Genomic DNA, 144,179 nt, shown 5'->3' with positions numbered 1-144,179 from the left:
GATTTGCACTGTGTATTTGTAGGCAAGAAAAATATATTCATGTAATACTTGAACAGTTCAGTGATGGGTTCCTCCTTTCACTAGCCATTCATATCCAGCGTTTGTACACAAATGTCCACCAGCCCATCAGCAAGCATTTCTCACAGCTATATTTCTCATTTTTCAAAGTACTTCAGACTAGTAGAGAGGGGCTTCATTTGGCCATTTCTGTTTCCAGCTGTTTATAGATGCACAAGAATTTGGTTTCAGTTTGTTTCTTTCTTTCACAAAATGTGTAAAACTTCACAAATTCATCTTTTTTTGATATGTAGGAGAAGCTGACTCTGACAGACCATCCCTGGGACGGATTCTACTTGATCCATTTAGTGGCATGGAAATAGGCTGCTGCCTACTTTTTTCTGACAGGCTCATTTTTACAGCCACAAGGTAGCTAGGTTCATGCTGGGAATACCTGTAGTTATTGAATTTGGCTGACACAAATATAGGAGAATTTTGTTTTGATTTGTTTTGATAGAACTCTTCCAATTTTTCAAGTTGTGTATTTGGGACACAGATAACTTAAGTGTTAAAAAATGAATGTGGGACAAAGCAAAATGGACAGATTTTCATATTCCATGTCAGAAGCACATGAAAGCAATGGTGTTTTCTTCAGCACATTCTCTAGGAAAGGGGGGGGGCAAAGAGAGGATGAATGAAAGGATTCCAAGGTCAGGCATGGAGCATTTGCCCACCACTAAGCTATTAAAGTATGAATGACAATACAATTTCCTCATCCAGCAAGACATAACATCTCCACCAGTTCTGTGACGCATGGATGCACTAATGGGGCTTTGGTTATATTCCCACCCCCCATTGATAGAAGTGTGCTCCCTGCCTCTAAAGCATTTTGTTATACAAATCACAGCAACGAATCCATAAGATTTCCTTTAATTAAGGATTACAGATACCAAGCCTTTTTAAAGTCCTCTGTTTTGGCTAGCCAGAAGAGTATAGTAGCCTTGCGGGGGTTACAATAAAGCAGATATTAATTCAATCTAAGTGACAATGCTGCATTTGATTTGCATAATCCACATGAATATTAAAAGACAGGATCACGATGATGTTGGTACATGATGCCCAGGGAATTGATAAGAGTGAATACTTATCCCAGTTTTCCTCACCTTCAAAGCTTATTATCAACATTTGCTGATTATTCAATTCCCAAGGGTCACGAAATGGGAGGAAACCACAGAATTCTTCCCATTTAGCAGACAGGGGCACACATCATTACTGACTTTATTGTCAGTAGCCAGTTGTAGACATTTCTAAAATTCAGCAAGCCAAGACTTGATATGGCTGAAACTCATGGCATTTGAGGCAGATTGAGGCATTATGGGAAGGCAACACCTTGGAAATAATTACCGTCATCATGCCTTGAATAGTGTGTGATCTTATTTGTATTATGCTCTTCTTACTCTTTTAGCACATGCTTAGCACATATTTACCCTGCTACTATGATAAATGGGGCTTACTTCCCAGGCAATATTGTTTAGGTTTGGACTACACTTTTGTGCACCCTTATATGAGAATAGGCTCCAATGAACACACTGGGGATTATTTCCAAGTAAATGTGCACTGGATTGCCATTAAAATTATAAATTGTATGTTTCAATTGGCATTAGAGCTTTATCAGTCACACAGGCAGTTTGCTATAGAACTGAATTTCTCAGGCCTTTTAAAAATCCATTTTTTCAAAGGGTCCTGCTGCCACCGCAGTTGTGGAATTTATCACTATGGCAGCATAGATTTACACTATTTTACGGGGATGGGAACTTGAGTCATGGGACTCGCTGTCAAGTTGGACTTAAGTCACACCGGTGTCTTGACTCTGACTTGATTCTGTTCCGCCGCCCAAGGACTCCAGACTCAACCCCCACCCATCCTTCCCTTTCTTCTGGGGGGAAAGCATGGTTTTAATACAGACTCAGACTTAGGACTTGGGATTTGGTGCCAAAGACTAGGACTTGGGACTCGGACTCAAGGATTTGCCAATGTCCTTGCTATTTCACATTTAAACTTGCTTCTGCCCAAAATTTATTTATTTATTTATTTATTTTATTTCTATCCCGCCTATCTGATCATATTAGACCACTCTAGGCGGCTTACAGTAAAAACAACAATGTAATTTTAAGACTTTACAGCAGAAACGTAAATAAAAAAAAAATAAAGAACAGAATAAGAAAAAAGATCGTGAAGGGTTTTCTGTTGGGAAGGCCCGCCTATACATCAATGTTTTTAGTTGTTTCTTAAAAATGCCCAGCGAGGGAGCCGTGCGAATCTCAGGGGGCAAGTTGTTCCAAAGGCGAGGAGCCACCGCCGAGAAGGCCCGGTTTCTGGTCTTTTCCTTTCGGGCCTCTCTCGGCGTTAGGCTCCTCAGCCTTATCTCCTGGCTCGCGTGAGTGACATGGGTAGATCTAGGTGGGAGAAGGCGTTCCGCCAAGTATGGTGGCAAATACATCAAACCAAGACAACGGTCTCATTTTCAACCTGAATAGTGCTTCTGAAAATATGGTTTGGCTTCAGAACAAGGCATGCACTTCCTACCCACTTCGTTCTAATATGGAAGAGCATGGTCTAAAGGTCTGTTTATTTGCAATGCATTTCCAAACATCCCAAATTTTTGTAGAATGACAGCAATAGGAGAGGTGTCACCTTGGGATGTGTGTGTGTGTAAGTGTAATGATAGGTAATGAGGCCTTCTGATTCCTGGAAGTTGCCTAACCCTGGTTTATAGAGTTTTTACCTTAGGTATACTCTTACACCAGTGGTTTCCACAGCAGACACACTTTTTCAAATTGTGAGGCTCCTTGGACCTGGTTAAGCTGAGCTGAAAAAGACGAAAGGAAAATACACTATTAATGTATATAAGGTGGTTAGAAATGGTTCATGACGGTTCGTATGCACTTCCCCCACCTCCCTGGCCAATTATCCACCCACCAGCTGGCGCACACTCTTCCCCCTCCTGTTCTTCAGTCATTTGACTAGTCCTGGTAGGAGCATGGGTTCACCTGTCCTGCCTCCATATCTGAGGGGGCAATCAGCCAAGGAAGCGGGGCAGAGAAGCCCCTGCCCCTGCTGGAGACTGGTTGAACAGCCGAAGAGGAGGAGGAGGAAAGAAGTGTATGCTGGCTGGTGAGGGGAGGATCCAGCTGAGGAAGCAGGGAAAGAGAACACACCCACAAACTGGCACAAACCTCTGAACCAAGATACCTGCACATTTTAAAATGCAATACATAAAATTACCAAATAAATTACACAGAAAACAACTTATTAATGGGCTGGGCAGGGGGCTTCCAGAGACAAAGCAACTGTTCTGTTTACTCAGTTTTGTGTTGGATGCAAGTGAGAAATTAGAATGGTAGGAAACTAAGTAGGCAAAATGTAATTATCCAGATTTGGAGTCAAGCCAGAACAATAAGGTTCAGTCACACTAGTCTATGCCTCTCCTGCCATCAATGTATTAATGCATATAGAAGGCCTAAAGGTTGAACTCATCAAGCAATTAAAAAGGGATCTGGCCCCCAAGCAATCATAAAAGTGGCTGCTAACACCATTAAAGTGCTCCAGTGACTTTCCAGAATCCCTTGCCTCAGTTTTGATTTTAAATTTGTTTTGGTTGAAGTAGAGTGTGTGCACTAGAAGTAGGAAATAGAATCAATAAATCCTCCCCCCCCCCAGCTGACTAGTATTTTAAAAATGTAGGCCACTTTGACTTTTGGGAGTGCATGTTATATAGCACAGAGTGGGCAACTTTGGTGAGGCAGGGAGCCAAATTTTCACTCCAGCACTCCCACATACAAAGCCAGGCTCAGAAATTGCCCCAAACAATAACAATAACAATAACAATAACAACAACAACAACAACAACAACAACAACAACAACAACAATAATAATAATAATAATAATAATTGGGGAGAAGGACAATGACTAGACATCCAGTTCTAGTTTTGTTTGTGGAACTTTGAGGGGACTGGGCAGTCTGTGACCCTCCCAACAGGGAAAAAAATTGCTTTAAAAAATTCTTTTTGTTGACCAAAACATTTAACTTTCTTTCTGGTGTGTGTGTTGGGGAAGGGGGCTTAAGAGATCTATGGAAGTGAGGAGAAAAGGTTCAAAAACAGTCTTGACCTGGCCCGCCTGGGAGTACAGGCTTGCCTCTGTGATATGCTCTTTACATACTGTTAACTTCCACACTGGGTGAAAGTATATAAACTCTGCGGCAGGGAGTGGTTTTATTCATTTTATAAAGCACCATGTGCCTTGAAATCATTGTACTTCAAAGTAAAGGAGCCTTGTATCTTCTTGAAGGAACCAGAGCCTTTTCCTGTGCCATACTGTTCTCTAATGGTGAAGAGGGATGGAAACAATAAGACTGAAAGAATAGGAATCTCATGAGGAGGTTGCCTTATTGATCTGTGCTCAGGAGCTACCAGCCTTTTTGTTTCACAAGGGCCAGCAGGAGACAATGACAAGCAAAAGACTGAGGACATCCAGCAGAAGAAAAGGTCCCTTGGGGCAAGATTTGGGTGGGGAGCTTTGGTTTTCATAATGTGGTATAGAACAAGGAAAGGGCAGTAAAGCCAGCTGATGGGGTGCAGAAGAAGAAATAACACCAACCCACAGATGAAATGATTTCCCCCCTTCCCTTTAAAAATGAGGTGGTATTAAACAGAATCGTTAGGAGTGCATTATAAAATCAAATGCGACACTGTAAAATTTCTGACTGGCAGATAAAAATAGAGGATTGGTGCACTCAGAAGAGGACTGAATTATGACCATAGGTCAGACTTGCTAGAAGTGATATAAAGCAGAATGAAATTCAATTTTCAGTTAAGTATAACTTTCTAATCTCATTACTGTAGTGATTTAATCATCTGTTTTCTTATTATACAAGCCACTGCACAGAATTTTGCAACCTCAACTGTAATTTCACTTGAGGAATCAAAGAGAAGAAAAGTGATGTAACATTTATCTGAGTCTACCTGGATAATGTTTTAAAACTGGGGAAATATGTAGACTATGTGAATCTTTGTAAAATGTACAATACAGCAGGACATGTCCCACAGTTTCCACCATACCACATTGTTGTTTGTTGTTGTTTAGTCGTGTCCGACTCTTCGTGACCCCATGGACCAGAGCACGCCAGGCCCTCCTGTCTTCCACTGCCTCCCGGAGTTTGGTCAAATTCATGTTGGTCACTTCGATGACACTGTCCAACCATCTCATCCTCTGTCGTCCCCTTCTCCTCCTGCCTCCACACTTTCCCAACATCAGTGTCTTTTCCATGGAGTCTTCTTTTCTCATGAGATGGCCAAAGTATTGGAGCCTCAGCTTCAAGATCTGTCCTTCCAGTGAGCACTCAGGGTTGATTTCCTTTAGAATTTAACCCAACTCCAGGAGGCAGTGGAAGACAGGAGGGCCTGGCACGCTCTGGTCCATGGGGTCACGAAGAGTCGGACATGACTAAACAACATCTATCTATCTATCTATCTATCTATCTATCTATCTATCTATCTATCTATCTATCTATCTATCTATCTATCTATCTATCTATCTATCTATCTATCTCTCAATGTAAATAGGAAACACCAGAAAAAATAGTTTCATATGCATTACCATAACTGACCACTAGAGAGCATAAGTGGCCATGCTATGTATTCCCCACTAAACAAGTATTCATAGTATGGTCTCTGGTTCCCTCTAGTGGCTGGTTTAACATGTTTTCTGTATTTTTATTCTTTTAATATGTTTAATATTTTCAGACCATGGATAAATGAAACCGTGGATGTTGATACAAGGGTCCCACTGTATTCTCTCTGGCTTTCAGAAATTCCAAATATAAGAAAGCCAGAAAGGATATCTCATAGGACGACCATTTTCCTTCCACGTACTCATGCCCATCCTGAGGGGTGACTTACAGTAACCATCACAGTGTTTTCCAGGTATGAAGTAGTCAAAAGTGGGTTTCCTTTCCTTCCTTCTTACGATGCTTTAGGACTATGCAGCTTTCACAGGTGAAGGGCATATATCTCTTTCTGCCCCCCCCTCCAGGTGACCTTAGCTAGCCCCTCTTCTGGGAGGGACAGTGTGGACTGAATATCTAGCCCCATTTCCTGGCTCTGCAGCCATGCACCCCCACCCACTAACTTATACCAGCTGCCAACCAATAAATGCTATGCTTGCCATTTATAAAGAAATGCCATTATTTGGTTATTGTTGACATTTCCTTTAATGCAAGAGGATGTTATTTCCTCTAGAACCACTTTCCACTAAACCAAACAACCATTTAGCTTTGGGAAATTTCCCTCATCTTAGGCAGCTGATTTTTACAATAATTTTGTTGTAGTAATAGTATTGATGCAAATAGAACACAACCTCTCTGTATCCACTACTATCTATGAATGCCTGAAACTGTGGTTAGTAGTGAGCCCTACATACAACATATAAGGAGGCAGGACAAAAGCTGAAGGGGGGGGGCAGGACAAAGGCCACAAGACCTGCCTCCTTGTATGTTGTATATAGGGATGCAATAGACTGCAGATATTTGAAATGACGGGTACCAGTCCCGCAGACTAGAGTTCGACTGTACCAACAAATGCATATCGATTACACTTTTTAACCTGTTCTTCATCCAACAAGCTTCAGGAGGCATACATTCTCCCCTTTTATGTTCACAACCATCATGTGAGGAAGGATTTGATTCAAAGTCCGAGTCCAGTGTTCTAACTAATACCTCTCATGCCTTCAGTAAATACTGAAGACTTTCCATGAGTTCAGTAGTTCTTATCCTTTCTGTAGATTTAAAAGGAGAACGCAAATCTGCTTGGTTGAAACACCACGGGCATTATATGATTTTTAGAGGGTCCCCATTGCCACCAAAAGAATGGATTGTAGTGAGTTGCGTAGCTGGCTGTGAAGCTAGAGATCCAGCCTGCATAACCCTGGACAAGCTGCACAGACCGAGAACACTGCCAGAAGAAGGGACTGGTAAACCATTTCTGAACACTCTATAACTAAAGAACACCAGAAAGCAGCTTCACAGGTTGAAATTGACTTGACAGCATGTAATTTTTTTTTTGTGAGTGCCATCTATTCCTGTGCAGTCCTCCAGGACCAGCTGCTTTTGCCAAAATCTCTCTAATGTGAAAGACCTAGCAGCCCTAAGTAAAAACACTGCTATGTGAAAATGAAGTAGAGAGCAAGAGTGTATGTATTGCTAAACTACTCTCTGTAAGACAGTGTAGCTTTCAAAAATGTATGCCAGGTTCTGATTGTCTCTCCCTTCCGTATGGATGACTTTTTCATTTGATGTCGGGTCTTTCAAATTGCAAGCCTGAAGACAGCAACTTTGTGATAATTATTACTGTTTTTATGTCAGCTGCTCCAGGGAGCTTTTCAGCTGAACAGCAGGGTAAAAGAAAATACCCCAAACAACCAAAAAATGACTGGCTGGATGGAAATTGATGTACTCTTAACGCCTGTTTTTTCCTGATAACTCTGGTTCATTTTTTAAAATACAAACTTAGCATATATTCAAATTTATTCAAAAATGTGATTTAAAAGGATCTTATTTTTTTAAGGAACGAAACATGGACCACTCACTAGCTATTAAAAGTCTGTGGCTGAATATCTGTGCCTTCCACCAGTTTTGCAATGCTAGCTTAGTGCTGTCATCCCCTTTCACCAGCAGGCTTCTCGTCCCAAGAGCTTTATGGCTATTCTCCACATTTTAACACAAGAACTGTTGTTAGAAGCTGAAATTTTATAGAAACAGCCCCATTGCCATCCCAACAACAAGTAGCTTTGCAGAGCCCTTTGACAAGATTTGTAAGGATTCTGGGAATTACCTCCAAAGCCCTGTGGCTGTCCTGCTCAACATTCAAACTTCACCTCAGATTTAAGCTAATTTTGTTGGAAACATTAGGCAAGACGAAATTCAAAGCGCGAGCTCACATACTAATTAGTGCAGATGATGGAAATCCTTGGCCATCCAACCATTTCAGCAGGTAGCTCCACCAATAATGTCAAAGACTTGTTTTAGTTCCGGGGAGAAAATTCCTATTCCTATGCCAGTGCCTTCTGAAGCTTTCCATCATACTCCCACCACAAGAATATATTAAAAAGGAGGCTAGGCTAGGGCAAAAAGGACTGAAGATGTGAAGAGCAACAACCTTTGAAGAGGCAAAGATGAAGAGAAAGAATGATGTCAATATTGCATTAAAGGGAGGGGGGAGGGAGGCGCTCGGGAGAAAAAGACATATGGCAAAGCCAGAGGCAACTCAGTGCTTTCAAGGCAGAAAGGTCAGTAAAAATTAAAATGGTGCCCAAGAGAACTATGCGACGTAGACAGCTTGTCAGAGTCTGAGACTTTCTGTACCCCTGGGAGAAACAAATATGTGAGGCAAAAGCATAAAGTGTATCAAAATATCCACATATCTGAGCTGGTTTTAAGGTCCCAAAGCCACGTGTCATAATTCAGGTCCACTGATATAATGCTAAAGATCAGGCCCAATGTATTTAGGAGGCTATTTTTTAAAAACAGTCATCAATGTAAATGGATAAAGCTAAGCTGCAATATAATGCTGCTTTGCTACCTCTAGGCTTGCATTTAAAAACACGTCTGTTAAGGTACAGTGTACAACCTGTTGTTATGTTATTTCTTTTCTTTCTTTTTTAATGTGGGAAAAGCTTATGTTAGATCCTGTGATCCTTTGCTTCATTTGAAAATCTTCCTAAATTAAGTGGGGGCAGGGGCTTCAACTTCCACTCAAACAACAAAACAGGAAGGGGAGAGATGCAGATGAGAGTTGATAGTTCTGAGGACACATATTACTTTGCTTTTTAAATTTTACCTCAGTTTTTTTTTAAAAAAAGTTATTGGCTTTGGCAGTTGGCTGGATAGCTCAGTGGTTTAGGTATCTGGCTGCAGAGCCAGAGGGTGGGAGTTCGATTCCCCACTGTGGCTCCTGGGAGAACAGCCAGCCTGTGTGGTCTTGGGCAAGCTGCACACAGTCCTAGGTTGCCCCCAGAAGAAGGGAATGGTAAGCCGCATCTGAGTATTCTCTACCTAGAAAACCCTGAAAAGGGTTCCCAGAGAGCAGAATTGACTTGACACCACACAGTTATTGATGTGAGAACAACAATCTGTACTTACTGTTGCTGCTGCCACTTTTCCTTCCCACAATGCCTTTGGGAATAAAGCTATGATAGCACTGCTTCCGCAGAGACATGCTGGGAAGGAAAAACCAGCAGTGGGTCCCATTTCTGTCCCCTGTGTGCTGTGCCAGCAAAGCCATCAGAGGGGAGGTTGGAAGCTTCCATTTCGTCTCCTTCCAGTGGAGGCATTTGTAGGACTGGCCAGTAAATATCTTTTAAAATTAAATTCTATTGGTTTCTACAGACTTTCTTTCTGGTTGTGTCTTTGAGCCCCTCTCCTGAAATATTTTGTACTTCAGGGATGCAAATCAGTAAAGTAACTAAGTAAATTTTCCAGAAGGTTTTCTTTTTTGTTATTGTTTTACATGAGCTGAAAATATAACTTTAAAGAAAAATATCACAGTTTGAAGCACCCTATTTCCACCAGCTGTCATTACTGAAATTCTAAATACATTTCACTTGATCAGTGTTCAGTACCACTGTGCTTGAAATTTGAAGAAGTTGGTTTTCATCTGTAAAAGTAGCAGCCCTCTGATGGAAAGGAAATTTAGACAAAGCAACACTGAAGGGGAAAGTGTGGTGGAAGTAAGGTGCTTCAAACTGGCATTGGCTCATTTGGAAGGCATAAAATGTCTTCTGGAAGCTCCAAAAATATCCTGCTCATGCAAAATTCATGTTATCCATGACAAACAAGTTGTTATGAAATGGGTATTAACATGGCTAACCTCTCTTAATGAGTCAGCTTTGCTTTAGGAATGATAAGTCAGTGTGAACCCGGGGGGGGGGGAGATGCTGAGTCTCCCTCCCTCTCCCAGCTCGGTGTACGTGCATTTGAGATTTTCTCGGACACAGTGTCAATAATATAACACAGATGTCAATGAATATTTTATCATCTCTGGACGTCCCTAAATGTTTTATAATTTATGGACTTGGTGGATGCTAGATGCTGGAAACCCTCGCTTTTTCCTTTGGTATGTAAGACACATCCAGAGATGGGTCTGTTTAATGCTTTATGACAAGAGAAATTAGGTCCCCCTGTAGGTAATATGCATAGACCTGACAAGGAGAAAGAAAAGGCACAAATCCAGAGGTTCTTATATTGTTTTTCGCTGGGGACAAAAGGGATGAAAATGTGGATTGAGCTGCACATATAATAAAAGGTCATAAAGCTATGTTTCTAGGACAAGAGTAGGTGGAAGGTAAATCAAGATAAACGGACAGGTTTCTGGGTGATTTGCAGTAAGTCAATGTGAAGGTGTGGAGAATAAGAGTGTGCCGTCCGCAGAAGTAAAAGTGGAAAAAGAGGATGAAATAAAGAGTCAACGAGATAGTGGCGAAAGTAAAGAAGAAAAGGGAAAGGAGACAGAAGAGAAAGAGGGGGAGGTGAAGATAGAGGTGTGTTTGGCAGACGAAGAGTGGGAGGAGTCTGAAGTGACAGTTGAAGGGGGGTATAAGAACGAGGAGGGGGTGGTGTGGTTCAGTTCAGTGGTGGAGGCTTATGAGAGGAAGAAGAGGGAGGACAGACAGAAAGCTTTTGAAAGGGTCCGCTACCAGGGGTTGTTAAGAGATTTTCCCCATTTGAAAGAAGGTGGCTTGTTGCCCGATCCACCTACTGTAACTGAGACTTTCCTGCGCAAATTAGTCAAAGAGTGGAATGTGATTGTGGCGCCCAGAGAGCTAGAGATTCAGCGCGAACGCGCCTGGATGACAGCTGAGGAGCACGAAGGTCCCGACGAGAGAGGATGGTACCGACACAAGTGCTGTGGGACCATTTGTGCCATGAAGAGTCTCCCTCCTCCTCAGAGGGAGCCGCGGGGATCTTGTGGGACCCGCCGCCTGTAACTCCCTGGGAGTTTGACCAAAGTTTAAATGTTGTTGAAAATGGCCTGTTGCCAAGTTTGAAACCGTTGAACCCGTTTAAAGATGTGCAGGTGGAAGAGGAGATGAATAAAAGTTCTAATGTTAACGTTATACGGACTCAGTCTGACTTATTTTCCGCCGAAAACAAGGGGCTGCCTGAAGGAAAGGACCAACCTTCTTGCAGTGGCGCCCAACGTGGGGCAGCCCCTAAGGCGGAGAATGAAGAGGTGAGCGAGCTACGTCGGACTATCCAGCACCAAGCGAAATTACTAGAAAATTTAGCCGAGCAACAAACTTTATTAACAAGGCAGTTATGGCAGTTGAATTCCGGAGAAGAAAGGGTTAAGAATGAGTGGAAAGAGGCAAGGAACCCCTGGGTAGCCAGCCCAACCCCCATACGGATGCAGAAGATGAGTAATACTGACGACCCTGAGGCATATTTACATACTTTTGAAAGAGTGGCCACAGCGGCCGGGTGGCCAAAAGACCAGTGGACATTGATTTTAATTCCATGTTTGACAGGAGTATTACAAGAGGTGATTGACACATTATCTGTCCAAGAGGCCACACAGTATGAAATAGTAAAAGGCGCCATTTTACAGACTTTGAACTTAACTGAAGAAGCTTATAGGAAAAAGTTCCGGGAGTTGAGATTCAAATCAGGGATGCATCCGCGCCCAATAAGCCAGCGCATGAAGGCCAACGTAATTAGGTGGATCAAACCCGAAGATAAGACAAAGGACGAAATTATTGAGACAGTAGTGATGGAACATTTAATTTCAACATTGTCTAACAATATGAGGAGCTGGGTTCAAAGAAATAGGCCGAAGAAGTTAGAAGAGGCGATTCACCTCATAGAGAATTATTGCGCGGCGGAAGAAGGAAGTAAAGAGTACACAGGCGGAAACTCTGACAAGGCACGCCCACCGGACAAGATGGCGACCGGAGGCAGCAACACACCGCGTGGTCCGATGTCTTTTTCCGCGATCGGCAGAGGCAGACCCGCTAACTTCGAGCCGATGCGTCCTAAGCCGACCCGCCCCATCACATACGATCAGAGGTTGTTCGAGCCCGGCACAGGATTGAAGGAGGGCAAAGACGGCAAGCCCGTGTGTTTCGACTGTGGCCGCCCGGGCCACGTTCGGCGGCAATGCCCTGGGCTGGATTGTTCGTGGGTAGGCCAAAATAATGAACCGGTTAAGTTAATGGGGTCTGAAAGAGAAGGTTGGGAGGTTATGGTGTTGGTTAACGGCCACGAAAAGAGGGCATTAATAGATACTGGATGCAGTAAAACGTTGGTGCGTCAGTTAGAAGGGACCGAAGTAGCAGATGAAGTGTTGGTGAGATGCATCCATGGGGATTCGAAAAAGTATGCGACGGTCTGGGCTAATGTGCAAATTGGGAATGATTGTCGGAGGATGAAAGTTGGGATAGCCCCGGGACTTTCAAGGGAAATGTTGTTAGGACGTGATTGGGAAGGGGCTAGTGAATTGTTAAACAAGAAAGAGGGCTTGATTGGGGATTGCGAACTAAGCCAAATCGAAACTGATTTTGGGAGAGAAGTTTCTAGAGAACAAACAAGGATGTGGCAACAAGATGATCCTACATTGCAAGAGGTATTAAAGAAAGCACAACCTACAGGGACTATTATTCAGGGACAGGAGGGATTTGAACTGGAAGAGGGATTATTATACCATGTGAATCGAGAAGGTGAAAAACAACTGGTGGTACCAATGAAATGGAGGAAAGATGTGTTAAAGGTAGCTCATGATGTTCCTACTGCAGGTCATTTGGCTAATGAAAAAATGATAGCTCGAATATCTCAGAGATTTTGGTGGCCGGGAATGCAAAAAGAAATACAACAATTCTGTAGAACATGTAAAGAGTGTCAGATGACCCAAATGAAACCTAGACCAGGAGCCCCTTTGGTGCCTACGCCCCTGGTAGATCATCCCTTCGATAGAATAGGAATTGACATAGTAGGACCTCTTACAAAGTCTGCAGGAGGGCATACCCATATTTTAGTGTTAATTGATTATGCAACAAGATATCCAGAGGCTATACCTTTGAGGTCAACTACAGCCAAGGTAATCGCGAGAGAACTAATGCAGGTGTTTACTTGGTTAGGTTTCCCTAAAGAAATATTAACAGATCAAGGGAGTAATTTTATGAGTTTAACATTGAAAGAAATGTGGAAATTATTGGATGTAGATCCAGTACATACTTCCGTCTATCATCCTCAAACAAATGGATTGGTGGAGCGATTCAATAAGACTCTGAAAGGGATGTTGCGGAAGTTGGTAATAGAAAAACCTCGCAGATGGCACTTATTAGTTGCTCCTCTCATGTTTGCAGTTAGAGAAGTACCACAAGCATCCACTGGCTTTTCGCCATTTGAGATGATATATGGGTGGAACCCCCGAGGAATTTTAGATTTAATAAAAGAAAAATGGGAGAGTGGGTCAGACAACTCTCAAATCACAGTAAAACATGTTCTGGAAATGAGAGAACATTTGAAAAAGGTGTCTGAAATAGCGAAAGACCATTTAGGACAAGCACAAGCCGGGCAGAAAAGGAGATATGATTTGAGGGTTTCCCCTAGATCCTTCCAAACTGGTCAAAAAGTGTTGTTGTTATTACCCGCCGAAAATGCCAAGTTGTTTGCACGATGGCAAGGTCCATACGAAGTAATTAGACAAGTAGGAAAGGTGGATTATGAAATTAAAACTCCAGATAAGAAAAAGAAGACAGGAATATATCATGTGAACCTTTTAAAGGAATGGCATGAAAGGGAGGTGTTATGGGCTGAAGATATAGAAGAAGATCTAGGGCCTGAATCCTCAGTGTACAGAACAGACCAGGCAGAAATCCCTTTAGGGGATTGTTTGAATCCTCAACAAATTAGACAAATAAGGCAAATTGAGCAAGAATTTAAAGATGTATTTTCTCCCAATCCAGGCATAACCCAAATAGTCGAACATCGTATTAATACCAAGGAAGGAGTAGTTATACGTAGCGGAAGTAGGAGCTGGCCATATCACATGAAAGAAGTAATCAACAAAGAGGTAGAAGAAATGTTAAAGTTAGGAATAATTGAGCATTCACACAGCCCGTGGAGAAGCTACCCGGTGGTAGTACCTAAACCAGATGGAAAAATCCGGTTATGTATTGACTTCAGAAAATTAAATGAAGTATCTAAATTTGACGCTTACCCCATGCCCCGCATAGAAGATTTATTAGAGAGACTAGGGGGCGCTATTTACCTCAGTTCATTGGATCTCACTAAAGGTTACTGGCAGATTCCGTTGAGGGCCGAGGACAAGGAGAAGACAGCTTTTGTGACTCCTAAGGGGTTATTTCAATTCCAAAAAATGCCATTTGGATTGCATGGAGCTGGAGCTACTTTCCAGAGATTAATGGACAAAGTATTAGAACCAGTAGAGGAATTTGCGGGAGCATATATTGATGACATTCTTATCTTCAGCCCCACGTGGGAGGAACATGTAAGACATATAAAGTTAGTATTGAAAGAATTAAGGAAAGCTGGGCTAACTGTAAATCCCTCTAAATGTAAAATAGCTCAAGAGAAGGTAAAGTTTCTGGGCCACGTAGTATGTAAAGGAGAAATACAACCCTCTGAAGAGAAGATTGACAAATTATCTGATTGGCGTGTACCCAAAACCAAAAAAGAAGTACAACAATTTTTAGGTTTGGCAGGGTATTATAGGCAATTCGTGCCTAATTTTTCGGGAATTGCGGCTCCTTTAACTGATCTTACTAAGAAGAAAATAAAAAAGTATATTAATTGGGGAAGGAAAGAACAAGAAGCGTTTGACAAATTGCGGTCTATTTTAAACGAATTACCAAAGAGGTATGCACCTGACTTTTCTTTGCCATTTATTGTACAAACAGATGCGTCAGATAGGGGGATAGGAGCAGTTTTGGCACAAGAAAGACATGGTATCGAATATCCTGTTATGTATTTAAGTAAAAAACTAACACCTAGAGAACAGAAATATGCAACAATTGAAAAAGAAGCCTTAGCGGCCAAATGGGCAATTACAACTTTAAAATATTATTTATTAGGAATGCCTTTTATATTAGTAACTGACCATGCCCCATTACAATGGCTGAACAGAATGAAAGACGCCAACCCACGTTTGACCCGATGGTATTTGAGCTTACAACCGTTTGCATTCCAAGTGAAGTATAAAAAAGGAAGTAACCATGCTAATGCCGATTATTTTTCACGACAGGGTGAAGGGGATGCGCGCGATGACAACAAGCGGACGGCCCACTCCTCCGGGGGGGCGTGTGAAGGTGTGGAGAATAAGAGTGTGCCGTCCGCAGAAGTAAAAGTGGAAAAAGAGGATGAAATAAAGAGTCAACGAGATAGTGGCGAAAGTAAAGAAGAAAAGGGAAAGGAGACAGAAGAGAAAGAGGGGGAGGTGAAGATAGAGGTGTGTTTGGCAGACGAAGAGTGGGAGGAGTCTGAAGTGACAGTTGAAGGGGGGTATAAGAACGAGGAGGGGGTGGTGTGGTTCAGTTCAGTGGTGGAGGCTTATGAGAGGAAGAAGAGGGAGGACAGACAGAAAGCTTTTGAAAGGGTCCGCTACCAGGGGTTGTTAAGAGATTTTCCCCATTTGAAAGAAGGTGGCTTGTTGCCCGATCCACCTACTGTAACTGAGACTTTCCTGCGCAAATTAGTCAAAGAGTGGAATGTGATTGTGGCGCCCAGAGAGCTAGAGATTCAGCGCGAACGCGCCTGGATGACAGCTGAGGAGCACGAAGGTCCCGACGAGAGAGGATGGTACCGACACAAGTGCTGTGGGACCATTTGTGCCATGAAGAGTCTCCCTCCTCCTCAGAGGGAGCCGCGGGGATCTTGTGGGACCCGCCGCCTGTAACTCCCTGGGAGTTTGACCAAAGTTTAAATGTTGTTGAAAATGGCCTGTTGCCAAGTTTGAAACCGTTGAACCCGTTTAAAGATGTGCAGGTGGAAGAGGAGATGAATAAAAGTTCTAATGCTAACGTTATACGGACTCAGTCTGACTTATTTTCCGCCGAAAACAAGGGGCTGCCTGAAGGAAAGGACCAACCTTCTTGCAGTCAACAAATGCATCTGATTTAACAATTGCATTAACAAAATGTCTTCATCCACTCTCCGAGTTCTGTTGGAGTAAAGCTTGAAAAATTCCTTTTATAGATATAGTTACAAGTAGAGATGGGGACAAACCAGAAAAACAATGAAGCAGGGCGGTTTGCGGTTCGTGGCTGCCCACTAACCATCCGCAAACCCCAGATAAACAAACTGGAAGCTGGGCCTGCTGTCTCTGTGCATGTGCACAATTATCAGCTGACAGGCATGAGCAAGCTCAAAGACAGCAGGCCCAGTTCCTGGAAGGGAAGCTGGGCTGCTGTCTCTGAAGATGGTGGCAGCAAAGGAGGAAAAGGAGGAGGCAGGACCAGATAGGGAAGCAATGGGGCAAAGGAAGGGGGCAGCCAAAGGAAAATTGAAGGGCCAAGCAGAAGAAGTTTGGTGCTTCATTCTGTTTCAGCAAAACAGCTTGCATGAACTGAACCACAGGTTCCTCAGTAAGGTTATTGGGCCATTCTTTCAGGAAACACATTTCCTGTCCTCCATTTTGAAACACTTTAAATCCTCCATCTGAGATTCATGAAGGCTGCCCATTGTTTCGTTTTCAGTCATTTTCTTTTGAGAGCAGCTTCTCATCTAATCCTCAAAGCCGCTGGGAAGAAGGAATGCAAAAGATAACCCTCCACTGTCTTGTGTTGAAAATGCCACCTCCAGTCATTCCAACTTTGGTATTAAATGCTAACTGTTTCTGAAATGCACAATTTTCAGTTATGTTTTTCTCTCCAGCTGTTAGGGTAGCATGAGCATCTCTCAGTCACATTTTAGTACTGTCATTTGTACCTACAGCAGGCAAAACACAGGTTTTAAGACATTTAGTGCTTCGGCAGCCATATGGTAACTAAATTTCATCTCCTTTGCCGGTAAATTATTGTTAGAGAGAGAATAGTATGGTGTGGTTCCTAAATATCTAGAAGAATAGCTATTTTTGTACCTTGATTAGAAACAGCTCTCACCTCTCCCTTTATCTCACCAGACCCTTTATCTTTTGATTCCATAAACAATAAAATATAAAGTGCACGTGCTTCAGGTCAGAGAGCTCTCTCTATGTCCCCCCCCCCATGCACATTTTGCATTGTAAACCACTGTGTAAACCTCACTCCCCCAGCCGGATGCCCTCCAGACATGGTGCATGATCCTTCAGAATAGAAAAGTAGGCTTTCTTCAAAGAGGAAAAGTGGGAAAGTTGTTCTCATCCTGGACATGGGAACAACTTGCCCACAAATCTCCTCTCTTGCCCAGATTCATTTTCCATACATTGATCTTTAGAACTGATAACAATATATACAGGATTCCTGTCAATCACTTTTACCCTGAAGTGGGTATAAAGCTACCCTGAGACGGAATATAAAACTGGCCAATAAAAATGGCCAAAAAGGTGGGAAATGCTATAAGATTGGGACAGGCTGATACAGTCCCCCTCATTGACCACCTGATGTAATCCTTCACTCTCCACCATTCCCCTTGAGGCAGAAAACGTCATTTTTTTCTCCTCATTTTAAAAAAAGAAAGCTTGGTGCCAGCATGGCTGTATAAGGGCACTTAGAAAAATAATTAAAAAAAGAGAATAAAAGAACAGGAAATGGGAACAAGGGGAGGAGATTGTTATTATTTACAGGTTTTTAGTAGTTCTTTTATAGCTGTGCTTCCTGAAAACTGCAAACAAGGCTGTTTAGCCAATTTCCTCTTACCCCTGTGTTGCCAGTTAATTTGAACATCCCTGGAGAAACCTGAATTCCCCAGTGCAACTTTATAGTGAGTGACTTTGCATTTCACTTGGTGTGTAGTTGCATCCTCAGTGTATCAATATGAAGTCCACACAGGACTTCAAGAGCAAAACTGGTCACTGAAAAGGCCATCTAGAAAAGCTATGTGCTTTTAAACACTCTTAACCTCTCATAGGACCTTTCCTCAGCCTAAGGAAATACAAAGGTTAGCTTTACCTGACCAAAACTCTTAGCTAAAGCCTAAGCAGCTGCTTCCCAAGCCTAGGCCTACCTGATATGCCAGTCATAGAGTCAGAATCATAGAGTTGGAAGAGACCATTGAGGCCATCTAGTCCAACCTCCTGGCATGTGGGAAAATCCATCAAAGTACTCCCAACAGATGGCCAACCAGCCTCTGCTTAAAAACCTCCAAAGAAGGAGACTCCACCACCCTTCGAGGCAGCCTGTTCCACTGCCAGGGAGCTCTGACCATCAGGAAGTTCTTCCTAATGTTCAGATGGAATTTCTTTTCCTGTAGTTTGAAACCATTGCTTGGTGTCCTAGTCTCTGGAGCCCTGGAAAACAAACCTGTCCCCTCTTCAACATGACAGCCTTTCAAATATTTAAACATGGATATCATGTCCCCTCTCAACCTTCTTTTTGTAAAGCTAAACGTTCCCCAGCTCCCTAAGCAGCTCCTCGTAGGATGTGGCTTCCCGACCTTTAACCATTTTAGTCGCCCTCCTCTGGACATGTTCCAGGTTGTCAACATCCTTTTTGAATTGAGGTGCCCAGACACCCAGAAATGGACACGATACTCCAGGTGAGACCTGACTAAAGTCCTCACTGGTTTCTTTATTAATATTGCTTGAACTGGCTCCTTACTTAGCCCAGCCCTCTCTGGTTGCTTTGCCATCCAACTATGGTTTGAACCTTGCCCCATAAACTGTCATATGCTCCCCTTCTACATCTGCATATCCCACCTGAATGGGTGTAGGGTTTCCATGAGGAAATTAGCTAAAAAGCCTTCAGAAAGAGGGACCATTAACTTGCCCATCATGCAAAGAATTAGCCATGGTTTGGCAAGTCGCCATTTGCTAAATTGTATTTTCCCAAAGATTACTGAAAGCTCCACTAGCATCAGTGCCAGGCATCTTGAGGCAGCTGCCAAGGCCCGACTTCCCTGGCATGTCCTATTACTTTTTAAATGATTCAACCTGGTCTTTAAGGCAGTTGCTGTAACAGAGTCCTGGCTGTTGTTTTAATCACTGCAAAGCAGAGTTATCTTCTGGGTATTAGCAAGAACCAAAATGATGGATCCCTAAGTGTCCAATACAGTTAATGCTTCCACAGAATCCTGCTATGGCTCACCAGTTAAAGAGTCCCACCCTGGTCATATTCCTCCATGGCCCTTGAATCCTGGCAAAGGCCATGGGTGAAATAAAATGAAGGTAGTACACTTGGAACTTCCCCTGCAGGAAGCCAAATGGCACATATCAGTTCTGTTGATCCAGTGTGGCAAAACATGTTACACTGAGAATTGTGTTGGGGTACCTCGTGAACCACATAGGAGGGGCCTTATCCCAAAATGTTTTAGGAGGTGTTGCCCTGCTCTGTTGTAAGGTGCCTAAAGAGCTATAGTTGGCTTATGGTCATTTTTCACATTTCCAGAGCCATGTATACTTGATCTTCTGACGACGAAGGGGTTATATGGACTGATGTCATTGGGTGTCAGGGACAAAGCAGAGGATGGGTACTAGGGGGAAGATTTTTAATAATATTTCACATTTTCTCTGCAACCTACATTTGAACACATAAGCAAGTCCAAACATGTTTATGATTAATCCGGCCTTTCTCACCAGATTACTCATAAACGTTCAAACCCATCCATAAGCTCAATCATAGGTTGTAGAGAAAAAAATGACACGTCATAGAGATCCTCCTTGTACACATTACCCTGTTTGATGTTGTGCACTTCCAGAGGTAAACAACAGGAACGGTTAGAAATAGAAAACTGCAAAATAGCACAATTCTGTTCATGTGCACTGAAAAGTAAGTTTCACTCTATTCATTAGTACTTTCTCTCAAAGTAGCATAAAGAAAACTGCAGTTCCTACAGCAATTTTTGATGTTCTGCTCCACTAGGGATTTAGTCATCCACCCAAAAAAGAGTTCAAGCGAGAGAGGCACGATCAGAGTTCTCTTGGAAAAGTTGCATTTTGGTACTACAGGTCCCAGAATGCCCCAGCCAGCCTAGTATATGGGCATGCTGGCTTTGAGATTTTGGGATTATCAAGTTCTTGGCATGACATACCAAAACTGATAGGACTGACTCAAAACAGAGTAGATTCATAACCATGGCCAAGAACCAGCTGGAGAGATTAGTTTCAGGACCATGGAGAGCAATGCTGCACTGATAGCTCTGCTCAGGCACCAAGTCTAAAGCCACATTGTGTTTTCAAGCATGGTAGTGATGAGGGAATCTATCATGCTACTCATCTCTATCACTCTTCAAGCCCTACCTAGATTCACATTGCAACACCCGATTAATGGTTAAACTACAGGCACCACATGCCAGCAATAACCAGGAAGAAACGATAGGGTTTTATTTATAAAACAGGAGAGTCTTTCTTGAAGCACACCCAGTCTAGTGCTCTGTCCAGTATATTTTCCCCTTTAGTTCCTGCCACCTTGGGGTGCTGGTAGTGTAGTTTGGACCAGTGGGAAACGGGATGGGGAATTCTCAGGTTCTTCTTGCTCATTGGAGGAGTCTGAAGTCCACTCTTGAAAGAGAGGGGGCAATGGCACTTCCCAATGCATCATATGAACAAAATGAGTAATCTGACTTGAATGGTCCTTATGCTTCCTCAAAGTCACTGTCACTGGAAATCTCAGTTCTCAGCTAGCAATTCTAGCCTATTATACTTAATGTAGCATTGACTAGAGACATAAATGTCAAAACACTGAAAGATGCAGCTATTGCTTGCAAACTAAACAAGATGCCTTTGTCTCTGTCAAAATGCATAATTAAGAAAACAAACCGTACTCTGTCTGGAGTCCGGAGTATCTTTAATACAGACTGTAGCTTGGTTGAGATGATTCAAATGTTGGTTAAGTATCAATTCAAACATGGACAATTTATTACACCAACTTCTGCGAGACTCTGTCCCGCCTATCAGGTCAACAGTCCTCTTGAAAAATTTAAATCAATTGGTAAAGATAGCGGCTACCTTGGAGCTCTAAGTCAAGAGCTAATTTTCCAAATTATTAAAAGAAGAATTTTGGATATTGAATTCCAGGACCTTTGTAGTGCTGCCAATTAATTCTGTTTACCATTGTTTTTCCATATTCCTCCTAAAACAGGCAATCCTGCTGCCTACCTTTCCTTGCTGAAATGCCCCCCAAAACATAGAGCCTTTTCTTTGGCCAGATGCAATGTCATGCCTTCTGCTACATTATATGGCAGCTTTAATGCAGTTCCCTGTTCTGAAAGGCACTGCCCGTGTGAACAGGGGGTGCTGGAAACTCTTGTTCATATGCTTTTGCACTGCCTGCTTCACTCGATCTGCTGATCAAGGTTAATAGCCCCAATTTTATTGAAGCTGGAAGGGAGGTCAGATCTGGATAAAGTTCACTATATTCTGATGGCTGACATTGTAGAAAGCGTCACAGACTTCCTTGATATTATTGTTAGGAGATGAACCATTGTCCCTTTAACACTTTTCTGCCCTCTTGATGCCTATATATGTAGTTACCTAACAAACCACAGTAACTACGTCCAATTTTTACTTATGACAATAGAGGTTTTATCTGTCTATCTATACCGTACTGATTGGATGAAAAATCCATGGCTAGCAACAGCTGATGAGAGGCACCCAGGCCGAGGATTTCCATTCTGTTTTGATATAAAAGGGAAACTGCTTGGAGACAAAGGTCACATCAGTTAAGAGTAGCCTTAAATATTTGGAAGAGTCAGCATTGACTTACTGTAAATCACTTACAATCAAGCCTAAGATAATGCACATGAAGCACCTCCTGATTTTCTCACTTCTCCATGCTCATTTGATTTTATTTGTTGTTCCGGGTAATAATCCGTCTCTGGGCATCTTTTCTTTTTATTTTAAAGTTATGGTGGCTGCATTCTTTTCAAATTGATGTAATTATTTTTTGCATGTATTTAGCATAAAGAAAACAATAAAATAAGTTTTAAATAGAGATGTGCACTTATAAACAAAAGTGCAAGAACAGGCTGACTCAGGATGTTTGTGTATATCTGGAGTGGGGAGGCAACACACAACAGATCTTACAGATCCATTTCAATCTGGATTCAGGCCTGTTTATGGGACAAAGACTGCTTTGGCCACCTTGCTAGATGACCTACACCAGAAACAGGGCTGGGGGAGTGTGTCCCTGTTGATTCTACTGGACCTGTCAGTGGTTTTTGATACCAACGACCATGGTATCATTTTGGCCCATCTCACTGGAATGGGACTTTGAGGCACTGTTTTACAGTGGCTCCAGTCCTTCCTGGAGGGGAAAACTCAGAAGGTGGTGCTGGGGGAATCCTGTTCGACATCCTAGCTGTTGGCCTGTTGAGTCCTTCAGGGTTCGCTTTGCCTCTCATGCGATGTAACATCTCCATGAAGCCGTGGGAGAGGTTTTTCAGAGTTTGGGGGCTTGGTGTCACTGATACGCAGATGGCACCCAACTTTATCTCTCCTTTTCCACAGGACACCAGGCTGGCTCCATCTTTTCTGTCCTTCCACAAGAAGATGAAGACCTTTCTCTTAAAAAACAACTAATTAATTGTAAAACGTAGTCCTCTGTTGCCTCTTCCTGTTTTATAGAGAACATGGATTGGGCTTCAGATGCAATTTTTGAAGGAATAAAACTCATGTTCCCAGTACAGTAGTTAAAAGCCAAGGAGAAATTAATGATAGTTTTCCACTCCTTTTGAGCAAGAGCATTGATGCCTTTTGAGTGTTAAGTAGAAAGCCTGTCAACATTTCAAAAGCAACCCATTTTGCAGCATGCTATTCATCAGCCCTCATTAAAATGTGGGCTCCAAAATTCTGTGTGAACATTTCAGTGCACCTTGAGCACCTAAAGGTATGAAAACAAACTCTGGTTTAACTATACTTCAAAGTTAATGGTACCAAAATACAATCTAAACCACAAACTTAATACTAAATTCATTTCAATTCTCTATCTGCTAATGAGTTAACCTAGTTCAGTCAATATGCTGAGATGATCAAGGATGAGTAGTCCGCCCAGGACAAAATCCAATTCTACAGGTAAACTCTAAGAAGTCAACTGAAGTTCCACAGCTGAGGAAATATGTAATGAAAATCCACATTTGGTTTGTAAATATAAATCAATTTTTTTGGCTCTGAGCCAGTCAGAGCCAACATTTATTGTTGAGCACAGACACTCTGTTGGATCAGCTGAAACATAAGATTCATTTGATCAAACATGCATTGAATCTTGGCTCTTGAACTGTGTTCTTATAGCATTGAATATACCTTCTGCAGGACACTCCAAAATTACAGCCTTAATTAGGTGTGCTTTTTAAGCAATATGGACATTGTAAGACATTCTGTGCTACCGTAGCTTCCAGTTTCATGTCTGCTTTGGAAGGGGATGTCCGTTGATGGCAGAGGAGCACATCTATATGCCAGATCTGTGTGTTACGTGAACATATGGAGGCTATGCAACTGAAGCTACCATGTAATTGAAGCTGCCATTCCAGAAGCATAAAAGCATTTTGCATGCAAATGGAAATCCATTAATAGAACATGTTAAACCAACTAGTCACTGTTGACTTTGTTGTTAATTAAATGATAGTTATTGTTATATTTGTTGCTTCTGTGAACTGCTTTGAGCACAGCGTATGGCCAAAATGTGGTGTAAAAGTCAATAGATGATGAATGTTGACAATGGGGCTGTTGACAAACAGTTAGATTTTTCACAGCTTTTCTGTTTAAACAGCAAGATGTGTAACTAGTGTTCATTCTGGACTCCCTTAGAAATGGGGCTGCAAAGAAAATTCAAAGAGCTTGTCATCATGAAAAAAAGCAACTAAGTGCCTACAAAAGCAACACAAATAAATACACACCATTCTAGCATCAGGTTGCTGCTTGTACTGGCTTGCCTTGGTCTATCTGGCATACATTAGTAAACAGCAAAGATCCCCCTCCAAAGACCCCTCCTCCCACAGTGAGTTGAGATTAGTGTATGAGAATCAAACAGTTCTCTGTGTCAACAGCAAACTCATTCTCCAATTCTTGTGAGGTTGAAACAGTGCCATCTATGCACAAAAGAGGCACCAGCAGACTTAGGGAAGTGTCAAGGTTTGCAGAAGTATGGCAGATCTTCAGGACAAACTGGTCTGGCCAGTAAAAGGGCAAGGCTTGCTTGCTTGCTGTCTGGCCAGGTCACTGACACCCTAAACAAGGGTACTTCAGACTGCAATTCTGCATTGCAGGTTCCACTTATCCTTCCCAGAAGTAAAATGCAACAAGTGCAATATGTCTTCGGACAAACGCTGACTCTATGGCTTGGAAAATGGGATGAGCACAGCCCCCTAGAGTCGGACAAGACTGGACAAAAATTGTCAAGGGGAACCTTAACCTTTATCTTTATAGAGCAACAACCTCTGCAGGGCTGCACATCCTCCTTCCCTGATAAAAGGAATGCTTTTCTTCCATAGTTACGATCATTGTGAAATACTCTTGATCTGCACATAGCTGCGATTTTCCCTTTAAATTGCAGTTTATCTATCTTGATGCATCAATATCATCTGACAAAGTGTTTCTCCAGGGAGTTCTGTGGGTGCTGCTCAGTTCCATTCAAACTATGTGAGTGAAATTATCCACCGCCAAAAGGTTTTTCCTCCAACCCGTGGCTTCCCTCTGTATCCTTGGTATCAATCTCAGCTTTTAAAAACATGCTTATGTTGTTATGTTGTTTGATTTTACCGCAGGGAGAAAAGGAATAAGGAAATGCATTTCTCTTGCCTTTGTTGTGCTGAACACCGAAGCCACTTCTGCAAAATTAGGCTGTCACTCTCAACAACTCAGGTGAAGATGAGCTTGAGCTCTTGTTAATATGTAAAAGAATCCCACGTAAGGCTCCATGGAGTTGAAGACAAGTGAATGACAGGCACAGAATCAATGCAATTTCCTTGGTTCTTTATGGAGACTCTCCCCCCCCCCCCTTCACCCAGGATTCTCAATTTATTATCCACAGCAACATTGCCCAATGAGATGCCATTCAGAAATACTACATGTTATAAAAAGGAAAGGTATTGCCCATTGCTGGTAACACTTGAAAGCTGTGAAGGTATGGAAAAGCTGGGTTTTTCTACTCTTATGTAGCAATCAGGGCTGTGACTCTGATGTTGCAGTGATTATGAATCTGCTCTGAACTTTAAAGGAGCTTTTTAAGGTGCTGAAGATATTTGGGGGCTACAGTTCATAATAGTGGATAGCTCTTGATCTAAAACAGTGGTTCTTAACCTTTTTGAAAGAAACGCCCCCTTGAGCCATTGAGGAAGTTATCATCGCCCCCCTCCCTGAGGTGATATCTTACCTACCTACCTACCTACCTAGTCTCCCTCCCCACCTGGGTGCGAGGCAGTGCTTCACGGGGCGAGGACAAGGACCCAGGAGACCCTTTCCTTCCACCCAATCCACACTCAGTGCTCCCCTAAAGCAGAAAGGCAAGACGTGGCAGATAGAAAGAGCTGGATCATCTGGCGGCGGCAGCAGCACCGGATCTACTGCCAGCACTGCGGCTGCAGTCACCTTCACAGGTCTGGCTCACTCCAGCACCCCCCTACCGCCCCCTTCTGTTCCACCGCCCCCACACCGCCCTTTTCGTTCTACCGCCCCCCTGAAAAATGAAATCGCCCCCTGGGGGGCATTATTGCCCACGTTAAGAACCACTGATCTAAAACACAGAGTAGATTCACTGTACACTGAGATGGAGAGTCTTTGAGCACAAAGATTTAGAGCAGTCCTCCATGTGTAAAGTTTACAAAGTCTCTCTCTCTCTCCTCCCAAAGATATCGTTGGAGAAGATTTCAAAAGTATGGCAACCTACTCCAGCTAATAGATCTGGATTAATATATGGTGATTATCATAATCACCTTGGAACTGCAGAGTTGGAAGACACCCTGTGTAATACGAAATTGCAGATGTTTGCACCTATGCAGGTACTTGAGCATGGTACAACACTGAGCAATGCCTGTAACTGTCATGTACATACATACATACATACATACATACATACATACATACATACATACATACATACATACATACATACATACATACATACATACATACATACATACATACATACATACATACATACATACATACATACATACATACATACATACATACATACATACCTCACATTTGCAGTCTTTCTGGACCAATACATAGTGATAATTTTGAAATACAGGTGGAAATGCAGTGGTCCTATGAAAAATGTATGACTCGTATATGAGTCACAGTCACTGTATTTTAATTTGCATGCATGCCTGATTATTAAAATCTGAAAATGATAACCATGCACCAGTCCATAACTGGCATACATTTTATATTTTTGTGAAAAACTGTATGATTATTGTGGAAATTGACACATGCTGCCTCACCATCCTTGTCCCATTAACAGTTTCATATTGTATAATCCAAGTTCATGGACAAAATCTCATGTTTTGGAAAGTTGGCTCTCCTCTTTTTATATTGCTCTGACTGGCTGCAGGAATATTCAAAGAGTTTTACAAGCTCTGGACATGCCTTGTGAGAATGTGAAGAGCAAAACAACAACAACAACAAAGCCCAGAATCTGTGAATTCACTGTTCATGAAAGGTTTGTCTCATTCTGCAGAGTTTTTGTCAAAAGCTCAGTCATGCCCACAATCAATTGAGAAACTCGTGTGTCTGGGAGATGTCCGCTATCCAGCAAAATGAAAAACAAGCAAACAGAAACAAAGCTTTCACAGTTGTCCTCATATGCATGTTTTCTTGCTACAGGATTCTGGCGCTGTAAGATGCTGACCAAACATTGCAAGCATGAATTTTAGCCTCTCCCCTCCTTCATTGGGGTTCCAAACTAGGCTAAGTAAGTGCATCGATTTGCCCCATCTCCTCTTACCCTGCAACCCCACACTTACACCCTTTTTTCATATAATGTCATACAATTCAATACACTGAGAATGCCTGCATTTAATGGTTGCTTACTCATTGATACCCATGAGTCTAAATAGCTTTCCTTTCAAGCACTCTAGTTTTGAGAGATGCCACTACCATATTGAATTACAATACCAATTTGTTAGAGTAAATATCCACTTAATAAGATTCAAGGGGGGATATTCTTCAAAGGTTACTGGCTCTAGAGAGAATGATTAAGAGTATTTGCCAAACGTAAATGGTAATCTTGAACTACACCCAAATGCTCTGATTAAGATTGCTATCAAATCTCCTCGCACTTTCTTTTGACAATGGCCTGCTGCCCAAGTGTCACGGGCAGCAAGAAATATACCCAGTACTGTCATCTAATATTATAGCTTGGTGATCTCATATAGTTCCGGGCTGCTTTACTTTTCAAAAGGTGCCATTGCTTTTGTTCCCTCTGCCATATACCCAACCCTCTACACTACTCTAATGTGGGTGAATGCCATTGAAACCATGACATTTTCAAGGGATTTACATAATCCCAAATAGAAAAGTGTCCATTATTTGTGCTTCCTTGCAATAAACTGCCAGCAATTATTTCTAGTGAAGGGAGGATGGAAGACAGAGAAATAAATCTCACACTTTCCTGTATTGACCACAGCTTCTTCATGCCTCTGTTCATTAAATTATAGCAAGCTAGATTTCCAAAAGAGGTGGGGATTCTTTGCAAAAGCATAAAGCTCCCCAAAGTAAGGAAATTCCAACCAAATGTAGTCCTATATAACATGGGCATATAATATGTTGAAGGAAATTAGTCATGTATAAGCGTTAAAACTACAAAACCAATGATGTAGTCCAACTGCAAATAAAAATGAATACACACATACACACACACACACACACATACACACACACACACACACAGGGTTTTTAGAATTGCTGGCTGACTGAAGTGCATCTGGAACTAACTGAAGATTTGAATCGGAAGGTGGAATTTTTACAGAAATCTCTTCCAAGGACCAGACTGTTGCATTTTGTTACAAGCTAATGGCAAAAGCCCACTTCATGTCCATAACCTGCTCCTTAACATAATTATTTGATTTCCACAGACATTGAAAATTGTACTTGCTTTTGATACTATACACATTTCTCTGTACTCTCCTATTCAATATTCTGCTGAGTGCATACCTTCCCTTTGGCATTATAAGCAGTCACAAGTTGCATGCTGACCTTATGCTTGGTCTTTACCTACAACTGCTCAAATTTGAACATTTTCATTAGAAGCCATCCCCTAGGTTCCTTTATGTCGTGAATATAGTGGCTACCAGAGGGGCTTCCTGGTGGCCACACTTCAACTCTGGAATGCCCCTCTCAGAAGATAAATAAGTCCAATGCCTACTCAAGAATAATTTCATTAACCCTTTTAAAAAGGATTTTTACTATTTCCACACTTCTGGCTTATCCTCCAATTGTTGAATTCATTTCAAACCAGGTAAAACAGCTAATTATATTGAAATAAAATGAATTATTTAGCTCGATATCATTGATTTGAAATATTTATTATATTTTAACATGTTGGCAGCTTCTGGGAACAGTTTTGAAAGGTGGGGCACAATGCCTGAGGTAAATAAATGATGAAATTGCATTTAGTAAACTGGTTGTTATATTTATGGAAAAACTAAATGCATTTACTGGAATCTAGCTATATATATTTACCGTCCCAACTTTTCTGAAGTAGAACAACTTTGGTTAAACTCAATGAAGTTACATCAGATTACATTTGACTAAGTTGAAGCAGACTTTTACTGTACAGTCATATTAAATGCCTTAACAGACATTAGATCAGTTTGATCATTTTATTTTATAATCACCAGAGCTTTTTATAACAGTTGTTAATGAAGGATATTCTGTGTACGCCACTGCAGCAAAGTCATCTTGATTTTCCTTCATTCCCCCAAGCAGTCAATTCAGCTAATGTTTCGCACTTTGATTTTCAATGGCCCAGTTTATAGCAGGCAGCCAGTAGGTCAAGAGAGCAGGTTTTTAAAATGCTCAGTTAATGTTTTGCTTCCAATAAGCACTAAATGTATTTTGCTTTGCAAAGCTCTGGCTGGCTTATTTGCAAGCCAGTATTATAGTTCAGTGAGTTAGATATCTAGCTGTGGAGCTATTGTGTTCAACCCCCCTCTGTGCTTCCAGGGAGAATGGCCAGCCTGTGTAGCTTCGGGCAAGCTACACACTCCTAGGATGCCCCTGGAAGAAGGGAATTGTAAACCACATCTGAGTACTCTCTACGTAGAAAATACTGAAAAGGGTCACCAGAACTCAGAATTGACTGGATGCTACATAATTATTATTATCATTATAAAACTGTAGGCATTTCAGAACTGTTGAACAGACAACATTGGTCCAGACAGGAAGACAAGGCCATAAGACATGGTATTGACCATTAGCAAGATACATTGGAATAAACAAGCTTTTTTTTTTTACTTCTGTACCTGGAAATATCTGCTTATTAACTTTGAAAAGGGTTGCAAACCAACTTCTCCACTTTGCAAAAAACAGACCCTGCCTTGCTTTGACTCATCCAGATTTAAAGGAGATGATATTTCAAAATAAATATTATAAAGTGAAACAACTCTGGTTAATTGATAAAGAAACCAGCAGTAAACTCTGATTTTTTTCCCCTCTTGAATGGTCTAATAAACTAGAGTTTGATTTAAACCCCAGCTCCTCAATTTAAGTAGTTATGACAAGCCGGGTCTTTCTTTTTCCTTTCGTACACACAGGAAATGAGCCTGTGCATATGTGTGTGTGTACTTCTCTGCATGCACACATCCCCCACACCCCAAAACACCAACAAGAATAAACATATATCTATATTATATATATGTTGTTTACACATACATGCATACTTGTTGTAATATATGCATATCTTGCACAAATAATTATACAATTTTTAGTTACCAAATTCCACAGTTCTGAGGAAATGTTTAAAAAAATGTGGGCAGTATCCTGTTCAATATTTGTGATTATAAAACACCAACTGTGGAAAAAATTACAGCGATCTGCTGAAGTCACATGGTCAGATATGCAACCATGTGCAGTTAGCATCTTGTCAGGTCACCTTGGCAGCTTCTGCAAGTCAACATATGTCAGTATGGAACAGGACATTAACCTGTACTCTTAATGGATATAAACTATAATTTTTAAAATAATGTCTCAAAAAATTCCATAGATATGTCTCAATAATTATTGGAAGTGACGGGGACAACTCAGCTTACAACTGAGGAAAATACACATTTTGACATTGTGGGGAAGAAAAATAGAGAGAAAAGGACCTCCTTGAGATTCATAGACCTTCTCTGACCTTTGCTGACCTTGATTTGACCTAGATTGATTTTTTTTTTGGTTGTTCACGTCACTTCCTTGTTTCTCACAACTCCCTGTTGGACCTTTAGGGGAAGACCAAGAAGACATATTGCCTTCGTTCTTGAGACGTGAGAGGCAAACATGGCTCTCCGCATCCCTAGTTAGCCAGAACTTGGATTCCTATTATCTTTTCTATCTTAGTGTACGTCTCTAATAAGCACTAGATTTCTTGGTTTTTGGGAATGGGAAATATGGGCGTGATTTCCTGCCCAACGGGGAAAATGTGTTTTGCTTACCATTCCAATATATGGGGACTAAATCCATAAGCTCACTTAACTTCTGCTTGCTTTTCTAACAAAGAGAACCACTGGATCCTGTATTTTCAGGTTTGATTCTGTATCTAATAAAGCAAATCTTCAAAACCCAGAAAAGAATCTAGCAAAGATGGGTTGCAGAAACACCCCACCGTGAAACTGTTTCAAATTGTGACAGACTCCAGGGTAGATTTCTACTCTCCCTTCTCCCCCTCCCCCAACACACAGGCGGCGTGCCTTTGGATCAATTCCCCTTGTGCGTCTTACAAAGGGATGCCTCACATAGGAGGTGTATTTCTGATTATCCAAAAAGAGAGAGAGAGAGATATTGAGACCAATATACATTTATCTTTCATCTCAGCATTTGCTACAGAGTGCCCCTCAAATCCAGCAAAATCCCTAAATACAGATGATGAAAATTGCTGTCTCTGGTTTTCAAAGGATTTTGGAAATGTATTCAGAGAACAAAGCTTGAGTGAGCTGCTCCCCCCCCTCCACAACACACACATACTCGCTTGACATAAGTAGGGCATCAACTTTAATGAAATGATAACTGCAAACACTGGAATGAAGCCAGAATTTTAAAATCATGGGCTGGAAGTATAAAGTTGCTCCCAGGAACTCAGAAACGGCTCTGCTACGAGGGCATACACACTGGTTTATAGATATGGCATCTGGATCACTGATGGCATGGTTTGAAACCAGGGGACCGCATCTGCATGTGTTTCTACAGTGGACCCTCGACTTACGGAATTAATCCGTATTGGAATGGTGGCTGCAGGTCGAAAAGTCTGTAGGTCGAGTCTCCATTGACCTACAATGCATTGAAAACTGATTAATCTGTAACAGGCTGTTTTTGTTCCATTTTGGGTTTTTTTCCAGTCTGTAGGTCGATTCTCTGGCTGCAAGTCTAACCTAAATTTTGCACCCAGAGAAGTCTATAACTCAAAAAGTCTGTAAGTGGAGCTGTCTGTAAGTCGAGGATCCACTGTACTTAGACTGAGCCATCCTTCCTTTTTATAAGAGCTGTCATACACCTTTCTGGCCCAGTGATAGGACATGCACTCTTGTAGGCATGCTTGTCATTTAGCCTGTTGAACAGGACAGCAGCCTCCAGCAGTCTCAGCTTCCAACTGCCATCCTGGCTACGGATCTGAGGGTGAGTGAGAAAGAAAGCAAAGCGTGCTGCTTATATACCACCCCCATAGTGCTTAAAGTGCTCTCTGGGTGGTTTGAAATTTAATTATTCAGGCTACATATTGCCAACCAGCAAGCTAGGCCCTCAGCTTACCGACCTCAGAAGGATGGAAGCTTGAGTCAACCTTGAGCTACCTACCTGAGTCTGGGATAGAATTCAGGCTGTGAGGAGTGTTTCGGCTGCAGTACTACAGTTTAGCCACTGTGCCACAAGGCTCACCACAAAAGTGGAGGGAGAATGAGGGAAGGGGACTGGTGGGGGTGGGGGGGAGAAAGCAAAATGGCACTGACAGGGGGGAGAAAATAGTGCTATATTTAGAAAACCTTCCACAGACAATCAGCAGACAAAACAGGCTTAAGTGACAGCTGACTGGGCTACAAGGGATAATTTGCTTTTCAGACAGGAGGAGCACACACAATGGCACATTGACACTCACCTCACCATACCCTTTGTAGTCTGACCCACTCCACATCCAAAACAGCCACTCTGGATAGGCCTATGTCTCTTTTCAGTTCAGGCACAGAGACATTTTGTAAAGTGGAGACCAGCAGACAAAGGGCTCCTGTAGCTATGCAACTCCTCATTGAATACAAAGGATCCACAGGGCAAATTCCTGCTGGTATGAACTGGATCAGGGAGATGAGAAAAATTTATTGGAATTAATTTAATCCTTTCTACCATCCACTCATGCGTCCTGCTGCAATGGTGGCCCTGCTCATCCTTCCCATCACTCCAGAAGCAACCTTCTCTTCCTGCTCACTTTGCCACTCAGCAGCCATTATTATCATTATCATTATCATTATCATTATCATCATCATCTTCAATTTTTACCCCGCCCCTCTAGACAACATCTACTTGGGGCGGCTAGCCATGCAGGGAGATTCATCCTCCCACCCCCTGACTGGAGTGGCCAGCCGAGTGGGAAGAGAGCAGTCCTCGGGGAGTGACTGGAAGGATGGGTGGGGCTAGTGGCAGCAGCAGAATGTGTGAGTGGACCGGGGCCAGACCCTCGTTAAGTCCACCTGCATGGGAATATTCATTTTCGTATACGAATACGAATACCCCCCTCTCTATTCATAAGACCTTTTCCAGCTATGCACTTCTAAGTTCTGAGATACAGAATAATATAATATATATGTCAGAACTAGCCAACAGAGGGAAACAGGGAGTTCTTCTCCCTATTTCCCTAACAGCAATGAGACTGTCACATATTAAGAGTACAGAATGCAACAAAGTATTTGGGCAGATGGAGCAAGAATAACAATAATGGCAACATGTGGGCAGAAAGGAAAGAAGTTCGAAGAAAGAAAGAAAGAAAGAAAGAAAGAAAGAAAGAAAGAAAGAAAGAAAGAAAGAAAGAAAGAAAGAAAGAAAGAAAGAAAGAAAGAAAGAAAGAAAGAAAGAAAGAAAGAAAGAAAGAAAGAAAGAAAGAAAGAAAGAAAGAAAGAAAGAAAGAAAGAAAGGACAAACAGGATAGCCTCTCTTTTTCTGGATCCTAATTTTAAACTGGATTTTGACTCAGCAGCTTGCCAAACAGAGTGGTGACAGGAAACTTCTGGGAGTGGGTGAGATCAAACTGGTTCTCTCTCCTAAACCAAGGATGTAACTAATATTTGCACATTTGCTTGTCCTCATTGAAAAAAGGTTGTCTTTTGACATATCCAGGCATGCTATTGAAAAAATTGCCAATGTTGCAAGATCGATTGGTGCTATGCAAGAGCAGAAAGACAAAATTTATTTTATCATATTTGAAAAAAAAGAAATCCTAATGCATTTTGTACAAAGAACCCCCCCAACCAACTTGTATTTCATACAAAAAAATTGTCCTGCAAAATGCAAGAGGTTTTTTTTTGTCAAATCTAATGTTTCTGTGCAAAACATTATTATGTGCCAAAAAATTAAGATAAAATAAAATAAAATAAATTGCATTTTCTTGCAAAAAAAGTCCCAAAATGTAAAAAAAAAAAAAAAAATACACAAAACTCTCCCCAGCGTTGAAGCAAGTTTTGAAATTTTTGTCTGCACCTTAGAGAATAAAAAAAGTAAAAATATACCCCAGACATTCTCCTTTTAAGAAAAGCCATGGCACAATTTTTAAAATGCACAGTTTTCTTATAAGACCAGTTTGTGGGAAGCACACATCAGGTTTCAAAGAAAAACACTGTTTTGCTGCTGCCTTGGGCTAACTCTAATGGAAGTGAGGGGCTGGAGGCCACATGTGGTCCACCTGTTAAATTAAGTGGGCAATGTGGACAATGTCCAAAGGTCCAGAGTTCACCCGCGTTGACCATAGGGTCTTAGAGAGACACATCCACTAGAGTGCTCTCACGCACCCTATATATAGGGTGTGTGTGTACATACATACACACAAAGAGAGAGAGAGGTAATTTATCTTTACTGAAAACCTCTTTGCACCGTCTTAAAGGTTGTAGAGATCGATTTCTTCAAATTTCTGACTGCTCAGAATGACTTCACTACAATGCTAGGCCAACATTATCTGCACATTGCACATGAGAAGAGGAGGTGCTGAAGGGAAAAGTGATTTGCCTGAGGCCCTCTCAAAAGTTTATGACCAAATGCATAAACCTCACACCTCTGAACAAAATTTAGACCCACCTTTTTTTTTTACAAGACCATACCATGAATTTCTTCAAGGAAGGAGATGAAATACTGTAGCTGAACAGAACACACTCAGAACAACCTCAAACCAGTTAGCTACTGGCAAAATATTTTTAAATGGCTACTTTCAAATTTACTTTGGAGTTTTCATCCTCTCCCAGGGGGAGCAGTCCATCTCCTTTCAATCTGTGGTACAGTAAGTGCTTTCCATTTCTGGAACAGTGGGACTCTTTTGAAGATGAGGGTGTGTGACAGAAGATAGAACAGCAGAGGCATCCACTGCCATTGGAGAAATAAAATGAATAAAATTGTCATGCCCTGGGAAACTGGAGCCCCCCAAGGCATGCTGGCATGACATTCATTGCCTCTTCAATGAGATGTGGAAAACAGATTGGGGAGCTGATTGGTTGTCGTATCAGCCTTACAGGTAAGACCAGCAGTTTTCCTTTAACAACCCCCTAGACTGTGGTAAACCTCTTCAATTAAGATGAGAAAGATAAATTGCTGAGCTCTTGACAGACCCCAAAGTGCAGGAGCTCACCAAGGAGGAAGGAGTTTCAGAAAAATGTGTTCAGTCAAGAAATAAACCTTTTGGCAAAAGGCCCAGGACTCCTCAAGAGCACCTTGAAGACAAAATCGTTTGTGAGGGTTTTATGGAAGAGGGTATTATTAGCATAGTTTAGGGCCGACAACCAGAGGTAACCAGCATTTTGTGGTGTCTTGAAGTGTGACTAACAATATATGACGAGGATATATCTTTGAGTCCTTGAAAGAGGACTTCTTAATCCCATGGAATACTTTAAAAGAAAACTTTTTTATAGCAATGATAGCATCTACCAGTTCCCACAACTGCTACAAGCAGTAACGGTGGGGGTGCAAATTTATTCATAAGTTAAGGCCCACTGGACGTCTAGCTAACTGCACATAGAATTGCCACTCCATTGATTTGCTATTTCCTCATATTGTATACTCTCAGGCAGTGTTTTCCAATTTAAAATTCCGAGACACTGATGGACTTAATTCCAAGAGCCCCTCAGTATCAGCTAGGATGGTTGGAATTTCTGGGAGATGAAGCCCAGTAACAGCTGAGGACCCAAGTTTGGAAACCACTCTTTCAGGGCAAGGAGAGGGAAGGGCTATTACTCATCAGTTACCCATGCAATTGTGTAGGATCTGACTATGTCTTTTTTTTCTTTCCAGAAAATACAAGTGTTGCACTTTAATTGCCTCTTGGCTTCCTTTTATCTGACATCAGCTGGTTTTGTCTGCTTTGCAAGGATAAGCAACAGCGGCCTTCCAATGAAAGGCAGAAATAGAAGAAGGTATAAGAGTCATGATCAAGATTTCTTTGTATGCTCAGACATAGCATGGTATGGTCCCACGTTGCCATGAGCTGACAACTAGGGATGTGCACTAGCAACAAAATTCAGATTTGGAATTTTGATTCAGAATTACAATCCTTTCGATCCAGAATTCAGAGTTTTTTTAAAAAAAATCTGAATGTCTGGATATCTGGAACACCATTAAAGTAAATATGAACATGATTCAGTCATTATTTTTCCCTTTAAAAACACAAAAAGGCAAATAAAAAAATTAAAGGATTTCTGCATTTACTTGCACGCGGGTTCCCATGAACCACAATGCTGCTTTGCATAGGACAGACTTGCTGGGAATGGGGGCTGAGATCCCATTCTTGAATATGATGGAGTTGCATGATAGGTATCTGAAAGGCAATGGCTGGTGCTCTTCATGAATCTTTTCCAATCACATAAGCAGCAGCACTGACGCTGTCCAAACTGACAGCATTCAGACAGTATCAGTTTGAATGCTGATGCCATCCTTGTTCTTTTCTCTTAAGGACAAAAGCGCCTTCTTCATCTTTTTTGGCCCCTAGATGTCAGTAGATCATGTCTTAGGTTCTCCACTATCTGTCCCACCTAGAACCAGATGCCCCCCCCCTCTCTCTCTCTCACACACACACACACATATACACAGAGCCTGTTGGTCTTTCATAGTGTTAGTGCTGAGCAACATGGCTGGGTGACAAATTTTGTTTGAGGGGCTTCCAATAGCAGTTGTAGGCTTTTTCCTCCCCTGCCCCACTCCTCTGAGTAGATGTTGATTCAGTGGACAAAGGGAGTATTCTTGCAGCATTCTCCAAGTGCCGACTTCTTTGACCACACCTATGTTTCATGCTACCTCCAAACTCTACCCAAAGAAGAACAGGATCTGATTCTGCTACAGCAGAACACAACTTTTCCAACGAAAACCATAAACACATACAAAGAGACACAAAATCTATTAACTTAATCTCTCTCTCTATAAATAACAAAAGCCTATTCTCTTGCCTGATATGGCGCAAAGGAACCTAAACCTAATATATTATTACCCTGTTGATTTATAACTTGTATTTATTTACCAATCTACTAACTCCAACTGGTCCCTGGACTCACTCATTTTGCAGAGCACACTCTTGACCTGGTTTTCTTTACTGGGCAGGATGGTGTGGGGGAATTCTTGGTAGTTCCATTGTCATGGTCAGATGACTTCCTGGTAAATCACTACCTGGAACTCTGAGCCTCTGCAGGGGTGGAGGACCAATTAAAATGGTCCACCTTAGGACACTGATGGATCCAAATGGTGTCCTGGTGGCTCTTGGGGAGTTTCCTGCTATCTTGGCAGGTGATCCTGTTGAGGCCTTGGCAGTTCTCTGGAATGTGGAGCTGGCACCAGGCCTATTGACACAATCACACCTAGGAATCCACTCCCATGAAGTGCAGCCTAGCCAGCTCTTTGGCTTACTGAGGGGATGGAGACTAAAGCAATGATGGCAGAAAACCCAGAGTGAATCCGACAGAACATGGGCCAGAGCCCATTGGAAGGCCTATTCCATGGCAGTGGTAACAGCAAGGAAGCTATTCTTCTCTGCCACCATTGCCTCTGCACAAAGCTGTCCAACGGAGCTCTTTTGGGTGGTCAATGGACTGTTTCACAAATGGCCACAAGAGAAGGACACTGACCACTACAAGACCTGCTGTGAAGATTTTGCATGGCACTTTGCAGAGAAAATTGCTCAGATCCACTCTGACTTAGATGCTGTAGTTGGCATAGGTCCTTTTGATGGAATTTTGACCCCTGCTTGTCGTGCTAGCAAACGCTGTGGATCTGTATTTCATTTGGCTGCAAGGATCATGCGAAATGGCATACTGGACCTCCTAGCAACCCTATTCAGCCTGACCCAACCTGTTTTTTCTTCTTCTCAGCATACAGACAAGCCCTAAGTGACTGGTTACCTGTATCACATATTGCATAGGTTAACTCTGTGATACCCTCTAGCTGAACCTACTGAATTTGGCCAGTAGCACTACTGTTCTGGTTAAGTCCGTGAAATGACTTCAACTGGCATTGCCTGGGCTGGCATTGCCTAAGTTCTTATCAGACCTGGAAGTGATTAGTTGTATTTCACTAGTTACTTTTTGGGTAAAAAATAATGAACTATGCGGTTACGAAGCTACAGTAAAAGGCAGTCAAACAGTACTGTTAAATATAGTATTTTCTAGTTACTTTAAAGCTGCTTTATAAGTGCGCTTGGTGGGAACACGGGAGAGGGCCTTCTCTGTCACTGCTCCCAGACTCCGGAATTCCCTCCCACGGGAAACTAGGCTGGCCCCATCCTTGCCGTTCCTTCCACAGGCAGGCAAAGACCTTTCCCTTCAGGCAGGCTTTCCCTTAATGACTGGTGGCCTGAGAGGGGTTTTAAATGGATTGCTGTGCTCTGTTGTTTTAAATGTGTTTTAATATTTATCTTATTTACCATTTTAATATAATAGTTTAATTCTTTTTAAATATTTGTATACTTATTGACTTTAGCTTTTAAATACTGTTTTAATGATGTAAGCCACCTTGGATCCTTTTGGGGAGAAGGGTGGGATATAAAAAAGGAAGTGGGTGTTTCAAGGCATTTTGAGAAGCATTTTGGAAGGAATTTCCAGGAACTCTTCTCTTATCAATTCTAAGTGGCAAGGAAAGTATCCTTCAATTTTGCCTTTTCATCCGTGTAAATATTTGCTGGGTTAATTAGGTATCTGGCTGTCAAGCCAGAGGTTGGGAGTTCAATTCTTCATGTTGTGTCCCAGGAATATAGCCAAGACAGTTCCAGAGTGGCCCCAGAAGAAGTGAATGATAAACCACTTCTCGGTATTAGTACCTGAGTTTAAACTATTCAATTGACTTGATAGCATGTTTAAAATATAGTACAGTGCTTTAGGCATCTGGATTTAGAGCAAGAGGTTGGGACATCTGTCCCCCACTGTGCCTCCTTGACAGGAGCTGGATTTGATGATTCATAAGACCTCTTCCAGCTATGCACTTCTAAAGTATGATATATATGTCAGAACTGGCCAATAGAGGGAAACAGGGGATAATTCTCCCTATTTCCCTAACAGCAATGAGACTGTCTCATATTAAGGGTACAGAATGCAACAGAGTATTTGGGCAGATGGAGCAAGAATAGCAATAATGCCAACATGTGGGCGAAAAGAAAAGAAGTTTAAAAATAAAATAAAAAATTGTACTTTGAGACTATAACGGCAATATGGCTACCAAGATGTAATGTGCAGCACAAGAAATTCCTTTTAGAAAACTACATTATTCCAGATGCTAAGTCTAGTGTTACAAGATTTTAAAAACCCAACTCTTTATTTCTCAATATCGTGCATACATTTATAAATCCCTGTCATATTCTCCCTGTTTGCTTCCTCTGTATTGAAAATGCACTTTAACAACCCTTCAAATACTGTTAACTTTGTAACCTTTCCTCACAAAGGATTCTCCCAGCTCCACCTGCAGTACTGGTTTTCAAAATTCAGCATTGGGGGCTTGGCCCTTCAAAACATGACCAGCACTACTCTGGAGACAAAAAAAAAATGCTGCAGACCCAAGTTCCCTTTTAGCCTCACTGGCTGATTTTGGGCAGCCTGGTCGCTTCTTGCATCTGTGGTGCCACCTACGTAGGAGGTCCAAAGGCACCGTGGGTTGCCATCGTGGCCGTTTATTGTAATTATCTAATGTGAAGATGAAACGGTCATCATGTTCCTTTATTCTCTTGCACAGCAATGGCAGCTTTCAGAGTTGTTGTGATGATAAAAACCACTTTGCACTTGTTTTCATTCAAACAATATATCCTTATTTTCTACGGTTCCAGCGCCTCATTTAACAGCTTGTTGCTGCCTTCAGAAAACCTCTGTCTCCCATATTTACGCATTTTACTTTCAAAAAAGAGGCATGACTCATCTGAAAAATGGCTCCAACTGTTTTTCTGTTCCCACACATATATTCTTAAGCAGACAAGAATGATTTCTTCTATTTTCCAGCAAGAAAGCCTGCGCTTACTGGGGATTCTGGGAGCTGTAGTCAAACCAACTCTTTTTTTAACAAATGGGTATATCTTCTTTTTAGTTATTTCTGGGCTTAATTTGTTTTCTATAGTGCATATGAGGATGATTTTCCTGGCCTCTTTTTAGTAGTCTGCTATAAATTGCCCTGGGAAGTCTCAAAGCAATGACATGAGAGGAATCTATATAAATAACATGATCAAGGAGATTAGCCTTAAGCCTTTTATGACACTAATAAATCACGGAGTCTTTGCAGAGTGTCTAGGAGTAAAAACTAATCTAAAGGAAGTTGGGTGCACATACGTTTTAAGGCAGCACCACATGTTCTAGTGAGTGCTTCAGTATACACTCCCTGAGAATTAAGGTCAACACCAGAGGCCATCTAAATTTGGGCCTCTGGATCAGGACCACACAATGTAAACAGATCTGAACATGCTTGAGAAGGGGTAATATTTTATTATAACCATTTATTACAAATAGGAATGGTAGAGAGGTGCAATGGTAATCATTACTGAGAATGCTTAGGACACTGTATTAAATTGAATAGGTCTCCACAGTCCAGCATGCATCAGTCACTGGGCGGCCCTCTTCCATGACAGACTAGGCAGGCATGGCTCCCTGCCAGAGAAGCCCTCAAACCAGGAAAAAGGCAAAACAGCACAGCCAGGTAAGAAAGTGCTCCCCAAAAGAGACAACCAGGATAAAGAGATTTAAAGCCTCCGTCCACTGTCAGTCCAAAGGTCAGATCCAGGACATTATCCACCAGGGGTATGCAGACAGTCCAATTAAGCATAGTTGAGAAATTTGCAGCAGGTGAGCACAGAAACTAGCAAATACATTGTCTTTAGTAGTTTGCAGTTTCCACTGAGGGCTTTTTGTGGCTGGGCTGTTGGAGCTCCACCTGGCACTCAACTGGGAATTGTTTGGGTAGCAAGGGGAGGGTACACGTAAACAGCCCAATTATCCCATCTTGGATTGGCCTAGATAGTGCTAAACATGGCTGCTTTTAATTGCAATATGTCATTTGGCATGATCCTTGTATCCACATGCAAAGATTGACCACATTGCACCTCAAGTAACTCTATTTGGCTCTCCTTTCCTTTTAAAGTAGTGGTTCCAAAACCTTGAGTCCCAGATGTTCATGGACTAAAACTCCCAGAAGCCTTCACCACTAGCTATGCTAGCCAAGATTTCTGGGAGCTGTAGTCCAAGAACATCTCGGGAGCCAAGGTTGAGAAACACTGATTTAAAGGAAAAGGGAGTGAGAAAACTAATCATAAAGGTCCCTCTCCTTATCCTTCATGCTTTGCTAAAGCTCCTTCACACCTGTGGGGACACGAAAGCTTACTCCTGCTCCCCTATGGAGGGGGAGGGATAGGGATAGGAAGATTTCATTTTCCCCGCAGGGCTTCCTTAGGGTTTAGGGGGAAAGAACAAACCACCTTCGTTCCTCACTCCCTTTATGGAGAAGCAGAAGGAAAGTGTCAATTTCCAGATATTGTCAAGTGGCTACAGGAAAGGGACAGCTTAAGCCATCAGCTTTGGTTTGACCCCAGCAACTGCATACATTGGAATCAAACCAAAATAAAGCAATCCTGTCTGCACCAAACATAAACTTCTGAAAGGGATCCAAAAAGGTGCAGGTAGGTATCAATCAGGGACAGAATGGTTTGTGATGGCTTGGACCTCATCATGTCACTAGTAAAAGGAATGAAACGGCTCACCCCTAGAGCAGACCGAAGTGTGGAACAAATGACCCTCTGATCACACCTTCAGTTGCAGAATTTCACCCTTGGGAGTCCTTTGGAGGAAAGGTCTGCTGAGGAGATCCTCTACTCTTGAGCCTGGGGAGGTTCTTTCCTCCCCACAGCTAAGCACTTAGCCTTGGAACAAGCCAGGTTTGTGCCTTTATTTTTCTCCATTTCTATGGAGAGTTGTGAGATGGTGGTTCCCACCTCTTCCTGTGCCCTCATCATCTACTTCTTTGGTCTCCCAGGCTCCTATGGACCAAGATATGTGATGCTGCTATGTTCTGGAGTATTGGGAATGTTCTTGCTGGAGACTCTGCTAACAAAGATGTGGTATTATTTGCGGGGGGGGGGGTTGGGTTTGAAACCCCTGGAAGGTCTGGAGGCCTGAACCTTGGCCCCTAACCTCTAGACCACTGGTTCTTAACCTTTGTTACTCAGATGTTTTTTGACTGCAACTCCCAGAAGCCTTCACCATCAGCTCTGCTGGCTGGGATTTCTGGGAGTTGCAGTTCAAAAACACCTGAGTAACAAAGGTTAAGAACCACTGCTCTAGAACATGCCCACAACTGCTATAAGTGCACAGAATTCCTTTTTTTTTTTGTAGAAAGCACTATTTACAATTGCTCTACGAAAATTTGTCCCTCCTGTTTTAACCCTCCCTCTCCAGCTACCTACCTATAATCTGAGGCTTCATTAAACATACACAGAAATGTCTGTTGGAGGTCTAAATAGTATCTCTGTGGGGAAAGGTGCTCTGGTTTTTATTACCTACCCCTACAAGCTGGTTTTGTTCTTTGAATTCTCAGTCACTCTCACATGCTTTTTTCCTCTCTATACAGTATATTCCACTACTGTACAGAAAGCAATTGGGACACAAAGATGCTAATAAATACATTTAACATTGCTGACAACCACATGTATTAATAGGAACAATGCTGCTAGTGGCCATCTGTGGGAAGAGGGCTGTTTCAATGGCAACCATTTCGTGAACACACCCGAGGCCTACATCCCAGTTCTTCCACTTATTAAATACTGCTATTTTGCTGAGGCAGGTCACAGACGATTCCCAGCGGTAATTGATTTTTCATCACCACCTCTGATCTTCCAACTTTCCCATGCTTCTGGGTCTCCAGCTGAAATCTTGTTGTTAAGAGGCATGGTGATCCCTGACCCTCTGCATCATTATCGTACCTTGCCTCGGGCATGTGGCTGTTTATTCATAACTCATGTGGGATCAGTCTACACTCTGCAGTCTCATGAGAATGAGCTTTTGCAATGGTTATCTATTGACATTTCTAGGATTAGAGTCAATGAGAAGAATTCCCAGGCAGTTCTGTATTCATCGGTAGGATGTTCACAACCAAGGAAGCTTTTCCAGGGAATAAGCACATACTTCCTTAAGACGGAGTTTATTATGATGGTGTCTCTTGACAAAGTTAACTTCCAGCTAGGTTCATACCAAGACTGGTGACCCCCTTAGACAGCCGAAACCCCAGGCCCTTATGGGATTTAAAGGTTATAACCCATAAGGCACCTGGGAACCAGTGCACACCTTTCAAGTATTGGGATAACACAATCTCAGATCTCTTTACCAGATGGCAGTCTAAATGCCACATTTTGTGCTAGTTGAAACCCCTGGATATGTTTCAAGGGGAACCTTATAGTGTGTGCATTGCTGTAGTCAAGCAATGATGATGCTAGGTCATAGGAAGCTTTTGTGAAGTAGACAACACTCGATTAGATGGATCAGTGTCCTCTGACTCAGCAGGATCCATGTGGCCACATTTCCCTTCTGCTACCATTGGCTGACCTTGCGATAGTGATCTTGCCTCTGAATATCTATTTTTCATTTGATACCGAGTGCTCAGCCATATTAACTCTTTGAAGTGCTCATGGGGGAGTATAATCTGCTTGAGATCAAGATTCAATTTCATTCACATGGATAAGCAAACTGGTTGAACGTTAGGGCTGTAAATAATGTTCTGGGTGTGCTCTGCAGCCCATAAACCCTGACATTTGAAAAAAAAACAAAGAGAATATATATGTCTCTCTGTGTGTGATCCATTGCACCCCATATGCAGAAAGAAGTTCCCATGTGTTATTGCGGTCTGAATAGGCTTTTATTTTGACAAATTAATGGACTGTCCAGTAACGAGCTATTTTCCATGCATACTTCACTGAATTATGTTTCTGCGGAGATTGTTTCTATAACTGCAAAAGAAAGTTACACTATGGCCTGACAGCAGTTGTAAAATAGGCTGCAACACCAACTATCACATCTGTTTAAATATTTATTTATTTATTTGATTTATACCCCGCCTATCTGGCCCACCGGTAGGAATGTGCATCACATGTCTGTATGCATAATGTAGCAATATTGTCAGGCCTGTTGTGCAAAGTAGTTCTAGGTATATGCAGAGTTTTCCCTGCTCAGGGCTTCTATTCCATACCATACTTCATTCTTTTGCTCACAGATAGCTCCAGTTCTAGCTCTAGCTGAGCACAACTTTGCCACACATGTCATGATGAGGATGCAAGGATGTAGGGCCACATTCTTCAGTTTCAGAAGACAGAAAATGCCTGTTCAAGGTGACCATGGATACTCATTGGGGTACCACAAAAAAAAAAGAATTGGGATGCGAGAACCTGTCCAGCCTGGTCAATTATTATCTAGCCATATCTACTTAACAATGTATAGAAAGCCGCATTCTAGTTTTGTCCTAGTAATGAGGATCCTAATTCATGTGGAGAGGACAGCACAGCTTTCCCTCTTCAGACCCTTTGTGTAGGAAAGAACTGTGTGTGTCCCGTCTGTTGTTGCTGGAGGTGGCAAAATGAGGGCACTCTCCTCCACCCACATTAAGTATTCACAACAGAATATAACTTTGGTTTTGATATTGCGTTTCCTTGAGTCCCACTTTTTGTTCCATCCTTATTCCATATCAGATGACAGAAGGGTGTGTCTGTGGGCACGCCCATCTGTTGGTCTATGTGTTATTTTTCATGGAAACTCATGCATACTTGTGTGAGACTGCCAGGAGACCACTGGTTCAGAGCAGCCTGCTCACACATGGCTGCCCCACCTCATTACCTTGATCACACACAGCTTGCCAATTCACCGGGACCAGAGTAACTCACCTGTGCATAGCACACCTAGGACAGCTTGGGTGTGGTGATGGTGGGGAGATGGAATAAAGAAGGCTTGGCAAGCAAAGGCAATGAGGTCTGGTTGGATGTTCTAGATCAGTGGTCCCCAACCTTGGGCCTCCAGATGTGTTTGGACTTCAACTCCCAGAAATCTTGGCCAGCAGAAGTGGTGGCGAAGGCTTCTGGGAGTTGTGGTCCAAAAACATCTGGAGGCCCAAGGTTGGGAACCACTGTTCTAGATGTCTGGAGGTGGTGGTCCTGGCCCTGATTCCCTGCATAGGCAGCTGAAACAAAGGTGTGATCCAAGCAAACAACCATCTATGCAGAAGTGCATCCTTTATATACAAAATTGCACCCCACACTGGGCAGGCACTCACAAGTCTGTTTTATCAATAGAAAAACTTCCTTGCCACTTGCCTTTAGAAGGGAAGAGAGAGGAAGTTCCTCATTTATTTTTAATGTTTCTAACTGACTCCGCACTTCAGGCACTCTTGGATGAAACCAATGCCCTTGACCCATTCCAGTCCGAGTTCAGGCCACATCATAGCATGGAGATGGCATTGGCTGCCTTGCACAATGACCTTTGGAGGGAGGCCAACAGGGTAAAATGTCCCTGTAGTCTTCCTCAATCACTCGGTGGCCTTTGATACCATCAACCATGGTAGCCTATAGGGAGGCTCTTTTAATCAGGGATTGGAGGCCTGGCTTTGTCCTGGCTTCAGTCCTTCCTGGAGGACTGTCCTCAGATAGTGCAACTTGGCGAGATGGTCTCCACCCCTTGGACTTCCTATTGTGGAGTCCTTCAGGGCTCAATCATCTTCCCGTTGCTGTTTAATATCTATGTGAGACTGTTGGGGGAAGTCATCCAGAGATTCAGAGTGGTTTGTCACCAATATGCTGACGACATGCAGCTCTATCTGTCCTTCCACCCTTCTGCAGTGGATGCCATCCCATCCCTCAAGTGCTGCCTGCCTGAAGTACTGGAGTGGATGGGGGCCAACATACTGAGGCTGAACCCGGATGAGGTGGCTGTCTGCAGATTGGGTGGCTTCCTTTCCTTTGGGGGTGCTACTCTCTTTGCAAAGAATGAGGTTCATAGTTTGGGTGTCCTACTGGACCCAACAATGTCTATGGGCACGCAGATAGTGTCTGTGGTCCAGTTTGCCTATTTCCATCTTGGGTGAATTGCCCAGCTGCATCCCTCTCTTGACACCTGGTCCCTCATAATGTTCACCCACACACTGGTAATCTCAAGATTGGACTACTGCAACACTCTCTACGTGGGGTGCCGATGAAGCTGTCACAGAAACTTCAACAGGTCCAAAACACAGCAGCTAGATTATTGAGTAGACTGAATAAATATCATCACATCATCCCAATTCTCGCTGCCTTACAGTGGTTACCTATCCACTTCTGTGCCAGCTTCAAAGTGATGATTCTAAGCCATAAAGCCCTAAACAGTTTGGGACCTCTCTATCTGGCAGAATGCCTACTTCAGACAGGATCTGCCCATCCTACATGAACATCTCAAGCAGGTTGGCCGAGGATGCTCACCCGAGAGAGGCCTGGAAGGATAATATTTAAAAAGTGGGTCTTCTTGGTGGTTGGTCCTCAGCTGCAGAATGAACTCTTTCCTTTGCTGGTGATTTTTAAAAAGTCATTAGGAAAATTATTTAGGCAGGCATTTGAAAATGTTATACCTGTTAACTCAGCTCAGCTTAGTTAGCCTACCTGATCAAACCAGCCATCTTAAAGGCTTTGAATGTTTTATGTTAATACCTTCAAAGCATAAAAATATATTATTTATTTGCATATCGTTATTTTTATTCTTTGTTCTGTTTACTTTATTTTACTCCTGTGGTTTTATATGTTGTAAATCACCCAGAGTGGCCTTTGGCCAGATGGGGCATAATCAATCCATGATGCTTTCAAAGGGGTGTTTTTTTTAAAGCCCTTTCAAAGCATTGCTGAGGTGTTAGCAACAATTAAAAAGAAATGCAGAACTTCCTCTCCCTTGCTCTCCAAAGGCTAGTGGAAACAAAGCATTCCATTTCTCAATATCAGTATGCAGCTTCACCAAAGGGACGATCTGCCAGCCACTTTGGCTTGATCCCAGCAAATGCATATGCTGAAATTAAACCAAAAGAACTGTAGCCTCTGGCAGGCACCCAAAAAGATGCAGGTAAGCATCGATCAGGATCTGTCATGTGTTTATCAGAAAAAGGAGCAAACCAGCCCAGACTGACAGTCTGACTACAACCTTAGCCTGTTTTTTTAAAAAAAGGTTGTTTTTTTTTTAAATATATATGAACAATTACATCTCTTCCAAAACTTCTAGTTTGTGGATGGTGAGCGCTCTGACAGGTTAGGTGGGCTTTGCCTCCAAGGTGCTGTGTGATCCCGGGTCATGCTGGCCCAACTGCATCAATGCAACTGGGTTTTGTTCATAATCCCCACCGCACCCTCACAATTCTTTACCTTTATAAATTTGCTAGAGACCATCACAGATGTCTTCATTTTTTTAAAAAAAATATATATAAAGTCTTTGAAGCTGTGGCTTCTGGAATGTTAACAGTTGTCTCAAGAAATCTCAGAAGCTTCCATTTGATGGAACCTCAGGGAAATTGATTATTCAAGGAGCCCTATCTCTTCTTTCCTTTGTTGGAATTTTAAAGATTGGGTTGATATCGAGGTTCTCCTGGGACATGTAAACTAAGTTCATTAAAGGTGGCCTGGCATGTTCGGAAAAAGATGGACAAAAATGTCTGGCTACCTTCAGAAATAAGGAAAAGCACAGGAAATAAAGGAAAGCTAGAAGAGTGCAAATTAGTTATAATCCCCAACAGATTAGTCAGCTATAACAAATAATATAGAAGGTTTTGTCAGTCAAAGTGCTTCTCCCACACTGTGAACTAGATTCGGAAATATTCTGATATAAGGGTAGGGATAAATTTGTTCAGCTTGCATTTTAATGCACATTGCTTAATTTTGTACTTTTGAACGAATATGAAAAGTAAAAGTCAGTCATCCTTCAAAATGCATATTCCTCTGCAACTTTCCAGTAGAGTCAGAAGAGTTTGCTCAGAAATAAGCATTTTATAGTAAGGTCTGCATATCAGAGAAAACTATATAAAGATCTTCATTATATTAGGAAACTTGCTTGCAGAACTGTGTAACCATGCATCTTAGGAAAATGCATTCAAATGTCCATGTACAGTGGTGCCTCAACTTACAAACTTAATTGGTTCTGGAACTCCAGTTGTAACTCGAAATAGTCATAAGTTGAAGCACCATTTAAACAATCAACAGGAAATGGCCCAATATTGCTACATAATTTCATGCCAGTTTTGCCAGCAGGTAAAGGATGGCAAACTTTACAGCAAAGGGCAGCCTGAATGTTGATAACACCAATGGTCTATAGGATACCCTCTTGTGCTTATTACCATTCACAAAAAGAGATCAAGCAGGGTGAAATCCCAGAGCAGGGTTCCTTTTTTCCATCAGTTAAGCACTTCTCACCCAAACACAAAGCAATGGTCAGGAATGTTTTTCAACAATTACTGTGTGTATCTATTGTTAGGCAATAAGACAATATTGCTAGGAAGGGAGAGCAGCAGGAAAAGAGAACCATCTAACTTGCAATGTTGCAAGTTCTGAGCAGAACTGTTAATAACTCATATATCCCCACACCTTAAAAGTGACTTTATGGCATATAACATCTTCAGAGTTTTTTTTTAATTACCAGAAATTTGTGTTATGACAAGATAAGTGGAATGGCTGGGGTAATAACTACCAGTTTGAGACTGACAGGACATAGGCACCCACAAAGCAAAAACAAAACAAAAACCCTCAGCTATTTGTTCTCTTTTTTTTTCACATATACATTTAAAATATTTTTAATATTTGTATTTTTTCAAATAAAATTTCTCTCTTTTTTTGGTCTATATTTATACAACTAGAAACAGAACACCTTTGCAAGAATGCATCCCATAAGCCTGTTTGGCAAGGAGGGAGTTAAAAAATTAAACATTTAGCTAAGAGTCAGCTAATTGGATCCTGATTGACAGGGTCAAAGGTTCAGCTTGCCCCAGATATGGAGCTGATTTCCTCTTTGAAAATCTATGTCGGGAGGCTGTTTGGTCTCAGAAACTCTGCAAAAATGTTTACTGAAAATGCTAGAACAAAACACAACTATCTCCTATCTGTTTTTCCCCTAAATGGTGATTAGTCATCTTTGAAAATGAAGGATGGGCTTTATGTACACTAATCCTTAGCCACACAAATGTGAGCAACAACTCTGAGTTTATGAAATTTATCCTCAGCACCCCAGAAAAAAAAACCCTAATAATGTACTAGATGATTTGATTGGAAAAACGGACAAAGAACATCATTCCACAGGTTCTGATGGAAATACTTTCAGTTTTTAGCCTTACATTTATCTGAGATGGAAGTGACCAATAACTTGTGATTCATTTTTCCCCAACAGCAAACATATAACTAAGTTACAATGTAATGAGAAATAATTGCACTGTATCTGCAGCGTAACTGCCTTTTTAATCCTTTGCACAATTACAAGGCACAACTTCTTGAAACCATAGAAGTATTACATGGCTGAAATTCTGGCTTGAGCTGCACTGAGTATTTCAGTCTTGGGTGTTTTTATGGACAGTGAGGAAATGGGGGAAACCAGTTGGTGTTTTTATTGTGCTCCTGGCTGTCATTTGGAAATGAGGCAGACCATCATTTTAATGACCCACACCTTATGCTGATGTAACACCTGTGAAATTCTCTGAGGAATCAGTGGGTTTTCATGCCACAGAAAACCTGGTGAGATCCACAGTGAGAAGGGAATGTGGGTTGCCTTTGCCTATTTGAAACAATTAGGTATGATTTTTATTATATAAGGGGCTAACAGTGGGCATGTCTTATTTTGTGACCAACCAGAATAGTGATGCGTGTGTTGCTTCTTTCCCTTGCAACGGGATTTCCCTTCCAGTATTTCTGTCTGGAGCTTTGATGCCCATGACAGCCTCACTGAGAAGCAGCAGGGAGAGTAGTAGATCAGTTCAGAAGCAAAATGTGAAAAGATAAACCAGGAAACATGGGGATAATAAAGAAAAGGAATTTCTCACTACGACACTGGAAGTCTGGATTCCCTCAGTAACAAGTTGAGCAGGAGATAAGTATTGTCTTATACTACAATCCAGTGGTTTGCAGTATTCAGCTATTGCTGTTGTTTTTAGAAAGGTAAAAACAATCAGACAGGCATAAAGCCCATTGTTTAGTTCACTGCAGGATGGGTTGGTTTGCTCCTTTTTTGGCAATTGCTCAACACAAACTCTGGAGTGAACAAAGTCATCCTCAGAGCATCCCCAGACACACCTTTCTGAAGCCCTCTTATTTATTTATTTTATTTATTTAACTTATATGCCGCCCATACAACCTGAAGGTCTCTGGGTGGCTTACAACATTTAAAATACAATAAAAAGGCAAAATAATTAAAATGCAATTAAAAATATATACTCTAAAATTGCCATCAGACCCACAGTTGATATTATTTCAATTAAAAGCCTTCTGGAACAGGAAGGTTTTGACCTGGCGCCAAAATGTCATCAGCGTTGGCGCCAGACGAATCTCAGTCTTGGGGGCTTCTCCTTTTTTGATGCATATAGGATCACTCTAGTTTGGTCCATTTCCAGCACATGTGATTGCTGGGAATGGGCTAAAAATGAGTCTTCTTGCTGTCAAGCTCCTTCGTGTTGGAATTTCCAGTATTGTGAAGTGTTCACTTTGGGATCAGCAAACCAAATGTTTCCTCTTCTCCTTGGTGAAAGGGCAGGGAAAGTGGGTTTTTTGAAAAAAGACTCTGGTAGACCATTGGTGATACACTGCATCACTCATATAAAAATAAAAACAATTCTTTACTTGATCTTAAGGGATGAATTGAGAAACTACTCATGGTCAAATGGCTGCAGGCAATTTCTCAAGTGACCCTTCAGATGAGACAAAGAAAATATGTATTTTTTAAATTTTGCATAAGTGATACAGCCTGTCAGCAATGGTCTATTAGAGTCTTTCAAAAATTCACTTCGTCTGCCAAGGAGCAGAAGGAGTGCTCATTTTGCTAATATCCTGAATCTACTCACTTATTAAGCTACATTATTGTTTCAGAAATTCAAAAGGGAAAAAGCCAGACCAACTAGGGTTGCACAGTCTCTAACACACCATTTGGAAGTAAGGAGTGCACCAAATGCCATATCAAATCTCCAATTGACCCCATTTAGCCCTCACTTGCCTGCTTCAAAATGACCAGGTTGGAGAAGCCGTTATAAAATATTTGAAGAAGCAAAAGCAAAGACTTGTTTAAATGTGTAAAAGTATAATAGCGGTGTACTTTCAGGGGGGCTTGGAAAAACGATTTTAACAAGTCACTCTTAAAAAGTTACTTTCTAAACTCTGATTTATATTCATATTGCAAGATGCTTTTGAAGACAGCAGCCTCGAAAGGTGGTTAAGAAAGAAAATGATCAAAATGTATCTGATCCCCTTCCAACAATTCACAATCTTGTTTCAACATATTTTTGAAATGTCAACACTGTATTCAATATAAAAATGCAAAAGCCTCAACAAATCATATGCTCTTCGAGGGTGAACAATTCCATCCCAACTTATTACAGTATTTTCAACATTTGCCAGCATACATTTTTAATAAAAATTATAATTTTCTTTTAATGGCTTGCCTGAGTATATATTTTGAAATGCACTTATTTCAAAATCTGTTTGTTTGAGGGGGGGGGCTTAGAATGTCCTTCCTGTGTGCTCCTAATGGTGTGTGAAGGTGCTATAATCACAACTGTTTTGTCACATACTAATCTAAAACCCATATAATCATGGAGTCTTTCATTCCATGGATAAATAAAACACACAGATTTTCAGGATTAAAAATGTGGTTTTTGCATACATAACAGAACTGTACTATGCAAATTAAAAATGCACTGCAGTTGTATTATTCAGCTGAATTAGACTAGTTAATTGGAAACACTATGCTTTCTATTCAAGTCTGACCAAATTTATTTTTAATTAATACACAAAAGCAATTGCAATTCTGATAGATGTGAAAATTATCACATCTCCCTCAAAGCAACAACTGTGGCATAGTTGTTGGTCTTAGAGTTACCAGAAATCAGGGTGCATTCCCCACTTTCACAGAACTGCTTTGATTCCTTGGATCTCCAGGCAAGGAGACAAAGCTCATCTGAACTCATGTGGAGATATTTGGATTTTCTTATGGATTTTATTTTGTGTGCTCCCCTTAACACCTGTTCCCTATTCCAAATAATCCCACCACAACTTAGTCAGTCTTAGTCTTTTACATATACGGTACTTACGTATTATTTTGCAAGTGATTTGCATGGGCTGCTTCTCATTATGTCAGAATATCCCACCCGCCCACCTACTTCTCAAATGTTGTGCCTGAAATCTCAGGGAATGTAAAGATGCTAACCTGGCAACTCTACCAACCATAAGTGGGCTACAAATGTTCTGATTTCAACACCAAGACACCTCATGTGTCTGAATTGGGACACATCTGACCAAGGCATGTCATTTTGATCAACTGGGGTTGTATCTACCATTCGTCCCCTCCCCATTGGTCTGGGTTTATTCATTCCAAGTTTCCTAACCTGTAGTCAGTTTTCCTTAAATATAATCCAAGTTGAGTTTCCACATCATAACCTGTCCCCTCCCCATTTTCCCCCTCACCTCCCTTTTTCACCCTGCCTCAGCTCTTTGCCTCTCTTGATGTTGCCCGATTTTGGAAAGATTCATCATACTGCAAAACAATATATAAAAAGAAACCCCTCCTCCCCACCACACTCATATTGTTGTGGTTGAATTTGAAAGATAAACTGTGCGTGTTTGAAATTGTTGAAGAGCCACTTCTCTCTCTCTCTCTCTCCTCCATGCCAGGCATGAAGCAGAGGCTGAGAGGTAGCTGTGCTGAAGAGAACCCCCCCCCCCACTGCCCTCTTCCAATTTACATACTTGCTAGAAACAGCCCTGCTCCATATTGGGAAGAACACTGGCAAAGCTGACAGCACAACTGAAATGAGGGAAGTTCTAACTGATTTCAAGAAACACATTCCAAATCAGAACAGAATGAAAAACAGGCACAGTTGATCCTTCAACATTTTGTACAGAAGCAGCATGGATGGATGGAGAAACAGGCCATCCCTTTTGAAAAAAAAGGAGGACATTAAATGACAAGAAGGGTCCAGTAAGCATTTGCTTATTATTTCTAATGCTGCCCATGTTTTCTACTCTGTCAGCAAGAAAATATGTTCGTTGCTCCTTTGCTGAGTTGTAGCAGGTGTGCAAGGTCATGCAGGTTAGGTTCTTGGCAAAGAAGAAACCACTGGTGCAGTGCCTTGTGGTGTGTTAAGTGTCACCTGTTTTATTTATATCTGTGCAACCATCTTGGAGCAGAGATGATTGTAGGCATGTTAGAGAGTAGTTCTTTCAAGAAGGGGAACTCAAAAAGGAAAATCAGACAGTAATTTACAATGAAGAATTAGCCCTGCAGGGATTAGGCAATAGAGAACTGTTTCACAGCAAGGAATCTTTGGCAAACAGAATAAAGGAGTTCTACACCCCAATAGATCTGTCTTTAATCTTTTGTTTTAGTTTGTATTTATATTATGCTTTCATTATGGTCTTGTTTTTTATTCTATAATTCAATGCTGTTTACTACCTGAGCACTTCAGAGGGGGTGATAAGTCAGACCACGCAATACTCAGAGAAACTACAAAAACCCAATAGTCTATAGACTTCAATTAGCATGTTAAATGTTAAAGTTCATGACTGAACAATGAGAAAAAGACTGAAGAAATATGCTTTGTTTGGAAGGACTGGCAGGAGAAAGCATCTTCTCTCTTGAAAAAGAACATGGCAGCACAACTTAAATTTGCAGAGTTGCATCTGGACAAGCCACATGACTTCTGGAACAATGTCCTTTTGACAGATGAGACCAAAATGGAGATGCTTGCACAGCACATTTGGCAAAAACCAAAAACAACATATCAGCACAAACACCTCATTACCAGCTGTCAAGCCCAGTGGTGGAAGGATGATGATTTGGGCTTACTTTGCAGCCACAGGACAAGAGCACCTTGCAGTCATTGAGTCAACCATGAACAATTCTGTATACCAAAGTATTCTAGAGTCAGTTGTGAGGCCATCTGTCCAAGAGCTAAAGCTTGGCCGAAATTGGGTCAAGGACACTGATCTCAAGCACATAAGCAAATCTATAGCAGAATGGCTGAAAAAGAAGAGAATCAAGGTGCTGCAATGGCCCAGTCAAAATACAGATCTCAACCTGATTGAAGTACTGTGGCTGGACCATAAGAAAGCTGTGCAGAAACAAATGTCTGCAAACCTCAATGAACTGAAGCAACATTGTAGAGAAAAATGGGCCAAAATTCCTCTACAACATGGTAAGAAACTGAAAAAGTAATCTTATAGTCGGATGGATGGTATAAAGGTTAAATCAAGAAACTACTAATGGTTGTTCTACAAGCTATCACATCATAAGATGTACTTAGTTTTTCACACATAGCTTCACCATTTTGGCTTTACATTGACAACTTTTTTCTAATCTGGACCCATGCAAAGAATGTCTAGAAAAATTCCACCAAGATTTCAATAACTGTCACCCAAACCTCAACCAGGAATAATCTACACAAGAAGCACTACCCAAATACCCACCCAATATGATTAAGGAACAAATTAATAAAGCCAGAAAGAAACCCAAAACCAGCCTACAAGATAGAACTAGAAGGGAAAATAATCAAACACTATTAGTTGTCATTTTCAGTCCACCATTGAGAGCACTCACACACATCAGTAGACATGGTCTAGAGGGGCAGGGTATAAATTTAATAAATAAATAAATCATAAGTTATACCCAACCCATCCTCGACAAGAACAGCTTATTCTTTCAAGCCCTTGGTGACAGACACATACTGTACTAGCTTATAGACAACCCTCCAACCTCAAACAATGACTGACATACAATGGACTGTGCAGCACTAAGATGGGAACAAAATCCTGCTACAAACCCAGATGCCAGCTCTGCTCCCACATTTATTCGGGCAACACAATTACTGGATGCAATAATGTCACACATAATGTCAAAGGCAATTTTACCTGTTTCTCTACCAATGTTATTTACATAATTTTTGACTTTTAATGTAAGTCAAGGCTTTTGGGGGCATTGCCAGATATAAACACTACAAATATTGTAGTGTACTGCATCGCCTAGATATTTTCCTCTCTCTTAACATACCCACCCTAGAAATTTCTGAGGTCATACAGAGTTTTACTCTTGCAGTCATCCACTGTCTGGGGTAAATCATAGACCAGAGCAACTAATTGCAAATAAAAGCTTATAGTGGGAAGCTCATCAACAACTGTAATAGTCCATCTATCATGTCACTGTTGTTGTAATTTTACCATTATTAATCACATCCTTTACAACAAAAGCTTCTATGAAAGACCTGCATATCAAAACCAACCAACCATGTTATCTGCATTCTGATACTGTACTTGGATGAAACATATAAACACTTACCATGTTGTAGCTCTATATCTGTGAAGATTCTCAGTCATGCAGGTGAGGTTATCTGGAAGTTGAACCATGGCAACTGGACTTCTTTACGTTGAAACATTATGCTACTCATCCAAGTAGCTTTTTCAGTCTGAGGGGATATGGTAGGAGACTCCTGATATATCCTCCCCATTAATTTCCCTTCTTCCTGGACTGAATAGTCTCATTAGATAAAGGACAGTGGGGGTGTGAGTGAAAATCCCACTTCTTCAGTCCTTCTCCACCCATTATCATGGGTTGCTAACAGTCATTAGCAATGGTCTTCCTGGTGTGTATGGTCCTGAACTTTCTGGGGACTGATAAAAGGCAGCATGAAAAATAGGAGGCAGATTGTATTAAGACCTCCACCCTGTTGAGTGAGGGATTTTCTATATCCAAATGTATGGCCTCCTCTCAAGCCACCTATCTTCTCTGTCCAAGATGATTGCAACTTAGTTATTATCGCAGTCCAAGATATCCCAGGCAGCTTCTCACCAGGAGCAAGGGCACTAGGACCCAGTCCACCAAACAGGGCATCAAGTCCAAAGATACTCACTGCACAGTTGGTCAGACGAAGCAGAGACAGAAGTTCAAGGCTGAGAGAACAGAGCTCAAACAAGGCACAGAAATGCAGGAGGCAGGCAAAGACCAAGGCAGGGACAGGAGCAGATGCAGGAACACTGGAGTCCAAACAGGCCCAGGAGGCAAAAGCTGAAACAAAAACAGAAGCAGGAACACTGGAGTCAAGAAGCAGAGATGTAGGAATACTGGAACGCAAGGATTCTGGAGCTTAAGGGCAATAAAAACAACCAAGAACTTTTGTTGCTGAAACAGGTTCTGGGAGGGAGAACCACTCCTTAAATAGGTCTTCCCTCCAGGTTTCCAGGTGATCCTCATGAGTGGCCCAGCAGCTGCTACACAGGCCAGGGCCTGAGCCTGCAAACACCAGGCCATTCCTGGGTCAGGCTGGCCCCGATCCTGCAGCTGCCAGGGCAGTACAGGCCAGATCATGACAGTTATCAAATCTTTGTCCTTCAAATGGGACCTTTTGCCCTTCAAAGGAAGGCACACTGCTGATTGTGGTTATACCTCCTTCTATTATGTCTGCTAAAGTGCTCTTGTCCATGAAAGCTCACATTGAAAAATATGAAAGATAGTCTTTAAGGTGCCACCATGTTTTTGTCTTTTTTTAAACTTCTTACTTTTATGTTGTTTTCACCTATAATATCTTCAATAGGCACCATAAAGTAAGAATACAGAATGTCTATAAGAAATAAATGTTAGAGTCAGTGTGTATGCATGCTGTATTTAACAATTTCACATGTCTCTCATGTTATTCTTAAATTGTTTGTGTGAGACACAGACAGAAACAGAGAGGGAGAGAGACAGCATATAACATATTTATATTTTACTTGCTCACTAATCTGTGCCTGTTTGTGTTCCATGATTCTTCAGGTCAACAAGGAACCAGAATAACAAGGATGCAAAAAGAGCACAAACTTGTCTGGAAAGATAAAAGAAAAAGATGTTTGGTATACCAAACACATTTATCATTGCTTACTTTTAAATATATTGTAGCTGCCTACATATCACCTTTCTTGAAATATACATGCAGCTGCCATCTGTGTGTTATTTCTTCAGAGACTATGATGGAAAGGTGCTGTTAGTTTTTTTTTTAACCCAGGTTTTTTTTTAAAGGTAAACTGAGTTAAAAACAACAACAAGAAGAACCTCAGCCAGCATAGCATGTCAAATATTAGAACCACTGAGGGGGTTGCTTCTGCTATCTTCCTTTGCATTTTCTATGCTTAAAGGCCTGTCATCATTTAATGTCACACTGTTCTGTGCTCTTGCTTCCCTGCAGCCAGATAACCAGCTCTAACCAAAGGGCAATGAGAGATACCGCCTGGTGATGCACTTTTATTTGTTCCCTGATCTGACTGATATCAAGGTCTTCTGCCAAAGCATGTATTAACATTTTGTTCACTGAGATAGCATTGCAGTGGGAGATGTTGCTCTCTATGGATATTATCAAGAGGTAGGAGTCGATTACTTAGATCCCATACATTATCTCATAGCAGACACTTTTGCTTAAATATATTTATTCCATAATGGACATGCTAGGCATTAAAAACAATACTTAAAACTAAAGTAGGAATTGAAAGAGTCACAGAAGATAGAATAACATATTCCCACAGTTTCTGACAGCCTCACAGATTTTTATACAAATATATATATTGCACTGCTGTGTAAAACTGTTAAAAAGGCCAACAAAATATGACAAACTGTTTCGAAAGGGAGAGAAAACAAAAATAAAGGCATTTCCGTTCGACTGCAATTTCCTTGAATCAAGTCCAGAAAGAGCATATCAAATGATCCCTTTACCATCTTTTATTTATTCATTTATCTAGGCAATTTTTTCATTGTACGTATACAGTATTCAAAATGATGCTTCATAGGGAACCTCAGTCAATGAGTACAGTACATATAGGGATGGTACAGAAATCCATTTGGTTCACATTTTAATGCAACTTTTCCTAATTTTGTCCTTTTAAACAAAGGCATAAATTTATACTTGATTACCCTTCAGAATTCTTGCCTCTCCAAATTTTAGAATGCAGTTCTCCAGTTTAAAAATGAGTACAGAAATGTGCGATAAAGGAACAAGCACACAAAATCACATGAATTAGAAAAAGAGGGATACAAAAATGCATGTTTTTATATGCAAACTTTATCAAAAACATCAGAAAAACCATATATTACTAGCCCTTGACACTCATCTGGACATAAGCCATAGTTTATTGGTCTTCGTTCAGTCTATTGTCACACTGGACAGCTCAGTGGTTTAGGTCTCTGGCTGTTGAGAGTTTGATTCCCCACTGTGCCTCCTTGACAGGGGTTGGACTCAATGATCCATCGGGTCCCTTCCAGCTCTACAGTTTTAAGATGATGATGAGGATACTAGGTCCATTCAGGCCATGCCCTAGAAGAGGAAAAAAAGAGCACTAAAAACTACTCATGGCTTCCTGGATGTGAACAATTGTGGGGCACTTTTTTCCTCCTAGCAGATGTTCTTTATGAATTCAACATGGGGAAAATATAGTGTTTATGTGATGGCCTACTTTAGGGGTCTCACTGAGGAGGGTAGAGATGAAAGAAATTTGTTTGCTTTGATATTCATTCCAATAAGAACTTTACAACTTTCTTTGTAAACAAGGTAGAAAGAATATGTGGATAGGGATAAAGTAACCCATCTTGGGAAGAAGCTTTGAGTGCTTATCATCACTGTATGTTATATCGTGGTGGTTGTATTGGATCAGGGTTGTGACATCTTTTCTCTGACAGACTTCTCTGAAATAACAGCTGCATGGCAAGAAGGCACAATATTATCTTAATAAAATATATATATAATCTTAGAACTGCAGAGCTGGAAAGGAGCCTATGGATCATCGAGTCCAGCCCCTCTCAAGGAGGCACAGTAGGGAGTAAAACTCCAAACCTCTAGATCCACGGTCGGATACCTAAACTGCTGAGCTATCTGGCAGTTGATTCCCTTTATACTGGGAATAGTTCTAGCTATGGTTTGAGATGAGTACAGACATATAAGACATAGCCAGTGGGGAGCAGGGAATATGATGTCAAATTAGGGCTCAAGAGACTTCACTTCAAATCATCATATTGCCATAGAAACGTGAGGGGGAAGGTGGTAAACCACTCCCAGAACATCTTACATGCTTTGAAAGCCCCTATTAGGGTTGCCTAATGGCAGTTTGATGGCACATAACAACCAGATGGATCCGAAATGAGCCCTGAACCTATCAAAACCCACCATTTCTTCATAAGTTCAATAGCCATAATTGTCACCTTGCAAAGTGGGGAGACTGTGGCCATAGATGGCCAGCACACAGATCTGCCAGCTACCCTACTGCCTTGGTGGGTTCAGTAGGGGAGGTCTGCACTATTTGGTTGGGAAGTTCTAGCCATCACAAGTACCTGGTCAAGGGTGTACAAAATAGGGTCTTGTGCGACATTGCAGAAGTTCTTAAGGCATTATATAAAGACTCACTGAGCGGAAGGGGCATCTTTCCCTCTCTACAGCCCAGGCAACTTATCTTTTTCCTATTCAGACTTTCAAGGGCATTGGCCTCTGAAGTGCTGGGCTGAAACTCATCAGATAAGACAATACTGAGCCAGAGGGACCAGCCATAAAGGCAACTTCCTGTTCGGCTGTCTAGAGTGCTGCTTTTTCAGATACCTATACTTATGAACTTCTGTGAAGTGTGAGCCACTCCTGCTACATCACATTAGGCTAACTGTCATAGCCATCTCTCAGAACACACAGCTCTGAAAGTACTGGTTCATTTTAGGGACTCTTCTTTTTTGATAATGAAGACATGAAAGTGGGACGTCTTAATCCCAATTAGTGTAAGACCATAGAAGGAGATTGTTAATGTGTACACACCTTATACTTAGGAAATTGATTAATTTGCTCATCAGTGACTGCATGCTAAGCCCAGCACTCTGGCACACCATTCAGTACTGCATGGGGTTTCTTAATTAGGCCTTAGCTTAAGGTTAGAAGAATACTGATTACACAGCAAGGAAACAATTTTCTCTTAACACAAATCCATTGAATATATCCCTACCCATTGTAAGTCAGACTGCTGCACATTCATTCTGTCTTTACAGAAAGATGTGTTTTACATCTCCAGGAGGGTGGGGGTGAAAAGAAGGAAGAAGGGTACACAGGAAGAAGGTTTTATCCCCAGATTGACAAAATATTTGACCTTTTTCCACTGACACAACTGAGCGTCAGACACAATAAGTAGAAGCATGTAATGACCACAATCTAGTTTGCCTTTCATATGGGTTCCTGTCAATGACACACAGAATTTGACATGTTTCACTGTCAAAATATACAGCTTTGAAGTGAATCCTGTTAGGGATGCAATCAATCGTTGCTAAATGTGATGCTCCAAATGGAAAATGGCATATTCAGTTTTGGACAAATGGCAAAAAACAAACCGGGACATTTCACTCAGGCTAGGGTAAAGGGAGCAAGGATTTCCTGCACTACCAGTTTCACAGCCAAGCCAATTGTACAAAACACAGGATGGGCAAAAGCTGGTATTTGCAGCAATAGCCAGGTGTAGAGTTGAGTAAGTCACATATTATACTTCGAGTGTCAGGACTGGGGCCTTGCTGGAACCATGCAACCTTAGTGCATGCAGGATCAGCCCCATCCCTCTGGGGAGAACTGCTCTAAGGATTGCAGGACTGGGCCCTTTCCCTGCAGCTGTTGCCCAGCTCCTCAGTAGTCCCACCTGGGGAAGCTGAGGACTGGGCTATATAAGACCAGACCTTCCCCACAGACCTTTGCTTTGGTAATGAAAGTCTACAGCTGTGCTGATATGTCTGTTAGCCTCTTTCTTCCTGATCTGCACGGCTGTTCCTGTTTTGTGTTTCTTTGTATCTCTGGACCCTGCTGCCTTGATATGGTTCCTCCTGATTTTTGATCCCTGGATTGTTTGACCACAATTTGTACCACCCTTCTACCTGACTACTGTTTGGACTCAAAACCCCAGCTGGTTGGTCTCTGCTTGGGCTGTGGAACTGACTTTACCTCGTTCTTGTAGTCTTGCCCTGGACTGGGTCTTGGTGCCTTTTCTACTGAACTCTGACATCAAGAAGCAGAACTGGATAACAATTTTATTGGCCACTGAAGAGTTACTTTAAAAGGGGAAATGAATAAGAAAGGCTAGTTTTTGAGCCCTTCATTTGGCTGTCCAGTAGGGGAAGAGGCTGCTGCTTTCTAGCTCGTTCACCCCATCAGTTAAGAGAGTCTGCAATTGGAGGAGGCTGCCGGCTAAGGTAAGGAGCAGCTTTTTGCTTAAAAAAATGTTCTTGGTGTTTTTGCAGCATGGTTTTGGGCTAGGGGGGTTATTTTCTGTGCTGTGATGAGTCCTGGGGGGTTTGATTTTTTGTTTCTCCCCCCTCCCATTTCTGATGGGTCTTGGGGGGGTTGGTTGCTTTGGAGTGTTTTTCCTGTTTCCAATGGGTCTTGAGGGTTTTTTTTTTTTGGGTTTCCCCCCATTTCTCATGGGCCTTGGGAGCTTTGGTTTATGTTTTTTTTTGGGGGGGGGTCTCCATTTCTGATGGGTCTTACATGCTTCCTTTGCAGGGACTTCTGGACAGGGAATTCAAATTGCTTAACCATTGGTGGGTGAAGAGGTTGCTTCTTTGTAGGTTTTTCACCCCAATGGTTAGACTGCGTGTGTCGGAGGAGGCTTGGGATTGCCTGGATTCTGCTTCTGAGTGAGAGTGTTTGTGTTTATAGGGAGGCTTGGAATTGCCAGGTAAGGTAAGGTGTTGCTTTCTGCTTTTTAAAAACTGTTCTGGGTAGGTTTTGCAGGGTGGGGGTTATGTTTCTGTGTTGTTGTTTTTGTTTTTAAGCCCCAGTGCTTTTGGGGCTTGTTCTGCTGTTTATTTGAGGGGGGTTGGTTGTTGTTATTTTGTGCAGCCCCACCGTTCCTATGGGGCTTGCAGTGTTTTTATTTTATTTTTGAGGGTGGGGGTTCTTCTGGAACGGATTAATCACATTCCAATGTATTTCAATGGGAAATGGTGCTTCGACTTAGGACCATTTCGAGTTGCGTCTATCTTCTGAAATGGATTATGGTCATAGGTTGAGACGCCACTGTATGATTAATGTATTATTTCTTCCAGAGAGAGAACAAGATGTCTGTTCAATATTCTGCCTTAAGAGTCAAAACATAACAACAGATCTTGGTAACTATACATCATGGGCAAATTGTGGCCCAGGGGCTCCCAGAATGGCTTCTCAGAACTCCATGGCTTCCAAAGAGTTTAATTTCAAAGAGTGGAGGAGCCTACTGATGTCCAGGGTCTGGTACGGTTGTGCACCCATCCCTGCTATATACCTGTGATTGGAGTCAAGGTCTAGTCCATCTTCCCCCTCGTATACAGGCTTCAATAACAAACAAATCAGGGTGGGAACTTATAAAACTTCTATTTAGTAACACTGAAGGTGCGTCACTGAAAACTTCAAAAGGACCAACAGGGTCTTCTGACTTGGATGGACTAAGCCAACTGTCTGTTAATACCTTCTCTTCTAATTCCAAGGGTAATGGCCAATTTTTTCCTGGTTGGTGATTTTGCATATGGCCATTCTGCACCTGGTACATACTGTTCCACAACAGAGATAGTGAGCCCACTCCTCCTCTGTGTCCCCTGTTCCAAAGGTGTAGGTAGGGGTCTGTCCCTTTTTCAAGGACCTCCTTTCTTGCAGTATACCACATCTGTCCATTCGATCCCCTCTGGCTCTGACAGGTTAACCTTCACCCCTTCCTTCTTTCTCTTACTTTGTTCCCACCATCCGCGTTCTCCCCAGTACAGTGGCTTAGGTGCTGATTTACATCTCTTCTCTGTCTCCTCTAATGGTAGCTTCATGCAGGCCATTTCCTTGGTCCAAGGATCCTCTAGGAGAATCCATCCTCATTCCATACGTCATTTCTCTTCCTTTTCTTCTCCCCGCCCCTCTTTCTCCACTTGTTCTACCTTCTCCCCGCATTCAGTTCCCTCTCTTATCTCCACCTCTGTGGTGATGTTATCCTTCTCTATTCCTGCTATCAAGAAAGCCTCTGCAATTGGCTCTCTCCCCATTTCTCTTAGTTTCCTGTCTTACCCTTTGTTCACCTCTGAATTATTCCTGCCTGTGTGGATCCTGCATCCCTGTAGTTCCCTAATGGGAGGCAAAAGGCTATAAACAGTCTCAAATCTCTCAGCAGGGTCAGGTTAAAGGGATGGTATGCTCTTAGAACTGAGTGGTTCTTGCTGTACTTTCTCACAATGCCTTGACTTATTATATGCTGCTCTTGCTGAGGCAGTGAAATATTTTAGACCTGCCTTGGTTGGGTCAGGTTATACCAGAAACCACAAAGAGTGAATCTTTCAAGCACTCTAAGGAAGAGCAAGAAGGTCTATGCACAGATGGAGAAAAACAACAATACACCACAGCAGGCTGGTTCACATTTGGAATGGGAAATGAAGCACACTAGTGCCAGGCTAGAAACTGAGACACACACTTTGCCTCTCAGTTTTGCAAAGTGCAAACTGCCTTTCCGAAAATGATACACATGGACAACTTTCCCAAACACCAGCAAGAGAGAAAAGCCCTTGGAATTAAATGTTGCCACTTCTTCAGTGCACATTGCATCTTAAAAGCTAATTGTTTGTCTAGTAGCAAATGCAAAGATACTTGTCTTTTTCTGGCGGCAAATTCATGGCAGATGGGAGCCCACCAGTTTGTAATGGTTCAGTGTTCCCTCATAAAGAGGCAGCCTTTGTGTTTCAGTAGCACTCAGCATGCTGATTCCTCGCTTGGCATGCGAGAAAGCCTCACAAACTCAATTAACATTGTGTTAAACTGCACAGCTCAGAGGTGACGCATAACAAAGAAGATTGGATACACACACAAGAATAATCCAATCGGCTGCCTTCAGAGGGCTTTCCAAAAGGCATAGGTAGTTTTCTTCTGCTGTTTCTATCACAGAATTATATTTTCTCCTCAGCTCTCCACATGCAGCCTCCTGCTCTACTGCCAAGAGTTAGGGCTCACCTAAGATACTTTGCTGCCTGAGGTGAAAGATAAAATGTCTCTCTCTGGTTCCATCTGTGAAAACTGACTGTGCCCACTTAATTTCTGGTGATAAAACAGCATACTGTACTTCACCGTACCTGTGAGTAGCAGATGAGGGATTCAGCACAAGTTGACCACAAATTGGGAGGGGACTGAAACTGCATTCAGCATGGATCACCTGAGGCCACTACCTCAGTATGGCTAATGGTCTAACTAGCCCTGTAAAAAGGCACCTTCAAAGCTCAATTTAGTGGAATGTAACTTTAAAAGTGGCACAGTGTTTCTGCTTTTTTGTCTTTTCTAAAACAGACAGACACAAAAATCTCTCTGAAACCTTCTCAGTGTTCATTTACTAAGACAGTGAACAACATTAGAAGCTAAGTTTTCTCCCCTTTATTTTAGGCAAGTAACTCAGAACTAGGAGAAGAGCATGTGGGGCAGCTCCGGGCAATGAGTAAGTCAGTTTATTTTTTAACTCATAGGTTGGCATTAAAAAAAAGCGAACCTGCAATCTCCAATTGATAATTTTCAAAGAATACCTAGAAATCAAAACGTTAATATGTGTGTTTAAATATGCTAAGGGATTAAGAACCGGACTTCTATTATAGGTTGTTACTTTTTAAGGAGGTGCTTTTTAAGGCTATAAGCGCTTGCATTTTGAATTGAAATGAGATTTAAGTTCTCTGTAAATTTGTTAGCAAAAAGCTTAAAATTGAAATATATTTTTCTGACTTAAGTTCAGTCTTAAAATATTTTAAGGCATTGGTATCTATAGCCCTCTTCATAGCTGAAAGAATTGTTTTTGAAGTAATATGCCTGTGACTTCTGGAAAGTTATATGTTTCCCATAACATCTGGACTGTTATACATAAAAGAGATATGGGTGAATAAAGCTTATAGAATTAGACAAGCTAATGTTGCCTGGACTCACTTTTCTTTGTTTATTCACCATGAGTGAAAAAATTGATTTATTCTCATCCTTTAAATAGAGTTGGAGCAAATTTGGAAGCTATAATGTGTTTCTGGTGAACCAGGCAGTCCAAGTAAATGACTAATGCCTTGATATCCACATGGTTTGATTGTCATAGTATATGGTTTACACTGGTATTTAACACTTTTAGGGATAAATGTTAACTGTGATAGACTACCACAGACTCAAACTACTAAGGGGTTTTATAAAGTTCTATAGTTCTCTGGGGGATTTGTTTGAGTTTCATACCTTTGACCTTGACATGTATCTTTGTGTAAGTGTGTGTGAGTGAGGGAGGAGGAATAAAAATATTGGGGTTAGTGTGCAACAGAGCAATCAAGAGAGTGGAGAATGCATACGAGACAGCTAGAGACAAAGAGATGGGGAGACCTTGGAAATGTAAACGAGAGAATGGGGGTCGAGTATTCTTGGGAAGTACACCAAAAAAGAAAGAAAGAAAAGGTTTCATGTTCTTGCATGGATCACACGCACAACCACCCCATCTTTTGCTTTGCATTCATGATGCTCTTGTCTGAGTTCAGGTCAAGGAACTGGTTTTGATTTATAAAGCCCAAAATGACTTGGGGCCAGGAGATTTGAGAGACCACCTCCACCCATATATACTTGCGCAGATTTGAGAAAATCATCAGTGACCCTGTAACATGTCACACCACCCACTTTTGGTGGCTTCATGAGACTGGGCTTTTTCTCTAGGAGAATTCCAACTCTAGGCACATTCCCACCCAAAATAGTTAGGCTTCCTTGATCTCTGCTGGGCTTCTGCTGAGCAGCTAAGTGCTCTTCCAAATGCATTAAGCTATTTTTGTCCTTCATAATGCATACCTTTCAAGGGACGTGGTGGCACTGTGGGCTAAACCGCAGAAGCCTGTGCTGCAGGGTGAGAAGACCAGTAGTCGTAAGATCGAATCCACGTGACGGAGTGAGCGCCCGTCGCTTGTCCCAGCTCCTGCCAACCTAGCGGTTCGAAAGCATGCAAATGCTAGTAGATAAATAGGGACCACCTCGGTAGGAAGGTAACAGCGTTCCGTGTCTAAGTCGCAGTGGCCATGTGACCACGGAAGATTGTCTTCGGACAAAACGCTGGCTCTATGGCTTGGAAACGGGGATGAGCACCGCCCCCTAGAGTCGGACACGACTGGACAAAAATAGTCAAGGGGAACCTTTACCTTTACCTAATGCATACCTTATTCATCACTGAAGCTATTGGCATTTTTCCCACCAACTCTACAATGGAAGACTTATTGTGGCTTAAACAGTGACAAAATCCATGACTTTCCAGGGGGTTTTGTGACCTCCCAAGACACAGTTTATTTAATGTTTATGTTTTAGTTTGTTCTGACAGTCAGAGTTTAGTATTGCATCACCTTAAGGAAGTTTGTTTCTGCAAACCAGAGTCTCAGGTCATAAGCTCTCAATTTGACTATAAATTAGCTTTGTACATAAACACATACACACATGTGCATGTTCACACATACCACAGCTTTAGAGGAAAAACTGCAGAAGGGGATTTTATTCTATTTACTAAAGATTTCTTCCCATTTCCTAAAAAGAAGTCGATTTTGGCAAAGTGCTCCATCGTGATGAACAAGGATGAACTGGGAGAAAGAAGGAGCGGAACTTTTCCACTGACCAGAAGAGCTCTAAGACTCTATTATTCTGAAGGCCCTTTAATCTCAAGGATCAATATCTAAAACTGGCTTTTACGTAATATTTTTGATCTGCTTTTAAATACTGTTTTTAGTCAGTTTTTCAAACTATGTTTTCAATCTACTTTTAACCATTTTAATCTATTGTAAACTGCTTTGGAAGCCATGGTGAAGGGAGGACAGATAAACAGAAGGAAGCTGCTTCAGCTACCATTTTGTGTCATAAACAGATACTGCCATAGCAAATGTGGTTCAAAATCTACTTGTTTGTCAGTGTGTGTTCTTACAAGGCTGCTGCTGCGTTCAGGTAAATTGTATCCTGTAAGCCAAGACACATTTTGGTGAATCATAATAGTGAGGGTGTGTGTCCATGTAACTAAATCAGGAGAAAAGGGAGGGCATATAAATAAAATACAAAGGCATGTGTTTTTTTTTATTTTATTTATATGCCCCCTTTCTCCCCATCTGGGACTCAAGGTGGCTCATGAAGTCATACAAGAATAACAAGTTTAAAATACCATACAAAACTGTATATTAAAAACAATTAAACACTGGTCAAGATTAAAAACATAATTTTAAAAATATAAATATCTAAATTTCAAAAATAGAGCATTCCCTAGCCATTTATCACTCATGATCCTGCATGAAAAGGAAAGTTTTTGGCTGATATTTTTAGAAACATTTTCACAGGTTTTATGCACTGTCTTTTCAACCTGATGTAGCAAAAGAAACACAAGGTTTTGCATTTTGTTGTGCTTTTATAAACATTTCTAAGATGAAATATCAGAATTAGCCACTAGGTGGAACCAGAGAGCATTATCAATATTTTTCTGCTATGACAACACAAACAGGTAAGACTGGAGCAACAATATGTAATGACAATGGCAAGCTGATGGCCAAGAACTCAAAACACATTGAGTTTTTCAACGTAACACTTGCATTCTGATTATGAAGGCATATTGTTTTAATTTTGATTTGTGACAGGAAAAGGGCCCACTGGTAGTTCTCAGGTTTTGGTCCTAAAATCTCAGGGAATAGGAGCCATGGACCTGGCAACTCTACAAGTGAGAAGAGACAAAATTATTTTCAAAACAGCTCTGGCATTTTCCCTTGGCTCATTACAGAGACCTGGACTTTTAAGGATAATATATTATCTGTAAGACATGGAGAAAAATGTGTGTCAGAGACTATAAGAAGGGCGATGAATTTATTTATCTACAGGCAAACAGAAGTCTCAATTCAGCCTGACTATCAGTATCAGTGAAAGAAATTAAGTATGAAACCTTTTCTTCAAGAGTGCATCAGACCTTTGCAAGGCACCCATGGTTCAGAATACAAAGAAGTATGATAATTATTTGTGAAAAATTACACTGCACTGTTAGGGAAGGCAACTCTGGTCAATCCAGACAAATTGTGTGGCTTGGATCAATGTGGATTGGCCCTGTACTCCCTTTCCCCATCGGTCTGTATTTCCATCACCTATGAACCGCCATGAACCCCTGGAAAAACAAACCGGTTCATTCAGTTTGTACCTTGGGGATGGGCAGGTGTTACCTGCCCTTGTTGCTTCAGCCTCCCACCAGCATGGGCGCATGCTCGGAGGCAATGGCATGCTCCTGACAGGGAACCCAGGCCCTTTGCCTCTGAGGATGGTACTCGTGGTGGCGGCAGGAGGAGCAGGTAAGTAAAAGCGACAAGGCTGGTGGGGAGGAGGCAGGCAGGCATCCCCTTCTGCCAAAGGAAGCAAGCCAACAAACAAGGCAATAAACAAAAGTTTGGCTTTTCTTCTTGCTCCAATAAAATAGGATTCCCGAACTGGGTCATGAAACAAACCAGGAACCAAACAGATTTGTTGGCTTTCTTGTATCACAGTTCATTTTATGCTCCTCTCTAGACACAATTTTTGAAGCAAACCAGCCTGTCCCGAAAGCATTCTTATTCATAACTTTCTGAGTCCTGTTCAAGGGCTTTTATATTTTTGATAGGGGTAGGAGCACTCTGTTTTGGTTCCTTTCCAGTACATGTGATTGTTGGAAACAAACCAAAACACAACTGGCAGCTATAAATTTGCCAATATCATGAAGTGGCTTTAAAAGACAGCTTAGCCACTTCACAACATTGGGAAATTAAACACTTCCTCTGCTCCATGGAAGACAGAGGAAGTAAAAGGTGGGGGTTTTTTTTGAAGAATTTGAAGGACAGTTTATTAGAGCCATTAGCTTGGGGGGGGGGCAGAGACAAAACAGGGCTACATTGATTCTGCTCTACATGCTCTCCACATAAGCAGACCAAGATAAAGGTTTTCTCAGAGAAAACTCTCATACACTATTTGGAGAGGTAGCCAGAGGCATGCCTCTGAACATGCACCTATGCTGGTGGGCGACTGAAGCATAGGCACATGCTCAAAGAGGCTGAAAATACTCCTACAGCTGACATCATAGCTGATATTAGGGAGAGTTCAAATTTTCCTCCTCCCTCCCATAGGGCGTACACACATTTGAGAAGAAATAACGAATGGGCATAACATATCTGCAAGGACGCTGTCTGTTTAAAAAAACAAGTTCTGAAGTAAGGGAAAGTAATCCTAAACTGGAAGGGAAGAGGAAAGGATTAGTTAGAATCTCCAGTGACATCATGTTGATCTGCTAAGGTAATCCCAATCAATAGGCAACTGAACTACACGCTGCCCCCTCAAAAAAAACCCAGGAGCAAACAGAATGTGTAGCCTTAACATATTATGTTATCTCTGTGATCCAAATCATGGTAGTTCATCAACATTTGCAGGAACTAAAATTCTTTGGTCTTTGTCTGTGAGCCTTTAACTAGCACAAGATGTAATGTCCTGTAAAGCAGTGGTCCCCAACCTTGGGCCTCTAGATGTTCTTGGACTACAACTCCCAGAAGCCTTCACCCCCACCTCTGCTGGCCAGGATTTCTGGGAGTTGAAGTCCAAGAACATCTGGAGGCCCAAGGTTGGGGACCACTGCTGTAAAGCTAAACTATAAATCAACACTATAAATTTGGAGACTGCCAATGTTGCATTCCCCTCCATATGTTGACTGGCTGTTCTGCACCAGATCATTTAGAGAGGAAAAAGGGGAGCACAGCTTGTACAGGTGGAATTGACTTTTTGTACACAGGAGTCCCTTAAGAGAGTAGGCAAGGCCACACTGATGCATTTCATCATCTGCCTAATGCTTTAAACACATGCCTTAATTCTGATAACATCCCTGCTTGTTAAATGAATTATGCCCCTCCTTTTCATGCTGTAAAAGTTAGTATTAAGCCTCTCTAAAATACATATCTCCTTGATTAAATCAAAACTATAAATCAAAAGCAAAGGAGCTGAGAAGGAGACACCAGCCACTGGCGAGAGCAGAACAATTTTCTCAGTGGTCCAGCAGGCACCCTGCAGTCAACAGATATTGCTTTTGTCCATGTGTGGCATCTTAGTAATGTCACAGCGTGCCATTTGTGTTTATTCAGCATGCCTGGTGAAAGATTTCTCACTGATTCACATATCAATATTTCTTTCACACTTAAAATTTCTACTGTTTTGTCTCAGTTCAGATCCATGGGTATAAGGTGGGGCAGGGACCTCCACAATACTCATAAGTAGTAACAGTACTTAGCAATAAATTCCCCACAGTGAACAGGGCTATACACTGGTCTCTTCATTTGTCCTGAGGGAAGATGAGAAGAAAAACAAAGGAAGGTCTATTTTTTAAAATAAGGAAGGAAGTTAAATAAGAAGCCTGTTCCAAATTTGTAAAGTGGGCAGGATTACATTGACTGAATTTGCAGGGTGATATAAACATTGGTTGCTTAAGGACTTTCCATGCTGTCTTTTCAATAAGTGTTTTCAGAGAGGTTCACAATAGGAAGGTGCATCTAATGTAAAATAATGCTGACAATATGCTTTGAGCATTTAAGAAGAATGCAGTAAACTTTGAGAGCCAATAATGTAAGATTTCAGTTTAAGCCTGTAAGATATTAACAATAATCTGAAGTAGTTTACTGTTCTTAATCTAGTCTGCATGAAAGGATAGTCCTGCAGTTACATATGCATAGTGTATGTGGGTGGGGGGAGAGATAGATGTATTTATAATATGTACAATTGCACATAGTGTTGCTTAGTTTGTAGTTGGTGTTGGACTTAGTTCTATCTGAGTGAAGTCAGGGCTTTGCTGTGGTTGCTCTGCTCTTGGTGTCGCTGTTTTCAAAGCATCCTGATCCTAACCAGTATTACCTTTAAGTTTGAATAAACCAAATGTTTTGCTGTCCACCCAATTCTAAATCTATACTTTCAGTTTACTTAAAAGGAGGCAGGTTTATTGGGTAGCTTTCAACACACAGGTGTACCCAATGGATTGGAACAGAAAACAGCAGGGCTCACAAGCCAGCACAAGAAGTCTAAGCATCCATTTAATAAAGCAAACAATCTTTATATATTTTGGGATGTTTACATGAATACGCTGCAGGTGGGTGATACGTTGTTATGCTTTGAAGAGCAATACTGGCATGTGAACTACTCCTACACCAGTATCCTGCCATGATAAGCTAAGGTATTCACAGCTGAAGTAAATGAGCTTCTTAGTGGCATATGATAAGTACTATCTGCTCCCAGCTCCCTTCATGTTCCCAAAACATAATGCAGCTTGTATGTTCTTTATTTGTTGCTAAATTGTGGGAACATTGGAGCAGCTTTAGGTACACAAAATGGAGGACAGCAAATAAAAAATGAAGGACATGCAGCACCTCTAAATACTGGGCAGGTCAGTAGTGTAATGATAAATTGTTGGACTAGACTTGGGAGATCTGGTTAAAATCTCCACTTGGCTATCAAACTCATTTGAGGGTGAAAATGGCAAATCACTCCTTAAAGATTCCACATACCCTGAAAAGCCCTATTAGGTTCACCGTAATTCAGATGTGATCTGATCGCATATAATACACATTCTTCACCATAGGATTTTGGCCTTAACATTTATTAAACCAGTATCAATTGTATCATCAAGAAACTGTTAAGTCAAAGTAAAGATGCATTTAATGAATCTCATTTATGATTAATAGTGTCCTTTGTATATTTTAATTATTTCTAAGTCTTATACGTGGCTCAATTATATGTTATAAATTCAACTCTGATCACTGTTAAACACACTGGGAGTGGGTGGGTGGGGATAATTTTAGGTGGCATGTGTGGGTTGGAAATTATAGATGATGCTGTTTTTAAACTAATGAAAACTTTAATTAAGAAAACAACCATACTTTACTCATAGAATATTTTATGATGCAAAAGCACAAAAATAATCAGTTACAGATTAAATATGTACAAGACTCCTTAAAATGTTATCTAATTACATGCAGGCTAACATTTAAACTAGAGATGTGGTGAAAGTTACTGTTCGTTTTGGACTATGATTGCCAGAAATCCATAGCTGTCATGCCCTCTTAGATGCATCATGGATATAGGCAGGGGGTACATGTTTTGACCGCAGAACTTGTATCCTGTGAGAAAATGGGCAAGAGCTTCACCCAGAAAACCCCATGCAAGTGTCTCTGCCCACACAGTACAATCATTTCAAATTTCCTTGTCATGCAAGAGCTCCTTCTGGGAAAAAAGTGGAAATGCTTAGAGGGTTCTTCATAGTGTTAGGAATCAATGAAATAAGCCAACATTGTTTTCCCCCAAGGCACAGTACATACACTTCTCTATCAAGCTGCTTGACTGAATCGGAAGCTTTGAGAATAAATTGACAAGCTATTGCTGCCCAACAGTCATTCTCAGTCTTTGCTCATCTTGCAAGCTCAGCAGTAAAAAAAAAAAAAAAATCAGGTGTTTTATAAATCTCCATTCATGAAGGAAACAAGGAGGAAAAACCTAGGTTTTCTTTCTGTTCCCTAAAAGCACCTCCACAAGCCCTCAATTTTGTGAGACAGATTTTATTTTTCACATGGCCACTTCATAAAATTCTTTCTATATAAACTATCAGATTTCATGAAATGGCCAGATACCAAATTGGCTGGGATCTCAGTTCACACTTGTGGGATCTATTTTGTTTTTAATCTACCGACCAAAGCTGGATACAAAAAAGGTGACTCAGGGCAGAGACCTTTACTTAACTTATCCCACGAGTCTCTATATTTACATAAATCTCTGTGAAAGTTATTAGCACTCCAGATATTTAATACAAAACTCTACAACTAACCAGCAGAGCAAAACCAGAGCTCGTCACAAGTGTCCATTTAGTATTTACGTTCAGTAAATGTGAAACACTGAGACTGGGAAAGGCATACATAATTAGCACTAGGCCAGCTATGGTGGAAATGTGGGTGTTGGGTTTTTTCCAATTTTGCTGTTATAAAAAAAGAGGCATTCAGAAATTCTTGGATAGTTACGGTACCCTTGATGGTTTTTTCCCAGTTGTCCAATTTGCATAGCGCCTTTTCCAGAATGCACTCAAGGCAGTGTTCATGAATGTCCTTTTTCCCACATCATCTCATAGCAATCTTGTGGGGCAAGCAAGACAGATAGTGGGGAGGGGGGGACAATAGTCCTGGAGTGGATTTCATAGCTCATTGAAGAAGAGAATCTGGATTACCCAACATCTGAACCCATCCCTGACCTGTATATATTGAAAATGACATGCCCCACTGTGTGAACAGTGCAGAAAATGTCTGCTATGTTTGTGGTGAAGTGACTTTTGCATCACAAAAGAGCAATAAAAACCACTATGGTTTAGAAAGTTAATCACCTTTGTTTTGGCTGCAAAACTGGAGATCAGGACAAGAGGTGGGCCCCCACACATGTGCTGCAACACTTATGCAACAGATATCCACCAGCGGTTGAACAGGAAAAGGAAATGCATGCCTTTTGTAATGCCAATGATTAGGAGAGAGCCAGCTCCATTGGTGTTCTCTCAAATTTGCTGATACCTCCTTCTCATTTTTAGCTGGCCCTTTTTGGGGAGTGGGGCTGCAGTCCTAATGGCACTCATCACTTCTCTTTGCTGTTAGAAGATGCAATAAATGTAGAAAATCAGAAACCAGTCCTGAGTGACTCATATGGTTATTAACAATTAATGAGCTGCTGCCATGACTCAACCTTTGCTGTACTGTATATAAATACATTGTTGTAATAATGAGATCCCCAACTAAATTGAAGTAACACGTTCTGTCAGAGGTAAAGAGATCCTCCAGGCAGCATCTGCAAATAGATTTCAAGAAGGACCACAGCAGAGAGTGTCTCTGTGTCATAAGTATGTTTTATAATTTAATTTCAAGAGCACCGTTTCTGCTTCAAACGGTGACATGTTGGCACAATGCTAAATTCAACTGATTATATTTTTTTAGCCCTTTTTTACTCACAGATGTTGCCATGGCAACATCTTGGGCTGAGAAATTGGGGAAAGCCAGCTGTAGTCTGAGAGACAGCATATAATCAATAATGGGAAAATAAATCAGAAAATTAAGCTGTTGGGCTTGTAATAAGCAAATGGTCCCTTCTGAGGTGCCCCTTCAGCTGGCTGGTGACACAAGACTGAAAGGTATTGAGGTGGGAGAGACTGAAGGGGAAATCTCCTGGAAAGGTAGGGCAGGAACCAGAGATCTTGGAGGAGGAATTAATTTAACAGGAGTATAGTTTATAACCCTAAATATACTGCTATTGTGCATTTACCAGTGCTTTCTCAGTGCTTGCTGAAACATGAGGTCATGGGTGCCACTATGCCATGCTTGTCCCCCAAATAAGCAGATTGATCAGGAACACTGAAGAATATGGTTTTGTATTAACAGAACCTAGGGACAAACCTCATTAAATCAATATGACTTGACATCAACATAGATTTTGAAAGTCCCACTGATTCGATGGATGTATTCTAACTGGAAATAACAGCTGGATGTATGCTTTCTTTGTGATTTATTTTTTATTTAGTTAAGTCAGACAGCATGCTCCCAATATTTAAAACAGTATTTGCATGGCAGTGCTTTTATTTTATTCCTCAGAATTTTGTGAAGTATCTCCATTATTACAGTTTTGACAGGTATTAGGTTGGCTCATAGTTTAAACCATAATTGAGCATAATAAGAATGAATCTAAGTAACACATGGACTCCTTTATTCACCTCTAGAAGCACAAAGAAGAGGTTGGAAGCTTTCCAAACATCCATAATTTACAATATCTTGTTGTAGCATTTGAACCCAAGAAACCGAGGTTAATCTTCATTAGGGTTAATGACAACAAACCATCTTTAAACTGGTTTATGTAAAGTTTAGGGCTTGTAGTAAAATTTAAGAACTGACCAGCATGCTGAGCTGGGGGAAACAGAAGCAGAAACTTCCTAAATCCTCCCCACAGTCACTTCTTTTCTGTTAAATGAGAGATTGGCCCTTAAAATGTTTTGACCTACCACTCCTATCAAAGCTTATATACCGCCTCATAGTGCTAAAAGCACTCTCAGGACAGTTTACAATTGAATTATAGAGGCAGCGCAGGGACAGACACAAACATGCCAATAAGCTTGGAACTCATTTTACCAACTTTGGAAGGATGAGTGAAGCTTGAGCCAGCTGCCAGAATCCACTGGGATTGAATGCTGACCGTGAACAGAGTTTTGACTGTACCAGGAGGCTCCTGTAGGGATTGTGCAAATTGTAGTCAAAATCAGGCATAGTAGGGATTGTGGAAATTGTTTTCAAAAATATTTGGATGGCCCAAAGTTTCTCTGGTGTAGGTAATACTGGGCATGAGGCAACTCGTATTGGAAAATATTATCTTTTTTTTTAAATTAAAAATTCTGTTATCCACCTCTTGCATCATTAAACTGCATTAAGCCTTTATCTTTTGGAAGCATAACTAAACAACACTGTTCCCTTATGCTCAGTTATGAGCCAAGTTTATTTCAGAGCTTTCTTCCGTTAAGCCTACAATTGCTATATCCATTCCCTGAACTCTTTTGTGCATAGTAATTTAGGCACCTCATGATGGGGGAGGGAGTGCCCAACCAAAAAAATGGGGCTATGTGGTAACTCTTATCCCATTCTAAAAGCTGCCCCTGCATAAAACTCAAACTCTGTTTACATCATTGTACATCATTGCATTGCTTTTGCCATTATATTAAAGTGTGAAATGCCTTGGATGTATTGGCAGAAAAACAACATCTCAATGTAGCAAATAAATACATACTAGGAATTTTTACAGCAAAGGTTGTAATCCTTTTCCCACTTGCTTCGGAGTAAGTCTAATTCAGTTTTACAGAAATTATTCTTACTCATTAAAGTTAATAGGAATTATATCTTAGTTAACATTCATATTAATAACACACAAAGCAACTGAGTAAAAGCCAACAGTAATGTCCTCTGGTTGTCTCAGAGAGTGGCTAATATAATAAATGTCTTTAAAACAAAAGCAAAAAATATCCTGGATCCTTCAAGATGCAAAAGTTTGCTCCTCTCACACAGTGTCAAGTTCTCTGAATGGAGCATCCTGCCTCTCTTTCTTATTGTACACAAATAAAGGGCTTGAAATCAAGGCTGACCTGCCCTGTCCTCTTCGAGTGATATTCTATCCCTCTTCATAGTTGATGTGATCTGTGTGTTTTTGGATCCTCACTGGGGGAAAAAACCTGGGAATAGGGGTGGAACTCAAATGGCTGTGACCCAGTGGGGTCTATTGCTATTGTTTAATTGTTAAGTTATCTCCGACTCTTTGTGGCCCCATGGACCAGAGCATGCCAGGCCCTCCTGTCTTCCACTGCCTCCCAGAGTTGTGTCAAATCCATGTTGGTAGTCTTGGTGACACTGTCCAACCATCTCGTCCTCTATCGTCCCCTTCTCCTCTTACCTTCCCACTTTCCCAACATCAGGGTCTTTTGTCTAAAGAAGTGGCCCACAGTCCATGAAAGCTGATGCCAAACAGAACTTGTCACTCTTCAGAATGTCACCAGGATCTTTAGCATGAACAAACTATGGATTGGTTTGATCCATTTAATTTTCTTATTAGTAGCCATATGAGGATGGAAGGCTTAGGGGAACACTATACAGGAAAAAAAACACCTCATTTACATTCTGTCAGCTGCCTTGGCCAACAACTGTATTTCATAAGTGCTTCCATAGTTTATTATGGACTTTACGATCTTGGTGACATCTCTCACTACAGTATTTATTTACATCACTTGCATAATTCACCAGTCTCTTTGCTAGCTTCTTACAATCTAACACCTGCCTTAAACACTACCATACCATCTAATGTGAGATTGGCACTATTAATATTCCATAAGAAGGACTGCAGAAATAACTGAAAAGGGAGGGCTATATTATGTTACCTATCCTGTGAGATCAGTTCTGCCTGTCCTCTACTACTCTGAACCTTTCAACGGCACAGGGAAATGGAATAATCCCATTAAATATGTTTTATTTCTATGACTATAGCAGCACTTTTTCTTCTCCCAGCTGGAATATGAGTACAATCTGGAGTGACCATCTAGAAAAGGTAACACTATGTGCTGATGTCCTAAATGAGACAATGTTTGAAAAGACCTTCAAATGGGACCTCTATGGCCAGTGGTTCATAGGCACCATTCCGAAATGGACGCAATCAGCTGTTTCAGACATTTTAGATTCAAGGAATTCCATGTTATACTTTAATTCCCTCTTTATTAAGAGAGATTTGGCTGAATGGACAACAGACTTACGACAGGAAAAGGTGAAATTGACTGACCCAAACAACAAAAACAAAACTGGACAAGAGTCTAAGCAAGAGTGGACCTTTGTGGAGAGCAGTGGTTTTAATGGCTAAAAACCAGTGTGGACAAGAAGTCCATTCCGTCTTCTGATTTATTTTCTCTTATATGCTCCAGGACCTTACCTTTTGGGAATCTTTACACAGTGCATTTAAGACCCCAAAGCATCAGGAAATATTAATTAATTAGATATTAATATTAAATATTAATTAAATATGTACAGATTTGTGGTTTTGGACACTTTACTTGGGAATTCTGGGAGTTGTAGTTCAAAAACAAAGATCTGTCCACCTCTCAATAACAACATGAATCGCAGTATCTTCAGCTGCTCAACTGATACTTCATAATTATAGCAAATATTCTACCCACTTTTACCAGCAAGGTAACAACAGCAGAAAGTATGTGGGACAGAATTTTTGTTGTCTCCTTCTTTACCCTTTTAGTTTCACTTTTTCTCTGCAGAAATAGCATAGCTGTTTACATTGCTTACTATTTTCTCTGACCAGTCATCATCGCTGGAGATTAAGAGAAGTTTAGCCTTCCCTATTCCAAAGATGTGGGGCTGCTAACAATCAGAGGAACCCATGGAAGATTAAGTGAAGTCCAATGTTAAAGCAACTCATTCCGTCCTGAACAAGCTAAATCTTCTGACTAGTTTTCAAACATAGCTACACGTGGAACTCGTAACAGTAATTCAACAGGGGTTGAAGGCATAATGTATGATTGCCAAGTGCAAATCAGATAACAAACGCCTTATCACCAAATGAAAGGTTAAAAAACCAAATTGTTTTTACAGCAGCCACGTGCTGAGTTTCATCTCCAACTGAACGATGAATTGAAGAGACAATAAACCAGAATAAATCTGAGTCTTGATTTTCTGTGTTGTCCCAGCAACCCAGTTTCCTCAGAAGGAAAGCAAAGCAAAGCATACTGCTTATATTTCACTCCATAACACTTAAAGCACTCTCTGGGTGGTTTACAATTTAATTATGCAGGCTACACAGTGCTCTCCCCATCCCCAGCAAGCTGGCTGTGGAAGGATGGAAGGCTGGGTGAACCTTGTGCCAGCTACCTGGGATTGAACCTGGCTTGTGAGCTGAGCTTTGGCTGCTGTACAACAATTTAACCCTTGTGTCACAAGGGTCCTCAGAAGAAAGTGGGAATCGGGAAGCTGGGCAAATACCATGAAACCTGTTCCAGTTGCACTCTCTTATCCCTCTCTGGACCAACATACACTGTGGAAACAGCCAAACGTCAGTTTTGTTTTGTTTTTAACATTGTTTACCATAATTTTTATTAATGTCCAATCTTTTTCTGTGTATAAGACACTACTTTTTCCTAAAATCATTACACTAAAAATTGAGGGGTGTCTTATACACAGAGGTAAGCTGAGAACACGGAGGGAACAAAATGGCCCATACCTTGCCTCTGCAAACAGGCTTCCTCCAATCATGAGCCTTATGGAACTGACATTAGCTAATGCTGAACAAAGCAATTGGAACACACCTCCTTGGAGGTGGTGCCCGTAGGCTCAGATGCAACAGGGACTCCTAATGTCCGAGCTTTCTGAGCCCAGAGGCTGGATACGCAAAGCTAAGTTTTCTTAATTTTTGGATTAGAAAAGGGGGGGCATCTTATAAACAGAAAAATAGGGTATATTTAATATTGCTTGTTACCTTAGAAGGATTTGTACTCTGAAAAGTGGGGTTCGAATAATTCAATAACCAACAAATAAAAGTAATAATCAGAGTAAAGATGTTACTGGCTGACATAATACCCCACATCTGAATACGACAAAGCTTTCTGGGTGCCTCCTTTAACATTCTATTTCTTGTCTCAGTTATCCCTCATCCCTCCCTACTTCTTAGGGATATCAGGAGCACACTGCTGGATCAGGCCAAAGGTCTATGTAAGCTACCACTCTGCTCCTATAATGGCCAAGCAAATGCCCAAGAAAAAGTCCTTAGGCAGACGCTCACAACAATACGAGTAATACCGTATTGGACAAGGTAGGCAGCGCTTACTGAATTATGGGAACCTGAAACTCCCACAGAGCTCATGGTTTTTCAAGGCCATTTAACAAACTATATAAAGCCTGGTGTTGTGTGTTAAGAACCTAAGAAATGTCATGCTGAATTAAGCAAAAGGTCAATCTACTCTTGTATTCAGTTCTCACAGCAGCCCACCAGATGTCTGTGGAAAGCCCCCAAGTAAGACATAAGTGCAACAGCCCACACCTATATTCCATCTACTGGTATTCAGGGCATAGAGTGCTAGCAGTAGACAAGTTCTTCCCAAAGAAAACTATGGCTACTACTACTGTTACCCTTCAGTGCCTTGCAACTGTGAACAAGGAGATTCTGTGAGGCACATTGCCAGTGGATGAAAAGAATCTTTCCTCCACCACCAGGAACTGAGCCACTGATTTAGAAAGTGCTTCAAATTTCTGTGCCTTATGATAGGATTTGAGGAGTTTGAAATTCATTCTCCCCCTTCCATTTTAAAGGAATCTTCAATACTTGGACATGAAGGTGGTGTCAGTCTCACACTGGAAGCGATGACTTCCTTATTTACCCTAATTTCCTTCCTTATAGAACTGCCATCAGAAATGGTAAATATAAAGAGTTAATGATGATTTCCAGGTCCTATACTTGCTTCACAGTTTCAGTGCCTTTCATCTCTGTGTCATTGCCAGGCTCCACTTATATAAAGGCCGGGGGAAGAACAGTCATCCAAATTAATTACAGTGGCTTTCAATCAGGAGAGGGCAGCAGAAGAAAGCACCTCCTCCTCGCAAAATGTTTATCGCTCAACCTTCAGCTGTAACCTTGGCAGTGGATTGAAAAGCTACCTTTGAGTGAATATTATATGAGACCAAGAGCACAACCATACCTTGGAAGTAAGGGTGATTAAATTTAATGGGCCACACTCTTGAAGAAAGATACACAGAATCAAGTTGGTTCATGCTCATTGGGGAGTAAAAGCCTTTGAAACTAATGTAGTTTGTACCCTACCAGTCCTGGTTAGGACTAGGCTGAGTGTAAACCAGGTAGGTTTGTTTGGTACAGGTGATCTTTTCCAGCCATTCATACAATAAACTTGTGGGATTTGGTTTCACTTTGTCCACAATGTTATTTTTCTCAACATCAATAGCTATCTTGCCCATCCCCATTATTTGCTCTGTCCGCTTGTCTCCTACCAATTAATAGGCTTAGAAGTGCTGAGGCAACAGCTGGTAAAATCTCACAGGCCAAAGCAATAAGTTACTTGGAGGAGGCTAATAATTCTAATTTTGTGAAGGCTGTGAATCAGTTCCAGTTTTAGTCTGAACTTTACAGAAGCAGTGCAGGTTGCTGTACCCCAGCGCCTAAAAGAGGCTCAGCCCCTCCTTGAGACATTCCTTTAAGGTTAATACTAAACCCCATGCTATTATGTGCAAACATAAATAAAAAGTAAGTATTCTTCATGTTACCAGCTTGCAACGTATTAGGAGTATACACCAGTGATGATAGTGATGATGCTCACAGATATTATCCAGTTTGTTGAGGGATCCTTAAACCGACAACAGGAAAGTTATTTTCTCTCTTTCTTGGTTGGCTGTTAAGATTAGAATCTGTGATCCTAATAAAATAGGGAAGTGAGCCTTCAGCACTTGTTTGTTTTGTTTTGTTTTTTTCCTGACCCTCCTGATTCTGCAGAGGAAAATAAACACTCCACAAAAGAAACCCATCTGTCTGGTGAAAAGTTTCTCTTCATGTCTCTTTGGTTAAAGTGAGAGGTGGCAGAGGCAGCTTTATGACTGAGTAGAGAGGGGTACATACTGTCTGTTTGACGTCCATGCTGGTTCTGATGATGGCTGAACAGGTGTTCTGTGGTTTGGTACCTGGCCCCCTCTGGTGGGCACCCACTTAAAGGTAGTGTTTGGAAGAGGCAGGGCAGGGAAGCCAGGGGGCTGCTTCAAAATGGCCACCTGTTAGAGGGCGCAGGACACAAAACCACAGAACACCTGTTCATCCATCATCTGAACTGGGACAAACTGCTGAACTAGTGGTTCATGCCCATCTCTACTACTGAGTAAGTAAAATTGTTGGTTAGTCTGTAAAATCCTTTATCATCTGCATGACATCAAAACCACCAAAGTGAGGCTGAATACCATGCCAGTGCTCCTAGGATAAATTCTCCCAAGATTAGGAGGAGCAGAATAAATATAAAATAAGCCCTGAAATGTGAATGTTCTTGATTCCCAAAGCAAACATGGTTTACAGAATTAGGCTTTTCGAACAGAAACATCTTTTTTTCTTCCCAAATCTTACACACAGCCCTGCCTACACCAAATATTCTTCTACAGTTGTTTTGTTCTATGGCAGACCCTTTGGGGCGTTGGGTAGTTTTTTTGGATTGCAACTCCCAGAATCCCCAGCCAGCATGGCTATTACAGAGAGGATTCTGGGAACTGTAATCCAAACCTATTAACTCTCCCCAGCTCTGCTGTCCTAACAACATTTTCCTAAAATGCAAAACAAGTGTGTGCAATTGTAATAGGCATGACTACATAATCTTCCCATGTGAGATATTGCCTAAATTGTGGAGGCCTGGATTTCCTGTGTGCTTCCAACCCCTTCCCAAAGTGGGGTTCATTATGTATTAGGAATTGTTCCATTTTATTTCTGAATTTCTATCAAGTACTGGCAAATGTAGTTGATTCCAGCTTTCATTAACTTCAGTTTGTTTCTGTTTTTCTAAATTCCCAGTAGACTTGAGTGCCATTTTAAGGTATGAAAAAAGGAATCTTGATGTGATCACATGAATGACTGAATTGGGGTTCTTCTCAGATGTTGTTTTGTGAATGCACATGTACTTGTAGGCATGGGTTAAGTCTATAAAAAATGCTGACAATATAAAAATAATGCTTTTGGGTAAGTCCAAAGAACTATTTAGCCCAGCATCCTTTTACCACCAGTGCCCAATCAGATGCCTATTGGATGTCTATAACAAGGACATGATGGTGATAACTCCTTACTGCACTAGGTTTTTCTGATCCTGGGAGTAGCAATGTGTAATCTTATCCACCACTAATTTGTCTAATTCCCTAAAAAAGAATCAAAGGGTCAATCTGGACATTATTTGGAATGTGCATTTCCTCCAAGTAACTTATTTTCACTCCCACAATGGGATTTTTTTTAGAGATACATGGCTCATGCAAATTATGGCATGTTTACTTTCTAATGACCAATTACAAATCAACACACACTAAATGCAAGATCTATCGGGGGGGGGAGAATCATCTGCCATAAGAAACAAATGCTTTTCATTTCTCTTCTAAAAATATGCTATGTCTGACTGTAAATTGGTAGTGAAGACCACATCCTGTAATGATGAATGCCGTGAAAAGCTTTTGAAGTTACAGTTCAGTGTGTAGGAAGATTTTTTTTAAATGTGGTGTTCTACAAGAGCATGCAGATAAGTACACTGCACTAAAAAAATTGTTACACAGTTTTGCTCTCTTAATCACAAGACTGCTGTGTTCACGGCAATGTTTCCTCAGTTCACCCATGTTGCATATTAATAATGTAGAAAAGTTAGAATGACACAAATAGCAGAAGGTAAAAGCTGGAAACCGTTCCTCTTCCAGTTATGAAATTAAGAGAAATTCTCCAGACACACATTTGAGAGAAAATCGACTAAAGAGAGACTTAGATGGGGGGACAGTCAAAGGACAAAAACAGAGGAAATGTTCTTGTCCTAGAGTTCAACAACAAGGGAATCTAAACAGCACAGATGGGGACTTGAGTCACAGGACTTGCTGTCCAGTCATAATTAAGTCACACTGATGTCTCAACTTTTTTTTCAGCGACTTGGACTCAACTTGTGACTCAGAACCCACCCATCCCTCCTAATTTTTTTTGAGGGGAGCTTATTTTTAATATGGATTCAGACTTGAGACTTGGGACAACAAAGACTTGGGATTCTGACCTAGAGACTTGACAACACCCCTGCCAAACAGCACTCTTTATGATGTTTTAGAGACTCTTCCTCATGAACTTCCGCAGAGGTTATGCCAGAGTAAGATCTGCTTTACTGAGATGACAAGAAAACAACAACCATAAACTTTAAGAGTACATCCTGTCACTAATGGCACCCAAGTACATGGCTGATCCCCCTCCCCTCTCTGGTTTCTCCCAGCATGTCAGAAGATCCCACCTATTTGTCGAGGATGATTATATCCTTTGGGCTATTAAGAAATACTCTATTTTTATTTTATTTTTCAAGCAAATAGCAACAAGAACAAAAACTTTTAGCAGAGGCATGTCATTCTTAAAGATACATGATATATGCCCTCCCCCACCAAAAATGCCATTGAGTAACGCAAATCTGCATGTTGCCTTCCTTTCTGAACAGATCCCTCTGTTTTGCACTACAGTTCCTTGACAACTTTCCTGACTTTTCAAATGAACACAGAATTAAAGTTCCATTAACAACAACAACAGCAACAATAATAAATCTGCCTTCAAGTGAAGAAGTATCCTGAATTGAAGCAGTGAAATAACACTAACTCTATATGTATAGGCTACCAACATGAATTTGACCAAACTCCGGGAGGCAGTGGAAGACAGGAGCGCCTGGCGTGCTCTGGTCCATGGGGTCACAAAGAGTCAGATACAACTTAACGACTAAACAACAACAACATAGGCGTTTTAATGCTGCCCTTGTTAATTACAAGGATTTCATTGCCTACAAGAGTTAAGAAGCTGACTGTCTCTTATCAGTTCCTTTGACATGCTTAGCTATTGTTCTCACATTATCTGTTGTACTTCAAAGTGCATCCCATTCATATAAATGTGGGAATTTATACAAAAGCCAACATTATTTTCATTCCCACATGAAGTGTGTTGACTTCAGATGTAGCATTTCACTGAGTACTGAGACATATCTGACCAAGGACAATTCAGAACCCAAATTTGTATACACAATTGCATTTTTTTTCCTTTCATCTTGCTAGACTTCCTAGGTTCACAATGCAATCTGGATGCCTGCTTTTTTGAGACAAGCCAGATCATTTCTGCTTTGTAAGAGAAACATTACATTTTGAAGAACATAATATGATCAAATGGCATCATGGAGAAGTTTTCTGCAGGCCTTACAACTCACCGAGCTGAACTTAGTCTACTAGCCCATAATGCTGTAGAACCCCCATATCCACTGGGGGTTTGGTTCCAAGTCCGCCCCCCCCGGATACTGAAAAATGTGGATAGCAAACCTCATACAGTATATTGTACCTGTAAGGACAATAACCAGTGCTAGCAACAACTGCAAGATTCAGTTGCCTTAAGATGCCAGGGGACTAGGTGAAATAGTGTCGAGTTACCAATATAGTATAATCTCTCTAGTGACCAGTTCTGACAATTGCATTGTATAAACATGTATTTCTGGGTTTTAAATATTTTTGATATTTTCAGATCATGGATAAGTGAAGCCATAGATACTGATCCTGGGGACACAGGGATCCTAATGTATCTTTAGAATGTCCTATTTTTGATGATCAACATGCACCTTTGAGTTCAGAAAGGTTTTCCATTGAAGCCCAGAGTTTCGGCAATGATGGAATTCAAACCTGTGTCAGGCTTTGAGAGCAGCTATTGCCTTTCAGTGTTTTTAGCCAAGTTGCAACATTGATTGACATACCTACTGCTTGGAGAAGCATCTCATTTTACTGAGGAAGGGGGAAAGCATACCTTTTGGGGCTTTAATAGGAACCAGGGAATGGACATCTGGGGATAAGGAGAACGAAGTGACCTCAAAAGCTAGAAATTCACCTAACAGGATGCAGGAACTGGAGGCAGACAGGCAACAAAGGAATGACCTGTTCTTCCTTTCACAATCTAAACACAAATGTAACTTTGGGGTGCACAACAGGTGCATTTTCTAGACACCACTATACAACTGCAATATGGATATCTTAGCATCACGCTGTATCAAAAACTGACCAATAAATATACCTACTTGCATGCTTTCAGCTTCCATCCTGAACACACAACAAAAGCCATCATTTACAGCCAAGCCCTCAGATATAATCACATCTGCTCAGACCCACAAGATAGAGATTTCAAACTTAAGGATCTATAAAATGCATTCCTCAGACTCCAAAACCCACCCAATATGATTAAGGAAAAATCAACAAAGCAAGACAGATATAACAGAAATAACCTACTGCAGGACAGACCTAGAAAAGAAAATGATAGTCTTGCTAGTTATCCATGAAAGCTCACATTAAAATATAACAATGTTTAAGGTGTAATGGGTTTTTCTTTTTTAATTTTTAATTCTTCTTCTTCTTCGGGTTTTGCCTAATATGCTTGCACAGAGTAACACAGCTTCATCTAAATCTACATGCCCAGGAGGTGTGTGCCACACAATGTTAATTTATGGCAATTTCTCTCTGCAACCTACATTGTTAATTTTACACTAAATTCTGAAGATGACTCTGGCCTCAATGTTTAAAGTATGCCACATCGTATTCATGAGGGCTTTCACAGCCGAGATCTAATGGTTGTTGTGGGTTTTTCAGGCTCTTTGGCTGTGTTCTGAAGGTTGTTCTTCCTAACGTTTCGCCAGACTCTGTTCTCTGGTGTAGTTTGCTTGGGAGCAAAACTTGGCTTCCAGCTCTGAAAAATACAGCGTGCAAAAGGTCAAAGACCTCTACCCAGCCACAAGGACTGGGGATCACTACACACAAAAGACCAGCTAATGACACCCATCAATCACAGGGACAGATAATTTCTTCTCCTTATCACAACAATACACCCACAACAAGACACACTAATCACCCATCCCCTGAACATGACAAAAACCTATCTCACAGCCATAAACACTCCACTCCCAAGCACACTACATCAGAGCAGAGTGCTGTCCTCTGAAGATGCCAGCCACAGAGACTGGCGAAATGTTAGAAAGAACAATCTTCAGAACACAGCCAAAGAGCCCAAAAAACCCACAACAACCAGTATGCCACATCCCCCAAACGGATAGTGGTGCATAGCCCTTTAAGTCATATCTATTCGAATTTCTCCTCATTTGTTGGATTTTTCCAAAGGACATTGACAAACACAATGATAATACCCTGAACCTAGGAATGGGACAGGTTGGAATGTCTCCATACAGCACTAGTAGACCCTGATCTTTAGGCCCTTTATTCATGTACAAAGCAGGTCAGGAGTCTTCTGCACACCCTTTCAACAGCATCTGAACAATACACACATGTTACTTGAATCCATCACAATTTCCAACATGGTCTTCACTGCTGCTGAAGCCCAGAGGTATGCTTTCTGCTAAGGAGGAACACACTCAAAAACGTCACTTTGTTCCTTTGCATACCTACTAATATATAGGCAAGAAAATACTGCCTGTTTTACTATAGCAGCTAATAATTTCTGGTATTGATTCAAAGCTATACAACACACTGCATTATATTTGCAGCACACCCGTTATTTTGGTTTCTTTATTATGTCAAAGTAAGCACAGGCAGATCCAGGTTCCATTACGGCTACTATACTGTATATCAGCACAGAAGATGTAAATATTCCTCCCCAAGAATTTTTTCACTCATAGGTTTATCTCCTCATGAACAGGGGAAAAGAAAGAAATCCATCAACATTGGAGTTGTTGTTGATGGTGACTATAATGTTGTTTCTCATATTTTTTTAGTCCCTGTGTTGAGAGGGAGCAAGATAACAGAAAAAAAAAAGACTGAGTGGAGAGAAACCTTTGCTATTTCTTCATAGTGGCCTCAATCTACATTTTGTCTGCACACATTTTTTGAAACAGAGGTTGCTGGTGATGGAAGGTGGGTGAGGGGAGAGAATGAAATCTGTTCTGGGTTTTCCTCTGAACTTGACAGAAGCTTTCCCGGGTTCTGAAGCCTATCATCAAACAGGTTTAACACCTTGGACCGGTCCTGTAAAGTTCAAACTAAAACCACCTCAGAGTCACCAACCAACCCTTCTTTGAAGGCAGAAAATAATAATAATGCAGTGTTGCATGTAGTTTTGCTCATAGTTGTTAAATATAATGCTCCAGAAGAATGGCCAGTACAGTGACGGGTCTGAGTTTTAGAACCAGGTGTGGGGGCTTTGCAATGCAATATTAACTGATTCAACAGGAAGCAGATTCAGGTCTTGAGCCAAGTTTCAAATCAGCTGAAGATATTTCACCCAATACTACTTGTACAGTATGTGCATTCAAAGATAGCTGCAAGCGCCATCATATGGAATGCTGGACTAGTGCCTAGACTTGGTAATGGGGCTGAAAAAAGAGCTGAAGGGGAGGGAGGGAGGGAAAGGAAAGTTAATAATGACAAGGCAAGAAGATTGTGTGGGCAGAAGAGATTTTAAGTCAAAGATGGTAAGAAGTACTAAACAATTGTTACACTGTTCTTTAAGAAATAGCTTGGAGGTGCTTCTCGGTCCATTCTCATCTTGAGAGAGCCAGTCAATCCTTGAAGCATGAAGCACAATGCACCAGTTTTGGCTGACTAAACTGCTCTCCAACTCACTTACTCTCTCTCTCTTTTCCCCCCGTCTCTCTCTCTCTCTCTCTTTTTCGTCAGGTCTCTCTCACACTCTTTTCTCCTTCCAGGAAGACATTGTCTACAGAGCATCATGATAAATAAGCTGAGCTGTGTAACGGTAACCATGGCAACCCGTGAGCTTCAAAAACTGATGCATACAAGGTTTCCAGAAGGCTGCCCTGGAGTTTACAATGGCATGCTATGTCCTATAAAAAAAATTACAATGCTTTGAGATTTGTTCGTCTCTCTTGACACAATTATTCCTCGTTTTGAAAGTGTATGCCATACTCCTCTTCACCCCCATTTCTTTCCTTATAGTATATTAAATGGGTAAGTAGCATTTGAAGGAGAATCTATTGTATTCTTGTTCTTACCTGGGTTCAATGAAATTTCAAAAATACTTATGCAAACAGCCAAAGAGAGCATTTAATCTCACTATACAGTTCATCATAATGAAAATGTGTTTTTAATTTACTCTATCTGATGATACCATTTATTGGATTACCAGAAGATGGGAGCCTTTTGCTATGAGCTACATTTAATAATACTGATACAGATGCCCTTTATGAGGGGAGCAATCGATAACAATGAATGAGGAGGAAAATATTTGAAGGCAAATCCTAGTCTATAAATACTAATACTCCTGAGGGATGTCTGCGGCATCATTTTCTGAACACAAGGAGTAATCAGTTTGTTGTCACTTTGTGAAGTGGAGGAGGTTAACATTCCACACGAGCTCCTTGGTTCCTTTCACAATGAAGATATTGGGATTTTCTTCCTGCACAGCTCATTAGCAGGCAGCACTGAAGGACCTTGTTGGATTAGTTAGGATCCTTTCATTAAAACCTTGTCAGAATGGCACTGCTCTCCTCAGGCTACTTGTGATGAGAGTTCCTATTTTAAAAAGGTTGCAGAATTGTTTAACCCTCTTCCTCAATCAGGGATGGAGTGACTGCGGCTTTTAATACACTCTCTGCACCGTGCAAGATACATCTGTCTCATGTACTGGCATTCAAGCCTTTTGAGCTGAGTTGTTATCCCCACTAGCACAGTTCATAACCCATAGTAAGAAACCCGTTTTGTTTGTGTAGTGACCTATAAAAATGACCCTAGAATTTTCCCCCCAAGTGCACTGATGTATTAAAATGGCTTTGGTTCTCTCTAGCACACAAGGATCAAGGTAAGGTGGTCACAACAACCTCAATCGATAAAAGGAACAACCCTGTTTTGTTGTCCCTATGCCAGCTTCCTCTAACAAACAAAGAGCACATATTTCCACAGTGCCCATCCCATAAACTTTGGGAAGGCAAATGATGTGACGAAGGCTATTTGTTTCCATATAAACAGCATCAGAATCTATATTTATAATGACATGTTTTTCCCTCCAGGCCTTTTAAAGAGAACGGACACTCAGAAAAGAAACAAATACATTTCTGAGTTACTCTTTGATTTATCAAGCACCTATTCTTACCTCTTTTAGGAAAAGGTTTTCTTAGACATTTGTGGAAAGGAAAACTGAGGGACTGGATGGCTTCTTAAAGAACAAATGAATAGAAATATGTATTAACCATTGAGCAGCAGCTTTCTGAGGGTGGAGTCACATGTTCGCTGTGGCATGTCCACTTCTGTTCTTTTCTGCATTTGCCACATTATAAGATGTGATGCATGAATGTTGGCTGGATGTAGCTGTACAACCGCACCAGGGGTTATTTTGTTTGAGTAGCTGTATTGTTACTGTGGGATGATTGACACTTGGAAGTGACAATTGGATTGGTAGGAAGTGCTGTGGAGCAATACAATAGGGCACAGGAGTTCCAAACTGTTGGAGAAATAGCAATCCTGTATGCACTAGGTATCATGGGGAGGTGTTGTGTATTTTTAATACCCTAAAGGGACTGTTCTTTGCTACTAACTTGACTGATAAACTTTGTGCTGCCTCTGACTTTTAGGGTAAGCCTCCTCCTGATGTTTTACCTGGAATTCTGTTGTCTTCACTTCTTTCTCTTACCATACTTTAAAAAGTGGGTATGGAAGTTCTGTACATGCCTGGAAACTAAATTTTTAGTAAACTTTTTTTTTAGCAAAAACATCAATACAAATAGTCTTTCTCTTGCTGAACATTACGAAACAGAAAAGGGAAAGCATGGTAGATCTCCCTCACCCAAGGAGCTTTCTGTTTTTGAAGAGTTTTTCAGAGGTCATCCTTTTGAGAGATCCTTGGCCCAACTTCTCCTATAATGTAGGACTTCAGTAAGGACAAAACAAAAGTAACACTATCCTGATCACTGTAATAATTACTTTTATAGCTATTCTTTTTTTTAAAGTAACTCTTCACTCTCAATTTTTTAAAAAAAAATAGTTATTTGAGTTGCATTTTTGGCTACTGTGCTAATCTGTAGTACAACATATGTTCTCCCTCATCATCAGCCCCATATCTGTTACAGAGCTCAACCCAGCACATGAAGCATGCATCTCCAACATTTAGTGAGACAACACCACTATCCCTCTAAAAATAATAGCTTTCCACGCCTCCCATAGTTTGCAAGTTAGCTTGCCTGATTTCGTGATTAGTCCTTGGGAGGTAAGCTCAGGCTCACAGGTAGCCTGCCATTAAAAGCTGAAATCTCTTAGTGTTCTGGGAAGGTAGTTTAGGCAGTACTTGTGTATCTGTGATGTATAGTTTGGCCTTCAAACAGCTCTTATCATGATGTACGGAAGAAAAATCAATGTTCTGAGACTTGCAGAGCATGCAGTTTCTCAGACATAAACAACTGCCTCTTCCTGTTGACAAGAAATCCTGAAATAATAAAAGGCAGCAAATGGAAAGAAAGAGAACCAAACTAAAGTGAAAACATTCACAAAGCAGACTCCTCATCCCAATTCTATCATTAGCTTTGATGTATGCAGTTTCCATTCACCTTTCTTGGACCCGAGCACTCATAATCCAGGGTGGAGCATGTCCACCAGGAACCAGTTTCATGGTGCATTACTCTCTGCCTTTGGTGTACTCATCTGTAGTTGCCTTACCCTCTCTTTCTGCATTATTCTCCACTTCCAATTTTCTTGAGGATTAATTCATGCCAGAAAGCCTCTTACCTATTATGGCAATTACGTCCACAATAAAATGACTGTGATTGAGCAAGGCAGATAGAAAGGAAAAGTCAGGATAGAAAGAAAAGAAGGGCAAGCACAGGAATGAGGGCAGGCAGATGGTAGGCAAAATGTGTTATTTTGCAATGGGTAGACTCACTCTTCTTCAGTTACATTTTCATCTCATTCCTTCATTTGTCACAGTTACTTATGACTGGCTCAATGCATTGATGCATAGGCTCAGGTCTGCATACGATTGGCCAAGTTGTCCTCGGGAATGACTCCCGGCTCCAGTCTTGAACTGACAAATTCTGAACAAGTCAAGCAAAAGTAACAAGTCAGGAGCTACAAAGCAGCAGGAGGGAAGGAAGAAGAGAAGTATATGAATCTGAGCTGAAAACTCCCTCCAAAACCTGACTGAGCTTTTATTTGGGAAAACTTAAATATGTTCACTGAATTATCCCATAGAAATGCACAGGTTTGAAATACCTGTGTTTAAAAAATTCCTAGGATAATTAATGCTCTCCATTTTCAAATTGAGAAAGTGTTTCATGTTCACTTCCCTTATGGAGAGAAAGCAGTGATGTCTTACATTGGTCACTGAAAACATGAGCACATTGGAGAATTTGTTTTTGATCTTAACTTCCATCCCATGTAAACATTGCAAGTTAATCCCAAAATAGCCAGTCACTCGACTTTCTATATGGAGCAGCTGACATGAAACAAATATTTTTATAGTGTCAACATCTACAAACTACAGATCTGCAACATAAATCTATCCACAGCTATACAGTCTTTGCACACAATCCTCATGCCTTTTTGATCTGATTCCTGCTTATGGCACTTTTCCCAGGGTTTTCTAGGTATATAGTCAGACATTGTTCTCTGATCCCTCATTCTGGTGGCACTCTTTGGACATACAACTTGCCCAAGGATACACAGGTGGCAAGCAGGGCACTTAACTCTCTTAGTCAAGCATACTCCAGCTGACCTTGGCTAGCTCTTCTCCTAGAACAAACAGTAGGGATTCTAACTGCTGACGCCTGGCTCCATAGCCAGGCACTCCTGCTCACTAAGCTCTATGAATTCTTTATTAGTTTTTCTTAATCCAGTCCAACTGATTTATATTTGGGGAAGGAAGTCTCATTTTGTTTAATGGACTAGTCCTGGATAAGCAGAGCCCACGTCTCCTAAATCTACCTTTAGGAAATCAAAGTGCTAAACTCACCTGAGTGGAAGTTAAGGTACAAATATTTATGCAGCCCAATCATGCTTCATTCATTTAGAAAAAGTAATTCTATAACAATAATTTTACACTCCTTTAGCCAATGCAGCATCCTAGGCAAGGTATGTTAAAAAAAATTGTAAGATTAACCATCTGTAATTTCAAATGATTATTAAATGCTTTTAAAAGAAAGAAACTGCACTAATTATATTACGATATAATAGCTTTACTGGCAAGGGTAGTAAAAAATTATCTAAGGAACAGATCATATGTATTAAGATAAAATTTTATGTGCATAGGCCCATATATATCCTCTTTCTTAACACATGCTTCGCCTATAGATTCTCCCCATGCGTAATTAATTATGGCAATAAATCTACCATACTAGGCTGGTTGTCTGGCTCTTAATGTCCATTACACCAATTGTCAAGAGAACTGTGGAAGTCTGCTTATGCTGCAATTTTTAGAATTTATAGCAATGAGAAAAGTGCAAAAAAAAAAGTATGCCTTTGCATTTTTATTTCTGGGACCAGACCTTCCTATCTCTACAAGTTCTGAAGTTCAGCATCAGCTGCTGAAGAGATTCTGGGTTAGGCCCCAAGGACTGGTTCCAGCGGGAGACTAAGAATCCATTTCCCTGAGCCTGGAGGTGAATGAGGCTAGAAGGGAGTGGAAGCCACAAATTCAAAACTGAGGTTAAATTGCAGATTGTGTTTGACGATATTTATCTGGACTGGTTTAACTTTCATTTTGGGCTATATCTCAGATTTTGAGAAATTCTGGAACCATTTTGCTAATTTGGACCTATCATGGAAATCTTGGGGTAATAATCTTAGAAGTGCAGAGCTGGAAGGATCATCGAGTCCAGCCCCTGTCAAGGAGGCACAGTGGGGAGCTGAACCTCCCAACCTCTGGCTCTGCTGTCGGAAACCTATGCCATTGAGCTATCCAACAGTTCATAAAAAAGAGGTTTTGCCAAAGTAGACTGAATCTGTACCCAAGCATTTATGAAAATTCATCAGCAGTTAGTTAACTGCTAAACCCAATTGCTAGTTCCACCTGGAACCAGACCCATTGATTTGCTGTTTCAATAACAAGCCGCCTTCATTTAGTGAACCTGGTTGGGATGACCGACTTTGCTGCAGCCCACAGTCATCTATCAATGTAATGCCTTTCCCTCAAGATTGCCATATAAGGCAGGAATAGATAAAATGCATCCTGAAGATCAAACTCCTGCTCTACTCAGTAACACCCCCCCATCCCAATTTTTAAAAAAAGCCTCAAAATTTCCTTTTCCACCCTCAGGGAGTACAGTGAGCGATTTGAACATATCCCCACCACCACCTTTCACAAACACTTATTTGGGAGGGGAAAATCTCTCTGAAGGTTGGAACTACTCAAGAGTAGCTGTGGACGCTGGCTTAGAAAAGGCTAGATATTCAGCTCCTGCTATCTCTGCCACTGTAGAGTCCACAGTTGTAATTACCTGCCAGTGGTTCTGTTCCACTTTCTATGCTTTTAATGGCCAGAAATCATCAACATGAACAGTTTTAAATTCTCTTTCATTCATCATCATTCCCTGACTCCTTGGCCTATCTTTCTGAAATAGTTCAGATCTCTACGTGGGGCTACCTTTGAGATCAATGCGGTTGATCCAAATGGTGCAGAATGCGGCGGCCAGACTTCTTAGTGGGGTGAAGAAACATCATCATATCTCCCCCACTCTGGCCGCCTTACATTGGCTGCCCATCCGGTTCCGCATTGATTTCAAAGTACTAATGCTTACATATAAAGCCCTAAATGGTTTAGGGCCTCGATCTCTGATGGAATGCCGCCTCCCACCTAAATCTACTTGTATCACTCGATCTAGCCAGGAGGTGAGGCTGAGGAGCCTAATGCCGAGGGAGGCCCGGAAGGAAAAAACAAAAAAAGGGCCTTCTCGGCAGTGGCTCCTTGCCTTTGCAATAGCCTCCCTTCTGAGATTCGTATGGCCCCCTCTCTGGGCATCTTCAAAGGCCAACTGAAAACCTGGCTATTTAGGCAAGCCTTCCCCTCCAGCCACTTCTTGATTTATTTTGTTCTTTCATCTTGAGTTCTTGTCTATTAATATATTACTTGTTCTATATTTTAAATTGTTTATTTTATATGTTGTTAGCTGCCCAGAGTAGTCAGTTGACTAAATGGGTGGGGTACAAATTCAATAAATAAATGAATTTCTTGCCTAGAGAAAAGTCTACAACATGTACACATTTTCCTTCCAGTTAGTAAAAAGGCATGCAGGCAGTTCCAACCATTCCACCTGTGTTATTACTATACAATGATCTGGTAATAAAGAAGAAACCTCCAAGTGCCATCACATGGTTTCTAATGTATAGTGACTATTTGAGTTAATGACCTCCAAAATGTAGTCTCTTCAGCAGCTCAGCTCAGATCTTGCAAACCAACAGCATCTCAAAACACCAGGAAATAGTCCAATATTGTGCCTGTGTTGCCAACAGAAAAAAGGACGCCAAGCTTTATATAACAAAGGGCAGCCTAAATGTTGACACCAATGACCGCAGTCATGATGTTCTAAGAAGTGGTTCCCAAACCTGGATCCCCAGATGTTCTTTAACTACAACTCTCAGAAATCCTAGCCAATGGTGAAGGATTCTTGGGGTTTTAGTCCAAAAACATTTGAGGACCCAAGGCTGGGAACCACTGGTCTATAGAATACCCTCTTGTGCTCACTACCATTCACAAAGTGACACCAACCAAGGAGAACATGACTCCTTTTTTCATCAGTTAACCATTTCTCAGCTAACCACAAAGCATTTGTCAGGGCTCTTTCTCTGCAAGCCTGAATGATGGTGAGTACAAGAGACTATCCTATAGACCAGTGCTTCCTAACCTTTTCTGAGTCATAATGATCCTTTTTTTATAATAGCCAAGTAACCTGGAACCTCTGCCATGTTTGCATAAAAAGGCATTTTTAATGAGGTAAAGGAATCTAAAGTCATCCCTTCTCATAAAATAGTTTCTTTCTCCCCTAAAGATCCTGTTTCTCACACATATGCATATTTGCTAATTTTATTATCTCGCTCCAAGAGATCCAAGAAGAAATTATTTAACAGGGGTTACAAAACATATAAAACAACTCACAACTCCTCAGAAAACACTTAGTAACCCCCTTGGGAAGGCCATGACCCCTAGGTTGAGAAAAAATGCTGCAGACTCTCTTGACTGGTGCCATTGGCATTGTCAGCATACAGACTGCCCTTTGCTTTGTAAAGCATTGCATCCTTTTTCACGCTGGCAGCATGAACATGATACTGTGCAGGAATATCAGGTTTTCCCTAGAATTCTGAATCATGGATACAGAAGCACAATATGTCACATTCATAAACCAGAGATTTCTTGAAGAATTAAACATAGCATAACATATCAAAAGAGGTCAAAAGAGACAACAGAGGAATCAGATCTGGCAGATATTTAAAACTTTTAGATAATGCAGAAGACCAATAAAACAAGCAAGAACAATTATGAGAAACAAGTGATTTGAAAAGAAGCTGACAATTAACCTAAAATTGCAATAAAAAATTCCATTTCCCCTGTTTTCCTTAATTATCTTCCTTGAATTGTCTTTCTTTTTTAATTAAATTGCCAGGTCTTACCAGATAGGGAGCAGGCAATGTTGTTAAACATTATGTTTGTATGTTTTGTTGCATTTATAGGAATGTGGTGCACAGCACAATATAAATAAAAATTATCATTATAACTCTTATTATTGGTGCACAGGAGTACACCAAATGGTTTTGTGTAGCCCAACAAATCAGCATTCCAGAAGGCAGTTCCAAAATAGGGGCACCCCAAACAAAAAAGGGGCTTCTGCTTTTCTGTCTGTCTTTGGTATCTGTACAGCTCTCCTCCAACACCACATTTCAGATGAGTTGATTTTTGTACCTATCTTTATTCCTTGCCCTTCTTTCACATAGTATGGATGATTTTTTTTTAATCTTGGATTCCAATGACAATCCTCACTAGCTCCAACCTCTCCCTTTTTTTAAATTTCAAAAGGCAAGGGGACATCTTTATGGAAAACATGCACACAGCATGTCCGTAGAGCATTTGATCTGATATAGCTTTTCTTCCTCAGGTTGCTTAATCCAAAGAAATTGAAACAGCTTTCTAGTCTGCATTCCATGGAGCTTGCATTAGTATTTATTGATGCATAAATATATCAGAAAGAAAGCTTCCTCTAAGGTGCTTGACTCTGCTCCCCCTCTGCACAGCTTTCCTCCTTCCCTGTTCACCCACAGCCATGGTTTCCAGCCCCTTTTGTTCCAGTCACAACAGAACCTCACACCAATGGACTTGCATGAGGGGGGAATTAGAGGGAACATTGATCAGGGAGGGGTTTCTGTTTAGGAAAGTGTCCCTCTGTTGCACGGGCTGCTTCTGCAGAAAGGCATTGCATGCAAAAGACTTGGGATATCCATGCAGCAGTATTGGCGATCACACACACACCCCGCACCGGTGACATTGGTATTCTAACATTTCAATGTATCTTCCCATAGAATAAAATATATATATTACTCACCAGTAATGTAATGGTGGAGCCCTCCTGGTGATATACTTTCACCAACGTATCAATGTATTGGGCACAAAAAATATGTGCACTGCAGTAATGGTGGCCACCTTCCTGGCTTTGATTCTGAAAAGAAGCAGGGCAGGTCATGCACACAGACAATCCCGGTAAGGCATGCACTGGCACAACAAAGGTACGAAATAACACAACCCTCCTGGTGATGGAAAATCTTCAGCAGTTGCACCACTGGCCAGGAAAATGTCTTGATCTTGTCTCTGCATTGTGTGACCAGGAAAAAAAGCAATGAAAGAACTGGGGGATAATCAGAGACCACTCCCTTTATGTGACCAGGGCCCAACTTACTCTGCAATTGTAATGTAATGTGGAAGAACTTCACTCCTTTTTAGTGTAACTGCAGCTGTTTAGGCAAGAAAAAAAACAAAATTTTAAAAAATGAAGACAAAACATTGTGGAACATTAAAGACTAACTGCTATAGTTTAATGTGAGCTTTTGTGGATTAAGTCTGCTTCTTCTGACAGTAAACAGTAACTGTTTAGATATTTTATAGCTCTGGAAGTGTGGCCTTATTAAATGGCTGAGGAGAAATACCACTGCATGTGTATTTTTACTTTTAAAAATTGGCCATTAAGTATGCAGTGGACCTTAGGATTATAACTGTAATTAATTTCTTTTAAAGAGTAACATTCCAAATTCTAATACTGTGTTAGGCTTCCATACAAAGATAGGAAGCTGCTTTACATGACTAGACCTTTAGTCTATCTAGATCCATACTGTCAACACTGATTGGCAGAGTCTCTCTCTGGTTTTAGATCTGGACCTTTCCCACCTTTGCCTAAAGATGTTGGCGGCTGAACCACTTTCCACGTGCATTTCTAGCAAATGCACATGGAAAGTGGCCAATCTGACCATTGGCTCTCCAAACTCAATAATGTACACACAGTCTGAAAGCATTTCTTCAGGGTTTCAGATCTGGATCCTTTCCAACCCTGCCTGAAGACACCAAGATCAATGTCAATTTATGGTACCAAGTCATAGTACCAAGGTATGTTGCAGGATGCTCTCCCATCAATGACATCAATGTGCTCAAGTACTGATCTACCACCCTCAGCATTTCCTTTTTCTCCAATGGGTTTTGGCAAGAAAGCAACTGCACCTAAATCACTGAAATTTTTTATCCTAATTTATTGCATTACTGAACGATGTATCTTCAGAAATTTTGTCTACAAAGGCTATGATGAAGCTTCCAGATTTGCATTTCTGTCCCTTTTCAGTTCAGCCTTTTGACTCTGCCTATTGGATGTAGCAGTTACAGGTGCCCTTGACCCACCTAAGTCTATGAGTCTAGTCCTCACAGTAACCACATTCTTTTGCTAGGAGTGGCACAAAGTCTTCCATCACACTTGTTTCCAGGCAGAACAAATATGAATAATTAGATTTATATACGGCCCATCTAGAACATGTCTACTCTGGGTGGTTTACATATAACATAAAATAAACTAAGGTAAAATCCAAATTAATCACAAAGTCCAAGATGGAGAAAGGAAAAAAGAGATGGAGAAAGGAAAAAAGAAGAAAGAGAGGAGGAAAAAAAAGGAAAAGGAAGATAGGTTAGGTAATGGCTGCCTGTACAGCCATGTCTTCAAGCTAGTCTTGAAGGCCCTCAGCAAGGCGGATCTCTACATGTAAGTTGTTCCATAGGCAAGGGGCCACTGCCAAGAAGGCCCGATTTCCAGTTTTTTTCCCATCGGGCCTCTCTTGGCGTTAGCAGAGTCTGAGTGGAGTCTGCTACTTGAGTCTGCTGTTTCACTCTGGTGGCATTCAGAGTAGATCATTCTGTTGCCCTTTACATGAATGATAGTTCAGAAACTGCAGCTGGGGGAAAATGTGGCTGCTTAGAAGTTACTGTGGTAAAAATAAACAGATAATCAGAAACTAACACTCTGCCAGTTGCCTTGGTTGAGTTTCCAAGCCCAGTTCAAATTGCTAGTGGTGTCTTCTAAAGACCAAGAAAAGTTTAGTATCAGATTACCTGGATTGTCTACACTCATGCAAACCTTTGTTGTTGTTGTTTATTCATTAAGTTTTGTCCAACTCTTTGTGACCCCATGGACCAGAGGATGCCGGGCCCTCCTGTCTTCCACTGCCTCCTGGAATTTGGTCAAATTCATGTTGGTCGGTTCAATGACAGTCCAATGATCTTCTGCAGTCCCCTTCTCTTGCCTTCACACTTTCCCTACATCAGGGTCTTTTCCAGGGAGTCTTCTCTTCTCATGAGATGGCCAAAGTATTGGAGCCTCAGCTTCAGGATCTGTCCTTCCAGTGAGCACTCAGGGTTGATGTCCTTCAGAAGGGATAGGCTTCTCTTTGCAGTCCAGGGGACTCTCAAGAGTCTTATCCAGCACCACAATTCAAAACTATCAGTTCTTCGGTGGTCAGCCTTCTTTATGGTCCAGCTCTCACTTCCATACATCACTACGGGAAAAATCATAGTTTTCAATATACGGATGTTTGTCGGCAAGGTGATGTCTCTGCTTTTTAAGATGCTGTCTAGGTTTGTCATTCCTTTCCTCCCAAGAAGCAGGTGTCTTTTAATTTCGTGGCTGTTGTCACCATCTCCAATGATCATGGAGCCCAAGAAAGTATAATCTGTCACTACCTCCATATCTTCCCCTATTATTTGCCAGGAGGTGATGGGACCAGTGGCCATGATCTTAGTTTTATTGATGTTGAGCTTCCGACCATTTTTGAGCTCTCCTCTTCCACCCTCATTAAGAGGTTCTTTAATTCCTCCTCACTTTCTGCCATCAGAGTCGTATCATCTGCATATCGGAGGTTGTTGATATTTCTTCCGGCAATCTTAATTCCAGTTTGGGATTCATCCAGTCCAGAATTTCGCATGATGTATTCTGCATATAAGTTAAATAAGCAGGGGGACAACATACAGCCTTGTCATACTCCTTTCCCAATTTTGAACCAATCATTTGTTCCATATCTAGTTCTAACTGTTCCTTCATGTCCCATGTAAAGATTTCTCAGGAGATAGATAAGGTGGTCAGGCACTCCCATTTCTTTAAGGACTTGCCATAGTTTGCTGCGGTTCACACAGTCAAAGGCTTTTGCATACTCAATGAAGCAGAAGTAGATGTTTTTCTGGAGCTCTCTGGCTTTCTCCATAATCTAGCGCATATTAGCAATTTGGTCTCTACTTCCTCTGCCCCTTCGGAATCCAGCTTGTACTCCTGGGAATTCACGGTCCACATTCTACTGAAGCCTACCTTGTAGGATTTTGAGCATAACCTTGCTAGCTTGTGAAATGAGTGCAATTCTACTGTAGCTGGAGCATTCTTTGGCACTGCCCTTCTTTGGAATTGGGATGTAAGGTGATCTTTTCCAATCCTCTGGGCGCTGCTGAGTTTTCCAATCTTGCTGGTATATTGAATTTAGCACCTTAACAGCATCATCTTTTAAGATTTTAAATAGTTCAACTGGAATGCCATCACTTCCACTGGCCTTTTTGTTAGCCATGCTTTCTAAGGCCCACTTGACTTCACTCTCCAGGATGTCTGGCTCAAGGTCAGCAACCACACTATCTGGGTTGTCTGGGACATCCAGATCTTTCTGGTATACCATATTTTTCGCACCATAAGAAGCACTTTTTCCCCACAAAACAGTGGGGTGGAAAGTCTGTGCGTCTTATGGAGCAAAGAAAACAGATTATATTTTCCTGTTTTCTTCTCCTAAAAAATTGGTGCGTCTTATGGAAAGGTGCATCTTATGGAGCGAAAAATACGGTAATTTCTCTGTGTATTCTTGCAACCTCTTCTTGATGTCTTCTGCTTCTGTTAGGTCCCTACCATTTTTGTCCTTTATCATGTCCATCTTTGCGCAAAATGTTCCTCTAATATCTCCAATTTTCTTCCACAGATTTCTGGTTTTTCCCTTTCTATTATTTTCCTCTATTTCTTTGCACTGTTCATGTAAGAAAGCCCTTTTGTCTCTCCTTGCTATTCTTTGGAAGTCTGCACTCAATTCTCTGTAACTTTCCCTATCTCCCTTGCATTTTGTTTTCCTTCTCTTCTCTACTATTTGTAAGGCCTTGTTGGACAACCACTTTGCTTTCTTGCATTTCCTTTTCTTTGTGATATTTTTTGTTGTAGCCAATGTTACGAGCCTCCATCCATAGTTCTTCAGGCACTCTGTCCACCAAATCTAGTTCCTTAAATCTGTTCTTCACTTCCACTGTGTATTCATAAGGGATTTGGTTTAGATTATACCTGACTAGTCCAGTGGTTTTTCCTACTTTCTTCAAACCTACCTATCTGTTAAAATCAGCTACAGAGGCCCTGCTCATAAGTCTTATGTTTAAGATGAATTAAACTGGTGGGCAGAAGAGCCAGGGCCTTTTTGGCAGTTCCTCACCCATTGGTGGAACTCGCTGCCAAAGAAGTTATCTGTAGCTGTTCCGGAGGCCCCTTTCCAAAGGGTCCAGATACCTTTATTCCAGGAATTGCTCCCTAGGAATCCACTAACATTTTGTCACTTAATGAACCAACTACATGCATTTTATGGTTTTTGACAAGCTTGCACAAAATACAATTGTAGTCCTTTCTTGTGCATCTTTCTAAACAGAACACTCTTCATGGAGTGGTGGGGAGGGCACAAACTGATCCCTTCCAGTAATGCATCAGTTGGCAATGAAGTCTAGTAGCTATTGATGTACCAATCTTAAGACCTTGCTAGCACATTTCAATATTTTTTCAACCTTGTTTCTCATATTCTGGCTTTCTATCTTGGTTCTGAAAACATATTGTGGGGCTACATTCTGGCAGAAATAGATCCTTAACCTGCATATGTCAGCTACACACATGTCTTCTTATCCTTAGATTGTATATGAAGAGGGTTCATGGTTTGAGCAGTGGGAACCCTTCCCACCTACCCAGCTCAGTTTTTGACATTGCTACACCTCATGCTCTGATCATGTATATAAGCATAGGTGGCTTCCTCAAAAGTGCTAACCTTCCTGCTTCCACTTGAACAGTAAGATTGTTTATAAGCATTTTGTGATATCCTAGCATCACAACCAGTGACTGTCAGGCAGCAGTTTGGTATTTATATGAAATCTCTCTCTCTCACACACACACACACACACACACACAGAGAGAGAGAGAGGGAGGGAAGGAGGGAGGGAGAGGGAGGACCATTGAATTATTGTTCATATTTTTCTGGCAGGTCAAATAACATGTAATAAAATGGGGCAGATTCTTCATTCATTTGTTGAACGAAAAGGGAAGTATTTACTGTTTGCCACAAATGCAATACTAATTGGATTGTTGGGGAAAGTCCCAGACATTCTTCTGACCAGTTCAGTCTACTAAAGCTGTAACCATGTTGTTATATATAATATATATATTTAAAACACAGCCAATATTAAAAACTATTTCTTGCAAGGGTTTCTTAGTTCTGCTAAGGAAGATGTGTTACATAGCATTTTTCTGGGTGTTTTCATCAGAAGCCCCTTCATTTGGTACATTAGGCCACATTGTCTGGGGGAAAGAGTTACTACTGTGTTCACATAATATTCTGCTAGAGGTAGAGAGGCATAATAAAAAGAAAAGCATAAGAGGTTATGTTTTTACACTTTACCATAATGAGATAATTTAATGGAGTGCTAATGGCGATAGCTCTTGGCTGCTTCCACTAAACTGTTGCTTTAGAAGAGGGTGCTGAGATGAAACAGAGGCTGATAAAGTGGCAGGCCGTCTCGTCTCATTTTATTACAATTTGAGCATGTCTGTGATATGGGTGATGGAGGGTGGAAGTGTATGCCTGTGCATTAGGACTGCCACATTCCAGCTGGCCTCAAACGTCTGAATTTTACAATGCAGAGAGATGATGATGATGATGATGATGATGGTGGTGGTGGTGGTGGTTCTTCTTCTTCTTCTTCTTCTTCTTCTTCTTCTTCTTCTTATTCTTATTCTTATTCTTATTCTTATTCTTATTATTATTATTATTATTATTATTATTATTATTATTATTATTATTATTATTGCATACCCCAAATTCTACAGACTGGAGCAGGCCAATGAGATAATAATGTGAGGAGCAAGAAAATGCTGGCAGCTGGAAACAAGATCTTAGAAGAGGGAACTTTTTGTTTGCCTTGAACCATAGCTAGCCTGCTGTCTTCACAGATAGTGGAAGAAAATATCCCAGTAAGCACTGTACAAAATGATTGTACCTGCCCATCTAAGATGACCTCCCCTCCCATTCTCATTAGAAAAGCCAACAAGCTAAATATTTTTGGCAGACCCTGGGAGTCTGATGCTTCTTCTGTCCAGCCAGGATGGCCTTTTTATCTCCTTTCCTCTTAGGAAGTTGCCTTAGGAAGTCAGACCACGGGCCCATCAAGCTTGGCATTTCAGCTTCTTTAGGTTTCAAAGTGAAGTCTTTCCTCATCATACTTAAGAGATGCTGAGTATGTATTGTGGAGCCTTTTCCCTTGCAAAACAGGTGTTCTTTATTCTGCTAGAGGTAGAGGTATTCTGCTGTCATCTGTCCTAATGCAGGAACCCTAAAATTAACAAAATGCAAACATCAGAAAGATGGAGCGCACTGGAAGAATCATGGCTTCTCGGGGATAAAGGGAGGAGGAAAGGTTGTTAGTAGTGATCAGCAAGGCTGGACGCTGGTGTGGTGAACAGATTGGAGTGGAACTTAGGAGGAGATCCTGTCCCCGTTAAGCCAATCAACTGCCCGGGTGACTTTGACCAGTCACTGTTTCAGCTTCTCTCACAGAGTTGTTGTGAAGATAAAGGCAGAGAGAGGAGAGCCATGTATGCTGACTTGGGCTTATTCAAAGAAAGTTGGGATAGAAATGCAACAAAGAAGAAGGAATGGATTCAAGTGATCAGGAGAGGTGTGCATGCAATAAGGTACCAGGTATAAATGGAAAGGATTGTTCCAAAGCAACGAGACATTGTTAAGAAATCCCCACAATGAACAACATGAAGCTGAGATCCTTTATCTCTGTGATCCATTATTAAAGCTCATGCACCCAGCAAAGAGATTAAATCAATGGAAAATGGGAAAAAAAGATAAAAGGGCAAAGCATTTGTCACTCATATATTGCAGATAAGAATCAGGATGCAACCAAGCAGAATGAATAGTGAGAAACATTGGGACTAGAATTATAAAGTAGAAGGGAAAAACTTGATACAAGCTTGATCAGAATACCATATTGGTAACAATGACATTAGGACTTTTAAGTCATTACCAACACCATATATGTTAAAGCAAAGATTATTGTCACATTCTGATGAACGGTAAATAGCAATGCATTAGGTCTATGCAATGGATTTGGAGGAATGTTGAATTACTGACTGAGTCAGCCTGATTTGGACTGATTATTAGGAGGTGTGGATCAAAGTGGAACAGCCAGATTCATGCCAGGGCCAAGTGCAGTGCATTGACAAACTAATTTGTATCTAAAGCACAAGTCAACTTGGATGGGGCAAAAATCACTTCAACCTTTTCCTCCCCTGCTTTCATCTTCTTGCTGAGCTCCATCCATTAATACAAACTCAATTGTTTAATTATTTCAAAGCAAATATTGATAAGACTATTTATGACTAGATTTGAGATAAATGTTGTATGAACCAAAAATTCAGTTGGGCACAAAATGTGCCCAACTGGTACCTCCCAGACCCAAGACAGAAATGGGTGCAATTTGTGATCAGAAAGCCATACATTTCCAGACTTGTGGGGCATTTAATGAAGGGGGAAAGGGTGTGTGTGATAACATGTACATATTGAAAGATGCACAAAGTACCCTTCATATATTTTTACATATAGTTTTAAAATTCATATAATCGCACTTTAGTCAATGCCAGAATCCTATTTGAAGCATTCTCATAAAATATGTACAATTTTACCCAGTAAGAAAAAATAGTGGCCCAGGAAACAACAGACTAGGGGTGCGACTACACAAGGAGGAACACTCAATTTTCATCCATTTTTACACTGATTTGCATCTTTGTCTCTCCGTTTTTAAGCTTAATTTCAGGTCAAATTATCATTAATTGTAAGATTCCCAATTTTCAGCTACTGCAGATTTTTCTTCATTTTGTGCTTCCAAAAACTACATCCTGCAAAAGGTCAATGACATCTACCCAGTCACAAGGACCAGGGATCACTACACACAAAAGACCAGCTAATGACACCCATCAATCACAGTGACAGATAATTTCTCCTCATCACAACAATACACCCACAACAAGACACATGAATCACTCATCCCCTGAATAAGACAGAAGCCTATCTCACAGCCATAAATACTCCACTCCCAAACAAACTACACCAGAGTACAGAGTGCTGTCCTCTGGAGATGCCGGCCACAGAGACTGGCGAAACATTAGGAAGAACAACCTTCAGAACATGGCCAAAAAGCCTGAAAAACCCACAACAACCATTAGATCCTGGCCGTGAAAGTCTTCGTGAATACAATTTTACCAGTGGTTTCTGTTGTTGAAATCATTGTATTCACAAACACTTAAACAATTAATTATCAAGTTGCAAGAGTCCACACTGTACTTCCCAACTAGTTCAATTTCCACCAGGGACATAGCTTTGCCCTACTAATACCACCATCTTTCCCACCTCTTCCTCTCATTCTCTTATTTTATTCCTAATTTTTCAGAAGCGACTTTGTGCTTATCCTAAAGAGCAATAAATTTCAGAAATATAATTTTTGGAGAAGAAACAATTGTTAAGAGAAGGAGAGACAACAGACAACAGGTGTTGTTCTGATGCACCGCACTGAAGATGTCAGCATCAATGTCACTATAGGACATGTCTTTTACTGCCCCTTTGGACTGAGAAATGTGATCACACATGCCAAAAAACAGAGAAAAGCAATGCTGGCTGAAATTGTACAAAATAAACAGTCTTTTGCCAACTGAAGAAAAAGAAATGATCGTGTATGAGAAAAGACTGGGCTTCCCCACACTTAGCTTTAGGTTGTGTGGTCCCCTGTAAATACTCCAATCTTCTGTGTCAAGTGATACTGTTGTGATTTGCTTCAGAAAATGAAAGGCAGAGTCTGATAAGCCAGTCCAAGTTCAGAGAATCAGTCAAAACCAGCAGTAATCATGTTAGAGTCAGGGGATCAGAAAGAGAAGTCCAGGTACAGTCCAAGGGTTACAATAGCTTCAGGAAATACAAAGGCAGGTTGCAGGAAAAGACAACAGTTGTTTCCTGCACCGATTCATCATGGGAGCCTACTTTATATGGGGGGTGGTGGTCCATCCTTTACATTGCTGTAAAAAAAGAAAGCCTGACAATAGGTGTTTAGGTGAAAGGGGGGGGGGGAAGTTCTTGCTAGTTCGGCAGAATCCTAATGAGGACCTGGACACACGGAGCAGCTTTCTCTGCCAGTATCAAGTCAAAGAGACTGATGCCTCAGTGTGGGGAAATCCCGGCTTCCAAGCAGGGTTCCCTGGGGATTTCCCCACACCTCAGGATCTCCCCAAGAGCCCTACAGAACATTATAGACCTCTAGGGAAAATTTAGTGGCATTTATCCCAGCTAAGGATTAATTCCAGAATAAAACCAGACAATCATTTCCAATCATATTAAAATTCATCTGGGTTTCAAGGTAGAAGTCTTTTCATTGTTGCAATAATTCCTGGCAACATCAACTTGTCTAATTCTTTAAAGCTTTATTTATATACATTGCTCCTATGTTCCATAGTTCAAATACTGAAAACATCCAAAAGTCTTATAGCTGTGGAAAACTGTAGGCACAAATGCTTGAAGAATATACAAAACCTAAAATCTAGGAGAAGGGAAACTCCTATTTCAAACCTCCACTGCCTTGTGGCTATATCCACTGATGGGAAAGGCTTCAGGAGTTAACCTCGAGGCAAAATCCAGAGCCGGAGTCCCGGAGGCAGTTCGTGTCATTCTGGCAACTCCTGTGACGTCGCTGGAACCAGTTAAATTGGCTCTTGCTTTTCCACTGGACTATTTCAGCAACTTGGAGAGGGGTTATTTGCTGCTTAGGTAACAGCCTATCCTCCATGTTATTTTACCCAGGCTTCGTGCTCTGGAGAGGACACTCCAACTTCGCATACAGCGTCGAATAGACGCTGTTCCAAGTCCTCCATACAGAGCACGTTACCATAGTCTCTCGAGACTGAAGGATGCCTATGAACATATGAAAACTTAAGTTGCTGGCAAATACTTAAGTCAGAATTCAGTCCAAAATACAGGTGCATAAAAATACCATAAAGTTGTCTGTCTGTCTGTCTCTCTGTCTCTCTGTCTGTCTCTCTGTCTGTCTGTCTGTCTGTCTGTCTCTCTCTCTATCTATCTATCTATCTATCTATCTATCTATCTATCTATCTATCTATCTATCTATCTGCTGCTACATATACATATATATGTTGCTGCTACATGATGCCTGATGCTTTGTGATATCAGTATTATTGGTATCCAGTGTGTGGTGCAGTGTGTTGCTGTGCATTGCTTTGCACGTATGTGTCTCTTCCCCCTTATATTTGTATTTTTCTCAGTTGCTTCAGTTCTCTCTGTTCCAACTATAAAAATGTTTTTTTGCCAGACCTGCAGGTAATAGAGGTCTAAAGCACCAGCAGAATTTTTCATAGAAGTAAAACAAGACAGGGCAAACCACAGGACCTGCAAATGCCACCTATCTGTCATGTTAATGTTTTACATATTACAAAACAATTACTGTATTTCAGTACACTTTCAATTCTTTTGTTTGTTTGTTTGTTTATGTCCATGCTGAAGTGTCAGCCATGAATGAAATTATTTTGCTAGGCACTCTTTATATACAGACTCAGCTGGAGAGCTGGCTAATAGTTTTGCAATGACTTTCAGTAAACTGCTGTTCAAACTTCATTTTTCAAATACAATATACATTTCAGGGCTGCTTTTTCTATGCCCCCCTTTATTCTTTCAGTGCTTCATACATTCAAAACTGCACATCTTGCCACCAGGGCTCAGAGCACCGGCTGAAGTTTCAGGGAATGTCTTTGTTTCTCTTGGTCTCATGCAGAGTGAGGGGAGACAAATCTTAGAGTGAATGGTACTTGAGGAGATGAAAGTTTGGTTTTTATGTGTATTTGTTTAGGAGGTAGTGTAGAAGAGCTCTCTCTCACACACATTATTCTGCAATTGTTACATAACTGCCACTCATGTCATTTTGAGGTTTGGGCCCTGAAATCTTGAGAAATAGGACATTAGGCTTTGCAGAGCTCTACTGAGCCTGAACATCAGTTATGTGTCTTGGTCTGTCTTCTGGATCAACAAGATGCAAGAGACAGGCAAAAACTTTAAAGTTATCACTGCTTCTCTCTTGACATCAGAGGTGTCTTCACTCTGCTGCCCCCAGCATGTCTGAATGTCCAGAGAGCTTTCCTCGGTTAATAAGGGTAGCCTATCCATGGATGACTCACCTTTTTCTCCTTGCTTGTTCAGTGAAATAAATGTTTGCCTACCTTTTTGTGGTCTGATAGTTCATAAATATATTCATGGTTTGGCTCCTGTGCCCACTCTCCCTTTGGAATGAAAATGTTTACCAGGCATAACTTTGACGGAACAATCCTGAATTGCCGCAGATGAAAGAAGCATTCAGTACAAGCTGGTGGACACAAAGCAACTCCTCAGATATTTTGAAAGAAGCTGTCAGATTCTAGCTTTCTCCATCCATTGTGTGCAATAGCAAACTGTCTTACATCTAGCTAGATAAGGAGGATTCGGGGAGGGGGGGGATTTGGCAGCTACAGAATGTTTGTCCTAAAGAAAACATTTCCAAGCTCTGCATCTAATCCAGTACCATCAGGTCTGGCTGAGAGCAGTTCTTAAGTGCTTCATACAAGATTTTTTTTCCTTAGCCCTACTGGGGGACCCCTGTTTTTCTCTTTTGGTTTCCCGTCTAACTACCAACCAGACCTGACCTTGCTCAGGTTCCAAAATTAAAAATGACATGTTTGTGGTTTCTTGCACCTAAACTGGCTGTTGGTGGGCACAGAGCTAAAGAATCCAAACAGACTTATTGTTTGCAAAAATGCCTTTAACTGATGATGATAACCTTGCTTTAAAATGAAAAAAAATGAACACTATCATTTTAGCTGATCTGCTCCTCCCCTTGCAGCACAGATGACAATTCAAAGGGTTACTTTTGAAAAGTCTAGGAACACCCACATTTACACAGAGAGTGGGAACAGGAAGAGTGCACATTTGCAAAAATCATGAGCTACGGTTGCAAACTGGAAGTATAAAATTTTTATGCGAGAATGCTGTAGGAACATAGTAGTGTTCCATCTGCTGTTGCTAATTTTGCTTCCTTAGTTGCCTTTTATTTTTCCCACATCATTTTTCCTCGCCTTACATGACAATTGCTGGATCTTTTCTTCACTCTGAATTTTTGCTTCTGTTTCAGATTTTCAGTTGCCAGAGAGCTCAGAGCTAGGATTACCTTTTTAACAATCCCTGTTTTGATAATTATCTGTCAGTCTTACTGAAATTTAAAACAAAACTACGATGATACACCATTTGCATTTCATCAATATAAGAATAACACTGCTACTTTTCCTGAATGTCCATAGTGTTTCAGCTCTATTTTCAAAGTATTTGATTAGACGTTAGACCTGACAGTCAGAAATATACATACTATATACATAGGACATGGAAGGAAAGGGGGGAACTTCAGCCCCAAAGCTACCTCTTCTTCTATTCAGACCACATGTTGTTTTTGCAAACAAATCTTCAGGAAGGTCCAGATTTGGATTCGTTTTGATTCAGATATCTCCTGAATCTGTCTAAATTAACTCAATTTGGTTTGATATTTAATAATGATGAATGTATTCACTTTCCTTAATGTCTCACTCACCTCGCTGACAGTCTTGTGGGTCCCAGTAACTGGAGGAGCCAGAATACTTCTCAGCTGGACAGGAAGAGGCTTTGGATTTAGCTACACACACACACTGGATTGAAGTGATGGGATTTTCACCCATGGAATCTTTATAAAGGTAGGCTTGGAATGTGCAAAATTGATATATCACTTTGGGAAGGAAATCTATATTCCAGTCAGCCCTTTCTGCTCAGCTTTGTTGTTGTCCCTTTTCCTAGTAAGCAGCAAGGTTACATTGGTGCCTAAGGGTATATTTGTTCATGAGGAAAGGAAATGTCATTTCAGGTAGGCTTTCAGAGTTTTGTACATCATGGAGCTAAAGAAAAAGATCAGCTCTGTCCAGAGGCAAGTAACACAATTTAAGAAGGCAGGGGGAGGGATGGATATGATATGTGGGAGAAAACATGGAGCATCCCACAGCATCCTGCCTCAGTGTGAATTCTAAGAAACTAAAGAATTCTTAAATTTAGAGATCTGCACCAAAATTTTTGAAAAAGCCTTGATTTCCATCAGATATGCACTGGATGTTCTGTGGTATGTACTGAAATTTTAACATTTCTTCATGTAGGCTATATATAGCTGAGTGCCCACCCATGGGGAAATGCTGAAATTCGGTACATGCCACAAACCATCCAGTGACTCTCTCTCTCTGTGGGAACATTGATTGAATAACACACACATACATACCGGGGGGGGGAGAGAGGAGAGAAAGAGAGAGAGAGAGAGAGAGAGAAATTGAGATTGTTTGTGTGCTCCAAAGTACATTACGCACAGCTTGAAGAAACTCATTCCAAAGTAATGACCATTTGGTCAAAGGTTATTCATCTCATCTTAGCCATTGGTGGTCCAAGAATTATAAAGATAGCAAGGAGGGTTCTATGTAATCTGAAACACTTCTCCAAAATCACCCAAAGTCCTTTTTGGAGATGTCTACGTAAGGTAGCAATGAAGGGGTAATTCCAGTTAGTGACAATGCTTAACAGTAAAAGAATTCTGAGATACCTCTTATTTTCTCCCCTACCACGACTAGAATGAAGCTGCTGCAAATGATTTGTTTATTTTTAATGGTAATTCTAGGAACGGTTTGTCTGGAGGTGTTATTCAAGACCATCCCCAAGCAGTTGGAGCCCACAGCTGAAGAAACATCAGTCAACTATCAGGGGCTAATAGCCTACAAAGAAATGGTGAACTGACTGAGCAACAGTATGCTATTATTAGATATAGTCACGTGCTACTAAAAACAGTTATCAGATGCTATTTATATATTCATGAGATGTGAAGAAATTGCATGCGAATAGCGGCTATTTTCCCCCCCTTCCCTTCATCTACGAAGGGCAAGGCCTTTCAGCGCATGGGCAGCATTGTCCTTACAATGTGTCTGGAAGTTCAATGGAACACACAGTCTTTGCTCTTAGGCAGAGTAAGGTAGCCACCTGAGGTGTCAGGCAGTGGGGGTCAATTAAGAAAGACTCCTCCTTTCCTTTTCCTGGCTCTTGCACCTCAGCACTCTTTCTATTTTCCAATCTTCCTGAGCTCAACTTGCTTGTTGATGGCCTTGCTAGTGCTCTATATCTCCTAAATTAGATTGATGACCTCAGATGCAACAGAAGACTGTCCTGCTTCCATTATGATTCTGCTCACTGAACACAGAATGTGGAAAACAGGTTTTGAAGGACAAGCCCCAGAACATCTATATTGACCTTACTGGAGAAACATGCCATATTTCCAAGCTCTGACTGATTCTTACAAGCAAGAAAGTGGAGAACTTGGTCAGTACAAGTACAGTCGTACCATTGCTGTCAATGGATAGATGGACCACTATGTGGTGTGTGGACTAAAGAGCAAAAACATTTTACACCATTTTCAAGGTATAGCATGATATTTTCTAGGAAAACATTGGTTCTCTCTCCTAAAATTATTTATTCATTTAAAATATTTTTATCCCTGATTTCTCCATAAAAAGGATGCAAGGCAGCTTAACACATAAAATAGACAATACTTAAAAGCAGTAGGGATACAAATATTACAAAAGAATTAAACAAATATTATATATTATAAATAAAATCAATAGTAATGATACATTTAAAAGCAAGGCACAAAATAGAAGACCAGGCTTTTATTTTGTTCTATTTTTCAAACTATCTCTGACATCCCCAAGTCTCCTTGGAAGACATAGATGTAGCCACAGAACAATAACAATAAAATAGAATAACGATATGTTACAAATCTCTACCTAAAGTAGACCCTTTGATATGAATGTCATGTTAGTCACAACTAGAGTCCCGTTTATTTTAATGGATCTACTCTAACTTTGGAGTTAGCCCATTTACAACAGGACAAGTATCATTAAAAACATTACAAGCAGTTTTCCATCTACCAGAAAGCTCTCCAAATAACAGTTGCCTTTGGTAACCATGATACTCCCAAGCAGTAGAGCATCTATGGGCAATCTGTTACATAATTAACTCTCTGCCACTCATGAATTTTAGATGAGGCACTTAGATCTAAGGCATGTGATAAGCAGGCAGAACAGAGAGACTTCTCCTTATGGCCCTTCTTACCAGGAACTTGTTTAGAGAGATGGAGAGTATAGAGTTAGCAATCCGGACCCCATGACTTGATAACCTAGTGCTCCTAGGGCTCACCAAGCTGGTGCCCAGGAAGCTGCCTATCTGAGAGCTTTACAGCACTTTGGCTATATAGTACATCCCTTTATTCCCACAACAAGGAAGACTCTCGGCTGCCGAGATAAATGTCTCATCTTGAACTGCCTGCTATTCAGTCCTCGGCCAGAACAGCTCTTATGTAGAGCTGGGCCTATTACTAAGAGTGAGGCAACAGATGCTAAAGGGAAGGCAGGGACAGGTGGTTAGAAGACAGGGCTGTCTTTGCCACATACAGTCTAAACTAGGATACTCCCTTAGGTGAGCAATTTTGTCCCGTCACCACTGCTGACTTGTCTCAGCTGCTCATGCGCTGGACTTCTGCATGTGGGATAGAGAGGGTCAGAACTGTGTTGTTCAGTTTGGGAAAGTTTCAGGGGAAAGGGGAGGGAAGAGGGATGACAAGACAGACCTGTGGGAGTCCTAATTTAAGGTCTACATAGCATCTCATACTTTAGTCTTTCCACCTAATTCTTTAAGAACAATCTCATAACCCCTAAGCCGTCAATACTTACTCATTTCTGTGTAACACAGAGATCTACTTTCTCCCTTATCCGATGTTACTTTCATGACATGAAAAGCAATTTATCTGAAGAAGACAAGGATTCTGGCTTGTGTGTACACTTTACACACAAGCAACCCAGGAAAATTAGCTCTTTTGCTCCTGTGAAGAGGCTACACATGAGCAGAAACCTCTGCTGTTCAGACTTGTTTTCCAAATGGAGCAAGAGATGGTGGAGAGGTTGGAGGCCAGAGATTCATTTCTAAGTAGCTAGAATCCTGTTATGCAGCTCCACCTGGGCAACAGGAATAATTAAAGATTTCTCCTTTTTTTGTTTGTTTGTTTCATGGTGTGCACGGCTCCCACACAATGAGACAAAGTGATGTGCACCTAGAAATAGGGATAGGAAAGGGGAATCTTTAGCCATTGGTAATCTGCTGAGTATAGTGTCATTCTTGTTGTGTAGGCGGAACCTGCCCAACAGGATTTTGGCTAGTATGTTGCTGAGATCTGGGAAAATAAAGGCTGAACAGGGCAACATACTACTGGATTTACTGTATTTCCTGGTTCCATTTGAGTGCACACAAGACAGGTTCAAAATTGCTCATCCTATCAAGCATTACTTCTTAATTATATACATTTATGATCATCTGCAGAGGAACCATGAGACAGAACATTTTCTAAACATCAGCTAATAGTTTGGCAGAGAATGGCTTTTGAATGTTTCCCCACATGCTGGAGCACAAATTGTTCTTGCTTGCTCCTGGCCTGAGCATTAACCAGTCAAACGTGACAGGCTGTGGGCTCATCTGAATCTTGTTTCACTTCAGAGAGACAACAACAGACAACAAAAGTATTTGCGCTTGTGTTTTGCAGCATGACGATAAGCAGAAGGGGATTTTGAGTGGGGGGAGAGGAACACATATGTTTTAAAACATGCAGATGGCCCCAAATGATTTCTGTGTATGCTCTGAATGGGCAAAATTCTACTATAAAAGCGATTTGTTCAATGTTACCTTAGTATTTCCACTCCTTTTCCCCGATATTTTACCAACATCATCAGATAATCTAAGTTGTTTCTATTTTATTGATATGTACCTACAAAAAGGAGGGATGGGAACTAAAGGAATTGCTGTCAAGTCAGACTTAAGTCACACCAGTGACTTGACTTGGAATTAACTCAGTTTTTCCCCCCCAATGACTTGGACTCAACTTGCGACTCAGAACCCATCCACTCCTCCCTTTTTTCTGGGGGAAAATGCTTGCTTTTAATAGGGACTCAGACGTGGGGCTCTGTTAGAATCAGCAGGAAGCAGTATTGAGAACAGAACAAGGGGTGCCCTAAATAAGACACATTTTGGGTAGACTGCTCCCATGGAAAGATGTGTCTCAATGTATTTGGTGTCAGTTAGGGTGCTGTTTTGTGAGTGAATTTTTCAGAACTCAAGCTATACGTCAATGACATCTGTCAAAGGAGGCCTATTCCTACATATAACCGTCTTAGGGTGCACTCAGACAGATTCTTGCATATATGAAAAATACTGAATCGTCAGAAATACAGGTTGATCTGGTGAAAACCAACTAGTGAGATTTGATTACTGTTTTATATTGTCCATCTGTGTCCCTCTCTAGGCTTCTAGACAGGCTTTTCATATTTTATCCAGGGCTATAATTGACCTTGCCTTCAGACTGATTCTCTTGTGACACGTCTGTACAGCCCTGCATTTTGCTTTGCTCTTGTCTTGAAATCTATGCTAGTGTTCCATCTGGATGCTAATCCCAGATGCATATTGTCTACTCCGTGTATATTCAGCTAGCTGTGGTTGCATATGAGCCATATATGAAGCACATTTAGTAACCTGAGGTTAGACCAATAAGAAGCAGTAATAGCCATTACAGAATGTAATAACTAGACCCAACAAATAGTGGTGGTGATGGGGAGGTTTAGAATCAGATATAGACTTTTGTAGCTGACTGGCAAAAGCAGACTGCCCTGCTTCCTAGAGCAAACCCTCCAGTCTTCTGGAAATACTATACAGAAAGTCAGGGGATGGCCAGTGGCCTGGGCTATAGTGATGGGGAAAGGGGGATCCCTGGAAATTGAGCAGAGGCACTTTTTGTGAGCTGAGCTCTTCCATCTTTGGAAAGCCTACCATGGATCCAGCCCATAAAGTTCCCATGCAAAACACAAAGTTTTAGATGATTTGGTTTGAAATGTTTTTTCCCATTGTATGATATCAGACATTTTAAACATGAATTATGTTTGATTTCCAGTGCTTGATAATTTATCCAGAAAAAGAACCATACCATCTGTAGCACTCAGGTAGCTATAGTACCGAGAGAGAGAGATTTTCCTGAGTTGCTGACAGAAATAAATCTATATGTCATCATTCATTAGTGGTGAATCAGCACACATTGAGTGCCTGCTGCCTTTTCCTTCTACACAAGGCCAACTTTCCCCAGAGGAATCTAGATACCTGGATGTAAAGCGTGTGCACTGCAGTGGTTGACTTGATACTGCTTCTCTGCGGGGAAATGGGGTTTGATGTAGACAAGGCTGTGTCATGCTAGTGTACTCACTAGTGGCCGAAAGCAATGGTTTATCATTAAATAGAGTCCTTGGGCTTCTCAAAATGTGGCAAGTTAGCCAGGCCCTGCGTTCCATAGACAGCATAAAAAGACTTCAGAAGTTACTTCTTTTTTAAAAAGTTGTGAGGTCCTGGGGCAACTGAGTGATGAGGTGGGACACAATTTTAGCCCATAGGCTGCGTGTTGCCCACCCTGATTTAAGTCATGTGAATAAACTAACACGCTGACCTGGAAGGAAGACCTGTTGAACACTGAGATACAAAGTTCAAGTATTCATGGTTGACACATTAACTTGGGCAGCTTTCCTTACTCACACAAACGATCCCTTTACAAAAGCCACTTGATTTGTTGAGACATTTGATCAGGCATGGTGGCTGTAGCAGCAGCTCTCCAGTTTTCCAGTGCATTTAATAAACTACGTTAATCACATGTGCGCAGCAGCACAAAAAGTACGGCATAGAACAGTTAAATCGGGAAACATGTTGACAGTTGTTTTGACATGATGAATGAGTCATTCATTCAAACTGAGTTTTCATTTGTTTCATGAATGGCTGTGAAAGAAAAGACTGTGAATAAAGAACCGTAGATATAGGAAATAGGAAAGCTGGGTTATTTGGAAGCAGGATATTACATCTGGCTCCACTGACTCCCTACGTGACATCCCTGAGGGTTCAGTTTTTATAAAGACAAAATAATGGAAGAAAGCTGCAGCACACCCAGCAAATGGGGCTTATGCCACCCTTCCTGATGACTCACTGTATGTGCTCAGACTTCCACATCGTCGTCGTTTAGTCGTGTCCGACTCTTCGTGACCCCATGGACCAGAGCACGCCAGGCCCTCCTGTCTTCCACTGCCTCCCGGAGTTGTGTCAAATTCATGTTGGTAGCTTCAATGACACTGTCCAGCCATCTCATCCTCAGTCGTCCTCTTCTCCTCTTGCCTTCACACTTTCCTAACATCAAGGTCTTTTCAAAGGAGTCTTCTCTTCTCATGAGATGGCCAAAGTATTGGAGCCTCAGCTTCAGGATCCATCCTTCCAGTGAACACTCCGGGTTGATTTCCTTTAGAACTGATAGGTTTGTTCTCCTTGCAGTCCAGGGGACTCTCAAGAGCCTCCTCCAGCACCACAATTTAAAAGCATCAATTCTTTGGTGGTCAGCTTTCTTTATCGTCCAGCTCTCACATCCATACATCACTACAGGAAGAACCATAGCTTTGACTATGCGGACTTTCGTTGGCAAGGTGATGTCTCTGCTTTTTAAGATGCTGTCAAGGTTTGTCATCGTTTTCCTCCCAAGAAGCAAGTGTCTTTTAATTTCGTGGCTGCTGTCACCATCTGCAGTGATTATGGAGCCCAAGAAAGTAAAATCTGTCACTGCCTCCATATCTTCCCCTTCTAGTTCCAGGAGGTGATGGGACCAGTGGCCATGATCTTAGTTTTTTTTATGTTGAGCTTCAGGCCATTTTTTGCACTCTCCTCTTTCACCCTCATTACAAGGTTCCTTAATTCCTCCTTACTTTTTGGCATCAGAGTGGTATCATCTGCATATCGGAGGCTGTTGATATTTCTTCTGGTAATCTTGATTCCGGCTTGGGATTCCTCCAGTCCAGCCTTTCGCATGATGTATTCTGCATATAAGTTGAATAAGCTGGGGGACAATATACAGCCTTGTCGTACTCCTTTCCCAATTTTGAACCAATCAGTTGTTCCATATCCAGTTCTAACTGTTGCTTCCTGTCCCACATATAGGTTTCTCAGGAGATAGATAAGGTGGTCAGGCACTCCCATTTCTTTAAGGACTTGCCATAGTTTGCTGTGGTCCACATAGTCAAAGGCTTTTGTGTAGTCAATGAAGCAGAAGTAGATATTTTTCTGGAACTCTCTGGTTTTCTCTATAATCCTCTGCCCCTTCGGAATCCAGCTTGTACCTCTGGGAGTTCTCGGTCCACATACTGCTGAAGCCTACCTTGTAGGATTTTGAGCATAAGCTTGCTAGCGTGTGAAATGAGTGCAATTGTACAGTACCTGGAGCATTCTTTGGCACTGCCCTTTTCCAATCCTCTGGCCACTGTTGAGTTTTCCAAACTTGCTGGCATATTGAATGTAGCACCTTAACAGCATCATATTTTAAGATTTTAAATAGTTCAACTGGAATGCCATCACCTCCACTGGCCTTGTTGTTAGACAAGCTTTCTAAGGCCCACTTGACTTCACTCTCCAGGATGTCTGGCTCAAGGTCAGCAACCACACTATCTGGGTTGTCTGGGACATCCAGATCTTTCTGGTATAATTTCTCTGTGTATTCTTGCCAACTCTTCTTGATGTCTTCTGCTTCTCTTAGGTCCCTACCATTTTTGTCCTTTATCATGTTCATCTTTGCACAAAATGTTCCTCTAATATCTCCAGTTTTCCTGAACAGATCTCTGGTTTTTCCCTTTCTATTATTTTCCTCTATTTCTTTACATTGTTCATTTAAGATGGCCCTCTTGTCTCTCCTTGCTATTCTTTGGAAATCTGCATTCAATTTTACTGTAACTTTCCCTATCTCCCTTGCATTTTGTTTCCCTTCTCCTCTCTGCTATTTCTAAGGCCTCAATGGACAGCCACTTTGCTTTCTTGCATTTCCTTTTCTTTGGGATGGTTTTTGTTGCTGCCTCCTGGACAATATTACGAGCCTCTATCCAAAGTTCTTCAGGCATTCTATCCACCAAATCTAGTTCCTTAAATCTGTTCTTCACTTCCACTGTGTATTCATAAGGGATGTGGTTTAGATTATACCTGACTAGCCCAGTGGTTTTTCCTACTCTGTTCAGTTTAAGCTTGAATTTTGCTATGAGAAGCTGATGATCAGAGCCACAATCAGCTCCAGGCCTTGTTTTTGCTGACTGTATAGAGCTTCTCCATCTTTGGCTGCAGAGAATATAATCAATCTGATTACGGTATTGCCCATCTGGTGATTTCCATGTGTAGAGTCGCCTCTTGTGTTGTTGGAAAAGAGTGTTTGTGATGACCAGCTTGTTCTCTTCACAAAACTCTATTAGCTTTTGCCCTGCTTCGTTTTGAACTCCAAGGCCAAACTTCCCTGTTGTTCCTTTTATCTCTTGACTCCCTGCCTTAGCATTCCAATCCCCTAGAATGAGAAGAACATCTTTCTTTGGTGTCAGTTCTAGAAGGTGTTGTAAGTCTTCATAGAACTGGTCAATTTCAGTCTCCTTAGCATTGGTGGTTGGTGCATAAACCTGGATTAATATGATGTTGAAAGGTCTGCCTTGGATTCGTATTGACATCATTCTATCATTTTTGAGATTATATCCCATTACAACTTTTCCTATTACAGCTTTTCCCAGACTTCCACATACATCCACCCAAAGGTGGTATGTGACTAGAGCAGAGGGTGACATACACACCTCTCAGATTTTTTGATGAGCTGCTCCTGCATTCAGCTATGGCTGTCAAGTCTAGAACTGGAAACGTTCAGTCGTGTGCTCCACTGCCTTTTGTGCTAGGCCCCTGAGCTATAGCCCACAGCATCTTCCTGGTAGTCAAGCACACTCTATCACAATTCTTCTCACCCTGTTAATCTCCAGATGTTCTAAGTCTAGAATGCCTCATTTATGTCCATGCAGCTTATGGCTGTTAGGAGTCAAAGTACATCACTCTCTGCTAATCTATGATTCTAGATAGACCCTGCCCACCTACATAGCCACTGCAATGACTAACAAGGGCAAAGCACATTGTATTCATTCTGTTACTTTTCTTTTCTTTCTGCCCCTGATTTCCTTATTGCATTCTTGACAGAAATATGGAGTCCATCTAGCACATTGTTTATACAAGTGGCATAATTACAGAGCTGGATATTTTTCTGATGTTTGCTGATGGTGGACACCTAAAAATTGCCAGGGAAGCCCCACTAATTCTCCTTGATCATTCCCACCATAGGCACAACATATTTGCACAAATGCCAGATAATCACCAATCTTCCATCAATAGGAGATCAGTGTTAAACATTGTAGTTTAAAGTTGCATGCAATGACAAAAATACATGACTATATCTCTGCCTCTTTCTCTCTCTTTTTTTATAGCAGTTGCAAGGTTGTAATGGCTGGAATGATCTTGACTGAAGCTATCAAATGGGCTCCTAATCTTTCTTTTACCTCTGCTCTCCCTCTGCTGCATTTTTCTCTGATTGGGACAATGTACAGTATATAGGCTTGCATGTCAGAATTAGCATGTTATAGTGGTTGGAACATCATAAAAATGTTAGCTTTTCACTGCAGGTACTATAAGGCTACAGGTACATGCACTGGAAAGGACGGGAAAAATCATCTATGCAATCAACCTATAGGCAATCCACATGGGGAGAACTCAATCATTCCCACATGCAAATATCTTCTGAAATCTAGCCATGCATGAAGTGACAGGTAAGCATGCAAAGTGCTCAAAACAAAGAATCAGGGCTATAAGGGAAAGGCAAGTGAAAATACAAATCCTAGAGCTGGCCGGGAGCCCTAGAATTTACATGTTTCCTCAAGCCACTGCACATCCCAGCAACCTGGGAGACAGGATAATAGAAGGCTGTGAGATAGGCAGTGAGCACAAATCTATGTCAAGGGGATGACATGTGCACACAAGCAGACAGACCCATAACTCCATTATAGGAATGTCACAGCTCAATGATTATCAGTTCAGGAAAGCATTGGTGTGTCAGCTATGGCCAGCTGCCTTTTCCTTCCCATTTCCGGGAGGTTGATCAAATGACCCTTCTTCCAGGATTGGGCAGTACAAATGGCCTTACAGTTCGACAGGCCTTTTGTGTGCTTCTCTTATCAACAAAAGCCAATGTTTGCTTTCTCTCTCTTCTTCTTCTTCTTCATTTTTCAACACTGCTTTCCTCTTCCGTGTGACGAGTGTCTTATGCTTACTAGTGGGTTAATTTTTGTTCCCAGGCATAGCTTCTGCACCTGTTCAAACATGTCCTCTAACAGCTGGTCTTTTCCACCTGACTGGGGACATGCATGCATTTTACTGCCATGGTGCTATTTATCATATTACTATTCAGCCCCCCACCACTGATTTGACTTCACACTCTGCGTTGCGCAATCGGATCTCTCATAACAAGGCTCTGTCATTGTAAGACACTTGAGTAAAGTTTGGTTCACATATCCCATAGAGGGAAAAATGTGGCAGCCTGAGTAGTTATTGAGCATGAGATATGGTAAAGTGAGCCATGTGGCTCTTCACATAAGAATGCACCATAGAATAAAGCACTATTTCCGTCTGCCATTGTCCAATAGATGTTGTCATGGATTGTTAACTTGACTTATGGTGACCCTATGAAGGAGTAGCCTCTAAAAGTTTGTTTGTTTGTTTGTTTGTTTGTTTGTTTAATTTATATGCCGCCCACACTATCCAATGGTCTCTGGGTGGCTTACAACATTTAAAATACAATAAAATTTAGAACAATTAAAATACAATTAAAATATATATAAGTTCCTGTCACTCACAGCCCTGCTCAGGTTTTGCAAACTCAAGGCCCTTTTTCTGCTGTCTTCTACTATTCCCAGAATTATTGTAATTCTCAGAGAATCTTGTTTTCTGTTCTCAGGATGTGCCCAGTGTTCATCAGCCTTCATTTCAGCATTTTTTCTTATAGAGTTCACGCTTCGTTTGATTCAGTACCCTTTTTTTGTCCTTCTGATGGTTCATAGTACCTGGAAAGATGTCCTCCAGCGCCTTATTTCAAATGAACCAATCTTTTTCCTGTCTGCTTTCTTTACCATCCAGCTTTCATGTTTTTCCATAATAATCAGGAATATAATAGTATGGATGATTTTAACCTTGGTCTCCAGTCACAGATCCTTACACTTGAGGATCTTTTCTAGTTCCTTTCTAGCTGCCCTTCCAAACCCCAGTCTTCTGATTTCTCAGTTGCAAAACAATAGACAGGCAAGAAGAAATGCAGTTATAGGAGGGGTGAGAAAGTTCTGGCCTTCCACATTTTGAACTACATCTCTCATAACCCTAGATTCTGACCACCACTTCTGTGAATTGAGGTCCAAATTATCTACCAGACCAAAGGGTCCTCATCCTTCAAAGACACATTTACTCATTACCAACTTAGTTGTTGAAGACAACAACAATGATGATGGTGACTCAGATCCTCTTATCTAGTTACTGTGGTATAACACAAACAGCATGAACTTGAAGGGAAAATTGCCTCAAATTAAGAGGTTAATATAGACATTAGTTGTCACAGACTAAGTTATATGATTCATTGTGCAACTGATAACGTGTACAGTGATTTCTTAACTTGGGGCAATTTGCATCTAGAAGTCACACCAGTTGTGTAACTACAAATGGATGTTGGCCAATGTATTAAAATTAGTTGTTTACTGTTGTGTTCTTAGCGATGTGTTGTTTATATAGGCAAACTCAGTTAATTTCATGTGAGCATAATTCCACACACAAACAGTCAATGTTAAGGTCTAGCTGATATTGAAGCAGAACCTTGCATCATGGCTTCTGGCCCATATCCTTTGTCAGGCAGCTTCTGTGGCTTCAATCCTTCTAATGGGGTCAGAGCTTAGAACAGTTATTTTTTTGGACTACACCTCCCAAAACCTTCTAGTCATCATGGTCAGTGGTACTTATGCAAGATGGTGATTCTGGGAGTTGCAGCCAAAAAAACCATTTTTAAAGTTCTGAATAGGACTCAAGGCTATCTTAATTCACCCCAGTGCCTTACTGTAGAATTACTCTGTGACATTGCTGGAAATTAAAATGGCTTGGTGTCAGTAACAAGGATTGATCTGGATGAAATTGAGAAGAATATGTTATCCCATCATTTTGGAAAAGGCACTCTAACAATTTTGGATAATGAAAAGTCCATGACTTGGTAAGAACAGGCTTTATCACCTGGAAGATTCTGAGAGACTCTGATTTTCCCCTCATGCTGCCACTGCTGCATTTATTGACCTAGCTACTGAGAAAGAAAGAAAAAAAGATTGACATGCTTGTCAACATATAGAAAATAATTTCTTCTAAAATCAGTCCCCAGAGATGGTTCTTACATTGGCACTGCTAGTGATGAATTGTGGGTAACATCTCTTCAGGATTGTGGAAAACAATAAAACAAGGTGAAAATATAATCTTCTCAAGAGGAAGCTGTTAGTGAGTGTGTGACATTTAGCTCTGGTGCACATGTTAAATACTGACAAGGTGATCCATGTCATGCCATCAATAAAATAATGGATGTGCAGTATTGTACTTTAGCTATAAAGGGTTGTTTTCCTCAAAGAAATAGTAGATAAATTAATGTACAAATATGAAACACCTCAAGTATTGATATAAGGCTAAATATCTGAGAAGACTAGCAAACTGTACTTCATATTTGCCATAAGTAACTTTTATTCCACCTCTTCTACCGAGGTGTAACTGACCCTCCAGATGGAAAATAAAAATAAAACTCAAAGATCTTGACAAGATCAAGCGCTGGGCTGAAAATGATAGAATGAAATCTAACAGGGATAAGTGCAAAGCTCCCCACCTGGGGGGGGGGAGGATGACACAAATGCATAATAATAAGATGAGCAAAGAGGATCTTGGAGTCATTGTAGATCACAAGTGGAACATGAGCCAACAGTGCAATGTGGCTGCAAAAAAGACCTATGCTATTTAAGCTGCATTAACAGAAGTATAGTCTGCAAATCCTATGAAGAACTAATTCCCCTCTATTCAGCAATGGCTGGGCCTCCTTTCGAGCACTATATCCAGTTATGGATGCCGCATTTAAGAAGGATGTTGACAAACTGGAACAGGTTCAGAGGAGGGCAATAAGGATGATCAAGTCCTATGAGGAAAGATTAAAAGAACTGGATATTTGATTTAAAAAATAAAGATTGATGGGAGACATTAACATTTTTCATAGAAGATTGTCACACAGGGGAGTGGTAGGATCTGCTATAGATCATTACAGAGTGCAGGACACATAATAATTGGCTCAACTTATAGAAATTCAGATTTTGACTGATTATCAGGAAAAACTTCCTAATTCTGAGAGTATGACAATGGAACCCATTACCTTAGGACAGACCTGGGCAAAGTGCGGCCCGCGAGCCACTCCTGTCTGGCCCGCGGACAGTTTTGGACATCACAACCATTTATAGCTTTTTGTCTAAAGTTGATCAGTTGCTTATCTTTAACATACCACAAAAAAACTCTTTAATATTTGTGAAGATTAACAAGTTTGAAATAAAAACAATCATAACATCACTGTTTCATTTTATTTTTAAGTGAAGTTGGTTCAGCCCCTGAACACAGTTCAGATTTTTTAATGTGGTCCCGCTATAGAAATTAATTGCCCACCTCTGCCTTAGGAGATGGTGAGCACTCCAATGCTGGAGGCTTTCAAAAGAAAATTGGACAAACATCTCTCAGATCTACTTTGACTTGCATTCCTGCATTGAGCAGGGGGTCGGACTCAGTGGCCTTATACTGTAGGAGCCTTCCAACTCAATGATTATATAGCTCTGTGTTATTGAACTTCAACTTCATTATTCCCAGGCAGTACAGGCATTGGTTAGTAGTAATAGTACCTAGCATTCATCACAATCACTTTTGAGAGATGCACCACCCCTGTGAGGTGGGAATTGACCCAGGGCCCTCCTCCTGGGTGGCTAGGGGTTTAGGGTGATGTAGGTGGTTGGTGAGGCCACCATGGGCCTATAGGAGGGGTTCATAGATGCCGGGGTCCCCCGTAACCAGACTGTGGCATCAGGATTGGCCCCTGAAGTGACGTGTCTCCCCCAGGGCCCTGTAGACCAATTGGGAGAGGTTGGAGGGGTTTGACTAGAAAAGGGGTGGCTGCAGGACATGCCTTGGCATGCCCTTAGGCTGCAAGGGGGTGAAACTCCACAGTGGTTGCTGAAACACCACAGCGGTGATTTCGGGGGCCTTCTGTGAGTGCTTGATGCTCTTTGCAGAGACTGGTGTGGCTTGGAGAAGATGTAGGACAAGGAAAACCAGCTCACTGGGCAAGCCAAAAGGCCCCAGTGAAAGCCAATAGGCGCTTGTGCCCCCAAGGTTACTACCAGGGGCTTATGGGATTTCCCAATCCCCTGTGCCCCTTAGGACCCCCTGCAAGTCTCAGGTGGATGCTGCCTGAAGACACAGAAAATCTAAGAAGAAAATGCAGATCTACAGAACACATATTCGTATGTACTGCAAAACCTGAGCAGAAGCCGCCGAAAAGTGCAAGAAAGCCGGCCTGCACCCTGATGTGGGGTGATGAGAAGGATGATGGGCTTGAGTGTGATTGTGGGTGCGATGGTTGCTCCATGTTATTTCTGGGTCTTCAGGCAGCATCCACCTGAGACTTGCAGGGGGTCCTAAGGGGCACAGGGGATTGGGAAATCCCATAAGCCCCTGGTAGGAAGGCATGCGGAAGGCATGCGGAAGGCTGGACTGGAAGAAACCGAAGCCGGAATTAAGATTGCCGGAAGAAATATCAACAACCTCCGATATGCAGATGATACCACTCTGATGGCAGAAAGTGAGGAGGAATTAAAGAACCTTGTAATGAGAGTGAAAGAGGAGAGTGCAAAAAACGGTCTGAAACTCAACATCAAAAAAACTAAGATCATGGCCACTGGTCCCATCACCTCCTGGGAAATAGAAGGGGAAGATATGGAGGCAGTGCCAAATTTTATCTTCCTGGGCTCCCTGATCACTGCAGATGGAGACAGCAGCCCTGAAATTAAAAGACGCCTTCTTCTTGGGAGGAAAGCGATGACAAATCTTGACAGCATCTTGAAAAGCAGAGACATCACCTTGCTGACAAAAGTCCGCATAGTCAAAGCTATGGTTTTTCCTGTCGTGATGTATGGAAGTGAGAGCTGGACCATAAAGAAAGCAGACCACCAAAGAATTGATGCCTTTGAATTGTGGTGCTGGAGGAGGCTCTTGAGAATCCCCTGGACTGCAAGGAGAACAAACCTATCAGTTCTAAAGGAAATCAACCCTGAGTGCTCACTGGAAGGACAGATCCTGAAGCTGAGGCTCCAGTACTTTGGCCATCTCACGAGAAGAAAAGAGTCATTGGAAAAAACCTTGATGTTAGGAAGGTGTGATGGCAAGAGGAGAAGGGGACGACCGAGGATGAGATGGCTGGACAGTGTCTGCGAAGCAACCAACATGAACCTGACACAACTCCGGGAGGCAGTAGAAGACAGGAGGGCCTGGCGTGCTCTGGTCCATGGGGTCACGAAGAGTCGGACACGACTAAATGACTAAACACACACACACACTTCTGTCACTCACAATCTGGGTCTCATTTGCATGAGCCTATGAGAGGAGTGGAGGGGCAGAGTCAAAAGAGAGAAGAAGGTTTTGGCAGAAGAGAAGGAGGAAAGAAAGAGAAAAAATAAACAGAGAGAGATATATAGTCAGGGAGATAGTGAGAAGAGATAATAATAAAGAGAAGCTGGTCAAGAGATATAGAGCAGGTGGTGAAGGTGGCAAGATATATGATATTTGAATGATTTGATTATATGCATTGAATAAATAACATTTGTGATTCTGATTAAAGTTAATACAATTCAGTAAATAAGTTCTGTTGGCAGCAACCTGACAAGTTTCTGACTAAAATTCATTGTGGATAAAGGAAATCCACTGGTGGTAGTGAGAAAGAAAAGGGGGAATGTCCCAATTGTTATCTGCTGGTGAGGAGATGTAGCGTGAACCCTTTGTTTGGGGAAACAAGCAGGGTTTACATGGTAAACGTCACAAGTGGTGTCCAGCGGTGGGATATGAGAAAGATACCAGTAAAGCCAACGTTTAAAGAGAAAATTTCTGAGTCAAGAATGTCTGTTAGTCAGGGTTCTGTCATGAAGGAGTGGGTGACTCGCTAGAGTTTTTGTGGAAAAGCTTAGTAGCAGGACTCCTGAACGCAGATCTTGGGGGGGGGACTAAAGATAGGGAGTGACTCTGAAAGGAAAAATTCTGTTTGAGGTTACCTCAGGATTTGGACAGGCCCAGTGGACGGACTTAAAATCCAAGGCTCCGAGAGTTAAGGGAGCGCTTGTAGAGAAAAAGTGGAAGCCGGGATTAAAATAGGTCTGAGATTATAGGAACAAGCAGAGGCTTGAAAAAGATCAGAAGTTCTTTTGTGTCTGGAGGCACAAAGATTGTCTCAGACCAAGGAACAGTGTGGCTGGTGAGGTGCCAGAAACAAAAAGTGTAGCCATCCTTAGCTGCCGAGAGAGAGCTATATAGTATCTTAGAAAGAAAATGTATTTTAAAAAGAGGCTTGACTATCTCTGCCATATAAACCAGCTCTTATCTAAATAAATACACATACGTATGCCACCTAAACAAAGTAAAAATTTAGTAATTGAGGTAATTGATCCTCAAGAGTCACAAGGTTTACCTAAAGAAGTGGAGGGAAATGGAGTTCCTCTATCTGTGGAATAAGAAGAGCCTTGGGGGAGAAAGTGATCTAAGCTCCCAAGAGTTTGAAAAATGGAGGTTACTACAGGAATTCAAGCTTAAGGAATTAGAAATTAGAGAAAAAGCTAGGGCTGAAGAAAAAACTCAGGAATTACAGCTCAGAGCTGAGGAAAAAGCTCAGGAACGCCAACTCAAGGAATTAGAAATCAGAGAAAAGGAAAGAGCTGAGGCTAGACAAATAGAATTAAAGAGAGAAAGAAATGGAATTAAGACAAAGAGAAATGGAGTTTCAAATATAAATGAAACAATTGGAATTGACATCTCAAAATAACAACAATAACAACTGTAATAATGAGGGAAATCTCAAAAATAGACCTAAAGAATTTTCCCCAATATAGAAAAGGTGATTGCCCAAAATCTTTCCTAATTTCCTTTGAATGTGCATGCTGGGATTTTAATGTGAAAAGGAAGAATGATAGATATTGCTGAGATCCCAAATAAGTGGAGATTTAGCAGATTTGTATTCACAGATGCCCCTAGAGCAGGCCAGAGACTTTGAGGCTTATAGAAAAAATGGTTTATTCAAGATATGGCATCAATGAAGAACATCTGAGGTGAAAATTTCACGCCCTGACAAAAAGCCTGATGAATCTTATTCCCAATTGGGGGCTAAATTAGTTCAATGTTTGGAGAAGTGGATGGAGTGTGAGAATGTCACTTCTTTAGAACAAATGAAAAATGTGATTGGGTTGGATCAATTTTATTCTATTTTACCTGGGGAGTTATGCTGTTTAGTAAGAGACAAAAATCCTAAAAATATACTGGAAACAAGTGAAAAAGCTGATACCAGAAGTGAAATAAGAAACTCCAGGTTCTCTGAGGTAAAAATTGGTGGGAAAGTGTGGGACAACAGGAGAAGAGGGACCCCACCCAGTAGAGATTACCTCAGGAGTACCCAAGCTACTGGAAACTATTTTAAAGGCAAGCCCTCATCCCCAGAGCTGAGTCACTTGAAACAAAATAGCTCTGAAGGGAAGATTGGCAAGGCCCTGTATTTTTAACCCAGAGCCAGTAAATTTTGTTATGCGTGCGGGGAGAAAGGACACTTTTGGGTCCAGTGTTAAACCCTAAAGAAAAGAGATGTTAACCAGCAAAAAAGGGGGAAATTCTAGTCAGCCAAAGAAGGTATCTTGTGTACAGTGTAATGGAGCTTCTAAAAAAGTAGTTGAAGCTGTAACCATAGCAACACAAGTAACAGAGAGGCCAGAGAAACCAAAGCCTCCTGTGGCTAGGGTCATCCAATGCTTTTTGATAAAATGTAACCAGAATCTTCTACGCGGGTCCCGAGATGTTATTTATGTTGATGATACTAAGTATCTAGCATTAAAAGATTCTTGCTCACAAGTTACATTATGCCACCCAGATATAGTCCCCAAGGAAAATATGTTAGACCATGAAAACATTACTATTAAAGGGATTGGAGCTGAAATAGTGGTGCTGCGCATGGCAAAGATATAAGGGATGGTCAGGAGTTTGGAAAGTGACCATAGTGGATCAAATTCCTGCCCCATGTTTAATAGGCCCAGATTTATCTGAGCATGTGCAGAGTGTTTTAGTGACCACTCGCTCTCATGGATTGCAAACTGAAGCCATGAGGACATGAATGAAACACTTCCTGAAATAAGAGAAGGGAGTGAAACAGCTGATCTAGTTACCATGAGGAATCCTAATAATCCATCTTTTAGACAAGAACAAAAGGAAGACCCTACCTTAAGTGAATGCTTTAGACAAGCTAAGGGCCCCTGACCCCTGAAAACCCTAAAAAGATACTATATAAAAGAAGACCTATTATATAGAGAGGCGCTAGTGAACCCTATGAGGGGAGGGGAAAGCATTCTCCGACAGCTGGTAGTATCTTCCAAATATAGAAAGAAAATTGTAGAAAAGGCGCATAAAGATATATTTTCAGCCCATTTAGGTATCTCACGTACTAAGCAAAGGATTGCTCAAAACTTCTATTGGCCTGGGATGGGGAAGTAGGTCAAACTATATTATTAGAGCCGTGACACCTCCAGAGACAGGGTACTGTGAATGACAAGACCAAGGCTAAGCTGTGCCCTTTGCCAGTCATCTTGACCTCTTTTCAATGATTAGGCCTAGACATAGTGGGGCCTCTACCTAAAGTTACCAAGTGGGAGAATAGATTTGTTTTATCAATAATTGATTATGCCACAAGGTATCCGGAAACTGTATCTTTGCAGAATATTGAAACAGAGACAGTGGCAGATGCACTAATAAATTATATGTGTCGTATGGGCTTCGCTCCCAAGATAATTACCAATTTGGGAACCTCATTTACTTTCAAATTAATGAAAAGATTGTGGCATTATTCACATCATGTCATCACCTTATCATCCCCAGACCAATGGTTTAGTTGATAAATTTAATGGTTCCCTAATGAGAATGATTTGAGCATACACAGCTGAGAATCCCAATGACTGGGACCATAAATTACAGCCATTATTATACGCCTATAGATCTGTACCCCAGGAAAGTACAGGATTTATCCATTTTGAATTACTATTTGGACGAAAAGCTAGATGACCTCTAGATCTACTCCGTCAAAACTGGGAGGAATATAGAGAGCATGATCCTGGGTCAGTTGTCCAATACACTGATGAACTGATGAACTCCTTGTAACAGTCTCTGGAAATAGCAGCAATCTTCTCTTCCCGTAGATGCATTCCCTCTTTGTTGTAATAATCCGTTATGTATTTATCTTTATCTGCATCACTGACACACCACTCAGGAAAGCCTGAGGCTTCATGTTTGTGATGAAGGTGTAGTTCTATGTATTCTGAAAACAGGCCTGCTGATCTGTTTTCAAAATGCCACACTTCATAGATTTTCACAACCCTGTAGCCCTTTGCTATGGCTTCATTCAGCTCGATAGTACACCATGTCCCCAGCAAGGCTCTCCTCATCAGAATGCTGACATGAATCTAGCTGATGGCCTTCTGCACAAGGGGCACACAGCGCAAACATGAGTTTTCCACCAACCCTGGAGGGTAGCACTAGGAAAAAGAGGCCTCTTGATGGATAGATTTAGCCTTTACAAAATGAAAGTATGCAGACACAGGTTCAAAGTTCTCAAAAATGATTTCGGGGTGACCCAGAGGATACTCTTTAGTTTTGTTGACATAGGGGTAAAGGCTGGTAAAATCATAGGAATTAATCTGCTCTCCATGTTTAGGCCCGTAGTACAGACAGACAGCATTTGTACAACCCCCAAAGAGAGAGTCCCAATGGTTCTAAGGGCTCTGGAAAATCGGCTGAAGCAAGGAATTCTTTGAGCTCTTCATCTGTTTTTAGCATAGCTCTCCACTCATGTTCCCAAACTGATCTGACCTCAAAACCCTTGCTTTTCAGGACAGCTGCCCTTTCCTGTGTAGCATTGTAAAGACAGTTGCCCTTTCCTATGTAGCATTGTATTTTTTTAATTCAAATTTTACAGGCTTGACAGAGAAACGTTTTATAATGATAGCCTTTAAGCCTGGTTAACACAGTCTCTTGAAAACTCTGATCTGATTTTCTCAGTAATTTTTAAAAAATAATAGGTGTTATTAGAATTTGTTACATTTTTTAAAAGCTCAGACATATAATCCACAGTTCTCCTAGTGATGTAGACAAGATGATGCTGGTAAGCAACCAATGTAAGAACATAAAAAATAGTCTTAAAATAGTTTTATCCACATAACATTCGCAGCATTCTTGAAAGGCTGTGTGCATTCCAGACAGACAGACATGTCCCTCTTGACCAAACATTTCTAGGTGGCATCCCATGCACACTTGTTTCATATAACCAGTCAGTGTTTCAGAATTCCATAAAGGCTTACCCTTACAATGGATCTCATGGCCTTGCATTTTTTCAGGGAAGTTCCACTTACTTATAAATGGGAAGGTTCCTGAAAAATCAAAGAGGAGTTTTAACAAAAACATACACAGAGTAATCATATATAGCAACCCTCTGGCACCACCCTTCTACAAATGATTACATACCGATGTTTCAGACAATTTCTCTATATAAAAGGGAGCTTCCATATTGTGGCATCTTTCAGGTTCTTCTAGGCATTGTAGTGATGGAGGCAGCATATTCTCATTATCAGACTCTGTATTCATGTACCACTCTCTGGGGTTGGCTGGGGTTTTGGCATCCAGGTCCTTTTGGCTTTTCACCTTTGGGGGCCCCTGGGTACCAGGGAGCTGGTTTTCCTTGTCCTCCATCTTCTCCAAGCCATGCCAGTCTCTGCAAAGAGCGGCAAGCATGTGCAAAAGGTCCCTAAAATCACCACTGTGGTGTTTCAGCAACCACTGTGGAGTTTCAGCCCCAGGTGGCCTAAGGACATGCCAAGGCATGCCGTATGGCCACCCCTTTTCTAGCTAAACCCCTCCAATCTATCCCTATTGGCATACAGGGCCTTGGGGGCAACATGTCACTTCAGGGGCTAATCCTGAGGCCGCACTATGGTCACGGGGGACCCTGGCATTTATGAACCCCTCCTATAGGCCCAGGATGGTCTTACCAATCCCCTACATCACCCTAAAGCCCCACCCACCCAGGAAGAGGGTCCTGGGTCAATTCTTGACCCTTTGTCCCACCTCACAGGGGTGGTGCACCTCTCAAAAGTGATTGTGGTGAATGCTACATATTATTACTACTTTGGTTATGGACAACAGGAGCTGTAGCCCAACAATATCTGAAGGACCACAAGTTGCACACCAGTCTAATAGATTCAAAAGAGAATACCAACTGTTCCACAAGTTCTGCTGCTGTTGGTCTTATTCAGTAAAATTACCATTAGGATGCTAACAAAACCATTTGCCAAATTAGAAAAGTAGGTCTTTTACTACAGCTTTTATTATGACATACTTGTATGGGTGGCCCTCTGCCCCACACCTGGCATATTTACATCTGTACGGATAGCTAAAATAAAGTGGTTGGAGCAATTAGGAAAAGCACTGCAAAAATTATTGTGGTGCAGTGAATTAAACCAGGAATCTGGAACTGCATAGGAAACATCTAAATTAAAATCCTTGCACAGCCATGCAGCTTAGAGGGTGACCTTCAGATGGGTTACACACCCTCTTGCTATCTGATCCATCTTCAGATCCACCTGTCTGCTTATATTCTTAGCTCCATGCATCACAAATTTCCTTCTCTTTGAGTAGTTTTGACTTTGAGATATCAATCATTATTCTCTTAAGGTTATTGAAACCATCTTTCTTGAACTTTGTTATTACAACAAAGAGGGCGTGCATTATATTGCTCTCAGCTCTCCCAAAAGGGGGAGGCAGTCATTCCCATACAAAATTTATATTATTTCTATGTCATTGACCAGTTTTATTCTGTTAGTGAGGATCAGATCCAGGATAGCTGTTGTGAGGAATTTGTTGGACCTAATGCCGTAACGGGGATTGGTGAACACCTTTTGCCTAGACCTCCTTGCAGCTCCTCTACATCCCTTTTTCTTTGCTCTGTTTGTTCCAGATTTTCTGATGTAAAAAAGTCACAGTGTTTCACATTGTATCTACCAGATATCTGCAGTGAAAAGTTCTTGAATTCAACACCTGATTGAGTTCAGGAATTTGTTTTCAGAACAAAACTTTGTAGAAGATGTCACAGAACAGTGGTGAATTGAAAGGTAGCAACCACCCATATGGCGCTGCAGTCACATGGGGAAAGCTTAGAGTTTCCAGAGTGGTGGAGAACATTAAAATAATTGTTCCTGTGATTTAGGTTATAAAACTTTGGAAAACAATTTGGCAATGTATGGTTTCAAGACTGGATACTGCACAGCGGAAAGTCTGTTTATATAACTTGGGTTTACAATTGGCAAAGCATTAATCACAGAAGCCATGGCTAATTATAATCCTCTTTCATTTTGCAACCTGCAAAAAACATGTCTCAAATATGTATGTAATGCTAGCAGTAAAACCAGAGCACCCCTGAGAGCAAGATGCTGTTTATCTCTACGCCATAGTAAAATGGAAAATTAGGCTATACAACTCGCTGGCAGATAATGTGTACACACACATGTACATACACAAATGCACAGATGGGGGAGGGAGGGAGAGGCTAATGCATCTGTAAGAGTAGCTTTCTATGCAACCCGTTTTCTCAGAAAACTACTGCTTATGCCTGTGGTTTCCAATCTTGATCACCAGATGTTCTTGGACTAAAACTCCCATAACTTCCACTAGCTGTGATGGTCTGGATTTGTGAGAGTTGTAGTGCAAGAGCATCTCAGGACCCAGAGTTAGGAACCACTGGCTATGCAGTGTAATGGTTCTGAAAGCCATTCCTATATTTAAAAGGAAGGCATGTTATATAAATTTATGAGAAAGAAACAGACACCAGCTAGTTTGTCTCATGACCCTTATATTTACTGAACTGGAACACCTTTTGGTTGCGCCTCTTGTTTAATTTCCTGCTTTCTCCTTTTTCTTCTTCTAAGGAGTCTCTCCTCCCATTAAAAAAAAAAATCTTCACATTAAAACTTCTTCTGGGGCTGCCTGGCCTACTTTAGGCTAAAAATAGCCCTTGCTGCTGCTGTTCCTTCATGCAAACGCTACAAGACCACCCACACTCTGAAGAAGTCTGTTCCCTCACTGCATCTCCTTGAAACAGTGAGTGAGCAAGCAAGCAATCATTCTCCAAGTTCAAGGCTCAATTCAATTTCCCAAATCATTTCTGCTGTGTGACACTTTTCCTTTAAAGCGAGTGGCACAAAAAACAGAGAAAAGATATGAAAAGGGCCTGGAAACAGGGTTACAGAAAAGGCAAGGCAAAATTAGCGTCATCTGCCTACTCTTGCTTTAAACCAGTGATTCCAGAGATGTTTTTGAACTACAACTCCCAGAAATCCTGGCCAGGACAGTTCATGGTGAAGGCATCTGGGAGTTTTAGTCCAGGAACATCTAGGGATTCAAGGTTGGGAACCACTGGGATAGATTAAGGGGTTTGTGCACTGCTTAGCATCTTTCTCCTTTCCATAATTTGTAAAACAAAAAATAATTCTGCATGATAGTATAAAAATTATATTGCACAATAAGTTTTGCAAAAGCTTAGTACAAACCTGCGTAATTCATACACTTCATACAGGCTTTTACTTCTCTTTCACTTACACCCACAGCCTGCAACCCTAGATTTGACACATTTTGTCTGCACACCTTTGCCTAGCCAGCACAGCTAGTGGTGAAGACTTCTGGGAGTTTCAGTCCAAGAACACCTGGGGACCCAAGGTTGAGAAGCACATACATCATATCCTTCAAACAGGGCTATGAAGCAGACTGAGAAAGATCAGAAAGAGACAGAATGGAAATTGAAAGGTGAGAGATGGCTTTAGGCTGGAAAGTGGCAAGCTACGAGCATCAACAGGTAGGTCCAAATGGGGACAGGCCTGCTATTAAGTTGAAGAAAAGGGCTATTTCAAGGAGGTGTAAAGGTAAAGATTCCCCTTGACAATTTTTGTCCAGTCGTGTTCGACTCTAGGGGGCGGTGCTCATCCCCGTTTCCAGGCCATAGAGCCAGCATTTGTCCGAAGACAATCTTCTGTGGTCACATGGCCAGTGCGACTTAGACACGGAACGCTGTTACCTTCCCACCAAAGTGGTCCCTATTTATCTACTTGCATTTGCATGCTTTCGAACCGCTAGGTTGGCGGGAGCTGGGACAAGTGATGGGAGCTCACTCCGTTGCGTGGATTCGATCTTATGACTGCTTGGTCTTCTGACCCTGCAGTACAGGCTTCTGCGGTTTAGCCCGCAGCGCCACCATGTCCCTATTTCAAGGAGCCAAACTGGAATGTGATGGAAATGGACTTGTGATTAAGGCATTTTTGTCATTATGGCATTATACTGCTGAGGGCCTCAGGTCCTAAAATAATTTGACCTACTTTGGATACTGTGCTTTTCAGCTTGGTGGAAGAGAATCCATTTCATGTTCCACCTCTACCAGCCAACTCTCTTAGAAGAGCTTTTTACATCATTGTTTGCAGGTTCTGCTAGTGCACAAGGACAGTAGCATTGTTGGAAAGAGGATTCTGAGATTTTTTAAATCCAAATATATATATATATTTCCAGACTCTGATCAAGGCTAAAGGTTGCCTGAATCTTAATTATGTGACCAATAGAGATTAGCTTCTTTTTCTTTTGTGTACTCTTTTGGATATTCTTCTTCAAGAATCCAATAAAGACTTTTCGACATAAAATCAAATGCAATGATGTTCAGACATTGATTCTGATGAGGCGTCGACTCTAAGCAATTCACTTATAGTGGAATAGCTGAAGTGTATGTAGGTTGTAGACAGATATGAATCTGACATGAAGATAATGCACAAGATGGGTAATTATCTTGCAAATTCTCTGAGCTTATAAATTATTTGTAAGACAAATTCTTAGTGTAGGACCAGATCCTGCTCTTTTTGGATATGAGTAATCCTTTTCATCATTCAGCTGGCTGGATAGCTTGGTGGTTTAGCTATCTGCCTGCAGAGCCAGAGGTTAGGAGCTTGATTCCCCACTGTGCTTCCTGAGAGGAGAGCCAGCCTGTGTAGTCATGGATAATTCAGAGAAGCTATGGGCTATGCCGTGCAGGGACACCCAAGACGGACAGGTCATAGTGGAGAGTTCTCGTGGTGGCGCTGCGGGCTAAACCGCAGAAGCCTGTGCTGCAGGGTCAAAAGACCAAGCAGTCGTAAGATCGAATCCACGCAACGGAGTGAGCTCCCGTCGCTTCTCCCAGCTCCCGCCAACCTAGCGGTTCGAAAGCATGTAAATGCGAGTAGATCAATAGGAACCACTTCTGTGGGAAGGTAACAGCGTTCCGTGTCTAAGTCGCACTGGCCATGTGACCACAGAAGATTGTCTTCGGACAAATGCTGGCTCTATGGCTTGGAAACGGGGATGAGCACCACCCCCTAGAGTCAAACACGATTGGACAAAAATTGTCAAGGGGAACCTTTACCTTTACTTTTTTATGGGCTATATCATGCAGAGACACCGAAGACGGACAGCTCATAGTGGAGAGTTCTGACTAACCGCGATCCACCTGGAGCAGGAACTGGCAAGCCACTCCTGTATCTTTGCCAAGAAAACTCCATGAAGAGAAACAAAATGCTAAAAGATATGGCACTGGAAGATAAGCCCCTCAGGTTGGAAGGCGTCCAACATGCCACTGTGGGAGAGCAGAGGACAAGGACTAATAGCTACAGAGCTAATGAAGTGGTTGGGCCAAAGCCGAAAGGACACTCAGCTGTGGACGTGCCTGGAAGTGAAAGGAAAGTCCAATGCTGCGAAGAAAAATACTGTATAGGAACCTGGAATGTAAGATCTGTGAACCTTGGGAAGCTGGAGGTGGTCAAACAGGAATGGAAAGAATAAACATTGACATTCTGGCCGTCAGTGAACTAAAATGGATAGGAATGGGCGAATTCAATTCAGACGATTATCATATCTACTATTGTGGGCAAGAATCCCATAGAAGAAATGGAGTAGCCCTCATAGTCAACCAAAGAGTGGGAAAAGCTGTACCGGGATATAATCTCAAAAATGATAGAATGATGTCAATACGAATCCAAGGCAGACCTTTCAACATCACAGTAATCCATGTTTATGCACCAACTACCAATGCTGAAGAGGCTGAAATTGACCAATTCTATGAAGACTTACAACACCTTCTAGAACTGACACCAAAGAAAGAAGTTCTTCTCATTATAGGGGACTGGAATGCTAAAGTATGGAGTACTTTAAAAGAAACAACAGGTAAGTTTGGCCTTGGAGTTGAAAATGAAGCAGGGCAAAAGCTAATAGTTTTGTCATGAGTACAAGCTGACCATCACAAACACTCTTTTCCAACAACACAAGAGGCGACTCTAAACATAGACATCACCAGATGGGCAATACGAAATCAGATGATTATATTCTCTGCAGCCAAAGTTGGAGAAGCTCTATACAGTCAGCAAAAACAAGACTTGGAGCTGATTGTGGCTCTGATCATCAGGTTCTTATAGTAAAACTCAAGCTTAAACTGAAGAAAGTAGGAAAAACCACTGGACTATTCAGGTATAATTTAAACCAAATTCCTTATGAATACACAGTGGAAGTGAAGAACAGATTTAAGTAACCAGATTCGGTGGGCAGAATGCCTGAACCACTATGGATGGAACCTCGTAACATAGTACAGGAGGCAGCAACAAAAAACATCCCAAAGAAAAGGAAATTCAAGAAAGCAAAGTGGCTGTCCATCGAGGCCTTACAAATAGCAGAGAAGAAAAGGGAAACAAAATGCAAAGGAGATAGGGAAAGTTACAGAAAAAATTGAATGCAGACTTCCAAAGAATAGCAAGGAGAGACAAGAGAGCCTTCTTAAATGAACAGTGCAAAGAAATAGAGGAAAATAATAGAAAGGGAAAAACCAGAGATCTGTTAAAAAAAAAATTGGATATATTAAAGGAACCTTTTGTGCAAAGATGGACATGATAAAGGACAAAAATGGTAGGGACCTAACACAAGCAGCAGGCATCAAGAAGAGGTGGCAAGAATACACAGAGGAATTACACCAGAAAGATGTGGATATCCCGGACAACCCAAATAATGTGGTTGCTGACTTTGAGCCAGACATCCTGGAGAGTGAAGTCAAGTGGGCCTTAGAAAGGATGGCTAACAACAAGGCCGGTGGAGGTGATGGTATTCCAGTTTAGCGATTAAAAATCTTAAAAAGATGACACTGTTAAGGTGTTACACTCAATATGCCAGCAAGTTTGGAAAATTCAGCAGTGACCAGAGGACTGGAAAGATCATTCTATATCCCAATCCCAAAGATGTGCAGTGCCAAAGAATGCTCCAAGTGCTGTACAATTGCACTCGCTAGCAAGGTTACGCTCAAAATCCTACAAGGTAGGCTTCAGCAGTATTTGGACCGAGAACTCCCAGAAGTGCAAGCTGGATTCCAAAGGGGCAGAGGAACTAGAGACCAAATTGCTAACATATACTGGATTATGGAGAAAGCCAGAGATCTCCAGAAAAACGTCTACTTCTGCTTCATTGATTACGCCAAAGCCTTTGACTGTGTGGACCACAGGAAACTATGGCAAGTCCTTAAAGAAATGGGAGTGCCTGACCACCTTATCTATTTACTGAGAAATCTATATATGGGACAGGAAGCAACAGTTAGAACTGGATATGGAACAACTGATTGGTTCAAAAGGCTGTATAATGTCTCTCCCCCCCCCCCCCCCCCGCGTATTCAACTTATATGCAGAATACGTCATGCAAAAAGCTGGACTGGAGGAATCCCAAACCAGAATTCAGATTGCTGGAAGAAATATCCACAACCTCAGATATGCAGTTGATACCTCTCTGATGGCAGAAAGTGAAGAGGAATTGAAGAACCTCGTAATGAGGGTGAAAGACGAGAGTGACAAAAATGGTCTGAAGCTCAACATCAAAAAAACTAACATCATGTCCACTGGTCCCATCACCTCTTGGCAAATAGAAGGGGAAGATATGGAGGCAGTGACAGATTTTACTTTCTTGGGCTCCATAATGATGACAGCAGCTACGAAATTAAAAGACGCCTGCTTCTTGGGAGGAAAGCAATGACAAACCTAGACAGCATCTTAAAAAGCAGAGAGATTGCCTTGCCAACAAAGGTCTGCATGGTCAAAGCTATGGTTTTTCCAGTAGCAATGTATGGAAGTGAGAGTGGGACCATAAATAAGGCTGACTACCGAAGAATTGATGCTTTTGAATTGTGGTGCTGGAGGAGACTTTTGAGAGTCCCCTGGATTGCAAAGAGAACAAACCTATCAATTCTAAAGGAAATCAACCCTGAGTGCTCACTTGAAGGACAGATGCTGAAGCTGAGGCTCCAATACTTTGGCCATCTCATGAGAAGAGAAGACTCCCTGGAAAAACCCCAGATGTAGGGAAAGTGTGAAGGCAAGAGGAGAAGGGGACGTCAGAGGACAAGATGGTTGGACAGTGTCATTGAAGCTACCAATATGAATTTTACACAACTCCAGGAGGCAGTGGAAGATAGGAGGGCCTGACATGCTCTGGTCCATGGGGTCACAAAGAGTCAGACACTACTTAATGACTAAACAACAAAAATTAATTTTGAGATAAATGTTTTGATGAAATATAGACATTGTGCCAAAACAGAAACATGCAGAATTACTTTATAGCAAATAGGGCTACCGGGTTATCTGTCTCTGTGAAGTATACATTGAGTGTCAGTATCAGACCAAGGTTTAAAAATGCAAGAAAGGCTATGCCAAGCTCTGTCTACTCCTATATTCTATTCCCACACCATCTAATCAGATTCTTAAGGGAAGTCCCAAAGCAGGACTTGAGTCATTTCAGAAAATTGTCTGTCCTGTACATACTTGGAAATGCCAGGGTTGAGTCTAGCACAGGTATTCTACCACAAACATGGTCACTGATGAACTGGGTAAAAAGAAAAATGCAACACCTCTGAAGCATATACAGTGATGCTTGCAAGACGAATGCCTTGCGCAACGAAAAACTCGCAAGACGAAAGCGTTTTACGATTTTTTTGTAGACATATATGAAATGCAAGTGTTCTTTATTTGGATAGTTGCTATTATTTAAATAGATCTAGCTGACCTGTGTCAGTCTGTTGTTGAGGTTCTACACTTGAGGGGCCTCTTTTCTCTCTTATGATTTTTTCTTCTTCTTAAGACCAACCTAAACAGTTAAATAGAAGACAGCTTCAGGAAAAGGACTAGACCATGACACCTCTTCAAACAAAGGACTACTTTCTGTAAAATACAACACCTCACAACTCTTGCTACTGAGCTACAAACCTTTTTAAAACCACTGCACTGAAGGCCAGGCTTGATGCAATGCCATTGTTATCTTGGTTGCACATTTGCACATCATGCTTTAGAACTTCCATATACTTCACCTACTACGTTCCAGCACACTCTGTGACTGAACTCATCCAAACAGCTTATTGTTGTACCAAGAATTTGATAAACCTCTGGCTTTGTGTATAAGGCTCAAAGCTCACAGTCACAAGCCAGGAATTTGTAAGTGAAGGACACAGCAGAGCTTACACATCACCCATTCAGTGCCGATACTCCACAGACTCCTGCAGTACTCTAGATGCAACAATAGAGAAGGTATATCCCAAAGGAGGAGTTGTTCCCAATTTGTGTGGGTTGCTCCTGTTCCCCCCCCCGGCAAACAAATTAGCTAATTTAAACAATTCAACACACAACATATTAGGGATGTGTATCTGTTTCAGAGTAAGAATCCAAATGCTGGTTAGTTCAGTGGTTTAGATATGTGAGCCAGAGGTTAGGAGTTCAATTCCCCACTGAGCCTTCCTTGACAGGGGCTGGACTCAATCCATAGGGTCCTTCCAGCTCTGCAATTCTAAGATGATGATGATTAAATCACTGAGTAGTGATATTTCTGTGTTTCTGACTCAGCTATGGGGTTGTTTAAGAAACCTTCATTGCTCTCTGGTCAATTCTCCAGCCTCTAAAAATCACTGAAGTTGGATTTGTTGTTTTGGTAGTCAGAATTGTTGAAAACTGGGAAGGGGGACCTTAGTGTAAGTTGCTACAGCAAAAGAAGGAAACATTGACAGCTGAAATCCCAATAAAAGCTAACGCTCTCCAGGAAATTCTAATTGCTGAGCCCCTGGGAAAGGTTCAGATCAACCTCACTGGACTCCATATATTTTTGTTCACCTGACTAAGCATTTCACATCCAGGCACAGCAGAAAGAAAGTTCTACATTGTTTACTAGATTGGTCACATTCTAGCATTTCCTTCCTTTTAGGTATCTGGCTACCCTGAGCCTTTGTTACACTGACTCTCTTGTGCAGGCTTTGATTGGATAAGTCAAAGTAATGCTAGGGACTAGGTTTCTCTTGGTATTTTCAATTTTCTTTTCTTTTAATGCTTGCAAGCATTTGACTTGGTTAGCAGGGATGGCCTTTTCAAAATACTTCCCAAGATTGGATGTCCACCTCATCTCCTTAACATCATCAGGTCCTTCCACGATGGAATGAAAGGCACTGTAGTTTTTGACGGCTCAACATCAGATCCCTTTGACATCCGAAGCGGAGTGAAACAGGGCTGTGTCCTCGCACCAACACTTTTTGGGATCTTTTTTGCTGTCATGCTGAAGCATGCCTTTGGAACTGCAACAGAAGGTGTCTATCTCCGGACTAGATCAGATGGAAAGCTCTTTAATCTCTCTAGATTGAGAGCGAAGACTAAAGTCCAACTGAAATGCATGCGGGACTTCCTCTTTGCAGACGATGCAGCCATTGTTGCCCACTCAGCTGAAGACCTCCAACAACTCATGAATTGTTTCAGCAAGGCCTGCCAAGACTTTGGACTAACAATCAGCCTGAAGAAAACACAAGTCATGGGCCAGGGTGTGGACCCACCTCCCTCTATTACCATCTCCACACAAGAATTGGAGGTTGTTCATGACTTTGTGTACCTTGGCTCAACCATCTCTGACACCCTCTCTCTAGATGTCGAGCTGGATAAATGCATTGGGAAAGCAGCTACCATGTTCTCTAGACTCACAAAGAGAGTATGGCTCAATAAGAAACTGACAACACATACCAAGATCCAGGTCTATAGAGCCTGTGTCTTGAGCACACTCCTGTACTGCAGTGAGTCCTGGACACTTTGTGCCCAGCAGGAGAGGAAGCTGAACACCTTCCATATGCGTTGCCTCCGACGGATTTTTGGTATCACCTGGCAGGACAGAATTCCAAATAGAGTAGTTCTACAATGAGCTGGAATTTTCAGCATGCATACATTACTGAAACAGCAACGTCTACACTGGCTTGGGCACGTTGTGAGAATGGCTGATGGTCGGATTCCAAAGGATCTCCTATATGGAGAATTAGTGCAGGGAAATCGCCCCAGAGGGAGACCACAGCTGCGATACAAGGATATCTGCAAGCGGGATCTGAAGGCCTTAGGAATAGACCTCAACAGATGGGAAACTCTGACATCTGATCGTTCAGCCTGGAGGCAGGCGGTACATCACGGCCTCTCCCAATTTGAAGAGACCCTTGTCCAGCAGGCTGAGGCAAAGAGGAAGTCACAAAGGAAGCAAAACCAGGGAGCTGGACAGGGGACAGATTGGATTTGTCTTCAGTGTGGAAGAGATTGTAACTCTCGAATTGGCCTCCTCAGCCACACTAGATGCTGTTCCAAGTCCTCCATACAGAGCATGCTACCATAGTCTCTCGAGACTGAAGGATGCCTACACAGTGCTTGCTCCTGACTAATGTAGGGTGGATTCACTGAAGGGCAGGAGCTGAGCAACAAGTATGAGAGCAAGTCTCCCTACACGTTGAAGGCTCGCCATGTTCCCAGATTTGATGGCACCATGTAGCGCTTTCAATCCCAAATTAGAGGTCTTTGTTTTCCCCATGCAGTTTCTCTCCCCAATCCAGAAACATAAAGACCTGAGAATAAGCAGTGCAGGCCACCTTGAAAACAGCTCAGGGCTGGTTAATCCCAACCTGTACAACAGGTTGTTTTGATGCAGATCTGTTTTGACCAATCATTCTTTGCACTGCCCTACAAAATACTACTGGTAATTTATTTTGGTGAGAGAAATGGCAATGGGGCAAACATTAATGGAGAGGACACATCCTGGTCACTGACACAGATGGCTGTGTTCCTTGTTGCTGCTTTCACTTGTGTTCACTTGGTTCTCCAGACAGCGTGTTAGACTGATAAAGTCCCACCTGCATGTCTTAAAATCAGGGCCAGCCCAAGACATTCTGCTGCCTGAGGCAAAGAACAAAATTCCCATTCCATACACAAAACCTGACCAGACTGGCAGATGAATCTTTTCTTCAGTACTGTAACCAGCCAGTATTGTCTCTCCTCCATTTGAAAACAGAAGGCTTGCTTAAGGGATGGAGTCCAGGTTGCACGCCACGCATCTCACTTTTCCACATACTCTTCCGCTGTCTCCAGCATCTGAAACCTGGTGTGCCCACGTCGCTCTGTTTGCATTCCCACAGTGGAGCTTATAAACATTTCATGTTGTGCCATAAATGGCTGCTGAGTTAATAAGAATTGCACTCCGTCATCCTGGGGGGGAGGAGCCATGAAGAGCTATGTCTTGATTTCAAACAAGATTTTTATATTGATTGGTGTAAAAGTATATTTACACTTTATCTTTACTGATGTCAGGGTAGAGCATGATGAGCAGGAGAATAATCTTACAACACAACATAAAACAAAACCACTCCTGGTTATATATAAATAAGTACTAGCTATTTTAAAGGCCTAAGTCGGCTGTTGCTGCAGAACATGGTTTTGGTGCCCTGTCAGCCTGCAAACCTCGCTCTCTCTCTTAGCAACAGCATGCCTAAGCTTTGTGCCTCTATGACTGAGGAAGTGGACTTGATTCTCGGAAGCTCACATCAAAATACAGCAGCTAGTCTTGAAGATGCTGCAACATTTTTGCCTTTTCTATTTTCCTTTTAATTATTTCTTGATCTGTATGCACAGACTAAGGGGGCTCCCTCTTCTAACACGAAGCTTTGCCTCTGTTTTCTCTTCCTCCCCCACAATCCATTTATCTTTATTATTAGCATTACTATTATTCACCTCTCGGAGTGAGTAGCAGCCAGAACTGGACAACGAAGCTAATAGGCGGCTGGTGACCCCACCGAGGAAGGTGACACACCAGCCCCAAATTTGTAGGTGAGCTACGGTAAAGACACCGTAGCAAAAGGTGGCACTCGTATCACCTGCAAGGATTTCTCTCACATACACGAACACAGAGAGAAGTATGGTTTTCCCACCCCAATAAAACCACGAGGAAAATGGGGGAAGGACTTTCATTTTCTGTCACTGGAGCCGCACGAGAGGCTCCTTGCGGTGGGAAAAGCTCTGCGTGTATCCAGCCGGGTGGGGCGGC

At 41.4% G+C, this 144,179-nt stretch overlaps 2 long non-coding RNA genes across 3 annotated transcripts in view; both read right to left on the bottom strand.

The window, feature by feature from the left end:
- Nucleotides 1-57,661: 57,661 nt before the first annotated feature.
- Nucleotides 57,662-100,058, bottom strand: LOC140704808 (uncharacterized). Of its 2 annotated transcripts, XR_012084246.2 has the most exons (3): nucleotides 97,031-100,058; nucleotides 91,387-91,537; nucleotides 57,662-58,521 (listed from the first exon to the last, which is right to left on the bottom strand). It is a non-coding gene; the product is annotated as an uncharacterized LOC140704808 (long non-coding RNA). The 2 variants fall into 2 exon arrangements; XR_013541396.1 differs by lacking the exon at nucleotides 91,387-91,537.
- Nucleotides 100,059-103,415: 3,357 nt separating this feature from the next.
- The window catches only part of LOC140704807 (uncharacterized), a 41,008-nt gene continuing 244 nt past the window's right edge, over nucleotides 103,416-144,179 (bottom strand). The window contains exons 1-3 of the long non-coding RNA XR_012084245.2: nucleotides 139,866-144,179; nucleotides 131,075-131,143; nucleotides 103,416-103,614 (exon numbers count right to left, since the gene is read on the bottom strand). The exon at nucleotides 139,866-144,179 is cut by the window's right edge and continues 244 nt beyond it. This is a non-coding gene — a long non-coding RNA (uncharacterized LOC140704807). The remainder of the gene's footprint in view (nucleotides 103,615-131,074; nucleotides 131,144-139,865) is intronic.

Source organism: Pogona vitticeps, chromosome 2 (assembly GCF_051106095.1).
Source record: "Pogona vitticeps strain Pit_001003342236 chromosome 2, PviZW2.1, whole genome shotgun sequence".
Taxonomy (NCBI): Eukaryota; Metazoa; Chordata; class Lepidosauria; order Squamata; family Agamidae; genus Pogona; species Pogona vitticeps.
The sequence above is the reverse complement of the archived record's forward strand: the minus strand, read 5'-3'. Positions and strand labels throughout refer to the sequence as shown.